The sequence below is a fragment of the Lissotriton vulgaris genome, chromosome 1_1, assembly GCF_964263255.1.
Source record: "Lissotriton vulgaris chromosome 1_1, aLisVul1.2, whole genome shotgun sequence".
In the NCBI taxonomy this organism is placed as follows: domain Eukaryota; kingdom Metazoa; phylum Chordata; class Amphibia; order Caudata; family Salamandridae; genus Lissotriton; species Lissotriton vulgaris.
In genome coordinates, this window is record NC_141685.1 from 148,103,863 (window position 1) to 148,230,013 (window position 126,151).

At 47.2% G+C, this 126,151-nt stretch overlaps 1 protein-coding gene across 1 annotated transcript; it reads left to right on the plus strand.

The window, feature by feature from the left end:
* Positions 1 to 27,845: 27,845 nt before the first annotated feature.
* On the plus strand, positions 27,846 to 89,468 carry LOC147737872 (uncharacterized). The gene is made up of 3 exons (XM_086947829.1): positions 27,846 to 27,964; positions 28,402 to 28,471; positions 86,691 to 89,468. Exon 3 carries the CDS (start codon positions 87,412 to 87,414, stop codon positions 89,095 to 89,097), a length of 1,686 nt encoding a protein of 561 aa, XP_086803955.1. The 5' UTR covers positions 27,846 to 27,964; positions 28,402 to 28,471; positions 86,691 to 87,411; the 3' UTR covers positions 89,098 to 89,468.
* The last annotated feature ends 36,683 nt before the right edge of the window (positions 89,469 to 126,151 follow it).

Consider the following 126,151-nt stretch of genomic DNA (forward strand, 5'->3'; position numbering starts at 1 on the left):
GCAGATAAAGGAAATGCCTCCGGAAACCTCGTGGCATAGTCGACCACGACCAGGATGTGTTGGAACCCTTTTTTTGTCTTGGTCAACGGACCTATCAGATCCATGCCAACCCTTTCGAAAGGCTTCCCAATGACTGGCAACGGCTGCAAGGGCACAGCTGGTGGTCTGACCATAATTATCTCCTGGCATATTTCACACTTTCTACAATAAGACTCAGTATCCTTATAAATCCCAGGCCAAAAAAATTGCCTGAGAATATTATGAGTTGTTTTTTCAGCGCCGGCAACAATGTGGCTGTGTGCAAAAAAAAGGACTTGCTCTCTAAAAGATACAGGTACTAGAAGTTGAGCAGAACCCCCCTCCTTTCCAATTCTATACAATAGCTCATCCTGGATGATGAACCCGGGAAAATCTTTAGAATCTACAGCTCTTTGGTGGGCCTGGTCCCACGCATTGAACAGGGTTGGGTCACTAATTTGTGCAAATTTAAAACTTTTATCCGAAACCCACGGGTCTTGAGAAAGAACCGTATGTATTGGTTCATTCCGCGTGTCCGTGGACCCAAAACCTCTAGACCCCCGGTCTGTGTCCTCCAAACGGTCTACTTCTTCCAATATAGTAGAGGCTATACTTTCACAAATGAGTTGTGCCACTCGATCTCCTTTATTGACCCGAAATGTCTCAGGCCCAAAGTTAAACAGGAGAATCACAACATTACCCCTGTAGTCTTCATCGACAACTCCTGCCCCAACGTCAATAAAATATTTAGCGGCTAAGCCTGAACGAGGAGCGATCCTGCCATAGCACCCTTTGGGGACTGCTATTTGTAAGTCCGTTTTGATCAGTGCTTTCTCTCTACTTGGTATTACATAGTCATATGCGCTGTATAAATCGTAACCTGCTGCTTTTGACGAGCCCTTCGTGGGAGACATTGCATTTTTAGTCAATTTTACAAAACTAAGGCTATTCACCTGTGGACGTTCCTTTAGTTCAGTACGCTTATTATCGGTGTGTCCCTGAATTGCCAGCTTGTCTTTAAACATATTCAAGAAGCTAGGGTTATCTGTTCCAATGATCAGATCTTCCGGTAAATTGTCCATCACCCCCACCCTTACCGCTTGTGTGGTTCCTGCCGTTGACTCTATGATAATGTCGGCAATTGGGTAGGGTCTGATATCCCCATGTACACATTTAATGTTAACCATCCCCTGAGAAATGTACTGTTTTGAATTTACATATGGTGATCGGATCACGGACTGGCGACAGCCGGAGTCTAACAAAGCCAATAGAGAGTGTCCATTGACTTTTACACTTACTCTAAATGATCCTCCCATCTCTGCCGAGAACAGAACGGCCTTGGGGAGGTAGCCGACCTCCAAAGGTTCTTCCTCGCTTCTTTTTCTCTGACACATCCTTGCAATGTGTCCCCACTGCCCACAATCAAAGCATTGCGGACCTGAATTGATGCTGTTCTCGGTTCTCCAGGTGCGGGGTCGTGTGATTTCTCTGCCCCGGGAAACATTTTTTTCAGGTCGCACACTATTATTCTCTCTCTGTCCTGCTCAAATGGGAAGCTTTTTGGTTGTGCGCGAGCAAAGGAGGAGGCCATTTCGACCGCTTGGGCGGTTGTTAAACTATGATGCTGACGCAGCCATTTTTGGGTGGCATATGGGAGAGCCTCAAGAAACTGCTCCCAATAAATGCGGTCAAGTATTTCCTCCTTACTGCTCGTAGTGGGGGTAAGCCATTTGTCCGCGGCCATTTTAAGTCTTACAAATAATGTTTTGGGGTTTTCCCCAACGGAGCCCTTTTCCTTCCGAAATCTTAGGCGATAGGCCTCAGGATCTAATCCTAAATGGTCAAGTATTATTGTTTTTATCTCTGTGTATGGAGTGTTTCCATTAGGATTTGCCACTTGGTAAGTGGCCTGGGCTTCTCCTCCTAATAGCGGTGCCAAAAAAAACGGCCATTTGGCTACAGGCCATCCACAAGCCCTGGCGGCCCTTTCGAAATTTAATAGAAATGCGTCAGGATCTTCTCCTGTACGGTATTTTTGTAGGGAGACTGCTGGTGTTCCAAGTGATATGGTTCTCTCAGTTGTTCCTCCCCTTAGAACGGGGTCGACCCATGGTTGTTCATTTTTTTCTTCAAATGCTTTGTTTATTACTTCTCTATCCGCTTGTGCAGATACTAAGTGCTGTTCCATTACCCACTCGATCCTTTCCTGTCCTTTTACTAGCTGTTCCACGACAGTTTCCATCTTCACTCCACAGATGGTGCCTATGCCTGCATTCTCCACCACTGTTACGGGTGCGGGAGGAATAGGCAACACGCTGATCTTAGTCTTAGTGGGTTTTATTTTGATATACAACGAGTCTGAGCTTTTCTTCTTAGTTGTTATCTTTCCTCTCGGGGAACGACTTCTCGCGGTCTTCCTAATCCCAGATTCCGCCGGCGATGCTCTATGCTCCCTGTCCAGTCTTCTCCGCGGAATAGGATCTTCGGTTTCCGTCTTGCCGCTTGTTGGAAAACAGGGAAAAAGATAACAGGTATAAGTGGTCTGTTTGCTCTGTCTAATTGCTGAAAGGGTAAGGGAGTGAGGACCAAACTACCGGTGACACACAAGTAAGCTATTGCCGGCGTGAGGGGTTTAGTGCTCAGGGAAGGGGGTACCAGGAAGAGGGGGGGATATCCCAGGTTTAATCGGTACCAACTGCTTTACGTATGATCCAGCCCCTGAGTTTATCCCGTACCTGGCTGAGCCATACACCTCCCGCGGGTGTATGGCTGGGCGGCTCGTGGGGTCGGTGGCCTCCTGGCTTCTCGTCCTCCGCGTCCTCTTCAACGACTCTTTGTCTTCTCTCTTCATACGCTGCCGAACTCCGCTCTGCTCCGTCTCTCGCTCCGTCTCCGCTCCGCTCCTCCGTCTGTTCCCTCCGGGTGAATAAACACCCACCTGATTCGTTGTCCCTGGAATAAGACGTCTCCGTGTCCTGTTGTGACTCCTCCCACTTGTATTCCCAGTCAGCATAGAAGGGCCAGTGTTCCGATTGATTGTCTACCTCCGTGTCGAAGTTCTGTAGAGAGTACAATGAGTGAGAGGTAGTGGTGGCCAATTGTTCATTTGCATTTTGTCTATATTCCTGTGCTTGTGACGACCCCAGGTTGTTACACATGGTTAGAGAGACAAGACAAAGGACGGAACTGGATCCTTGAGGACACTGACAACAAAGGGACAGAAATACCGGGAGAGACTTCCTGAAAGACCTGACCCTGCCAATGCTAACGAACGAGGACAGAGATGCACTAGACCAAGACCTGACAGTAGACTAAATAAATAAGACAATAGGAACAAATAGGGCAAGCGACGGGGTCCAATGAGCTCCCCATAGAATTATATAAAAGCATGATGGATAAAATCAGAGAGTGCCTCCAGAGGAGGTTTCAGACTGCCTGAAAATAAGGGTGTCTCCCAGAGGACCAAATAACATCTGAGGTGGTGGTCAACCCAAAAAAGGATAAACCAGCAACTGAGTGTGGGTCTTATAGACCTACCTCCCTGCTTAATTTTGAGACTAAGGTCCTTGCGTATGCCCAGGTGATCTGACTGCGGACAGTAATTGCAACAGTGGATCATCCTGATCAATCGGGCTTTATGCCACACCAGGGAAAGCACTTAAATCTCTGACACCTTAATGGCGTACCGCATGCAACAGGGGATTCCTTTGCTAACCCAGTGGCGCTGCTGTCAAGCTCTTGTATGTGGCCCCTCATGTGCGTGGGTTCGCCAGGACCTCTCATATGAGGTACTCCAGTTGATCAGGAGTTGGATGAGAGAATCTCCCTCTACGCTGACGTTTTGCTATATGACACTCAACCAGCCTTTCTCGAGTGAACGAATCCTACAAATTCTTCACATATTTGGAGACCATTCAAGATATAAGATCAATTGGAAGAAGTCCTTAATATTCCTGCTGGAGGCAGAGACCCTGCGGCTGCACTCTAGGTGCACAGTTCGGGTGGCACTACATGGCTTTAAATATTTAGGTGTAATCTGTCTTTCCTACTACCTCTTCTCTTTCTGACACTTTTCTGTCCACTCATCACTGCTCTTCTTATGGGCCTCTTGCCCGTGTTCTTAGTGTTGTTGTTTTTAAAGGGCCCTACCACTTCCCACAATAGACCAATATTGCTATACATAATGTGTCACACGGCCGGCCCAACAAGGGTTGTAGGCGACATGATGTGTTCAAGCTACTTTGCTACTGCTTCTCCATACTCTTGGAGGCTCTCTTACAGTACGCTGCCGGCCCTAAATAGGGTTGTGGGCTTAACGCTGTGTCTATCTGGACCTGTGTTCTATTCTTTACCTACAAAAGAAAAATATATTTCAAACAAACTATTTGGGCGTGTTCATTACAAGAGAGCCACAGGCAGGAACATACTCCCGAAATTAGACCGGTGTCGCAGGGATACCCCAAATTGGCAGGCGCTTCGGCTCTCCTTACTGGGCCGGGTGGCCATATTTAAAGTGATAACCCTCCAGGATCTCCTGTACATCGTGCAAAAAACGTCCTTTAAGATCCCACCGGACATTTTCTTTCAAAAGGTAGACTGAGAACTTCGGCTCCTGTTGTAGGATGGTGGCACTTCACGATGAGTAAGTTGCAGAGGGGAGTTTATTAAGGTGCACCGGCGGTCCGGAACATTCTCAAGTATTACTGGGCTACGCAGCTGGTGGCAGTCAACTACTGGGTTTTTGCGGACCGTGAGGCACCTGCTTATCGGGTAGATAGATTGGCCATGGGCAAGAGAGGTTACCCCACCCCGGTGCTGTATCAAAGAAAGTATGAGTACACCCTACCCACCCATACCCAAACATTGTTAAGGGTGTGGAGAGAGGCTACCAAGTATTTAGGCTGAGAAGGTAAGCTGACTGAAATTACTCCACTGTATGATGGCGATCTCTTAAGTGCAGCAGGAGTATTGCAGGGCTTCACAAAATGGGGATAGATTAGCTTAGAGCGGCCGGGCGACGTGTAGAGGGAACAGGCGCTTGTGTCCTTCACGATCCTACAACAAAAGTATAAATTAGGTGACTAAAAACGGTTCTGACATTTATAGGTGGATCACGCTCTGCAAGGTCACATCTGGGAAGGAGAGCAGTTGCCTGAAGCAACCCCACTGGAGGACCATCTGCTAACTAATCCCCGACCGAAAATATCTCAACCATCTATAGGAAGTATAGCATCTATATCTATATCTATATATAGTATAGTATCTATAGCAGAGGGGCAAGGACCCTCAGGAACAAGAGGGACGAAAGAAAACCAGCCTCAATCCTGGAGCAACCAGAGCAGAGGGGCACAGGAGTACCTATAGACCCAGTCTCCACATTGCCAAGGAAGAGGAAGGAACAAAGCAAGACAACGTCTTGGCGAGAGAGCGAAAGAATGCACTCACTCATCATAGCCATCCACTAGGAGGCGAGTGCAGAAGGGCAAGCCAAAGGGTCCTCGCAGAGCGGGGAGGAAGGGCGGGCAGTGAAGGAATCTGCGGCTCGAATTGTCTCTACCAGATACATCGTTACCAAAGGAAAGTAACTCATACGTCTGATAGAGACTACTAGCTGCAGATTCCTTAACGTAGAATAGACACCCAAGCCATACCCACGGGAAAGGAGGGTCTGCGGAAGGACCCCACCAGCCTGGACATGACAGAGGGTCCCACAGGGAACTAATCCAATGGACAGGGTGAAGAGCCCCGTCCTCCCAGCCCCCCACAAGCAGAACACCACTGAACCCAAGAGGGGTGTGGGAAGAATAAAAAAGAAGAAGAAGAAAGCCCGTTAACTCTCAACAGAGGAACCAAGGGCAAGGCCAGGGAAGCCGAAGCACCCCACGCCCCTATAAGGCAACAGAGCTTCCATCCAATGCCAGGGCAAGGAAGAGGAAGAAGAAAAGCCTAGAGGGCCCAAGGAAACGAGGAAAAAGAAGGCGAGCCCACCATAGACGGAAGGCAACAGATCAGACAGAGCTGCGCCGGCAGCAATGAGCCGCCGGAAGCAGGACGAACAGCCTGGGGCCCCAGGAGGCCCGGGCAGGCTACGCCTGACAAAGGGAGAAACACAGAACCCACCCAGCCTCCAGGACAGGAAATGCCCGGACACACTACTATGAGGGGTTCGCGCACACGACCTAAAGAAGCATCAGCAACATACATAAACACCATGGAGAGCAGAGGCCCGAAGGCGACCATAACTCCCTAGTAGAGCGCAAGCTACATAACAGCTACTACTACCCCACATAGGGTACGTTAAGTCCCAAGACATGGGAACCCTCTTTGGAAGAAACTTCCGCAGCAGAGAAAAAACCGAAAGAGCCACGGGGGAAAAAAACCTGCAGAAGGCTTTCCAAGCAGCCCAAGAGAAAAACAGAAGGCCTAATCTCAGGGCCAATTCTGTGCAGATAACTCGAGCAAAAACACACACAGTCAACAAAGGGCCGTCCAGCAGCCAACAAAGCCACAGTCTCAGCAAGGAGGACTCGAGTGGCCATAAAACACACCTCACAGCCAGGTCAACCTGCCCAAAGAAGGTCCAAGAAACAGATCAACTCAGCAGTCACTGAGGGGGAGAAGGAGAAGGAGGAGGAGGAGGAGGAGGAGGATGGAGCCCTGCCAAGAACCTCTGGATGGTGGAATAACAGAGTGCCACTGAATGGAAGATCAACCAGCCGCTCCCGAACATTTTCAGGGAACACACTGTCCCGAAGCCAAACATGCCGACGGAGGGTGACCGAGGTAGCCGTGGCATGGCCCAGCACCTACGAGATGTCCAGGGTTCAGCAGAGAATAAAGGCTACTAGCTCCCAGCCATCGAACGCATGATGCCGTAAGTCGACCTGAACAGTCTCCTGTGAAGCAGCGGATCCCATGCACTCAGCCGAGTCCCACAAAGAAGAGGTGGCCCTAGCCAACACACATAAGGTGTTGAGGCCCGCAAAGCATCGCTGGTCGAGGCGAACATGGTGTTTCCCAAAGAGTCCAGCCAGTGGGCCTCCCGCGATGGCAGAGACAACAGTGGCGAAAGGAGGGAAAAGCAGTCTGCAAAAGTGGACTGGAGGCAGAGGGGTGAAGGGAAAGACACGCCGGGTCATGTGGCGCTGGAAGGTGCCGGTGCAGGAGGTGTTGGGGCACCGGATCGCCTGTGGCAGGATGCCCCCAGGTCCCCATCAGGGATGAAAGGAGCGACCCCTCAAAGGGTAGCAATAGCTCCCTCCCACTAGAGCCCTGGTGGAGAACCTCCAAAAGATGGTCTGCCGGAAAATGAGCAACCGGGTCACCCATGGACAGAATACCCACAACCGTGGACACTGCATGAGCGAAGGCCGCACCCGCCTCCATAGGGCCCTCAAGTGGAGAAAGCAGCTTCTCCGTGGGCGACGGCTGTAAACTAAGGCGGCCGTCCCCAAAGCCAAGCGGGGCGGGCAAAGGCCAGACCTGGAAGTTAAAAGGAGGAACCGAAGAGTGGGGGACCTGTTGCACCTCCGGCAAACACCGCGGCCTCGGGAATGGCGGGGATCTGCCCTTTGATGACGTCGGTGAAAAAGCCACCACGCAGCAGGATGACACCAGCAGGCACCCAACCTCCAGATAAGAGGGAGCGTCCGAAGACGAATCCGCGACTCGAAGCCTGTCCGGCGCCGTAGAGTGTGCAGCCTGAGGCAGGACGTCATCACCATCCGGCGCCGAAGGAGACGCTGGACAGGGCTCCCCCAAGTCACGCAGCGCCAGGGACTGGAGCCGAAGTTACATGATTCTATTAGGGCCCAGAACCATTTTATTTAGTGATGTCCATCGGCACACTTTCCGGTATCTTGCAGTAAATTGAAAATTGACAAACAGGAGTGTTATTTCCAGAAACAGTGAATTCTTCAGCTTGTCTGTGTATCTTTTATTTGCACCTCACGGACTGCTTACATTCCTCTCGAGAGAAGATCCTGCCTCCTACTCATTAGTGTTGTTTCAGTAACTGTTTCTATCACGTGTTCATGTTTCATTGACTTGTATTAGGAGAAAAGTGTATAAAAATACATTGTGTAGCATTAGCATTATATACTCCAACTTGCTTTAGGGTGGATGCTCTCGTCCATTGCAAAGACAATTGTCACTTGTTAGTTTACTTGGCCTTTTGCTATTTTTGCATTAAATGTATGATAGATGTGTTGGCCTCCAGGTGTATTGTGTATTATTTTACATAGCACAAGAGATGACGAGGAAAATGACAGTCCAGTATACACATTCTTCATATAAATCAACTCACAGTATACTGTTCTGGAGGTTCAGTCCCACAGACATTATCTCTAACTGAACGTAGCCACCCTAGGAAGCATGTGCTTTTCAAACCAGGTGCCGTCTGATGCGGCGTCTTCGCTATTGGATAAGTCAGTATGTCCTGAATTTTATGAGGGTTACTGTATCTAGTGCACTCTGTTAGACAGCGCTCACCTGTGGTAGTAAGATGGTAATAGGCACCTTATCACCTACGCACAGTGCAGGGCTTTGAGTTACAGAGCTCCTCACGCTGTGGAGAAGATTAGGTCACATTTACCCATTTCCCATATTTGGTCCTGATGAAATGCCAACAGATTGCTCCATGACTACACAAGGCATGAAAAAAGTTGACCTGAAGTGTAGACCCCAGCTTACCCGCAGGTCCATAGGTGATCGATACTTTCACACAGTGATAGGGGCCATTAGTTCCTCAATTTCTCTGCCACTGTTTTTGATCTTAACATGGACCAGGAAGATCACATTAACTATATTGTAGCAAATGGTCAATAGTTGATCCTATATTCAGACTTTCACCAATCTCACATCTTATGACACAACATCCTCTGTCCTACTATACACATCCGGCGTACTTAATAAAAGATCTGCAACAAAGTGCCCTCTTGTGGTGCCCACCAGGCATTGTAGCCCCGGCCTGGTGAGGTGTATAGCCCAATGATGAAGCATGTCACTTTCAGGTGAGTGAACGCAACTTGTCTTAGAAGCACCTGCTTCCTAGGGTGACTGTGTTCAGTTACAGATAATGTTTCTGGGACTGAACCTCCGGAACAGTATACTGTGATTTGATTGTGTTTTATTTTAACAAATGTACATAGCATTTATTGGTGCATGCTTGTTTCACAAAAATGATCCGATACCTGCCTCAGAGCACACTTCTTACAGATGAGAATGGGGTTATCATGTTGCTGCTACAAGCTCCTTACCTGTGCGAGTTATCGGGAATGATGCAGGGGGCAGACACAAATCAGCCACACATGGAGATCAATGACAAATACTAAAGAATTAACAGAGCTTCCAAGCTGGTGGCCATTACTTAATTGACCTTGAAAATAAAAGACACATTTTTAGTATTCTGGTGACTCATGACCATAAAAAACAAAGATTATAAATTCAATATTGTGTCAAATACTTAAACAAGCACTGGCGTTGCCAATAAGTCTCGCAGTAGGAAAGTTGGAGCTATTGGTTTTGTAAATGACATTTTATATTTATATATTGTTATTGACAATGCCAATAACGATATATAAATATAAAATGTCATTTACAAAACCAATAGCTCAAACTTTCCAAATGCGAAACCTATTGGTAACGCCAGTGCTTGTTTTAACCCTGATTAAAATGATGAACGAGCTCTGCTGAGCAGCGGTGTCTGCCCTGATCAGCTTGCCACTACATGTTACTCAGCCGCATCAGATTACACCAGCAGGCTGCAGCCGCCACGGAGCCACCACGAACACCAGCCGGACGCCCAAGTGATGCCGCTGCCCTGGTGCATCGAAAACCGGCGGCATTAGTATAGTCACCGCACTTGTGGAAAAAGTCATTGCGGAAAAGGGATTCACTTCCGGGAAATAAACTGTGCTGCGGCAAAGGAAGTAAAAAGCTGCACTTGGAAATAGTTTTGTAGCATGCCCTGCATGGTCAATTAGCTATCACAAATCGGGGAACTAAATTACTTATATAGTTTTGTTGATTCAATACTTTCTCACAACCCACATAAATCATCGTTGAAGAGCAGGCTGCGCTGACGCTCTGCCAAGCTTGTTGAAGCAAACTGCGTAGAAGCAAATGACTACACCCAGAACAAGAGCAAGGCGTCCCCGGGGAGGGGGAGGGCGGCGGAAGGAGGCTGGCGGGGGGGAGATGGCGAGAGGCAAGAAGGATGGATGAAAGAAGGGAGTGGTTAAGGGAGAGTGATTAGAGAACAAAGAGAGAGAAGGCAAGGGGGAAGGGGGACCGGTGACAGAGGCCAGTCGGGTAATGGAATTAGAGGAGGGTGAGGTGGTTTGAAGGGGTGGGATGGGGGGATGGGGGGAGGGGGGCCGGTGGAGAGAGAAGGAGAGAAAGGAGTCGGTGAAAGAGGTGCATTTGGAGACAGAGGGAATGGTACGAAGCAGGGGAGTAACCGAAGCCCCTTCAAGTAAGGCTATGTGCCAGGAGAGAGAGGGGAGGTGCTGGAGCTGGGGAACAGATGGCCGTGTGCGAAGCACTTGGAGAGTGTATGCTGGCAAATGGTGGGGGGGGCGGGAATGCGAGCGAGCGGAGGCAGGCTGGTGTGGGAGGGGGGAGGTGCTGGTGTGGGAGGAGTGCTGCTAGGGGAGGGGAAGCCTGATGCCGGATGGGGGCGGGAGAGCCTGGGAATGCGAGAGGCTGGGCTGGGCTTGCATGCGATGCGCGTGCATGTTCACGTGAACTTCATGAAAACCGCGGGGCTGAAAGCCCTTTGGTTTGAAGATGTTTTCGCCACATGAATTCTCGCTCCGCTCGATGCGCTTGCGCACATCGATAGGTCGCGAGATCTAAAAATGGAACTGGATGTGCTGAATCGGATGTTGTCCCAGGTCATCCGTGACACCTTCCACCACTATTGCTTATGGGACTTGGAGTTTTGTTTTTCTCCATAAAAGGATGGTCTCTAAAGTCCCAGTGTTCTACGCGATGTTGGTCAAAATCAGAGGCCTTACGGAGGATGAAGCATGACACTGCTCTGCTTAGCAGTGAGATGACTGACAGTTCCCCAGCCCTTCCATTCTTTGACCTACAGAGGCTCGTTGGCCGTTCATATTTTTTTGCAACGACAAAGAAACTTTTATTGCAGCTCATGTCAACTGAAGAGATAAAACCCCTGGGCGTGTTTGTCAAATCTCAAATGCTTTTATATAGCGCACTTATCACCAAAAGAGGTCTCAAGGCGCTTTGCAGAAGAAAGGCATTGACCTACCAGAGTGGAGACACATCACAGGGAAACTTTATTTGGGAAAGAGCCACGCCTTTAAACCCCTTCGAAACTCCAAATAATTGGAGAGGGACAGAAGATGAATAGGTAACTTATTCCATAGTTGGGGGGCCACATATGAAAAGGATCGGCATCCATTCCTGGACGTCCGGACTCTAGGTTGAGACAGCAAGAACTTTGAGCTTGAGCGAAGGGCTCTGGACGGAGTGTACCACACTAATTTTTTTGCTAAGTAAGAAGGGTCGATGCCGTGAAGGAGTTTATGGGTTTAACTCACTATTTTAAAATGGCATCTTTGGCGCTCAGGTAACCAGTGCAGTTTTTTAGGAATGGGTTTAGAGGCAGACCTAGGAGGCAATCCCAACATAGCCTTGCGGCCGCGTTCTGGATGGTTTGTAAATTAGACAGCAAATTCTCATTAATGGAGGCAAACATGGCATTTCCATAATCAAGCATGCTGACGATCAATCCCTAGCCCAGGGGCTTTCTGGCTTCTGGTGGGAGCCATTTAAAAATTTTACGCAGTTGGCGAAGTATTCCAAAACAAGTCCCGACAACCTGGTTGACGTGAACTTTCATAGAAAGAGCCCCATCAAGCATGATCCCTAAGTCTCTTACGGCTTCTTTAGGCTCAGGGCAGGGCCCTAGATAATGAGGCCACCAGTCCTGAGACCAGAAGGTCTTGGCCTTGCCGAATAGCAAAATTTCGGTCTTACTGCAGTTGAGTTGAAGTTTGTTTTCACTCATCCAACTATTAATGTGAATCATACATTGTTTAAAACTAGTACAGGTTTCCTGGGAATTGGATCTACAGGTGATAAGTACCTGAGTATCGTCTGCGAAAGACACCGTAGTGAAGCCATAAGATTTTATAATGTGGGCCAGAGGGCAGAGATAAAGGTTAAATAATAAGGGACATTCAGCCTGATTCATCAACGGGCCGTTTTGCGAGCCCCTAATAGCGGATCATAGCGATTCGCTATTAAGGACTCGCAAAACGGTAATCATGTAGGAATCGCATAATAAAATGCGATTCCTACTGATTCCTTATTTGCGATTAGCAATTTAGGAATAACTCGCCATTCATTCCTATGGGCCAAAAGGCCCATAGGAATGAATGGGGAGTATTCCTTATTTGCGATTAGCAATTTGCTAATCGCAAATAAGATTGCGATTTGAAGGGTGCCAGGGGTGTCCACAGGACACCCTGTAGCACCCCTCAAATGAAATTTCACACAGGTGTTGCACACACACATGTCCAAAGGACATGTGTGTGTGTAACATGTAACTCAGAAAAATGCATTTAAATGCATTTTTCTGAGTTTTCGCAATTTACCGCAAGGTCTGACCTCGCGGTAAATTGCGGCAAGAAATTGCGAATTCGCAAATTTAAATTGGATGTTGAATTGCATTTAAGGAATCTCTAATAGAGATTCCTTAAATGTAATTCCTCGCACATTTGCGACATCGCAATTAGCGATTTTTGCATTTGGGATGCTGAATCCCAAATGCAAAAATCGCTCTCGCAAAGGGCCGGACTCTGAGAATCCGGCCCCTTGCGTGCCCAATTCAGGTTCATGAATCGGGCGGTAAGGATCGAACCCTGCGGGACACCCACAGAAAGAGGGATAGTGGCGGATGCATGAGAATTCATCCTGATATAAGAGTAACGATCCTTGAGATAGTCCGCGAACCAGGCCAAAGCATTGCCTCTGACACCAACCTCCCACAGCCGATGTTTCAGAATGCTGTGGGAGACGGTGTCAAAAGCAGCGGAAAGATCCAATAATACCAGAATGGCTGATTCGCCCCTATCCAAGGAGAGTCGGATGTTGTCCACTATTTCAATTACTGCGGTTTCAGTGCCATGAGCGGCACAGAAAACTGACTGCGACGGGTCAAGAAGTGCATGTGTTTCAATGTAAGAAGACACACATTTATTAACCAAATATTCAAGAACCTTACCAAAGTAAGGTAGTAGAGATATTGGTCTGTAATTGGACAGGACAGAGGGATCACTGTTAGGTTTTTTAAGAATAGGCCTGACTTGCGCCAGTTTCCAGCTACTGGGGAAGGAGGCGCTCTCAAAGGAAGCGTTAAAAATACTGGTCAGACCATCAGTCAGCAACGGGAATAGCTCACTGCACTTACGAGAGAGCAGGGGGTCGGTAGGAGATCCTGATTTAATTTTTTTGAGTGCCAGTAGCACTTCTGCTGGGGAAGTGGGCTAAAATTCTATCATGGATGGAAAATCAGTGGTTTCAAAGGAGAGCTCGGAGCCGGAAGAAGCCACCCCACTTAAAGCCACTTTTTGAGAAGAGGAAGGAAATGAGGAATATATTAGTTGGATCTTACTATGGAAATAGGAGGACAGTGAGTTCACCCACTCCAAGGAGGGGACAAATTCTGATTGCTCCACCTGAGGAGTGGTAAATTCCCTGAGTATTTTGTACAATTCTTTGCTGGATTGGGAGGCCTTATTTATTCTTTGCGTGATATAAAGAGATGTGGCCCCCTTTATATGTTTCATATAATCAAAGTGCATTAATTTATACTTCTTGCGGTTTTCAGGCGTTCTGAACTTCCGCCATAATCTCTCCGCCGATCTACAGTCCGTTTTCTCTCGTTTCAGAGTCTCAGTAAACCAAGACGAGGCGATTCTTTTCAAATTAACTTTTGTTTCCGGGATAATTGCGTCAAGCGTGTTTCTAATAGACGTTTCTAATTGAATGGCCATTGTTCCAGTATCATTAGGGCTATTGTCCGGAGGTTTAAAATCGTATTGTATCGTATCGTAAGGGGTGCTTGTAGAGCGCACTGACACCATGGGTTTCCTGGCGCTGGTTGGAAGTAGAGGGGACAGAAAGACTAACCAGATTGGGGAAAGAGCCAAGTTTTTAAAGACTTACAGAAAAGGGTCAGAGAGTTAGAAGTTTTGAGAGAGAGGGGGAAAGAATTCCAAAGCTTGGGGGCCAGGTAAGCAAATCTCCGGCCTCCAGATCTACAAAGCTTGTAGGAAGGAACAGTCAAGAAATGGAGGTGAGAGGATCTCAGGTTGCGGGATGGGCAATAGGGTCTGATGAGGGATTTTACGAAAGCAGGACAGGGGCCAGCTAATGACTTAAAAATAAGGCAGCCGATCTTAAAGGCTGCCCTAGAGATGACAGGGAGCCAGTGGAGTTAGACAAGAAGGGGCCTGGCGGATTGCCACTTCGGAATCCCTAAGGCCAATCTCGCCGCCTGATTTTGAACCACTTGCAGTCTAGCCGTCGATGTTTTGGGCAGACCATGGTAGATCGAGTTAGAAAAATCTAGGCGGGAGAGGACGAGGGCCATGATAACCTGCAGGAGGGCATCGGGTGTAAAGAGGTATGCCACTTTCCTGATCCTGCGCAGTTGGTAGATACTGGACGAGACCACGGTCCCTACCTGCGGCCCTAGGGATAAGGCGGAATCGATAGTGACCCCCAGGCTCTTCACCAAGGCTACGGGAGTGGGAGAGGGGCCCAGATCCGCCGGCCAGAATTGAGGCCCCCAGAAGGTGGCGCTCCTACCGGGAAGGAGGAGCTCCGTCTTTCCGGGGTTCAGCTTTAACTGATTATGGCCCATCCACTGGAGGATGTGGGACATAACTGCCTGAAAGTTGGGGATAGCAGAGGGGGAGTTGAGAGAGAAGATGAGTTGCAGGTCGTCCGCGTAATTAAACACGGTGACGTCCCACTGCCTCAAAGAAAAAAGAAGGGGACGAAGATAAAGATTGAAAAGAAGAGGGGACAAAGAGGAACCCTGGGGGACCCCGCAGAGCGAGTGCTCTCTAGGAGCCCTGAAGGCGCCCAGGCTGAGGGTCTGAGACCTGCCGGTCAGAAAAGATCAGACCCAGGCAAGGTCCAGGCCCTGGATGCCAGCCTGTTCGACACGGTGGAGAAGGATGTTGTGGTCCACCGTGTCGAAGGCGGCTGACAGATCTAGTAATACCAGGGCCTGGGGAACAGCCTTGTCAACACCGTCTCTCAGGGCGTCCAGCACGGCCAAGATCACTGTCTCCGTAGAGTGGCCGGGTCTGAAGCCTGCCTGGTTGGCCTCGAGAAAGTTGGAACTCTCGATAAACTGTGAGAGACAGGTGGTGACGTGGGCTTCCAGGATTTTTGAGAAAAAAGGTAAGAGAGAGATAGGGCGGTAGTTTGCCGGGACGGCAGGGTCGGCCCCCGGCTTCTTCAGGAGGGGCACCAGCACGGCCTCCTTGAAGGAGCCCGGCACCATACCGGAAGAAAGAGAGGAGTTTAGCAGGGGGAGAATGCAGTCGGGTAGAGAATGGCAGATGTCCCGGAGTATGGAGGGGGGGGGCAACATAGACCCCCGGGATGCAAAATGCATCTGAAACGCCTCAGGAGTCAGTTTATGCCAAGGTCGGATAAGTACGGATTCTTTTTGGGTAGCGGTCCATGACCTGGAAGGTATAGGAATATTAAAATGTATTAAGAAATGATCCGTCCAGATCATCTGCAAAGGGGGGTCACAGTTTAAATCAGTCATATTGGAAAATACTAGATCCAATAAATGACCCGCTTGGTGAGTGGAGCCTTGTACCCGCTGAGTTAGCCCCAAGGTTTCCAGGGTTGAGATTAAATGGCAAGAATCCATGTCATATAATAGCTCTGCATGATGATTGAAGTCACCTAATAAGATAAAATTATCTGTAGCCAGCACATGGGAGGCTAAAATATCTAACAAATTGTTGGCGAATTTGGATTTACCTCCCGGGGGTCTATATACCAGGGATGCTTTGCCGACCGATGAAATGTTGTATTTTATGTTAATTATCAAAATTTCGAGCGTGTCGTTGGAGAGCGAATCAAGCCGGGTAATCTCTATGGGGGCCTTTTGCGGCTACTGCAATGCCTCCCCCTCGTTTTCCAACTCTATCTTGCCTAATCAGATGGTATTCACTGGGGAATGCCGTAGCAATATCAGAGGAAGCCTGACTATGGAGCCCTGTTTCCGTAAAGAAACAGATGTCAGGTTACCGATTGTCCAGTAGGCACCAAAGCTCTAAGGCATGTTTAGGGATAGATCTAGTATTAAGATAGAGAGCAGTGAGTAAATTAAGGTCCGTTTTCGTACTAATATTGCTTAGTTCCTGCGAACTTACGGACATAAATTTCTCCGAGCCCCTACGCAACAGAGAGGAGACAGCCATCCTGGCCGAATCATTCCTAAAAGGGGTGGCAGTGGGACAGACTACCTGGGAATCTACTAGATTATGCTGGTTTAATGAGAGCAGTTCCTGCTGGTTATAGCAGATCATGGTTAATATACACGGACCACTTAGGAGCCACGCAAATTTAAAAAATCCACCAGGGGTTTGGGCGACAGGCGGCGTCCTGGCGCGGACGGGCGCAGACGGGCTTGCCTTTGGCGCGCCTTCGGCACGCCGTCGGCGTGCCGCTGCGCGCCCCCGCGCTGTGTGGTGGTTTAAGTAGGGAAGGGGGCGGGCAGCTCTGATGACGCTGCTGGTGCGCCAGGTGCTTCCTGTCCCTCCGCACAACTGGCACAAGCCGTGGCGGAACGGGGACCAGCACACGAAGAAGGTCAGCAGGTGAGAATTAGGCGGTCGTAATCACCGCAACACATTTTAAAAGCACACAAACTAAAGTATAAACGTGGTCGTAATCACCGTATGCAATGTTTAAAACTCTACAAAGTATTAGAAAAAAGTACGCAGGTAAAACAGCTATTGGCCTTCAAGCAAGAGAAGCGTTTCCAGCGAGGAGTTAAATCCCCGAACCCACTCAGTAATCAGCGCAAGTGCAACACACAGCAAGGTTGCCAATCTCGCTGCGCGCGTCCGCGTTGTGTGGTGGTTTAAGTAGGGAAGGGGGCGGGCAGCTCTGATGACGCTGCTGGTGCGCCAGGTGCTTCCTGTCCCTCCGCATAACCGGCACAAGCCGTGGCGGAACGGGGACCAGCAGACGAAGAAGGTCAGCAGGTGAGATTTAGGCGGTCGTAATCACCGCAACACATTTTAAAAGCACACAAATTAAAGTATAAACACGGTCGTAGTCACCTCATGCAATGTTTAAAACTCTACAAAGTATTAGAAAAAAGTACGCAGGTAAAACAACTATTGGCCTTCAAGCAAAAGAAGCGTTTCCAGCGAGGAGTTAAATCCCAGAACCCACTCAGTAATCAGCGCAAGTGCAACACACAGCAATGTTGCCAATCTCGCTGCGTGCGTCCGCGCTGTGTGGTGGTTTAAGTAGGGAAGGGGCGGGCAGCTCTGATGACGCTGCTGGTGCGCCAGGTGCTTCCTGTCCCTCCGCACAACCGGCACAAGCCGTGGCGGAACGGGGACCAGCACACGAAGAAGGTCAGCAGGTGAGATTTAGGCAGTCGTAATCACCGCAACACATTTTAAAAGCACACAAATTAAAGTATAATCAACTACTGACAAACATGAACAATCAAGAACATGAGTTTCTGGAAAACTATCAGGCACCCAATCAGAATCAGCCGTCCTTTTCACCCAGGGATTATTGAGGCTTTGGAGAGGGTGAACTGGACGTGGTATAAGAAGAACACTACATCGACTCAAAGTTCACTTCTCATGGATGTACTGAAATGCCAACTTCATGGCACACTTAGCCAGCTCTTCTCCTCCTCCTCAAATGGTTGACCAGCTATCAGGGCAAATGAGCCTGCAGCAAAGCATTGCTGGCTTCGTTCCACACCGGAACAGGCAAGGTGGCCAACTCCATACTCCTCCAAGTCAGCAAGCACTCTGGTGGAGCCAGTCCTAACCCCACATGAATGTTCCCCATCACAACTATTTTAATGGTACTAAGTTATGTTTCTGCCAAATGATTGGGTCAAAAAAGGAAAGGTTTTACAATGAAGTGCTGAAAGAGAAATCAAGAAGTTTTTCAATATTTCTGAGTCTGCCACAGTACACTGAGTATTTTTTCTCGACAGCAACAAATCATGTATGTGCCCTGTAGAAAGCACGTTTGAATGAAACATGGACTGCATTGCGGCCAAAAATCCATGCAAAAACATAGAGTGCAAGATAACTTGTGTTATTATTCCAACAGAACAAAATGCCATTCCTAATGTGTACGTCATTTTAAAGACAAACCCAGGAAAATGTATGGTCAGTGTTGTTCTTTTGCCTTTTAAAAGACAATCTCCATTAATGTGTCAGGAAATAAAATACTATGAGAAATCCTACTCTATGGCAGGGTGCTGCCAGCCACTATATTACAGGTTACTTCCAACATAATCTGATTTCTACATACATACTCCAGGGTGCTGCCAGCTATCGGGTCTGCACACAGCAGACTGGAGCCACTCAGGAAGGAGGTAATCTCTTCATTTCATCTTAAATCCTTAGGTTACATTCACAGCCTGATGGGTCCGGAGAACTTTATCCTCGCTCTAACTGTGACGAGCAGATGGACTTAGCCCAACATAGGCTGTGTTGTGTGCTGGGTGCTGCCTGGCATCTTATTATCGTTGGCGGGAGGGTGAAGCTCTGATAGGAGCTACTACAAGAAGAGCAGAAAAACAGGACCACAGATCGCCGCAGAGCAACAACTGCCCAGAAGCTGAAGAAAGAACTCTGGAACAGTAAACCTCCTCCACCCTGGAGATTCTCCAGGATAAGCAAATGATGGTAATGAAATGCAAACTGCAGCATTAAGGTCACACACGGCAACATCTTTCCTATTAAACCAAAGGTGACAGCCTACAAGGACAAGCATTTGCAATGCAATAGGTCTCGCATTAGGAACGTTAGAGCTATTGGTCTTGTAAATGACAAATTTTTTATTTATGTGTTGGTTTTGAAAATAGCGAAATTAATAGCTTTGTCATTTACAATGCCAATACTTTTATCTTTTGCAAATGTGACACCTATAGCATTTGTAATGCAACATGTTTTGTATTTACGTGACCTAGATGTATTGATATTACAAATAACAATGGCTAAATTTTTTAAAATAATTAATACTTAAATAAAAGTTATTGTAATTTATAATGGCAATAGCTTAAACTTTTGTAAATAACTTTTGTGAAGATTATGTTCAGTGTATTTTATTGCGACGAAAATCCAAGAACAGAAGTGAAATATTAACATCTTTTTGTGACATTTGTAATAAAGCTTGAAACATTGAGAGAACATATTTGAACCAGCTGTTGTTGAATGGTTGCACAGATTGATACTGTGGTGGCGCTGAGTGATGTTGTTGCGACGAGTGGTGCTGTGGCGATCAGTGATGCTGTGGTAGCGCATAGTGAAGTTGTGCTGCCCCTGAGTGATGCTGTTTTGCCCCTGAGTGATGCTGTTGTGCCCCTGAGTGATGCTGTGGTGCCCCTGAGTGATGCTGTGGTGCCCCTGAGTGATGCTGTGGTGGTGCCATAGATAGAGTGAGGGCGATAGATAGCTAGAGGGAGGGCGATAGATAGCTAGAGCGAGGGCGATAGACAGATAGAGAGGGCGATAGATAAATAGAATGAGGGCGATAGATAGAGTGAGGGCGAGAGATAGAGTGAGGGCAAGAGATAGAGTGAGGGCGAGAGATAGAGTGAGGGCGAGAGATAGAGTGAGGGCTAGCGATAGATAGAGTGAGGGCGATAGATAGATAGAGTGAGGGCGATAGATAGATGTGTGTGGTTGTGTGTGTGTGGCTGTGTGTGTGGTTGGGTGTGGTTGTGTGTGTGGTTGTGTGTGGTTGTGTGAGGTTGTATGTGTGGCTGTCTGTGTGTGGTTGTGGTTGTGTGTGGTTGTGGGTATGTGTGGTTAGGTGTATTGTTGTGGTTGGGTGTGTGGTTGTGTGTGTGGTTGTGTGTGTGTGGTTGTGTGTGTGGTTGTGTATGTGGTTGTGTGTGTGGTTGTGTGTGTTTGTGGGGTTGTGTGTGTGGGGTTGTGTGTGTGTGGTTGTATGTGTGTGGTTGTGTGTGTGTGTGTGTGTGCGTAGTTGTGTGTTGTATGTGTGTGGTTGAGTGTGTGTGTGCATAGTTGTATGTATGTGTGTGTGCGGTTACAGAAGGATGTACGTGGAAGAGAGCAGCAGATCAGCACAGCAGAAGAGAACAGGGAGTTAAAGAAGGAGACGGTGGAAGAGAGCAGCAGATCAGCACAGGAGAAGAGAACAGGGAGTTAGAGGAGGAGGCGGTTGAAGGGAACAGCAGATCAGCACGGCAGAAGAGAGCAGGGAGTTGGAGAAGGGGCGGGTGGAAGAGAGCAGCAGATCAGCATAGGAGAACAGAACAGGGAGTTAAAGAAGGAGGCGGGTGGAAGAGAGCAGCAGATCAGCTCTGGAGAAGAGAACAGGGAGTTAAAGAAGGAAGCGGGTGAAAGAGAGCAACAGATCAGCACGGGAGAAAAGAACAGGGAGTTAAAGAAGGAGGCGGGTGGAAGAGAGCAGCAGATCAGCACAGGAGAAGAGAATAGAACAGGGAGTTAGAGAAGGATACTCTGTGCACTGGCTGAGCTGCAATGACTGAAATGGTCTGAGCCATGATCAGGAGGCGATGTACACTGGTTGAGATCCTTAGTGCAACGGTTGAGAAGTCTTGTGCAAATGTGAGATTTGTGCAGTTGTGAAGATGCTCTGTGCACTGGCTGAGAAACTAAGCGCAGTGATTTAAATATGATATATGATGATCAGGAAGATCGTTGCAATGGTTGAACCCCTCTGTGCAATGATTAAGAAGCTCTGTGCACATGTTGAGGTGATCAGTACAACGTGCAACTGCATATGTGCAGTGGTCAAATGTCCTGTGTAATAGTTCAGATGCTACGTAAAGTTTGGAGTGCTCCATGAATGGTGGTTATGCTATGTGTACTGCTTGTAATGTTACGTGCAACGGCTGACGCGCTATGTGCAATGATTTAAATACTCTGTGCCATTATCAGAACACACTGTACAAGGGTTAAGATTCTCAGTGCAATGGTTGAGAAGTCTTGTGCAAATGTCAGATCTGTGCAGTTGTCAAGATGCTCTGTGCACTGGCTGAGAAACTAAGAGCAGTGATTTAAATATGATATATGATGGTCAGGAAGATCTGTGCAATGGTTGAACCCCTCTGTGCAATGATTAAGAAGCTCTGTGCACATGTTGAGGTGATCAGTACAACGTGCAACTGCATATGTGCAGTGGTCAAATGTCCTGTGTAATAGTTCAGATGCTACGTAAAGTTTGGAGTGCTCCATGAATGGTGGTTATGCTATGTGTACTGCTTGTAATGTTACGTGCAACGGCTGACGCGCTATGTGCAATGATTTAAATACTCTGTGCCATTATCAGAATATCAGAACACACTGTAGAAGGGTTAAGATTCTCAGTGCAATGGTTGAGAAGTCTTGTGCAAATGTCAGATATGTGCAGTTGTCAAGATGTTGTGTGCACTGGCTGAGAAACTATGCACTGTCCTTTAACTACTCTGTGTGATGATCAGGAAGATCCATGCAACGGTGAGAAGCCTTGTGCACATGTGATCAGTGCAATGTGCATTTACAATTGTGCAATGGTGAAATGTCCTGTGTTATAGTTCAGATGCTATTTTTAAAGGTTAGAGTGCTCAATGGAATTGTGGTGATGCCATGTGCACTGCTTGAGTTTCTATGTGCACTGCTTGTGGTGCTAAGTGCACTGCTTGAGGTTCTATGTGCACTGCTTGTGGTTCTACGAGCACTGTTTGTGGTTCCTTGTGCACTGCTTGAGGTTCTATGTGCACTGCTTGTGGTGCTATGAGCACTGTTTGTGGTTCCTTGTGCACTGCTTGTGATGCCATGTGCACTGCTTGAGGTTCTATGTGCACTGCTTGTGGTTCTATGAGCACTGCTTGTGGTTCTATGAGCACTGTTTGTGGTTCCTTGTGCACTGCTTGTGATGCCATGTGCACTGCTTGAGGTTCTATGTGCACTGCTTGTGGTGCTATGTGCACTGCTTGAGGTTCTATGTGCACTGCTTGTGGTGCTATGTGCAATGCTTGAGGTTCTATGTGCACTGCTTGTGGTTCTATGTGCACTGCTTGAGGTTCTAAGTGCACTGCTTGTAGTGCTATGTGCACAGCTTGTGGTTCTATGAGCACTGTGTGTGGTTCCTTGTGCACTGCTTGTGGTTCTATGAGCACTGCTTGTGGTTCTATGAGCACTGTTTGTCGTTCCTTGTGCACTCCTTGTGATGCCATGTGCACTGCTTGTGGCGCAATGTGCGGTGGTTGAGTTGCTGTATTGAATGCGAGGCCCCTTGTGCTGGCTCAGATGCTTTATGCACTGCTTGCGATGTGAGCACTAATTAAGAGGTCAAGTGCTTGGTTCAGAGGCTCTTGCAACGGCAGCGACGCTATGTTCAGTGTTTGAAATATGTGGTGCAATATTTGAGACCCTCTCTGCTCTGACTGCGCTCATTAGTGCTCCACTCGGATGTTCTTCGCACTAATTGAGGTGTTGCAGACATTGCAGAGATTAACTATTCAGTGGCTTTTGCGTCGGTTGAGGAGCCCTGAACAATAGTCATGATATGGCTCGCACAGACTATAAAGCCATCTAAAATGACTGAGATGTTCTGTGCAGTAGCAGAGAGGTCACGTGCACTGAGGTTGTGATTCCGTAGCTGGGTATGCTCTGTGCTCTCGCCGAGATGATGCTCTGTGATCCGGATTTTATGTGGTGTTTTTGAGGCTCAATGTGAATGAGCAACACTTAAGATGGTTTATTGACGACTCTTGAGTCCAGACTAGCCGTTGTTTCTTTCAGTACGTTTGCTGTGTGATATGGATCAAGTGATGGATTATTCTTAAAGCATACAGGCGGCTCTCCCATCTTTCACGAAGCGCGCGCAGCAGGAAGACGCGCGAGCCTGGAACGGCTTTGACGAGCACCAGCCGCAAGCTTCGATCCACTCCATCATCCCTGCTGACGCGCCACTTCCACATATAGAATCACTGCACACCAGGGGGTGTGCAGTGACCACCCGAAGCGCGTCACAAGGCCGCGCCTGCAGCCCGTGCACCTGTGTGTCAAGAATGTGTGTCAGGAACACTAGTCTAAGGCACTGTAATTCAGACGTGTGTGGGAGGAAAGGGACGGGTAACACCAAGTAACTTAAACACCAACGGGCTAATGGAAGCTTTTCAGAAGCGATCCTAGCATCCACTTATCAACAAGAGCGCCTACTGTATGCCCCACAGTAAGATTACTCTGACACCGTGGAACATCGCAGGAGCGGGCAAGATTGCATTAGAGCCTGAATCAGAAACCCACTTAAGATCATTTGATATAAGACGTCTCCAGGAGACCTGGAGCTGTGGAGAAACACCACTCATGGGTTACTCAAAATTCTATAACCCAACTGTTAAAATTGGAGCGGAAGGCAGGCAAAAGGTGGGCTGAGCATCTACGTGACTCTCAATAAAGTTTTTAATATAACAGAGTTGAAAACAGATTCTTCATTTATGCAAGCAGCACAGGGGAACAAATGCAAGAAGAGATCAAAAGATTTCTTTAAAAGCAGCGAAGGTAAAGCAACACGCACAAGCATTCAGATTTTATCTGCTCATATTCATAGAATCAAGGCTAGAGCACAACAAGCTCTTGGCATTGCTGTGGGGAGAGGGAAGGAGAAATGCGAGTCACGGCCGCCAGGCCGTGAAGTGTGAAGTAGTGGGCGGGGAAGCAGATCCCTTTGAAGCTGCTGCCTGCTTGTGGGGACTGGTAGGAAGGGTGACGAGACGCAGGCCCTGCAGTGAATAATTATGGGAGGAGAGATGCTGGCCTGAGGCAGAGCGCACCATATGGGGAGGGAGGGGGTGGGCTGCCTGCTGGGCTGGGCTGCCTCTGATGATCAAATGCGAGACACAGAAGGCAGGCGCTGGAGAGGGAGGGGGTGGGCTGCCTGCAACTCGAGCAACCATATGGAGAGGAAGGGGGGTGGACGGCCTGCTGGGAGAAGCTTGTGTGAGAGAGACTGGGCTGCCTTTGATGATCGAATGCAAGCTCGTGCACGAGGAGCTTGTGGTCACGTGATTCACGTGAACTGTTGAAAATCCTCATCGTAAAAGTCAGCTTTGTGGATGGGCGGCAATAGGTCTCTCTGCGAGACCTAAAAACTTAACAAAAAGCAACAAAATTAGAAAATGCATTTCCAAATGCTTCAAAAGAGAAACAGTTAATACAAATGAACAATATTAAATTTTGTTGGTACCTTAGTAATGTGCTTACTTCTTGGCTTCACTCCCTCTGCAGCAATCACACTCTGAAAGGAGAAATTACTGCTGTGAGTCTCAGAGTCTTCAGTATTACTGGTCTCAGTCACGAAGACTGTGGTATCGGAAGATAACTTTCTCTTATTTGGCTTTATAGTTCCACCAGCCACGCCATTGCTTTTAGCAGACACGCTACTGTCAGCAGCATCACAACTTCGGGATGTGGTTTGACGACAAGCTCTCTTTCACCTCTCACACTAAACGTGTGGCTGGCACATGCTTTGGCACTCTGCAGTGTCTTTGACCAATTTTTAAGTTTTTCGATGCGGAGACCAGACAGATTATAGTCCAAGCCCTGGTTCTTACCAGGTTGGACTACGCCAGCTCTCTGTTTTTAGGCTTAAATCAGGCCGAGTTATCCCGCCTTCAGAGGGTCCAAAATGCGGCGGCTAGGATGCTTGTCGGCCTCCCGAAGTTTGTCTCGGCTCGTCGAACTATCCAGGATCTACATTGGCTACCGGTGGGGCAAAGAATTAAGCTTAAAGCCCTTTGCTTAACTTTTAAAATTCTTAAATCAGCCTCCCCTCCCATTCTCTCACAGACTATTTTGCCCTATGTCCCTGCCAGAGCTCTTCGCTCCGCTGGAGCTAATCTCGCTATTGTGCCTCGTTTTAAAAAATCCAGAATGGGCGGACGCTCTTTCTCAGTGCTGGCGGCAGCCCTCTGGAATTCTCTGCCGGCCCTTCTCCGTTCCATCCCTGACTTGCTCCCTTTTAGGAAGGCACTAAAAACCTTCCTCTTCTCTACAGCTTAGGCCTATTTCCTTTACCTTCTCTGACGTGTTGTGTTCTCAATTCTCCAAAGCGCCGGGATGCCACTTGGCTGCAGCATACGTGCGCTATACAAAATTGAATAACATAACATAACATAACATAACATGGGAGAGAGGCCTCCTATTCTGTCTAAGAGCTGGGACAGTAAGATATTTGCTTTGTTTTCCCTATAGCTATAAAGCAAAACGTGACTCCCTGCCATGTCCATGTGATGGTCACAGCGGTCAAACACTTTTACACTTTTTATTCTTTAGTAGATACTATATAAAATATGCACTATGGTTTCTAATTCCGTATTTTAAAAAATTGTCACCTATTAATTTATCAGACGCTCTTGACTGCAAATTTAAATTGGACAATGTTGAATTGATCTTGAGCATTGGCACCTTTTTGAGAGTAGCTACGGGTGCACGGAAATCTATGTGCGATCTATGAAGTCATTTGTATTGTACTATTCACAATATGCACTTTACCTAGGTTTACTGTATTTTGCTACATTATGGATTGGATATTGCTGTCTATTTCATTCAAAACATCTTTATTCGATTCATGGAATCATAAAAGAAAAAACAATGCAATCTTTATAGATATATCATTTCCGTCCAATGTCATAATCCTTGAGAAAGTAAATTTCAGATTTTTGGGTATCATTACATTTGTGCAAATACGCAATTCCAAGATAAGGTGCAGTTAGTAGAATCAGTGCAAATAACACGGCCATTAGGTTCTCGGTGCAATACACAATTTAAATAGTAAAGTACAGTGCATATGTATCATAGTTGCCGGATCTTAGTTTAGTATACTTCCAGGCAATGGTTAGCAGCCTAAACACCTGATCTATGGTGCCGATTCTTTTCCAGAACCCTGCCTGGCATGGGGATAATATGTCGTTGTCAACTAGCCAGTTGTTGAGCCTGTCCAGTATCTGCTTTGAATAGACCTTTTGGGTAATGTCTATCAAGCTGATAGGTCTATAATTAGCAGGATCGTCCCTACTGCCCTTTTTGTAAATAGGGACGATCGCCGCGCCCTTCCATGATATAGGGGTAGGCTGCCCTCTGCTAATTGCATTGCACAGTAAGTTGATATACGGTGCCCATACCTCTGGGTCATGTCTAAAGAGGTCTCCTGGGATGTTATCTGGGCCTGGCGCTTTGGACGGCTTAATGGCGGCTGTAGCCTGCTTAGTATCTAAGATACTAAAATATAGTGGTTCAAACTCCTTGGACATTGTCAGCTCTTTAATTATGCATAAGTTCTCGCTTGAAGGGGAACCCGGGCATGCATATAAATGTGCAAAGTGTTTGAATGGTTTAGGATCTAGATGGTAGTCCTGGGCTGGCTTGCTCGACTTATTGCCGTTTGCAACAATCCCCCAAAAAAGTGATTGATCTCCTGCCCTGGCTGCGGCTAGCAAGTCTTCCCAACCAGAGTCCTCCCAATTTCTACGTTCTAGTACAGTCTGTGCTTGGGATTGTGCTCCTTTTGCCTGCGTTGTTTTGATTCTATGGCATGCTATTTGTATTTGTTCCATCCTGTAACAGTTCTCTCATGTAAACGTAACTGGTTCTATTGTACGGTGCTGTGACACCTTCGGTAAAGTCCGCGCTTTATAAGAATGCATAAAATAAATGACTTCACCTGGGGTTTCATGTGGGTGCTGTGCTCTCTGTTGTGGGTCGGGTTAAAAGAGGACCTGTGGATGACCAACTGCGCATGCGCTGGGGACAGACACTGCTTCCCATAGCGTGGGCTAAAGAGGCATTGGATTTGGTGCGCATGCGCTGAAGACAGACCCGCCTCCCGCTGCGGAGCGCGGGTTAAAGAAGACCTGATGGATGAACAACTGCGCATGTGCTGGGGACAGACACTGCTTCCCACAGCGCGAGCTAAAGAGGCATTGGATTAGGTGCGCATGCGCTGCAGACAGACTCGCCTCCCGCTGCGGAGCGAGGGTTAAAGGGGATGGATGAACAACTGCGCATGCGCTGAGGACGGACATCGATGTTACTACAATCCATTTCCAGAAGTCGATGCAAGAAAGATTTCTTCATTTAGTTCACAGCACAGGCCCCGACAGCACGGAGCGCAGTAAAGGACTACAGCTCAGAGCCAGCGCAGGTGGGACGGGGTCCGAGCAGAGACACAAAGAAGCTCAAGAATAACAGTGTCCGCGCGGGGACACAATGAATGAGATACAACCGCCTGCCGCCGCGGAGCGCGAGGCGCCTCGCGCCACAGCACAGGGTGAGATGTATTTAAATGCAGAGCTCCTCGGTCCGCTCCTCTGGGGGAAGTGTCTCTCTTCTGCGCATGCGCAGTGAGACTGAGTGTTCTCTGTCCAGGGCGATTCACAGTCCGTACCCCGTGCTAGGTCCTAACTCGGCGATAGGACGTAGTGTCTTCGCTCCGCACGTGCGCCGCTGTGACGCGCGGTCCTGCGCGTGCCCAGCAGTGAGACGCGTTGTTTTGTTTTGTTTTGTTTTGATTTGTTGAGCTCGCGCGTGACTTGGAGGGGGAATAACACACCGGGCCCCACTCCTCACAGGCAGCCGGGCCCCCGGTGCCTCCCTCCCCCCAGACCCTGCAGCCCCCACTGAGCGGGGCTCCAGCAGAGGTGAGGGAGGCCTCTGACCCCAGGGTGACTCTCGAGCACGGGGGCATCTTCAGGACACTGAGAGGCAACATTCAGGGCAGGGGCTGTGCAGTGGTTTCCAGACTCTGAACTGTCTCATACATGTGTGAATTAAGAAAAGAAAGTGCATTCAAATCAATAGTTCCACCATCTTTATAAAACAATGTACATACGCAAGCATATACAAACTGTATATAGTGTTTCCCTACTTTGCTTTCCTGAGTGTGTGTCTGTGTGTCTGTTGGTCTCTGTGTTTCTGTCTCCCATTCCCTGTAGGGAAAGTATGTAGCTCCCCGTTCTAGAAGAGTCGGTCAAGAAGGAGCATACTGCATTGAATAGTTTCTTGGTATGCACTTTTTATTAGTATTACAGGAAATCACAATGATTGATTGTCTCTGTTATATTCTTCTTTCCCACAGGGTCTTCCTCTTCAGTCCCTTAGGTGAGCCTCGGCCGCCGTCGTCCCTCGGACAGAAGGAAAAGACCCAGGTAAGTGTTTTTGCTTTATGGTTTAGTCAAGGGAGGATGTGAGGTTGGAACAACCAAAAGAAAAAGAGTAGCCGATGATTTCTGCGCTTGTTTTTCTTTTCTGTCTCACTTATTTCCTTTTCCCTGCGTCCCTTTCACCCCTCAGCCTCCCCTCCCATCCCTCTCTGACTCAGCCCCTTTCCAAAAGCCCCGTAGACGCCCACGCTCCTGTAAAAGCACGTTACTCCAGGGCCATGGCGTGGTGACTCCACGTCCTTCAGTGAGGTCTGGTCTCCTTCTGTTTTGACTTTCCCTCCTCCGCCAGGTTCGGGTGTTCCGCTCGCCAACAAGCTGTGACCTCCGCAAGGCTCCAGTTCTCTCTCTCGTAAAGCTGTTCGGTGTTCTGTGTTTTTCCGGTCTTCCCTGCTGGTTTCTCCGCCTTAGGTTATGGCTCACTTGAGCTCGTGGAATGCCTTTCTGGCGGCTTGGGGAGGATTTACCAAGTCTTAGTTCCTTTTCTCTTTCTTCAGTAGGTCGGTTAGTGGTGCTGCTATTTCAGAATAATTGGGTTTAAACCGGCGGTAGTAGCCTTGTAAGCCCAAAAAGGATCAAATGCCCTTTTTGGTGGTAGGGAAGAGGGTATCTAAGACTGCTCTCAATTTCTCTTGTTGCAGAGCGATAGCCCCATCTCCCAATAAATAGCCCAAATATTTGACTTTAGTAAAGGTTATCCTGGACTTTTTGGAGTTCACGTGGAGCCCTGCAGTCCTAAGTGCTTGGAATATCTTCCCACAATGGACGAGATGTAGTTCCCAGTTAGGGCTAAATATTATGATATCGTCTATGAAGGCTAAGGAGTACTCCTGATGTTGGGAGCAAACTTTGTTCATAAGTTTTTGGAACGTCGCTGGTGCTCTGTATAACCCAAAAGGCAGTGCAGTAAACTCGCATAGCCCATTAGAGGTGCTAAAGGCGTTTTTTTCTTGGTCTTCCTGTTTAAGTGGTACCTGCTAATAGTCTTTTGTAAGATCGAATGTGGTTATATATTGGGCTAAGCCAAATTTCTTGATTCATCGACTCTTGGTAATGGGAATGAGTGAAATTTTGAGATGGCAAGTCAAGTCAAGTCAAGAAATTTGTATAGCGCACTACATACCCAGAGGGTTTCAAGGCGCTTCGGAAGGGGAGGAAGATTATTTGTCAAATATCCATGTTTTAAGCTGCTTTCTGAACGCTAGGTGGTTTTGGGTGAGGCGAAGGTAAGCGGGGAGTGAGTTCCATGTTTTAGCAGCCAGGTAAGAAAAGGATCTGCCTCCCATGGTGGTCTTGCTGATGCGGGGTACAGTGGCGAGGGCTTGGCTGGAAGAGCGTAGTTGGCGGGAGGGGGTGTAGAAGGATAGTCGAGAGTTGAGGCAATCTGGTCCGTTGTCGTAGAGTGATTTGTGTGCGTGGGTAAGCAGTCGGAAAGTGATCCTTTTATTGACGGGTAGCCAGTGGAGGTCTTTAAGGTGACCAGAAATGTGTTCGTTGCGTGGGATGTCTAATATGAGCCTGGCTGAAGCGTTTTGGATTCGTTGGAGTTTCTTCTGGAGTTTGGCGGTGGTACCTGCGTAGAGGGTGTTACCGTAGTCCAGTCGGCTCGTGACCAGGGCGTGGGTGACTGTTTTCCTTGTTTCGGAGGGGATCCAGCGAAATGTTTTTCTGAGCATGCGAAGAATGTTGAAGCAGGAAGAGGATACGGCGCTGACTTGTCTGTTCATTGAGAGTGAAGAGTCCAGGATGACGCCAAGGTTCCGTGCGTGGTCTGTCGGGATGGGTGCTTTTCCGAGGGCTTCCGGCCACCAGGAGTCGTCCCAAGCAGAGGGGGATGTACCTAAGATGAGGACTTCTGTTTTGTCTGAGTTCAGTTTTAGACGGCTTTGTTTCATCCATTCGGCAACTTCTTTCATTCCTTCGTGTAGGTTAGTTTTGGCGGTGCTGGGGTCGTTGGTGAGAGATAGGATCAGTTGAGTGTCGTCCGCGTAGGAGATGATGTTGAGGTTGTGTTGGCGAGCGATGGCCGCGAGGGGGCTCATGTATACGTTGAAGAGGGTGGGGCTGAGTGATGATCCTTGAGGTACTCCGCATATGAGTTCAGAGGCTTCTGACTTGAATGGAGGAAGGCGGACTCTCTGGGTTCTTCCTGTGAGGAATGAGGTGATCCATTCAAGTGCTTTTCCTTGGATTCCGATGTTATTGAGGCGTTGTAGAAGGGTGCTGTGGCAGACTGTATCGAATGCTGCAGAGAGGTCGAGGAGGATGAGGGCGACTGTGTCTCCATTGTCCAGTAGAGTTCGAATGTCGTCTGTTGCTGCGATGAGGGCGGTCTCAGTGCTGTGTTTTGCTCGGAAGCCAGATTGTGAGGGGTCGAGGGATTTGTTGGCTTCGAGGAAGGCGGCGAGCTGGTTGTTGACGGCTTTCTCGATGACTTTGGCCAGGAATGGAAGAAGCGAGATGGGGCGGTAATTTTTGAGTTCGGTGGGGTCGGCTGTTGGTTTTTTCAGAAGGGCGGTGAGTTCAGCGTGTTTCCAGCCTTCTGGGAAGGTAGCGGAGTTGAAGGAGGAGTTGATGACGTCTCTGAGGTGCGGTGCTATGACTGAGTCTGCTTTGTTGAAGATGTGGTGAGGGCATGGGTCTGTGGGGGATCCTGAATGGATGGAGTTCATCAGGCGGATGGTGTCCTCAGTGGAGATTGGGTTCCAGGCGTTAAGGGTGTTCGCGGGGGGAAGATGGTCAGCAGATGGTGGGGTGGGTTGGTTTCCGGGTTGGTTGTCAAAGCTGTTGTGGATGTCTGCAATCTTGTTGTGGAAGAATGAGGCTAGGGAGTCGCAGAGGGTTTGAGAAGGGGTGATGTCGTTGGAGTTGGCCGAGGGATTGGAAAATTCCTTGACGATGTTGAAAAGTTCCTTGCTGTTGTGGGCGTTGTTGTCAAGTCGATCCTTGAATGCTGTTTTCTTGGCTTTTCGGATCAGTTGGTGGTGAGTGCGGGTGGCGCTTTTGAAGGCGTCCTTGGTGCAGGTGGTTGGGTCTTTTTTCCAGGCCTTTTCAAGGGAACGGCAGAGTTTCTTGGACTTCTTGAGATCATCGTTGAACCAAGAGGCTTTCTTGCTGCCAGGTTTGCTTTGACGTTTTTTCAGTGGGGCTAATGTGTCGGCGGTGTTGGATAACCATAGGGAGAAGTTGGCGGCGGCTTCGTTGGCGTTAGAAGAGAAGGCTGGGGAGTTTCGAAGGAGCGATGTGGAGATTTGGTCCGTGGTGATTTTGTTCCAGTTTCTTTGAAGGGTAGGTTGGGAGTGGTTGATGGGTTTCGGCTTGTTGTAGGTGAAGTGAACGCAGCTGTGGTCGGTCCAAAGGAGATCCGTAGTGTGGCTGAAAGAGACATGATTGCTGGATGTGAAGATGGGGTCGAGTGTGTGACCTGCGATGTGGGTGGGGGAAGTGACTAGTTGTTTAAGTCCGAGGTTGTCTAAGAGGGTGGCGGTGTTGCGGTCGTTGATCTTTTCGAGGTGGAAGTTGAGGTCTCCCAGGAGGATGTAGTCTTTGGAGGGGAGCGCGTGTGGGGTGATGAAGTCCGTGATGTCTTCACTGAATTTTGCGCGGGGTCCTGGTGGTCTGTAGAGGAGAGTGCCTCTGAGTGTTGTTTTGGGGTCGATGTGGATTTGGAAGTGGAGGTGTTCGGAGTTGGCGAGGTTGGCGTCAGAGCTGGTTGAGATGCGGATAGATTTCTTATGAACGATAGCGATTCCTCCTCCTGTGTGGGTGGTACGGTCTTTGCGGGTGATCTTGTAGTCTTCAGGGATGGCAATGGTGATGTCTGGTGCGGAGGAAGCGTTCATCCATGTTTCTGTTAGGAAGGCGACGTCTGGAGAGAAGGAGTCTAGTAAGTTCCAAAGGTCAATGGCGTGCCTGTGCACCGATCGGGTGCTGAGAAGGATGCATTGAAGGTGGTTGGGGTCGGGAATCTGTGGAGTGGTCGTAGCGGAGGTGTTGTTGGTGCCGATGAATTTGCAGGAGTAGCAGGAGAATGGTCCATGGGTGTGTCCGGGAGCAGCTTGGACGCAGTTGGGGGCGCGGCCGGGGTTAAGGGCTAGGAGGGAGGCGGCATCATAGGTAATGCGGGAGGGCTGGGTAGCGCAAGGGGCAGGGGGTCTGGCGCTGGGCGCGGTCCAGGCGCGGACGGGCGTAGACGGGCTTACCTTTGGCGCACCTTCGGCGTGGGTTGGGCGCGGACGCTGCGCGTAGACGCTGCGCGCGGGAACTCCTGTCATATATGGATGGTGGCGGGGGAGGGGCGAGGGCGTCACAGCTGGGAGGCGGGGCGGGCACACGAGGACAACAACAAACAAAATGGAGGCGGAGGGGGGGGCACAGCGTAGCGCTACAGTCTAGCGCGCTAATAGGACTGAAAGCACTGTGGAAATAACCAGTTAAGCGCTAATGAATCAAAGCGGCAATATTCAACACAGCAGATGAAGTGTCCAAATCAATTACACAATTAAAGCAGTGCAGGCAAGTCAGCGCTACTTAAAAGTTAATATAGCAGGCGGAATGTCACAAAGCAGTTCAAACAGGCAGCGCTAATAAATAATTAATACAGCAGGCGAAATGAAAGCAAATGAAAGGCGCTTTTAAGCTCAAACTTCTAGCAATGCAGCGCGATAAAACCAGATGCCTGCAAGAGACACTGGGAGCGACCACTCAGCTTGTAGGCTAGGAGCGAGTCACCATGGCATTGACTGCTCGGACGTTTATACAAAAACGGATGGAACCATCAGGTTTCAGAACTATGACAATGGGGGGGACCAGTTACTGCTGGAATGTTTTATGACTCCTAGTTGTAACATGCTCTCTATTTCGGCCGGAACTGCGTCCCGCCTAACGCCTGGTATTCTGTAGGGGCGTTGTTTTATTACTTTATTTGGAGGGGTAACAATGGCATGCTCGAGTATTGTTGATTTTCCCAGGAGGTCGGAAAAGATGGAGGAGAAGGACTCTAAGAGGGCCTGAAGAGACACTTTTTGTTCCTCTGTTAGATGTTCGTTTATGGGCAATTTATTCAATGTTTAAGCAATGGGTTTTGAGTCAGACAAAACGTAATGGGTGTCTTTGGGGAGGGGTCCCAACCATTTCTTTAGTAGATTTATGTGGTATATCTAGGTTTTGGTTGAGGAAAGGCATAACTGGTAAGTAGTGAGGCCTATCCTTTCAGCACCTTCATATGGTCCCTTCCACTCTGTCCGATTTTGATGTATAGAGGAAGGTAGGAATAGGAGCACCCAGTCATGAACCTTTAACTGTTGTCACTTCTTTCCTTTATTGTAAGACATCTGCTGGCTTCTTTGAGCTTTTTCTAGGTTTTTGTGAGCAAAATCTCGCAATTTATGTATACGGTTTCTTAGGCTTTGGGTGTATTCTAGATGATGTTGTGTCTCTTCTTGTTTCTCTTGTTCCCACGCTTCTCTTGTCATTTCTAGCAAGGTTTGTGGCTATCTCCCGTAAAGAAGTTCAAAGGGAGAACAACCCAAGCTTCTCGGAACCTGGCTTCAAATAACAAACAGGGCGAGTGGCAACAACATGTCCCAATCTTTCCCTTCGGTGGTTAGCATTTTCTTCATGGTTAGCTTGAAGGCGTTATATCGCACAGACCATCTGTCTGAGGGTAATAAGCCGATGTTTTTATTTGGGTAATTTTCGAGGTTTTACAGACTTGTTTCATTAAACGAGAAACAAAGGGAGTACCCTGGTCTGCCAAAATCTCTCTTGGAAATCCTACCCTCGAAAACAATTCTAGTAACTTTTCACTGATGTTTTTTTCTTGCTTGGTGTTTGTAGGGGAAATGCTTCTGGGTATCGAGTTGCGTAATCGACAATAACCAGTATATAGATATATCATCTTTGTGATTTTGGGAGAGGACCCACTAAATCCATACTTATCCTCTTATAAGTAAAGCACTGGGTGTACAAGCGAGTCCGAACATTAGGGTAAATACTATTTTATCATGTCTGTGCACCATCCATTGATTACACCCACCAACTATTAAAACGACGAATCCATGCCAGGACTGTCCAACATGCATGGAAATTAAGAGTGCCCTGACAATGTACACGGTCTAAGAAAAACGCAAGTTAAATTGTCAAAGCAGACTTGATACTCTCGCCATAAGAAAAGTTAAGTTGCCAAAAAACCTTAAATGAGGAAGGATTGCTTTTAATGGGCACGGCTCCATTGCGTATTATGTTGCACTGGGTAAACCGGTCAGTAGTAGGAATCTCGCTGGACACTGGCATGGTGAACAATGCCCTTCCAGGCTGCTCATTCCCCTGCGTGCTTGTCGTTCAGCACAGAGTCCACATGGCCTTCACCTCTATCACACACACTCACAGCTCTTTCTGCTCCGGGCATTCTGAATGTAACCAAAAGTTGATTTCACTCACCGCCATGACGAGCTCGAAGGGATGTTTGTACACCCGCACCGGGGACTAGAACTTTAAAAGAACTGGTCCCCGTGGTGGGCCACTATGAACTCTAAGGCCGTGGCAGACATAGTTAGGTAAATAGCAGGCCCACGGGTCACCGCCCTCTTTCTTTTGTTAACAAATCAAAGCTCCCCTTCTGTTCTAGGCCTCTCCCCAGCCTTTAGACCTGCAGCGGCAGACAGTGCTGTGTGTTTAACCACACGGCAGGGTCACAACTGTCCGCAGGCTGGGCACACCTTGAGTGACCCACACCTTTCTGTTTCCTTCAAATATTTATTTTCACTTATCCATGCAGCTTTCCCACACAGTGTTTGTGCCTCGCCGTCTTTGGAATTCAGCGGCCGGTGGACCCGAGCTTTTAATTATTAATTAAGTGGGCGCTAGGTGCCTCTCTGGGAATATTCTGCTCGCCCTGCTCATTAGCTGAGTCCTGATCCTAGCAGCAGGGGTGAGGGAAGCCCAGGGGGTGGCAGGCAGGAAAGCATAGTCTACTGCCCTTCTACAGATATCAGTTGTCACATAATGCAGCTGTGACAGGTGAGGGCGGCATTCTATGCAGCTGGCCCAGTGCCTGGACTCTACCTGGGGGCCATGAAGGCGCGTAGGGGGCCTGGCCTGGACGATGCACGGGGAAGGTACAGACAAATGCAGTGTAAATACCTACAACTTGTCCACATTTCTGCATATCTTAAGACGTGTAAATGTCACACCCTGTACAACATTGTTTTTCATGGATACAGCGTTATTGCTTCAGATTCTTTATGCCTGCCTTCATGCTTGAGCCCCAGAGTGAATTACCATCTTTAGTAGCTACCATGTGGAGGGTTTCCTCAAGGCCATAGTTGTTTAGTCACATTAAACAACTTAATTATTATGTAAGGCCTTCTAAATTTACTGCCAGACGCGGCCGGCATGACGGGCGTGTGGGGGGGGGGGGGGGCGGTGGAAATGGGGTCGTGGCGTGGCGGAAGGGTTTATTTAATGAAAACAAAATATTACATGAAACTTATTGTCCCGCTTCTGGATGGGTCCTGGCTCCCGCTCCCACCGTTCTGCGTTTTCTATGCCTGCAGCTCGGCGTCCCAACCCTCCAGGCTCCACCAATCACAAGTGGTGAGGCGCATTGGAGCGCGCCCCACCCGGGCCATTTTCATCCATTGTAGGCAACTGCAGCAGCCTAATAGAGAAAAAAGAGAGAGTGGGCGGTCCTGCTCCAGGGCAGGGGGATATGCTTGCCCACATACTGACTGTTTGGTCGGCCCTGGAGCCGACCAGTCAGTATGCACAACAGTGGGCAAGCCACTTCCCCCTGCCCTGGAGCAGGACCGGCCACCCCCAATGAGGCACTTCTGCTTTCTTGCCGTGCGAGAAGTAAGAAATATAAAATGGTAGTTAATACCATTATGTTTCTGCCTTCTCGCACAGCGAGAAAGCAGGGGGGTGACACCCCCACGCCCCAGTGGGGGAGCCGCCACTGTCTGCATGGCATACGTTCTTTATAGCAGTCACATTACCCATCTGGGGTTAAAAGTATATGGAGGTGGTCCAGAAAGTTGAAAATACATTTTTGCATACCCTCTTATCGGTCCCCCAATTAATCCTCAATTTTTGTTATCGATGAAGATTTGGGGGTTAGGTATGTGTCAGATTTGAGGTTGGCCCCGGTGGTCTGTTGGCTCAAGACCTGGCTTAATCTAGACTTAACATTTTCCGTCAGATTATTAGGGTCTGTGTCACTCTGGAGAAAGCATGTAGTATCCCATGGCTTTATTACATTATTCAAAAAATATGTAGGGGTTTACCCAATGACCCCCCTCGACCTGGGCAAAGTACTACAAAAAGGTAAAGAAAAAACGGCTGGCAAGGAGGAAAAGATATGTGTATATCTACTTAAACATAGGGAACTTTATATTGCCCTATTAACAGTACATAGTCCTGTTGTTAGTTCATATTTCTTATTTAAAAAAAATAACATACCAGACACATTTTGTACGAACTTTTAGTTATCGTTTTTAGTTATTGTTGTAATAATTTTTTAGTCATCAATATTTCCATATTATCTTTTTCATTTTGTTATCATCTTTTTGGACATACAAACATATATGCAAACTACAAATAAGTAGACATCCCAAAACACAATTCATAAAATTCCTTCTACCCATTTGATAGAAAAAACAGTGTTCATCTATTAAATAAAGGGAATACACTTTGAGGTTGTCTTACATGCACACGAGGTAATTACCCCTCTAGAGACCTTAATTCAGAAATGTGAATTCACTCGTCAGAAAGATATATCAATTATAATCAGACTCCTCTTGTCAAAGACTGCTGACACAGACACGTTTCGGCCTTTATATCATTCTTGACCTCCTCAGGACAAAGGTAAGGAAACTTGTAGAGCCAAGTCCAGGTGCCCTGAATTTAGAACCCAGTTCAGGACGAACAAGCAAATGTCCAGGAAATCTCACTTCATTACTTTCTTTTAATTCACATGCCACTAATAAAACGCCAATTAATTTCTTAGTAACCTCTCCGAGGCATATACAACGTTCCCCGCTCTCTGTGCTTCAACAAACGCATATGGTCACCATTCTCTGTCCATTCTGCTAGGGGTTAGGTATGTGTCAGATTTGATGAGGTTGGCCCCAGTGGTCTTTCGGTTCAAGACCTGGCTTAATCTAGACTTAACATTGAACCATCAGATTATTAGGGACTGCATCACTCTGGAGAAAGCTAGTAGTATCCCGTGGCTTTATTACGTTAAGCAGAGCCTATTAAAATTGGGGCGCCGAGATCTTTTTTATTCACCGGATACGATAAAAAAAGAGGACCTGACTTGGATTAAAACCCAATTCTTGAATTTCCTGTCGGTGCAGTGTCAGTGGAGCGTGAGGAGCGGGAGCTACTGAAACCATCAGTAAAGGCTTATTTTTTGTCAAAAACCTCCCCTCGGACTGAACCTTACCTGAGAGTTGTTACTAAACCCTTCCACCGTTTGCTTTTAACTAGGTTCTGTTTTAACCTAATTGACTTCTTTTTAGGTAATTCCCAAGGATAGAGTAGGCAAGAAGATTTGAGTCCGTGTACCTGTTACAATTTCTCACCACAGGATACTATGTATTTTATAATGTTTCGCGACCATTATACTGTGATTCGCAGGAACATTAGTATTTGACTTACATGTGTGTCTTAGAGTCTAGACACCATCACCTGAGTCACTGGAGGAGGGAAAGGAATCAATTCCTGCAGTCCCGCAGGTACAGGACTACAACTTCCAACCCCCCTGCTGCTGGACGCACACATTTAAGCACAACGTGTTCCCGCGGCTGTTGTAGCCGCCATTACCTGAGTCACTGCAGGAGGGAGAGGGTGCAATTCCTGCAGTCCGCAGGTGGAGGACTACAATTCCCAACACCCCTGCTGCCGGACTTACACATTTAAGCACAACGTGTTCCAGTGGCTGTTGTAGCCGCCATCGCCTGAGTCACTGTGGAGGGAGAAGATGCAATTCCCGTAATCCCTCATGGGAGGTCTACAACTCCTGACCCCCGTGCTGCCGTGGTCACGCATTTAAGCGTTAGGTGTTCCCACGGCGCGGTCCGCGCCCGGGTGAAGCCCAGGCCAAGGGCAGGCCTGTCCACGCCAGTCGGAGCCAAGAAGAGGCTGGGTGGAGGGACTGTAGACACGCTTGATGCATTCTTAACTAGGGCAATGAGTGTACTCGCGCACAAAATTGAATTAACTGAGCGGTGTTTATCACAGCAGCCTCTTGTCTACCAGATGCAGTCCTCCTTAGGGGACACAAGTGTTGATAATATTACCACTCAGCCCTTGCAAGTACTTCCATCTGAGAACCCGGTACCAAGCCTCTTGGAAATTCTTCCCATTATACTTGCCCTCAACGATACACCTATTAGGGAGCTCGACCTTTGTACCCACCTTGATCTTAATATTGAACCGCCAGTTAAGAGGTGAAGGGGTGGTGGTATTCAGAAGCCAAAGTCTGCCAGAACCGTTCGAGCAACAAAATCAAGGGGGGTGTTATATTTGGGGGTCTCTAGTTGGCACATGTAGGTACTTGTGACAAGTAGGGACCTTCTCCTCTAGTCAGGTTAAGGGGGATTACACACCTAAAATAACCCCTGCTCTCCCTCTAGGTTACGTGGCGCGAGCAGGCAGGCTTTACTTCAGAGGCGTTGTAGGTTAAGCAGTTGTGACCACATACAGTAACTCAGTGACAACACTACAAATGGACACCACACAGGTTTATATAAAAAATAAGTATACTTTATATAGAGTTACCACAAGACCATAAACAACAAAAATACACACTGATTACTTTAAGATGGTAGATTTAAGCTTAGTTCAGTTCTTAGATGCGACACTCTGTGTCAATGTACCTTAAGTTGCGTTGCGCTTCCACGACAAGCAGTGTCGCAGCGATGGGAAATGCGGCGAAGTTCAGGGGCAATGCGGGGATGCGAGGTGCTCTTGATCAATGTGGTGCAGTGCGACAGTTCCAGCGGCGACACCCTCCTTTCTCCGGAGTTGCGACGGCAGCAGCAGCGACACGCTTCCGCTTCGTTGCGGCACGCTTCTCTCCGATGCAGTGCAGTGCGACAGTTTCAGCGGCGACACCCTCCTTTCTCCGGAGTTGCGACAGCAGGTGCGGCGTCTGCGACACGCTTCTTCTCGTTGAGTAGCACTTCTAGCCCCTTGCGACACGCAGTTCCTCAGAAGGCCCAAAACAGCAGCAGGCACTTCCCAAAGAACTCTGGGGAGCTGGGGGGTGAAGTCTGTTGTCCCTGAGACTTCAGCAGGAGGCAAGTTCATTTCCAAGCCCTTGGAGATCCTTCACAAGTTGAAAGCAAAGTACAAAGTTCCTTTCTCCTTCCTTTGGCAGTAAGGCAACCACTGCAGGCCATTTCAACAAGCAGCACTTCAGCTTGGGAATAGTCTCTCCTCGGTTTCTTCAGGTTCCTCTCCTCAGTCTTGTTGTCCAAAGTGATCTAATTTCATGGGAGCAGGGTCCCAATATTTATACCCAGAAACCCTTTGTTCTCTGAGGGGAGAGGGGCCTTTGCCCAGTCCAAACCAGTTCTGAAGCACTCTGTTTACCAGACTTCTCGTTTCCTTTCACAGTGCAGGGCAAGCACATCAGACGCCCCACAGGAGGTGGAGCCAGCATTGTGGAAGGCAAGTACAGTCCTGGAGTACTCTGTTGACAGTCTTCCTTCTCTTCTTTCAGTGTGCAGGGCAGAGACATCAGCCGCTCCCCAGGGGGTGGAGCCAGCATTGTGGAAGGCAGGTACAGCCCTATTCAGAGTTCAGGTGCACTCCTCCCTCCCATCAAGATGCAGATCCTCTATTCACCACTGGGTGACTCAGCCTGTCTCCTGGAATTCCCCAGCCCTGTCACTCACAGAAACTAGACGTAGGAATACACAAACTAGCAGAGGAAGGTTTGAATGGTTAGACAAGCAAATACCTACTTTCTAAAAGTGGTATTTGCAAACACAGAATATTAAAATAAACTTTACTAAAAGATGTATTTTATTATTCTGCGTTCAGGCATACTAAACTCGAACTTCTACCATGTTCTCTGAGCCTGTTAGGATTATAAAATGTAACAATTCTAACAGCCCTTTCTGGCCTATGGAGAACAGGTAGCCTTGCAATAGTGAAAACAAAAATGGCTGTAATTCACTATTTGGACATGCCACACACACCAGGGCTTGTCCTACCTTATACTTGCAATGCACCCTGCCCTTGGGCCTTCCATAGGGGTGACTAATATGAAGAAAAGGGAAGGTTTAAGGACTGGCAAGTGGGTGCACTTGCCCAGTCAGCATGACAGTACCAGACTGCACGCAGGCTCTGCAATGGCAGACCTTAGACACATTTTACAAGGCTGCTTCTGTGGGTGGCACAACCAGTGCTGCAGGCCCACCAGCAGCATTTGGATTACACGCCCTGGCACACTCAGTGCACTAGACTAGGGTCTGACAAGTAAACCAAATAGCCAAATATGGAACCACTGATTAGTACATCAATTTACAATAGGGATCACTTGCACGATGGCACTAGATAGCAGTGGCACAGTGCCCAAAGCATCTAACACCAGAAAAAATACATGAGGCAACAGCAAAAATGGAAGGGAGACCCACACCAATGGTGCCAGGTCTCACAGGGGGCCACTAACATGGTAAACACAGGAATTAGTACACCTCAACCCTGGACTTTGACCACTTTGTCCGCAACTCCTTTGCCATGGTTAACTGATGACGCTTTGTGGAAAAGTGTAGGAAAAATTATGGCTACCTTACTGGACCCTATTCTACAAAATCTACAGATTGAAGAGAGGCTATCTCGTATCGAGGGTCAGAGTGAAATAACTGAGTGTCCCACAGAGCGTCCATGCCCTGGGCCTGTGCGACCAGCCGTGGAACTCAACCAACTCTTCCAACTCACTAATTTGGGCGTGGCCCCACCTTCCAATCTTTGTACTGTACCTGGACCTCCTACACGGTCAAGTATGTTGCTTCCGCAAGTTAATGTACACTCTAAGACGATAGCGGAAGAAACAACCTCACCATTACCCGTGACAAGTATTTCAGATTGTTTGGCGGTTCCGTGATGGGGGAGAGGGCTGATCCTCGGTTGTTAGCAAGATCAGATAGCCCTAAGGTGGGACTAAATCATTACCCACAGCAGGTCCTCCAATTTCCACCAGCGGCCTCTCCACTGGTTTTGGTTTTGGCAAACATACCAATCTTGAGAGAGATCACTATGCAGTGACTATAAGTCAGTTAGAAGGAAAAGAGAGATGAATATGAGGGAGGAGGCCTGGGAAGGCCTCGAGCAGGCGGCTAGGACATGCAATAGCAGAGATTTTTAGAAAGTAATAAACACTCCCTATTTCAAAAATACTAAGGATCCGAGACAGGACTCGTATGTAGGTGAAGAAGCATGGGTGGCACACTGTGAATTTATATTCACCTCAAACACTGCTCCTGTGATGCCCTCTAGTGACACAGATCCTAAATTGCAGGTTTCTTTTTCACTCTCAGAAGTCAGGAGAGGGTTGGCGGCCTGTGTTGCTGGGAAAACCCCAGGACCTGATGGGGTGCCGATAGATCTTTTTCGGGAAAACCAAGATTTGTGGGCTCCGCTACTAACAAATGTTTTTAACAGCATAGTTATAGATGGGCCTCTACCTTCCTGGAAGCATAGTGTAATTATTCTGATATACAAAAAAGGGGACTGGGGAAGCCCAAAGAACTGTAGGCCCATCTCCTTATTGGACACAACTGCCAAACTTGTGGGTTGGCTCCTTTTATTCAGGCTGGAAGAGTGGACCCAAGAAACATCTTAATGCAGGTGCAGTATGCCTTCCAGAGGGAAAAAGCCATTACAGACCAAAGTCTAAACCTATCACTATGTATAGACCAATATACCAGAGCGAAAGACGGTAAAATCTACTTGGCTTTTATAGACTTGTCAGCTGCATTTGACTATGTGAGCCATCAAACACTTTGGTATTTAATGGAGAAGATGGGGATTGATCCACTTATAATTAACTTTATCCGCCAACTATATGTAAATGCCACTGCATGTGTCCTGTATGGCAAAAATGGGGAATGAACACGCCCCTTTAAGATCGCTAGGGGAGTTAAGCTGGGATGTGTCCTCGTCCGTTTCTTTTTTTTCCAGCTATACAAACAGAGTTGAGGCAGCCCTCTCAGGCTCATCCCCGGACGTGCCCGTGTTTGACACCAACCCACTACAAATGTTAGCTTACACCAAGGATGCAGTGTTAATAGCAAGCCTTGGGGCTCCCAGTCACACGTCCTCAGGTCTGTAGACTAAAGACTGTTGCAGCTTGCAACTCAGAACTGGCAATTCCTCAAGCTCCGGCGAGCTGCTTTTGGAGGCTTCAGGCATGATTCTGAATGCCGCCATAGTCTGCGAATCTCAAGTTGCACATTCTTACCTTTCTCCTCAGCCACCGCAACCACAGACTTTACCCACTTGCTGACCTCATCTATAAAATAAGTTTTTGACACAAGTGTGTCCACATGAGCATCTTTTAATTTGGCTGATCTAGAGTTTGCTGCAAATATTTTTTTTAACCCTTGCGTGCGTTGGCCAACGGCCGTCGCAAGCACTACCTCAGTAGTGCTGCGCATGCCGCTTGGCCGACACGGCCCCGGCCGCTCATTCGAACGCCCACATCGCAGCGGAATTGCCGCCGCAATAGACGAGTTAAAGCCATGCTCTTGTATTTACGATCAACAGAAGCTTGTGCAGTAAGGGCTGGTGCTGTTCCTGACCTCCCATTCATTTTGTGGAAGTGCCTGGACCAGTCTTCAGCGCGTTCCTTGCTCCCAAATGGTGCTTCTCAGGCCCTAGACCCTTTCTGTGGTTCGGTGGGCTCCTAAATCAAGCTTTTGAACTCTTCATGAGTGGAAATGAGCCCATTCGTACCGGAATCCCACTGCTCGCACGGAACTTCAGCACAAGCCCCTGCTGCCTATCTCCTTGCACGGAAAGCATCAATCGATCTGGAAGACCAACAACGTAAAGCTCCAGCCCGACCTTCTGCGACACCTGGCCTGCTCTTTGTGCCATGTCCACCACTGCCTACAACTCTCTCCTTACTCCCTGCGACCCTCTCCAATGCGAACGGGACTCTTGGCTCAAAACTTGAGAAGGTAAACCTTCAGCTGAAGTAATCTGGGGCTCTATCTAATTCGCGCTCCATCGTGATCAGTGTGAACTTTTGACTTTAACCTGGTCCAGCATGACCAGATTGCCTCGGTTGGCGCTTTATGTTTTTAGGTGCTATATGGAAGTTTATACTTTAAAAATTCATATCTCCGGTTATACTGATTGGATTTTTGTCTTTTGGGTTTCGATTTGTTGATTAAACTGAGCTCTATTTTTCTAACCTGGTGTTGATTTTGTGTGCTGTTTACGCTGTTTTACTGTTTGAAGTGTTGCACAAATATTTACACATTGCCTCTAAATTAAGCCTGACTGCTATGTGCCAAGCTACCAGGGGGTTGACCACAGTTTAATTTGGGGTTTGCGTGTGCCTTATCCTGACTAGGATTGTCAAATTCTGAAAAGGAGCATACAGTTATAACTAGATTCTTTAATCAATTATGCTCAAGCATGTAATTAAATCTCATTTCCTTTGCAAACTATACAAAATATTATAAGATCCACCAAATCAGAAAATACAGCGCAGAGTCTTGAGATTTCTTTTTTTCAATGTATTCTTTATTTGTACTCAAATGCATCAGCCCAGCCAACGCGTTTCGTCCAACATGGACTTCATCAGGGTTGGAATAGTCTTTTATAGAAGCTCACCAAGGTGCTATTTCTGTAATCAGATGTAGTATAGATATATAGGCAATCACCGTATCATTCATGATTGATTTAATTCCTTTGATCCATATTGAAATAGTTTTATTGAAGAACACCAAGTCGCTTATTCTTATTAAGAGATGCAATATCAATAAGCTTGTAATCACCATCGCATCCAGTCAGATAAAATCATGAAACAATTATTGCCTTTGATAAGTCCTAGCATGTAGTCTCGTCGGGTATGCAAGGCCATCTATATGATCTGATAGACAGACGGTCTTGCATGCAACGGTGATTGGCTAGATATCTATCCTACATCTGATTACAGAAATTGCACCTTGGTGAGCTTCCTTGCACCTGCTTCACTAATGATTGCTGCTCCTGTGTGGGCGTAGGGTGGGCTTCAGTGATTTTAAATAACAAAAGAGAGAGTTAGGGAATTTACACTAATCTATGTGAGTTGGGAACTCCTGGTCCCCGGGATAAATTACAAAAACAATGGAGGCGTTACCCCTCAAAAAATAGAGAAAAAAGATTCTCTCACAGTGGGTTAAAGTGCTCAATTCAGCACAGTCTGTCCCAACCTGTCAGTGGATAATGCATATCCTTGTAGAAGATCCCTCACTCACCAACCTGGTTGGTGACATGCTTCATCGTCGGGGTCCCACCCCATAGGCCGAGTGCCTATAGGGTGTGCTGCGACACCTGATTACAGTGGAGCGGGTTGTTTTCTTTTATGTGTTCAAGGCGATCAAATAAATGAATTTAAAAAGGGCCAACACTACTCACTGCAAGTTTTATTCTTGAGTGCTTGAACCCTAATAAAAAATGTATAACACCTATGCCTAATTAGGTAGACTTCGGTGTAAAATAAGAAGTGTCATTAAAAATAGCTAAGTGTGCTATGTGAAGTGTGACCCCGATGATGAAGCATGTCACCAACCAGGTTGGTGAGTGAGGGGTCTTCTACAAGGATGGGCTTCAGTGATCTCTTACCCCTTATTTTTTTTTAAACTTTATTTTGCATTTAGGTATGAGTAAAGAAGTACACTAGGACAAGTAAAATCCTTTGGCAAGTACAGGTAGACATAGTACACACTGTCAAGGGCTCAATCAATGCCGCATAGTGATCACATGTTACATAAAGCAAGTCCCTCGGCTGCTAACATATTTTCTGTTACAATAGCTCTTGACTCTGATTCACATAAATCAGTGTTTACAATCATGGTATGGGAATACATCAACTGTACCGACATTAAAAAAGGAGTTTAGCATCCGGTGTAGTTGATTATTGGCATGTATCTCGGGACAGTCTAAACCACCCCTGTTGGGACTATGCCCTGTTCTTTCTGGGTAGGGGGGTCTTGTCGCTGCACCTCTAGGTATGTTCTGAAAGTTCCCCAGATATCTCTGGGCCTGGAGGTGGGTGGGGGACTGTTATTGTATATAGGTCGCTGTCACCAAGGGTGCTGTTCTGCCACCCCAATGAATGAATACCTCCCTTTTGGCCAGTAGTAAGCTGATGGCAATAAACCTGCGAATTGCCGGTGGGAAATGCTTTACATATCCCAACAGGGCGATCTCGGGCAAGGGGGTCATCGGTACTTTAACCAAACAACTCACTATATTATGTATTCCTACCTAGTATGAGTGTATGTGAAGAACCTGTCCTTTAAGGGTCTAGCGGCGGAGGGCACGCCTAAATCTTCGAGTTCACCTGCCTTGTTTTACAGAGACACAGGACACTCTGTTAAGCGTAGACAACAGGATTTATTAGCTGCAGCTATGCACAGTTATCCAAGAAGTACACCAATGGTATGTTCTCAGGAGACTGCCACTTAAATCCGTGGCTCACAGACTTTTATATCTTTTCCACACCTACATAAGAACACATAAAAACACTCCCAAATGCGCAAAATTTTAACCAATGGAAAGATGCAGTTTTTCTGACAAACAAGACGTCACATGATTATATCTTCTACCCCCTATGCCATGTTTTGACTAACCCCACAAGACGTTGATTATATTGTCCCTAAGTTAATGAACAGTGGTAGACATGTTTGTGTATTGCAGAAGGCCACCTTGCTAGGCAGAGCAAGGCGGGGGGATGGACAATGAAAACCAACAGATGGTTTGACACAAGGATTAGTGAGTCGGGAAAAGAATACTGGAGGCCACCAGACTGTTTGAATAAGGATTAGTGAGTCAGGGAAGGAATACTGGAGCCTAACAAATACTTTAAACAAGGTTTTAGTGTGAGATAAGTTAATCAGACTGGTTCCCGGAAATTGACTTTACTGCGAGGACAGAGGTGATATCTGACACGTAATGGTACGAAGGGCAAGAGACCTCAGTTTGCCGGGCTGCCTGAGTGAGGGCAACACAAAATGGCGGAGAAACACAAAATGGAGTCGGAACAGAATTTCCTCAGGCCTCCTTTAGCCTTCACGCAGGCAATAAATAAACTCATGTTAGTCTGAGTCTATTTCAACAGCCATAAGGTCTCTAATTTGCTGTTGCAACATCATCTTGATGTTCTCTGTTTCCCGTGGAACTGGTTTTGGAACACACATAGTAGCGACAAGGCTATAGATAGTGGGGCCACATTTTACACAGAGACAACATGTAAAGATGATGGCTAGAATTACTCCTATGAAAGTTAGTACTTTCCATCCCCATGTGGACAGTAATCCCCAAAACCATCCCATCAGAGACCAATTTCCTTCGTCCTGGTGAATGGACTCAGCAATGTGGTGTAATTTAGACATGGCCTGGTATACTGTAGGTGCGTTATCAGGAATGTAAACGCAGCAACTGGATCCGATTAATTTACAGACTCCACCACGGTCTGCAAGAATGATGTCTAACACCATCCGGTTCTGCAAGGTCATAAGGCGATCCGCCTGAAGCACAGCGGTGATATTACTTAAAGCCCCGACAGTCTCATTAATTGTTGCTTCCACAACTCGAATGAGGTGCCTGGCGTTTCAGCTATTGATCATAGGCCCCCAGAAAGGGAGGAATCCTTTGAGAAAGTCACCTCCTTCTTGTTCTGCTGTGTCTTTTTGATCAAAGTCACCTCTCTTGTATTTATTTTGATGATGTCTTGAAGGAGCAGTATGTGTTGGAGGGAGTAGAAAAGCTATATAACCAGTTCCTAAGAAATCGGCTGGTAGCCATGTATAGGCCCTATCATGGCAGACAAAGTATGTCCCTTGAGATGCTACCAACGGAGGAGAAGTTAGAGATGCATAGGTGCATGTGATAGTACAATTGCTTTTTCCTAATTGGGCCTATTGGCTCTGACCATTACCCTGGAGACATAGGTGACCTTGGTGAGGTACAGTATATATAGGTCGGGATCTTTTCTTTTTGGCTCTGTCTGTAAGACTTGTGACATAATGTGTTACATTCCAGTCTATGTATGCTTGTCGTTCGTCAGCGGGAAACTCAGTAAGTTTGTTGTAATGTTTTGACATAGCCACTATTCCTTTAATTAGGGCATCATGACTTTTTTTGGGTCCATGTGTAACCTGAACCGCCGTCTTTGGTCCCTTTCCAACATGGCCGCCATTCTCCTTTGATGATCGAGCCAATTCGTTTATGATGCCAAAAAGGGACGTATCCCTTCTTCTGCACATACAGGAGACTTACCCTCATTATCTTGGAACCTCCATAAGACTCTATTCTGTATATTCCATTATCGGATTATTGGAGCGAAACGAGCCATTCCAACATGGCCGCCATCTCCACCTCTCCGGCTCTGGGTAGTGCTAGCCCTTTAACTGAGCTCACCTGTGCTCACTTATGCCGGCCGCCTCCCTATGTATGTCCTCCGACCGGACCTCCTTATCCCTGTTATCTCGGGACCCGCAGAAGACGCCGCATCGCGGTCCACGACCATCCCCCTGAAATGAGGTAAGCATAGCGATCGCTTAGATGCTATCGGCCCGCCCGGCCGTGGGCCATATTTACTAACCTGAGGTCATTCTTTAAACTGCAGGATCCTCAGGGCGACCATTTGAATCTCTACCCCCTATGCCCCTGCAGGAGACGTTACTTCTCAGTTCGCGAACGCCAGGTAATCGGAGCATCTGAGATTGGATGTCATAAATGTGGTGCAATCTACTCATGACCCTTATTAATTAGAGGCCCCCTTATGTTTTGCAGGACCCTTAGTCTGATTCAACATATTTTTTGACAGTCTCGCCCCTGCAGAGACGCCGCCCCGCGGTCCCCATTCACGCCCCCTATATCGGGTAAAACGTTAGGTTGCAGCTAGATGTGATATGATCGACACCTCATATGTGCTGCATACTTTACCAACTAGCGGTCCTCTCACGATTTTTAGGATTCCCTGAAAGATCACGAACCTAAAGAGGACGCCACCTGGTGGTCTGCGCGAATATCACTTTATTAGGTAACTAGATCGTTAACTACTCTCAAGCTCTGAAGCTAGATACAACCGCGATTGAATCTGCTATGTATGCAGTATGTTAACTTTATTGACTAGAGGTCCCTTTATGGTTTGCAGGATCCCCTGGGGTAACGCATTCATTTCTGACGAAACCGACCTTATCAACGGACGCCACGTAGCGGAGTGCGCCCACACATATCTATCAGGTAATTAGACAGGGCACTCCCAGATGGGGACCTGACTTGGTCGGCCCTAATTTTGAATTGAGCTCGTTTGATATCCCCTATTTGCCCCACAGGACCGCTTGGGACTTTGTGCGGTCGGCCCGTGTTACCTGAAGTAAAAAGGAAGTTACCTCGTAATCTATGTCCCCTATAAGGTAGATATAAATCCCCTCTGTAACTTCAAATGCCCCCCTTACCTATTAATATGTTACTGTGCACGCCAGGGCCCAAAATATATATTGAACCCTATGCGTGTTTAGATCCATGACCCTGAATGTATGATGTGGATGCCTGAATTTGTTTCTGAACTGGTGAACACATCTCCTCTGAATTATCTTGCTATATATATAAACCCGAGTGACGTCCACCTATCTGAGGAGTGACAGGGGTGTGGAAATTTGTCAAAAATCTACTTCATTTTACAGAAATCTACTTGTCCTGGGAAGATATCTGCTTGCCCCACTTATTCCATAAATCACTAAGGGGGATCTGCACGGCGAGAACCTGCACTGTAATCAGTGCAGCATACAGTGCAACATTATTTCAAGCACAAGTCCAATTATGCAGTGCATGGTCATGCATCCTTAAATGCAACTGTTGTACAGTATGTGGGTGGATGTGTCAGTGTGCACTGCACCCAATTATCAACCAGTATGAATGTGACAACATTTCAATTGTAGAGAAGGAGTACCTAAAGACAGTCTATGCCAAGCATACTTCAATTAATGTAGTCAATTACTAGTCTGCACTCTGTGTCGGAATATGAACCTGTAGGACAGAAGGGTGTTCTCCATCCTAGGGCCAACTCATAGCTGTCCAGCTTCAAAAATACTCACATGTGAACATGATCTGATAAACGTTTGTGTGGTTGGAATAACTGCACTTTTTGGTGGAGCTTATGAACTTTTAATGGGACAGCCAAAATTGCGTGGCAGAGGTGCTGTGGTTCACTGAGGCAGTATCCACAAGTACAAATACACAAGAGGCAGTACTGGGCAGTTAAATCAATCTCCCCATTTACATTCCTGGGCAGGTGAGGTGTGATTATACTACTGTGCACTCACTGATAAATCTCCACATTCTTCTCCCACACAAGGAGCATATGCAGCACATGCATTAGCTACTGGGTTCTCTTGTGCACAGTAGTGGTATAGTAATGGCACACGAAGAGTAAGCTCCCCAAACATGAATAGATGCAGCTTCACAATAGATGTGCATGTTTGTCTCACTTAGATTTGTGAAGTAGTCACTTTTTTCTTTAAAATCCGAGTTCTCTGCCACTTGTCTCTTTCCCTCCAATGTCCCCAACCCCCCACTGCCCGCCCAGATGTGCCCGTTATCTTCTTGGAAAATCCTGTAATTCTGTTGCCCGATGCAGACATACGAGTATTGGTAAGCCTGGTGCAATCAGTTTTTTTTTTCAGAAGTTGAGCATTCTGAGGGTCTAAGGGATGATGCTTGGATATTTCGAAATGGGCACAGGCATTAAGAAGGCACAAAGGCAGGCACACAGGGAAAACACTCCTTGTCAAATCACGTAGGGAAAGAAAAACAAGCCTTTATGTCTACGTAGGACGAATACTCACACAGGTGGCAGTGTCACTTTTCCTTGGATCTGGTATGGGCTCATTTTTACTGCTGACATAACTGTGCAACAAAAATGAAACAATACAGCGGTTGCATAACATTAAGGTGGGAATATTGTATCATTTCACGCAGTTGTCAATAAAACGTGATTGTGAGACCTACAAATGTAAATTCTGATATTTCTGCTTTATAGTGAACTCGGTTCTGCAATTATTGCCATTTTACATCGTTGCAAATGACAGATGGTCCCCCACAGGTGGCAGGTCCTATGTATGTGCGTGATTTATAACAGAATCACTCTAAAAATGAGATACTACAGCTGAGACGTTTTCCTCGTAATTTGCCACATAATCATGCTGCCTAAACTGCATATTTTAACAAAAATGTTGATTCTAGCTCAAACAGATCAAAAGTTTCTAAAAAGAGGGTAACCCATCCTGCCACACAGTGAAAAGCCCATCACAAGTAGTGACTGGCCACTTTTACATTGCTATTGATGTATTTGGGTGTTAATCTGAAAGTAATACGGCAAGACATTTATACTGACAGGGTTAACCTATACAATGTAAAAAAAAAAAAAGAAGTAATACGATAAACAAAAATGTGCTGCCTTCTGCTAGATAATTCTAATTTTTTGTGGCCACATAATTTAGTCAACCCTGCACATAATTTAGACGTTCTGTGCTGCTTCATTACAGTGGCTCTGTTTATTTAGCACAAACTGCCAGAGCACTTTGCATGGTGGGGGTGGTTTATAGTAGGTACATGAGATGGGAAATGCAACCAAATAGGAGGTGCAGGCTAACAGGAAGGAGCCCAAAATATGAAGAATAACCGGTTTCTTGCCAGATTAAGCCTGTAAAATTGATAAAGACGTGAGGCTTTTCCTCTGCTGCAGTGGCAAGTTTGGAAAATAAAGTGGAGGCACTGATTAAGCAAGAAGCAGTGGAGGGAAGGTCGAGGTAATGGAATAAGGAAAAGTCAAGAAAGACTGTGGGGGAGGGTATTAGGAACAGAGACCCCCAAGCAAAAATGTGACGTTGCGATGTTTGAGACACCGAGAGTGGCCCACGTTTCAGTGAGCTGTGTGAAATACGCTGCACACATAACATTGTCTGGAACGCGAAGATACTTTCTGCCTGCTTCATTATGTGGCCTTTCTTTTATTCAAATTTAGCTTTATTGTTTAACCCCGGGAAAAAGATGCAGTTTACAAAATGTTTCTATTTACAGCGCACGCTTAATCTTGCAAGGATGCCTTATCGGTAAGACTGCCAGGTGTTAAAGTATAATTGTTAACTCCGTGCCCCCAAATGCAACCTCATCCATAAAAGCAGACTGACAAAAGTAAAGGTCAATGTCTCTAAAATAGTGAGACTCCATTTGTGGTGTTTCCACCCATTATTAACGCTGCACTCATTGCATTGCAATAGGCACCTCACTGATCAGCCGATAGCAGTGGAGAAGTTCCCGCCTTACTGTAAATTAACATGCCACACATTTGACCCTGGCCCCACGCCCACTGATCTCAGTCCATTCCATGCAGCATAACAGTTAGCATACATTTCTGCAAAACCCATTATTAGAGTGACTCGCCTGCTGGTGAAGCATTCACTGCGTCAGAAATGGCGACTTTCCGATCCCGATTCTATCAAGTGCCTCGCAGCGCACCAAAAATGAGTGGACTTCCCAGGACGGATCCCAATTGATAGGGCGATCGAGCCCTGCAGCAATCAATGACAGAGAGACTAAAAGGCCAACCGGTCCGCAGCGCTGAGACCCAGACAGACGCAAAAGTATTTCGTGTCTCGGCGCCCGCCCTTTCAAGTTCAGCAGCTCAGTTCCAAGAGCAGGTGGGCTGCACCAGTGTGGAACTCACGCTAGTACACTTATGTCTAGCGTAAGTCTCTCCCACCAAATCACTGACTAGATAGAGCCCAGTCATGGGCATCCAGCCAGTCAAAGGCTTTCTGACAGCATTTCAATTGCCTGTGAGCCCGAGAGCGCCCACAGCTCATTTCTTCTTTGTGATTTAATGTCTACTTGTCCGTCGGCCAAAGTAGACAATAAATCTTCTTGCCCTTCATAAAATTCTAGTTGGTTCGGGCGTCGGGCGATATGATTCCCCCATCCCTGCTCGTTGTGTCCCTATTTCGATCTCTGGTAAAGCACCTTTTAAACTCATGAGGGGGAGGAAAGAGGTGTCCTCATTGTGTCCTTTTTGAAGATGGAGGTGATGGGTCAAGGATGTGATGAATGAATACAGCAAGTGATGATGCCGGGAAATTGAGTGACAAACAGTGTTGCTCGGTGTCAAAGGGACGTGAGGTGTAAGGAAAAATATGTCCAGGAGGTCAAAATCGCAATGATTGATTTGGCACGTGTCAGGAAGACACCATTTTGCTAAGAAATGCATCTTCGAAATCTAGAGATCCTGTTAGACTCATCGAGGTTAGAGGCAATGCTGTTCGTGGTTCGAATGGACAATGTTGAAATATGACAAGAGTGGCTAGAAATGGAAAATGTGAGAATGAAAGTGAAAAACATGTAAGTGACAACCAAGTGTCTGTTGCAGGGAATGGTGCAGAGTTCTTGGTTAAGAAGGAGTTCTCGTGTTATCAAAGTGCCTAAAAGATAAGCTCCTCTTACATGTTGACTGAGTGGCATCTGGTTAGTTTTTCATATTTACCTTGGGTATTGCTTTTTTCTGGTTCTCTGGGTTGATTTATTGTCCTGTTTTGTGTGTGGTAGTGTCTCTGTGCTTCTGTATGTGTGTGTGTATGTGTGTGTATGTCTGTGTGTGGTGTTAAAAAGGGGCAAAGATGTGTAGCCTCTGCAGATAGGATGCCTTTACTGTTTATTGTTATATGATGTAATATGGCAGTGTACAGACATTGGTCATGTTGTGTTCTGTTATGGAATTTTGTTATGTAATGCTTTGAATAGTGTTACAGATGCAAGGATCCGCTGGGCCTTCTACAGCTGTGTAACAACTGGCTCTTCTGGGACTTCTCAGATCTCTACCCCACCCCGCCCCCCACCTTGTGGATTGGCGTTATTTCCACATGGTTTCAACCCCTCTGTTCTGGGAGTTCTTGCCTGTCCTCCCCATGGCCTCCGCATGTTTGCCGCCACTGACCCATACAGTGAATAGTGGTGGGAAGGTAGAGTATATTTGTTTGCGAGTTCCACAAAGTTCCTTAGTTTTCCACCTGTTACCCTCTCCTACGCTGATGACACTCAACTGATCCTCTCACTCACCAAAGACCCAACCACCGCCAAAACCAACCTCCATGAAGGGATGAAAGAAGTAGCCGAGTGGATGAAGCACATCCGTCTGAAACTGAACTCGGACAAAACGGAAGTCCTCATCTTAGGTGCATCCCCTTCCGCCTGGGACGACTCTTGGTGGCCAACGGCCCTAGGAAAAGCTCCCATACCGACGGACCACGCACGGAACCTGGGCATTATCCTGGACTCCTCTCTTTCGATGACCAGACAAATCAACGCCTTCTCCTCGTCATGCTTCAACATCCTACGCATGCTCAAAAAAACATTTCGCTGGATCCCCACCGAAACAAGAAAAACGGTCACCCACGCACTGGTTACAAGCCGCCTGGACTACGGAAACACCCTTTACGCCGGCACCACCACAATACTGCTGAAAAAACTCCAACGCATCCAAAACGCCTCAGCCAGACTCATACTAGACATCCCCCGCGCAGACCACATCTCCGGCCACCTGAAAGACCTTCACTGGCTCCCCGTAAACAAAAGGATAACGTTCCGCCTCCTCACCCACGCACACAAAGCCCTCTACGAACTTGGACCTGATTGCCTCAACACGCGCCTTTCCTTCTACACTCCCACCCGCCAACTGCGTTTGTCCAACCAAGCCCTCGCCGCTGTGCCGCGCATCCACAAAGCCACCATGGGGGGAAGATCCTTCTCCTACTTAGCGGCCAAAACCTGGAACTCCCTTCCCATCCACCTCCGCATTACCCAAAACCACCTAGCCTTCAGAAAACAGCTTAAAACCTGGATATTCGATAGGTAAACTTCCCCCCCTCCCTCGAGCGCCTTGAGACCCTCTGGGTATGTAGTGCGCTATATAAATTCTGACTTGACTTGACTTGACTTGATAGCACTATCATACCCTTTCTCTCCAACAACCTAGACCAATATCCCTCATGCGAGAGATGTAGTAATGCCGACAGTGTAAGGTACTTCGCACACGGAACCCTCATTTGTGTTCGCTGCAAGACCCAGGCCCATTGAAATTGCAGGATGTCCAGCAAAAGACCAGATATTTAACTCTTGTTTGAGCATTAGGGCTAATCAATCTGGCCCACAGCATGGTACTGGCGTAGAGAAAGTGTACGCCAGTCTCTATCACGCCCCTCTCCCCCATCGACAATGTCATCAGTAAGCTGCCCAATTCAGGTGCGCCGCCAGGCAATAAAGCTCCAAGTCAGGGACCGCTAACCCACCTCCATCAGTGGGGAGCCGTACTTTGATTAATGCCATTCTACGACGTCCTGTGCCTTATATGAGGTATATAAATAGGCTGTTAATCTCCAAAAAGATGGATTTTGTGAGCCAATTTGGGCGAGCTGCAAAGTAATGAAAGAGACTGGGAAGGAAAACCACCTTCACAGTATCACCCTGCCTGCGACTGATAGAGAAAGTATTAGCCAGAAATTTATGGATGTCTGCAAAAATCAGTGCCAGTTGAAGATTGCTCAAGATCGGCCAAGTTGTAGTAAATATGAATGCCCAGAAAGCATAATGTGACTGGTTCCGAGCAGAGATCCTCCCCCATTTCTGGCAGAATGGTGGCTGGTGTCAGAGCATGTATCGGGAATGCATTTGACTTATCCCAATTCACCTGGACTCTCGACGTCTGGCTAAAATCATCCAAAGCTCTAAATCCGTGATCCACATTTGCGTGTTCCCCACGCCGGTACACTTATAGATCCTCTCCATATAGGGGGATATAGATAGGGTGGTCGTCAATCACTATTCCTCGATAATGATGGATGGTGCAGAGTGTCAGGGCCAGGGTCTCAACAGCCAAGGCAAACGGCACTGGCGACAGCGGGCAACCCTGTGTGGCAATGGCCTCTACCCTACAGGGTGCTGATATCACACCCCATTTCGGACCGGAGACATCAGGGGCACATATAGCAGACGTGTCCAGGTGAGGAAGCCATTCCCCAGTCCCATACTGGCCAGAGTAGCATCAAGAAAGTCTCAGCGCCGATAGTCACATGCTGTCTCTGTGTCAGTGTTGATCACTAGTGCTCTAGGATAGTCCACTAATGGGGTATGGAGCATTAGGCGAATGTTAGGGATCAAACTGCGTTTAGGTATAAAACCCATTTCATCCGTGTGAATAAGATCACCTGTATGGTTGCCCAGTCACCAACAATTTACTAGGTAGTTTATAATCTACATTCAATGTGGAGAGCAGTCTATAGGATGGTATCTTATCACTCTACCCTTTTTGTGGAGTGGAACAAACAGGGACTCTCCCTTCATTGGTGGTAGTTCCCCCACTGTTTTTGCTGCATTATACAGTGTAGTCAAGATTGGGGGAAGCGGGGGAGGAGCCAAGATGGCGACCGGAGCAGACGCTTGAGCGCCCGGCTCCGTCGGCCCTTGGCCCTGTAACAACATCCTGATTCCTATCCTCACCATTTCTCGAGGTGAAACGTGTGCGACGACGCGCTGACCACGCCGCTACTTCCCCGAAGTCCCAGCCTGCCCGGATGCCGGAGTTGTGTGTGATTTTGCTCTCCGCCCTGGACCCTTGCTCCATTGTTGCCCTTGCCGGCCCCTGGAGGCTCCGCAGTCACCGGACCCGCTAGCGCCAACCCGAGCCGCGCGGTCCTGACCTCACTCCACATCACGGACTGCCGCCAGCTGTGCCTGGGAGGTGACGGCCAGACAACTACTGCACCCTGCGCCTGAAGGACTGGGGCTGTGAGGTAAGCCCCGGAGAAACGGGTCTCCTGCCCCGGTCTGTGGACCGCGCTGTGGGAGGCTGCCGACCCCCTTCTCCTATCGTCTAGCCGGCTGCAAGGGGAACCCGAGGGAAGGGTGGCGACTGTTGGCGTTCCCTGTGGCGGCGCGGACCTGAGGGGAACTGACTTTTTGCTGCGACCTCCCCCCCTGGCCATTGTACCGTCCTGCGGTAAACATGGCTTTATTTGCCTGCCCGCGGATGGGGGGGTGATACCCCGGTCCTGCCCGCTGCCTGCTTCGCCCTCCCTACATCAGGCACCAGCTCTACAGTGCCGTCCCGGATTGATGCCGATGTGGGGATGCAGCTTCCACTGTCATGCGGCTCCGTTCTGGCCGTCCTACGGGACTTTCGTTTGCAAATGTGTGCTGGTTTGCAGGCGCTGAGTGAGCAGTTTGACTCCATGCTGTCGGCTGCGGGTCGTGAGCGCTTCGTTTGTCACCAGCAAGGCGTGGGGCTGCCTTTGTCTTCATGCGGGGACACAATGGCTGCATGTGATCGTGCTACACTGGTGCCTGCAACTGGCTTTCCCGGCACCCAGGATCAATCGCTCTCCCGCTCAGCTGCTGATACTTTGTTTCCCCGTCCATTGCTGCCTGTTTCATTGTTGCCTGCCTCACCGCGTCTGCAGAAGTATCCGGCTGGGCAGCACCTAACATTCTCGAGGACTCATTTACTGTGGCCTTCGTCTTCTTTCCTGTGGAACTCCTGCGCTTTAGATGCCATGTTGGGACTTTGTGTGGTGGACAAAGGGACCTCTACAGATGGTCGGCGGCCATTTTATGCTCCTACTTCACTTTTTTCTTCTAAGCGGCCATATTGTCTTTGTTTGCACGGGATGCGGGGCCTTCATGTAGGGGCTGGCTTAATCTCACGCCCGCGATCAGGCCAGGGCTAGACTGATTTATATCGCCATGGTTTCACGGATGGGCTGGACTGGGAATGGAACTGCTATGTATATGTTGTGCGCACTCGTCGCGATCTGTCTTCCTCCATCTATAATGCTGTGACAATTCATTTTAACACGACTGCTTTTGGTGCAGTGGGTTTTCAGTGCGTGGAAGCTATAGATGGCCGAGGGTTTCCGGCGCTCTGTTGTTACGTAGGCTCCTCCCCACCTTCTTCTTTTTGGGAGTTTAGATTAGAACAGTCCTATTCTTTTCTCACCCCCTTTATCATAGGTGTAAACGTTTTCCTATCTTCCTTTTATTCTACTCTTACTCTCTTTCTTGTCTATATTTCGGGTTTTAAAGGGCGACAGGCACTATGCTGGGGGGGGGGCAGGCCGTAGCCTCCGCATTGGTGTAGGGCGGGGGGGGGGTAACTTACTATTTCTAATTAGTTCTATGGGCCTTTTTTCTTTTATGTTTCTGCGCTATACTTGCTTCGATTCTGGGTCCGGGTGTGGGGTTGACTGAGTGGGGGCGGCACTGGAGGGGTGCGTAATTGCTGATGTGACTATCCTGTTGTTGAATTGCACCGCCTCACTGCCTGGGATTTTACTTCCATTGTTGTTTTTAATGATGTTGCCGCTCTCCCGTGTTGTGAAGATATCGTGCGGACTCGAATCTCCTTCGTTCTTATTCTTCACTGACTTTTTCCCTGATAAAATTATATAAAAAACTTTTAAATTAACCTTCATTTCTCCTACCCCCTGGTATCATGGGTCTCTCCAGTGTAATATTCACAAATCGTTGCTAATTTTGACCGTTGATGCTAAGGGGCCGTAATGTTTGTATCAGTGCTTAACCGTATTGTGGCCGGCCTGATGGTTGTAGGCCCGTATTTGTTCTTTTAATATGCACGAATAAAGGTTTTCAAAAATTAAAAAAAAGATTGGGGGAAGCGAGTTTGCACAAGATGCATAAAATTCCAGGGTCAAGCCATCTGAGCCTGGTACCTTGCCCAGGGCTTTACTCGCCCCCTCACCTCCTGGATTGTGATGTCACCTCCTAGGGATGCAGCCACTACCTGTGCCATTTGCTTCGTACTTGCCGATAGAACATAATCCTGCACTGGCAGGCTTGGGTCCACATCAGAGCACCCATAGATGTCAGAATAATAGACAGCAAAGGCGTATTAATCTCGGCTTACCTATAACGCTGGTCACCCTCCCCTTGTATTGCATCTGCAATATTTGGGAACCCTGTCTATCAAGATTGAGCATCCACACTAGTAATCTGCTGGATTTATAACATTCTATGTGTGCCCTAGTTTTATATATGCTCACTATTCGTATGCCGTGAGTCTCTCCACTAGTTTTAGGAGTTTTTCACTTTCTGCTCTCAGTCTGTCATTCAGCACCTGTTCTCCCTCTGTCGGTAGATCCGGTTTTATTAAGAGGTGCTCCAAGTGTTTGATCTCAGTGTGACGCTGGGACCGAGTCCCTACTACTGCTGAGATTCTGTGACCACGTACCGCTATTTTGAATGCCTCCCACTCCGCTAGTGGGGAGGAAGTCGTACACGTATTTTCATTAAAGTAATAACTGATCATGTTCCCTAGGGTAGATCTGAAGACTAGGTCATCAGCTTCGCAGTATTGAGCTTCCATGTCGCAGTGCGGGGTCTGGACAGCGCCCAGGCCAGAAACAGTAATAACGGATGGTGGTCGCAGTATTTTTCACCAGATATTCAACCCTTCTAGCTCTTGCATGTACGCTAGCCGAGCATAAGAAAGCATTTAAGTGTACTGATAGCTCGTGTGTACCCAAGTAATAAGAATCGAACCCGCCCTCCGATGTTAAGGTTCTCCAGGTATCAACAAATCCTCAATCGTTAATCCAACGTGGGCAGTTTTATGTAGTAGGGATGTGAGCAGTGGGGGTGTGATCTATCTAAAGGTACACCAGCCATGCAGTTAAAATCTCCTCCAAGTAACATAGGGTAATGATGTATTCGGGTGAAGAGAAAATTAGGGAGAAAAGGAATGATAGTTTGGCCCACATTGGGGGCATAAATATTCGCATAGGCTATATCTTTGCCATCCAGTTTACCTGTTAATATTACGTAGTGACCTTCTGGGTCTATGATCTCGATCTGCTAGAGAAACAGGGAAAGAAGGAAACAAACCAGCACCCCTTAGCAAAGGCGGAGTACATGGTGGCAAAGATTTCCTCCTTCATCGCTTCTGCAGCGCTAGGCCCACAAAGCAGTTCTGTTTGAGGTATCTGTGGGGGATGATGCAGATATACCACCTGCGGTCCCCTTGACCACCCACAGTTGTTGTTTCAGGAGTACCCAATTGATGCGTTCCAGATCTGTGGCAGAATGATGTACTTGATGTGAGACCTGATGCGCCATATGATATATTTCCATCTTTGGAAGTCTCAGTCCGCCTGAAGTAGCGGCTTGGAGTTTCGACATGGCCAGTCCGCGTGTCTCACCTTGCCGGAAGTATGTTATAAGGGCTGCGTCTATTAGGCATAGTTCTGATGCCAAGACCAGTATAGGCAGCATGCTGAAAATGTAGTTAAACCTTGGACTACCACCATGTTCCCAGTTTAGACTCGTCCCCACAGCGACAATTGCCATTTGATCAATTTAGTGAAATCCCTGTGCATTTGATCAGTCAGTGCAGTCATATTGTCTTTGATCATCATTGGAAATCAATACTTATACTATTTCATCTTTGTGTCGATTTACCGAAATGGATGTGCACGGAGGGCTTCCCTCGTGGTATAGAACATCAAGGGTAAGACTTCACTTTTGGTCTAGTTCATTTTGTACCTGTAAAATACTGTAAAGTCTGATATTGTGAACGTCGGTGCTGACAGCGAACGTTTTGGAGAGGGTAAAGTGAGGAGTATGGTGTCCGCATACAGTTACATTTTCAGGTCGCTGGCTATGATTTCAGTTTCCCAAATGTCTTCTGTGCAGCATATGGTGAATGTGAGGGGCTCTATGACTATCAGGGATGCAGCTTCCACTGTCATGCGGCTCCGTTCTGGCCGTCCTACGGGACTTTCGTTTGCAAATGTGTGCTGGTTTGCAGGCGCTGAGTGAGCAGTTTGACTCCATGCTGTCGGCTGCGGGTCGTGAGCGCTTCGTTTGTCACCAGCAAGGCGTGGGGCTGCCTTTGTCTTCATGCGGGGACACAATGGCTGCATGTGATCGTGCTACACTGGTGCCTGCAACTGGCTTTCCCGGCACCCAGGATCAATCGCTCTCCCGCTCAGCTGCTGATACTTTGTTTCCCCGTCCATTGCTGCCTGTTTCATTGTTGCCTGCCTCACCGCGTCTGCAGAAGTATCCGGCTGGGCAGCACCTAACATTCTCGAGGACTCATTTACTGTGGCCTTCGTCTTCTTTCCTGTGGAACTCCTGCGCTTTAGATGCCATGTTGGGACTTTGTGTGGTGGACAAAGGGACCTCTACAGATGGTCGGCGGCCATTTTATGCTCCTACTTCACTTTTTTCTTCTAAGCGGCCATATTGTCTTTGTTTGCACGGGATGCGGGGCCTTCATGTAGGGGCTGGCTTAATCTCACGCCCGCGATCAGGCCAGGGCTAGACTGATTTATATCGCCATGGTTTCACGGATGGGCTGGACTGGGAATGGAACTGCTATGTATATGTTGTGCGCACTCGTCGCGATCTGTCTTCCTCCATCTATAATGCTGTGACAATTCATTTTAACACGACTGCTTTTGGTGCAGTGGGTTTTCAGTGCGTGGAAGCTATAGATGGCCGAGGGTTTCCGGCGCTCTGTTGTTACGTAGGCTCCTCCCCACCTTCTTCTTTTTGGGAGTTTAGATTAGAACAGTCCTATTCTTTTCTCACCCCCTTTATCATAGGTGTAAACGTTTTCCTATCTTCCTTTTATTCTACTCTTACTCTCTTTCTTGTCTATATTTCGGGTTTTAAAGGGCGACAGGCACTATGCTGGGGGGGGGGCAGGCCGTAGCCTCCGCATTGGTGTAGGGCGGGGGGGGGGTAACTTACTATTTCTAATTAGTTCTATGGGCCTTTTTTCTTTTATGTTTCTGCGCTATACTTGCTTCGATTCTGGGTCCGGGTGTGGGGTTGACTGAGTGGGGGCGGCACTGGAGGGGTGCGTAATTGCTGATGTGACTATCCTGTTGTTGAATTGCACCGCCTCACTGCCTGGGATTTTACTTCCATTGTTGTTTTTAATGATGTTGCCGCTCTCCCGTGTTGTGAAGATATCGTGCGGACTCGAATCTCCTTCGTTCTTATTCTTCACTGACTTTTTCCCTGATAAAATTATATAAAAAACTTTTAAATTAACCTTCATTTCTCCTACCCCCTGGTATCATGGGTCTCTCCAGTGTAATATTCACAAATCGTTGCTAATTTTGACCGTTGATGCTAAGGGGCCGTAATGTTTGTATCAGTGCTTAACCGTATTGTGGCCGGCCTGATGGTTGTAGGCCCGTATTTGTTCTTTTAATATGCACGAATAAAGGTTTTCAAAAATTAAAAAAAAGATTGGGGGAAGCGAGTTTGCACAAGATGCATAAAATTCCAGGGTCAAGCCATCTGAGCCTGGTACCTTGCCCAGGGCTTTACTCGCCCCCTCACCTCCTGGATTGTGATGTCACCTCCTAGGGATGCAGCCACTACCTGTGCCATTTGCTTCGTACTTGCCGATAGAACATAATCCTGCACTGGCAGGCTTGGGTCCACATCAGAGCACCCATAGATGTCAGAATAATAGACAGCAAAGGCGTATTAATCTCGGCTTACCTATAACGCTGGTCACCCTCCCCTTGTATTGCATCTGCAATATTTGGGAACCCTGTCTATCAAGATTGAGCATCCACACTAGTAATCTGCTGGATTTATAACATTCTATGTGTGCCCTAGTTTTATATATGCTCACTATTCGTATGCCGTGAGTCTCTCCACTAGTTTTAGGAGTTTTTCACTTTCTGCTCTCAGTCTGTCATTCAGCACCTGTTCTCCCTCTGTCGGTAGATCCGGTTTTATTAAGAGGTGCTCCAAGTGTTTGATCTCAGTGTGACGCTGGGACCGAGTCCCTACTACTGCTGAGATTCTGTGACCACGTACCGCTATTTTGAATGCCTCCCACTCCGCTAGTGGGGAGGAAGTCGTACACGTATTTTCATTAAAGTAATAACTGATCATGTTCCCTAGGGTAGATCTGAAGACTAGGTCATCAGCTTCGCAGTATTGAGCTTCCATGTCGCAGTGCGGGGTCTGGACAGCGCCCAGGCCAGAAACAGTAATAACGGATGGTGGTCGCAGTATTTTTCACCAGATATTCAACCCTTCTAGCTCTTGCATGTACGCTAGCCGAGCATAAGAAAGCATTTAAGTGTACTGATAGCTCGTGTGTACCCAAGTAATAAGAATCGAACCCGCCCTCCGATGTTAAGGTTCTCCAGGTATCAACAAATCCTCAATCGTTAATCCAACGTGGGCAGTTTTATGTAGTAGGGATGTGAGCAGTGGGGGTGTGATCTATCTAAAGGTACACCAGCCATGCAGTTAAAATCTCCTCCAAGTAACATAGGGTAATGATGTATTCGGGTGAAGAGAAAATTAGGGAGAAAAGGAATGATAGTTTGGCCCACATTGGGGGCATAAATATTCGCATAGGCTATATCTTTGCCATCCAGTTTACCTGTTAATATTACGTAGTGACCTTCTGGGTCTATGATCTCGATCTGCTAGAGAAACAGGGAAAGAAGGAAACAAACCAGCACCCCTTAGCAAAGGCGGAGTACATGGTGGCAAAGATTTCCTCCTTCATCGCTTCTGCAGCGCTAGGCCCACAAAGCAGTTCTGTTTGAGGTATCTGTGGGGGATGATGCAGATATACCACCTGCGGTCCCCTTGACCACCCACAGTTGTTGTTTCAGGAGTACCCAATTGATGCGTTCCAGATCTGTGGCAGAATGATGTACTTGATGTGAGACCTGATGCGCCATATGATATATTTCCATCTTTGGAAGTCTCAGTCCGCCTGAAGTAGCGGCTTGGAGTTTCGACATGGCCAGTCCGCGTGTCTCACCTTGCCGGAAGTATGTTATAAGGGCTGCGTCTATTAGGCATAGTTCTGATGCCAAGACCAGTATAGGCAGCATGCTGAAAATGTAGTTAAACCTTGGACTACCACCATGTTCCCAGTTTAGACTCGTCCCCACAGCGACAATTGCCATTTGATCAATTTAGTGAAATCCCTGTGCATTTGATCAGTCAGTGCAGTCATATTGTCTTTGATCATCATTGGAAATCAATACTTATACTATTTCATCTTTGTGTCGATTTACCGAAATGGATGTGCACGGAGGGCTTCCCTCGTGGTATAGAACATCAAGGGTAAGACTTCACTTTTGGTCTAGTTCATTTTGTACCTGTAAAATACTGTAAAGTCTGATATTGTGAACGTCGGTGCTGACAGCGAACGTTTTGGAGAGGGTAAAGTGAGGAGTATGGTGTCCGCATACAGTTACATTTTCAGGTCGCTGGCTATGATTTCAGTTTCCCAAATGTCTTCTGTGCAGCATATGGTGAATGTGAGGGGCTCTATGACTATCAGGAAGAGTGCCACGACCAATGTGCTTCTTTCTCTCCCTTTCCCTTTTGCCCTTCTCCACTTCTTTTCTTGGCTGCCATCTGTTTGTTTTAATCCAAGTGCACACTTCACATTATGTGTTGTATGCATGCTCAGAATTGAGATTTTCCTAAGTGTAAAGATTCAGAAAATCTCAACAATTATGCATTTCATCCCTTGCTTTATCAGCATCCACGTTAAACACAGTTATAAAAGGACTACACTTCCCAGAGACCATTGGAATTCATGACTACAGAAAACTGCACCTGTTGCACCATCATGGCACACTAGATCTCTTAGTTAATCCTCCCATGCATACAGCAAGTCCTCTTCTCTGATCATAGGCATTGAAAACAAGATGCATAGGCTTTTCTGTTTTCAGTTTCTATAGGTTCTAAATTGTGTTTTTTTCAGTACTTTGCTAAATTTAACTTTTTTTTGCTCTATAAAAAAATCACAGGGCAAGTGAGTTTATTTCCTTATCTTGCTTGTCCCTATTTTAATTTCTAATATCCATCTATCTACTCCTCACAATTATTTTTTAATTTGTTCTTTCATGTAATGTGTCAGTGTTTTGCTCACCTCCAAACCTTTCTCATTTCTCATCGATCTCTTTCCAGCAGTCTTGTCCCAGGATGTGCAGGGTGGAGGTATGTTTGCATCTCATTATCTCATAAATATTTGATTGCATGTTTTATTCTTGTCAAACATCAACAAGAGAAAACCCTTTGAGCAAAATTGGTTGCAGGGAGCATCAATCACATAATATATTTGGCAGATGTAGAGCACATCATGGTTGGGAAGCATTTCCAGTTACATCAGTGTCAGAGCTAGATCTACTAACCCCTTCCAAGCCTTGGACATAACGGTTACGTCCAGGTTTGTGGTGCTCCTGTGCCATGGATTGAACCATTACGTCCAAGGCCCACTATTTTGAAATCTAGCTGCCCAAGGCTCTTTTTTCCAGTATACTGACAATCAGCGTGCATGGTGTGCTGAGTTCCTTATAGGGAAAGTGAAATTAGCTGATCGGTCCATTTAATTTTCACTGCCTATATGCTCTTGGCACCGCAAGAGGGCGATCCCCTAGCAGGGATCCACCACTAGACACCAGAGAGGGGGGATTGGCCCCTTGGGCAAGAGCATTTGCTCCCCCATAATAATTTGGCCATATTCAGTCTTTCCGCCCCCCTCCTCCCGGGTTCGGGCTGCCCAAAATGGGCATTATAATGCCCCAACTGTCACAGAAAGCCAACTAGGCACCAGGTATTATTGTCTTTTTTTAATAATAGAGAGGTAGAGGATGCCCACAATGGGCATGTCTATGCCCATACCCCAACCACAACAGCGACCGTCTGCTTGCCCCTCTGGGAGGTAGATAGGGATTGTTAGACCTGGCATCCTTGGCGGGGGTCTCCCTTTCCATTTTCATTATGCCTCCTACGTGTATGACCTATTTTTGTGCTGGACAAGATGCTCTGAGCACTGTGCCACTGCTGATCAGTGCCACAGTGCAAGTGCTCCTTCTGATAAATATGACATCTTATATTCGTATCTGACCCAGTGAAAATGGTAGAGATCCCAGACGAGTGTCCCTGAACTCAGAAGTTCGTAATGCATTCTTTTAGGGGAATGATTTTTAGACGCTTGGAAATAGCACTTTTAAAAAGTAACTATTTTCTTACCCAAACCTTGCTGTGTGCTGCCGAAGATGTGTAGTCAGATGTCTGGGAAAAGTGACAGGGTCTGGGCCGTCTCCAGAGCCTGGTGTTAGCTGGCTGCATTTAGATAGGAGGGGTGGAGTAGTTTCTGTTGAGCATCCTGCCTTCCACAGGGCCGGCCCCACTTCCAGCTGAGCGTCTGGCGACCCTGCCTCCCTCCTTCAAAGGAAAGAGGTGTCATCTGGCAGGAAACACCCACAACAAGGACCTAGGTACCGGGGAACCCCCTGCCGGATCAAACAACTTCAAAAGACCCCTTTTGCCCTACATCTAGGGGCCTTTTTGGCTGTAGTTTAGATTGCTTTGGACTAAGAAGAGCCCTGCTGAATTTGTCGGCGCTCACACCCTACGAACCGTACCTTCTGTACGCATCGCATCTTATCTATTGAGCCCTGCTGACATTGTCGTGGCCTACACCCTATGAACAGTACCTCCTGTATGCATTGCATCACATCTGACAAGCCCTGCTGACTTCGTCGCGGCTCACACCCTACGAACCGTACCTCCTGCACGCATTGCAACGCATCTGACGAGCCCTGCTGACTTTGTCGCGGTTCACACCCTACGAACCGTACCCCCTGTACGCATTGCATCGCATCTGACGAGCCCTGCTGACTTTGTCGCGGCTCACACCCTACAAACCGTACCTCCTGTACGCATTGCAACGCATCTGCGAGCTCTGCTGACTTTGTCCCGGCTCACACCCTATGAACCGTAACTCTTGTACGCATTGCATCGCATCTGACGAGCCCTGCTGACTTCGTTGCGGCTCACACCCTACGAACCGAACCTCCTGTATGCATTGCAACGCAACTGACGAGCCCTGCTGACTTCGTCGCGGCTCACACCCTGCAAACCGTACCTCCTGTACGCATTGCAACGCATCTGCGAGCTCTGCTGACTTAGTCCCGGCTCACACCCTATGAACCGTACCTCCTGTGCGCATCGCATTGCACATCTACAGCCCAGCAGTATTTTAGCGCGGCTCGTATGCCTCGGACCGACATCTACAGCCCAGCAGTAATTCAGCGCGGCTCGTACGCCTCGAGCCGAACATCAAGTACGCCTCGTACCAACGTCTACAGTCCAGCAGCTTCTCATCGCCGTTCCCCAGAACCGTCTCATACTATCGAACACATCGTACCAGATGATTCCACATCACACCCCTGTCGACTGTGAGTATCCGAGTCGCCACAGCCACTCGAAACCGAACTGAACTGAGTCTTGTTGCAATCATCTTTTTCTTCTAACTTATTGTGGATTATTTTTTACCGGTATTGGCCTGATGATAAAGATTATATAAAGAACACTATTTTTTCATATACAACTGGTGTGGTGTCCATTTGTAGAGTGTCAAGATATTACTGTACATGGTCATAAATGCGTCATACCTTTCCTCGAAGATAAGTCTAACCGCTCGGTAACACTACTAAGGGGGTAACCTTCTACCCTAACTAGAGGAGGTGGGTCCCTGCTTGGTCAGAAGTAACTACCTCTGCCAACCAGAGACAGCCAAATCTAACCGGGATTATTACCCCTGATCAGCCCCCCCAGGGGGGCAGAAAGCCCACTAGACACCAAGGTTTTTTTTCCCTCTCTGAAAGAGGAGTGGGGGCTTCCCAGAATGGGCATGCTAATGTCTCTACACCCCAAAACTAAAGGGACAGTCTTTCTGTCCCTCCCTGGGGCAGATGGGGGTTATTACCCCTGATCTCTGCCCCCCGGGGGGAAGCCCACTAGACACCAGGGATTTCATTTTTATTAGAAAAGAGGGATGGGGGGCTACCCATAATGGGCAAAGCCATGCCGCCATTCACAATTATAAAAATAGAAGTCTTTCTGCCCCTCCTCAGGTTTAATTGAGGGTACTAGCCCCCGCTATGCCCCCATGGGGGCAGAAAGCCCACTAGGCCCCAGGGATTTCTTGTTTTTAATATGTATGCCAATGCCCCCAACTCCAAACAAAAAATGGGATAGTCTTTCTGCCCGCCTTCAGGGGGCAGATGGGGGTAATTGCCCTTGATTTGCCCTCGGGGCAGGAAGCCTATTAGACACCAGGATTTGTTTTAACCCCTTCGATGCTTGTGACAGAACCATTCTGTCATCAGTCACGGTTGAGCTGTGCTGATGACAGAATGGTTCCGTCACGACCACACCCAGTTATGGAATGTCCAGCACCGGGGGGAAATCGGGGCAGCACGCAAGGTGTTAATAAATGATGGGTGCGATGCTAATGCACCCTCCCCCAAAGGGGCAATAGCCCCTGATCTGCTCCCTGGGGTGCAGAAAGCCCACCAGGAACCAGAGAAATGTTTATAGGCTTAGGCTGGGCCGGTCCCCTTTTTTTGTGAACAAATCTTTGCTGCTTCTGTCCCCCTCCACACTATTGGGGGCAGATCAGCAATATTTTTAGGCTAATCTGCTGAAAACCTCTAGACACTAGCTTCTGTGTGTGAACTGGAGTGCGGCTGATGGTCGGTGTTTACTGGCGTTTGGCTGCCTGTGTGTGAACCTGCATTTTGCTGGTGGTGTGTGTGGGCTTGTGCTTAGCTGGCAGTGTGTGTGGACTAGTGCTTGGTTGGCAGTGTGCGTGGATTGTTGCTTGGCTATCGGTCTGCATGGATGGACCATGTCTTGAGGTGTGTGTGTTGACTTCAGCTTTGCTTGTGGTATGTGTGGGCTGTCACTTGGCTGGCGATGTGCGTGGATGTTGTGTTGCTGGCGGTGTACATGGATGGTGCTTGGCTGCTGGTGTGCATGGATGGTGCATGGTTGGTGGTGTGCATGGATGGTCCTTGGCTAGTGGTGTGCATGGATGGTGCTTGGCTGGTTGTGTGCATGGATGGCGCTTGGTTGGTGGTGTGCATGGATGGTCCTTGGCTGGTGGTGTGCATGGATGGTGCTTGGCTGGTGATGTGCATGGATGGCACTTGGCTGGTGGTGTGTATGGATGGTCCTTGGTTGGTGGTGTGCATGGATGGTGCTTAGCTGGTGGTGTGCATGGATGATGCTTGGCTGGTGGTGTGCATGGATGGCGCTTGGCTGGTGGTGCGCAAGGATGGTCCTTGGCTGGTGGTGTGCATGGATTGTGCTTGGCTGGTGGTGTGCATGGATGGTGCTTGGCTGGTGGTGTGCATGGATTGTGCTTGGCTGGTGGTGTGCATGGATGGTGCTTGGCTGGTTTTGTGCATTGATGGTGCTTGGCTGGTGGTGTGCATGGATGGTCCTTCGCTGGTGGTGTGCATGGATGGTGCTTGGCTGGTGGTGTGCATGGATGGTGCTTGGTTGTTGGTGTGCATGGATGGTGCTTGGCTGGTGGTGTGCATGGATGGCACTTGGTTGGTGGTGTGTATGGATGGTCCTTGGCTGGTGGTAAGCATGGATGGTGCTTGGCTGGTGGTGTGCATGGATGGTGCTTGACTGGTGGTATGGGTTGCGTGAAACCTCCAGCGTTTTGCTACCCAGAAGCTCCTGCAAAACGTCAATTTAGATAAAAAATTCACACTTTCCTCACATTTCTGTGTAGAAAAGTTGTGGGATCACCATGCCGGCACAAATTTCCCACCACCCAGCGTACTCCTCAGTTTCCTGATAAAAATGATACCTCAATTGTGTGGCTGCCCAAAACAGAGAACTTAAAAACTTATAAAATGAAACACTGATGGGGACCAAAGAGGGTCCAAAAGGGCAGTTTTATTATATAAGTTATTAGGCTGACTCTGCTTTGGGCACCCACACAAGTGAGGTATCATTTTTATCAGGAGACTGAGGAGACAATGGGTGGTGGGAAATGTGTGCCGGGCAGTGATCTCACAAACTTGGCACACAGAAATGAGAGGAAAATGTGACCTTTTAGCTAAATTTGAGCTTTGCAGGGGATTCTGGATAAGAAAACTTTGGGAGATCCATGCAAGCCACACATCCCTGGACTCCACCAGGTGTCTAGTTTTCAGAAATGTCTATGGTTAGTAGGTTTCCATTGATGGCATGCGAGCCGGGACCAAAAACGCAGATGCTCCCAATCTATCACAAAACAACCTATTTTTGCGAAGGGAATTTTGTTACCAAGCACTCACACATTTCCTACCACCCAAAGTTCTCCCAGATCTCCTGATAAAAATGCTACCTCACTTGTGTGGGAAGGCCAAGGGCCTGCGACAGGGAGGGTCCCAAAACACATTGTGAAGACATCAAAATTATTTATCACAAAATTACCTTGTTTTGCAATGTGGGCATCTGCATTTTTGGTCCCTGGCTCTGTGACTATCTAGGGAAACCTACCAAACTCAGACATTTATGAAAACTAGACACCCGGGGAGTCCAAGGATGTGTGGTTTGCATGGGTTCCCCAAAGTTGACTGAATTCCCTGCAAATCTGAAATGTAGCTAAACAATTACATTTTTCTCACAGTTCTGTGTGGGTACACCATGCTGGCACAAATTTCCTACCACCCGGCATTCCTCTCGGTCTCCCAATAAAAATGTTGCTTCACTTGTTTGGGTGGCCAAGGGTCTGCGACTGGGAAAGGCCAAAAACGTAGAGACTGAGGAAATAGCACAGCAAGCTCTAAGCACCCTATTTTTTTTAATTTTTTTTAGGCGATTCTGCAATGGACACCCAAACAAGTGAGGTATCATTTTTATTTTTTAAGGGGCACTCTGGGTGGTAGGAAATCTGTACCGGCATGGTGATCTCAAACAGAAATTTGAAGATTATATAATTTTGATTAGCAAAATTTGAGGTTTGTAGGGGATTCTTGGTAAGCAAACATTGGGAGATCTACTCAAGCCACACCTCCCTGGACTCTCCCAGGTGTCTATTTTTTAGAAATGTCTGGGTTTGGTAGGTTTCCCTAGATGGCTGCCAAGCCTGTGACCAAAAGCGCAGGTGACTCCCTCGCAAAACCATATCTTTTTGTGATCAATACTTTTGAAGTCTCCACAGTACTTTTTGAGAAATTTCCTGTTGCTATGTTTCCCTTCGTGCCGGCTGAACTAGGGTCTAAAATCCACAGGTAGGCACGTTGCGAAAGAAGGGTCTGTTTTCCTTGCAAAAAATTATGTGACCACATTTCTTTTATTTTGGACCGTTTCCTGTTGCGGGCTCTAAACCTACCCACATAAGTGGGGTACCAATTTTATCGATACACTTGGTGGAATGCTGGGAGGTTGGAAGTTTGTGGCTCCCCACAGATTCCAGAACTTTCCATCACAGAAATTTGAGGGAAATGTTTTTTGTTTTACAAAGTTTGAGGTTTGCAAGGGATTCTGGGTAACAGAACCTGGTGATAGCCTCACAAGTCACCCCATCCTGGATTCCCCTGGGTGTCTAGTTTTCAAAAAATATCCATGTTGCATTTGGACCCATTTCCTGTCACAGGCTTTAGGCCTACTCACACAAGTGAGGTACCGTTTTTATCTGTAGACTTAGGGGAACCCAGAATAGTAGAACAAGTGTTATTAGCAGCTGTTTTTCTAGGCATTTCTGCCTTCGAAAATATAACACAGTGGGTAAAAAAGACATTTTGAAAAATGCCCTCTAATTCACATGCTGGCATTGCTACCCACAAATTCAGAGATGTGCAAATAACCACTGCTTCAAAACTCCTTATCTTGTTCCCAATATGAGAAATACCTACGTTTCTTTGATACCTATTTTTCTCTCTTTATATTTTACCAAATGAATTGCTGTCTCCCCGGTACACAATGAATAACCATTGCAAGGTGCAGCTCAGTTATTGGCTCTGGGTATCTCGGGTTCTTGGTGGACCTTCAAGCCTGATATATCCCCGCTAACAGAAGGGTCCTGCAGACATAACGGTATATTGCTTTAAAAAAATCTAACATAGTTAGAAGTTACAGGTGAAAATGTAGGCACAAATGACTGTTGTTTTGAACTAATGTTCAATGTATTTTATTTCAACTGTTAATTTCTATAGGAAAACCTTGAAGGATCTACACAATTGACCCCTTTGCTAAATTCAGAATTATGTCTTTTTTGATAAATCTATTGCTTTCCGGGATCCATTATTGTTTTACACCCATTTCTACCACTAACTGGAAGGCGGTTGAAAGCACAAAAAATAGGAAAATAGCATATTTCCTAATAAAATGCCAAAACCTTGTAGAACATTTTGGTTTTCTGACAAATATTTGCCTGTTCGTGAAAGCTGGGAAGATCGTGATTTTAACCAAAAAAGGGAGTGACACAGGGGGACAAAAGGCCTGGCAGCGAGGGGGCTAAGGTAAAGGGTGATCACCGGGCAAGGAGGATGGTGAGGACTATAAAACATGCCAATCCTAATAGCAGACAGTGCGTCAATAAAACAATACATTATAAGGAAGTAGGATGTAAGGAGGAGGCTGCCGGGAACACGTAAGGGTAGATCAACATAATGTCTAATCCATGCAATCCGCCGGCGTTGCTCCCGGCCCCACTGTCCACAGGGGAACAGAGATCGCATGAACAGGAGGATATACATCATACTTGGGTACAATTGTACATGCACCAACTCACCCAGGCTGCAATGGCAGGCCTGTAGTCAGAGTTAGGAGGGACCCTTATGGGTGGCATAACACATGGTGCAGCCTATGGGGGTCCCTGATTAAAGGAGATGTGCTTGCTGGATGTGAAGATTGGGTCGAGCATGTGCCCGGCAAGGTGGGTGGGGGTGTCGACAAGTCCGAGATTGGCGAGGTTGTTCAAAAGGGTGGTGGTGTTGCTGTCGTTGTTCTTTTCCAGGTGGAAGTTGAGGTCTCCCAGTAAGATGTAGTCCTTGGAGGGGAGGGCGTGATGGCTGATGAAGTCAGTGATGTCTTCGCTGAATTGTGTGCGGGGTCCGGGTGGTCTATAGATGAGGGTGCCTCTGAGTGTGGCCTTAGGGTCTGTGTGAATCTGGAAATGAAGGTGTTCGTCGATTGTGAGGTTGTCATCGGAGCTGGTCGTGATGCGGATGGTGTTCTTGTGAACGATGGCAATGCCTCCTCCTGTTTGGTTGATGCGGTTCTTTCGGATGATCTTGTAATAGTCCGGGATGGCTATGGCGATGTCGGGCGCTGAAGAGGCGTTCGTCCAGGTTTCTGTGAGAAAGGCGACGTCCGGCGATGTGGTGTCTAGTAGGTTCCAAAGTTCAAAGGCGTGTCTGTGGACCGAGCGGGTGTTGAGCAGGAGGCAATTCAGGTGGTTAGTATCGGAGCACTGTTTGGAGTCTTTGGATTTGGTGTGGGACCTGATGTAGTCGAACTTGCAGGAGTGGTAGGTGAAGGGTCCATGAGTATGTCCTGGGGCGGCTTGGTAACAATTTGGGAGTCGGCCGGGGTTAAGTGCTGAGAGGGTTGCGGCGTTGTACGTTATGCGGGAGGAGAGCTTTATGCGGGGGACAGGGGGTCTGGCGCTGGGCGCGGTCCAGGCGCGGACGGGCGTAGACGGGCTTACCTTTGGCGCACCTTCGGCGCGCATGGGGCGCGTCCGCTGCGCGTGAACGCTGCGCGCAAATGCATCTGTCATAAGAGGATGGTGGAGGGGGGGCGGAGCGAGGGAGGAGCAGCTGGGAGGCGGGAGCGGGGTGGAGAGCCGGGCTGGGAAGCACAATAACAAACAACAAAATGGCAGCACGCCAAAAAGCAAAGCAGGACGAGTTTGGGGCACAGCCTCAACAAACGTGAACAAATGGGCAAGCAGTACTGGCACAATCAGGCACCAACAACGCAAGCTGGCAAGCGAGCAACACACAATGCAAAATAAATTAAATAACAATATACTAGTACAGAGCCACGAAAACTCTACAGTCAGGCACAAATAGTTGGGCAGTCTGGCAGTATAGCGCTACGATAGTAGTTTAAGCAGGCACAAAAAGTTCAGCTGTCTGGCAATGTAGCGCTACGATACCACAGATAGGAGCAGGGAGCAGCGTGGGGAGCGACGGCAACTGAAGAACTCAGGACGGTCACAGCGCAGGGTCGAGAGGGCAGAGCCTAACCTTACAGTGGGAGGCAGGAGCAGCTGGGAGGCGGGAGCGGGGTGGAGAGACGGGCTGGGAAGCACAATAACAAACAACAAAATGGCAGCACGCCAAAAAGCGAAGCAGGACGAGTTTGGGGCACAGCCTCAGCAAACGCGAACAAATGGGCAAGCAGTACTGGCACAATCAGGCACCAACAACGCAAGCTGGCAAGCGAGCAACACACAATGCAAAATAAATTAAATAATAATCTACTAGTACAGCGCCACGAAAACTCTACAGTCAGGCACAAATAGTTGGGCAGTCTGGCAGTATAGCGCTACGATAGTAGTTTAAGCAGGCACAAAAAGTTCAGCGGTCTGGCAATGTAGCGCTACGATACCACAGAACCACCCTTTTGGACAACCTCGCCAATCTCGGACTCAAACAACTTGTCGACACCCCCACCCACCTTGCCGGGCACACGCTCGACCCAATCTTCACCTCCAGCAAGCACATCTCCTTTAATCACACCTCAGCCCTCCATTGGACGGACCACAGCTGCGTTCACTTCAACTACAAAAAGACCACGACGCACAACAGCCCTCAACCTATTCCCTGGAGAAACTGGAGTAAAATTACCACCGAACAGCTCTTCACATCGCTTCACCAAAACCCTCCTGCAAAATCATCGAACCCAAACCAAGCAGCCACCAACCTCACACAATGGATTACCCACAGCGCTAACGAATTAGCACCCCTGAAAAACCATCAAATCAAACAAGGCAGCAAAAAAGCCCCCTGGTTTAATGATGCCCTTAAGAAATCAAAGAAGACCTGTCGCACCCTCGAGAAAGCCTGGCGAAAAAACCCAACCACTGACAACATGACCACCTTCAAGAACGCCATCCGCAAACACCACCAACTGATCCGATCCACCAAGAAATCAGCATTCAAGGATCGCCTCGACAACAACACCCACAACAGCAAAGAACTATTCAACATCGTCAAAGAGTTTACCAACCCCACCGCCGGCAACAACGACATCACTCTATCCCAAGACCTCTGCGACTCTCTAGCCTCGTTCTTCCACAACAAAATCGCCGACATACATTACAGCTTTGGAGACCAGCCCACCCCACCTACCTCCGAAATAAAACCCACCTCCAACAACCTCTACGCCTGGAACCCAATCACCACTGAAGACACCATCCGCCTGATGAACACCATCCACTCAGGATCACCAACCGACCCGTGTCCCCACCACATTTTCAACAAAGCAGACTCCATTATCGCACCCCATCTCCGAGACATCATCAACGGCTCCTTCAACTCCGCCACCTTCCCGGAAAGCTGGAAAAACTCCGAACTCAGCGCACTCTTGAAGAAACCTACAGCGGACCCCACTGAACTTCAGAACTACCGCCCCATTTCACTCCTCCCTTTCCCTGCCAAAGTCATCGAGAAAGCCGTTAACAGTCAACTAGCCGCCTTCCTCGAATCCAACAAATCCCTCGACCCTTCACAGTCCGGCTTCCGAGCCAAACACAGCACCGAGACCGCCCTCATCGCAGCAACAGACGACATTCAAACTCTACTGGACAATGGAGAAACAGCTGCCCTCATCCTACATGACCTCTCCGCAGCCTTCGACACAGTCTGTCATAACACCCTCATACAACGCCTCAGCAACGTCTGAATACAAGGAAAAGCACTAGACTGGATAATCTCGTTCCTCGCCGGAAGAACCCAGAGAGTCCGCCTCCCCCCTTTTAGATCAGAGGCCACCGAAGTCATCTTGCGCGTACCCCAAGGATCCTCACTCAGTCCCACCCTCTTCAACGTATACATGAGTCCCCTCGCATCCATTGCGCGCCAACACAACCTCAACATTATCTCATACGCAGACGACACTCAGCTGATCCTATCCCTCACCAAAGGCCCAAACACCGCCAAAACCAATCTACACGAAGGGATGAAAGAAGTAGCCGAGTGGATGAAGAACAGCCGTCTAAAACTTAACTCAGACAAAACGGAAGTCCTCATCTTAGGATCATCCCCCTCCGCCTGGGACGACTCATGGTGGCCACCGGCCCTGGGAATCGCACCCATAATAACAGACCACGCACGTAACCTTGGCTTCATCCTAGACTCCTCCCTCTCGATGACCAGACAAGTCAACGCCGTCTCTTCATCCTGCTTCAACATCCTACGTATGCTCAAAAAAATCTTCCGTTGGATCCCCACCGAAACAAGAAAGACGGTCACCCATGCACTGGTCACAAGCCGACTAGACTACGGAAACACCCTTTACGCCGGAACGACAGCCAAACTCCATAAAAAACTCCAACGCATCCAAAACACCTCAGCCAGACTCATCCTAGACATCCCCCGCCAATCTCACATTTCCGGTCACCTGAGAGACCTCCACTGGCTCCCCGTCAACAAGAGAATAACTTTCCGCCTCCTCACCCACGCACACAAAGACCTCTACGACCTAGGACCCGAATACCTCAACACGCGCCTGTCCTTCTACACCCCCACCCGCCAGCTTCGATCGTTCAATCAAGCCCTCGCCGCAATTCCACGCATCCAAAGATCCACCATGGGAGGAAGATCCTTCTCCTACCTAGCGGCCAAGACCGGGAATTCCCTCCCCACCCACCTCCGCCTCACTCAGAACCACCTCTCCTTCAGGAAACAACTAAAAACTTGGATATTTGATAAGTAAAGCTCCCCCCCTCCCTCAAGCGCCTTGAGACCCTCTGGGTGAGCAGTGCGCTATACAAATTCTAACTTGACTTGACTTGAAGTACCTAGGCCCTAGGTACCTAGTACCATATACTAGGGACGTACAAGGGTACACCAGCAGCCAATTAGGAATGTACCAAGGTACTCACCATAGCCAATTTAGGAAGGAAGCACAGTGACTGTGGCCCTGATTAGCAGGATCTCAGTCAGACTCGTCAGAAAAACAGTATGACACCAGCAAAAAGTGGGTGTAACCATGAAAACAGATCCTACTTTCCCATACCCACCCCTTCTCCCCACTCCTCTAGAGAGTAGCATGTGTAGTGTGTTGCCCTCTGCTCGTGCACAGTGCAGGGGAGTATGCAGCCACCTCTTAGTGTCCGGCACAGAGGCCGCTTTCCAAGACATTGCTATTTGTCACTTGGAAAGTACGTATGCAAGGTCTATGAACCCGTGTAAGTGTTTGCCCCCCTTTGCTTTAGGGTGAAGGCCTAGCAAGCAGGATTCAGGGGTAGTTGACAGTGTATGATCTGCAAGTTCTGCTATGGTGGCTGAAACCTCGAGCCATGACACCTGTAGTGGTGGGCACTCCCACACCATATGTTAGAAACCAGCATCAGCCAGTTTACAGCACGGACACTCTGGTGTCGAATCAGGAAACGCGCTCTTGATACGGTGGGGGGAGAGTTAACTGTAATGTGTGTAGTTAAATTGAGTGAATTGGAAACGAGGGTTCCAGGACACTTGGCTAACATGTTGTAGCGCCTGTATGCATGACTTGAGCGGTTGCGGGAGCACAGCGTTCATCTAGCCAATGCTTTCCCCTGTGTGCAGCTGGTGAAAGGTTGATTGTCTGCATTTAAAACACCTTCCTGTTGCTATGCTCTTCAAACAATCGTTAAAGATTGGCTGAGGTGGAGTGCTCAGCGCTGTGTTATTGGAAGCCAGCATCCTACTTTCCGCTACTATATCTCTGAATATTACTGAGCTATAAATGTTTTATTTCTGAGAGATCTTGGCCTGGACCCGCTCTACATGTCATAGAGGGAAAGCTGCTGAGGAATTAGCACACATGCTGCTAGTTTCAGGCTCTTCGATCATAATGCAGTAACAATCCACTATCCAGCTACCTCACCTATCACTCGTTGACTCTGTGCCTGCTTTGGACCGATAGGGAGCTCAGCTGCTTTTTGGTTGGGTTTGTGCTGTACAAATACCACATGCATAGCACCTTTTTCAAAGGAAGAACACTTTGGTGACAGCAAACTTTGCTGCTGTAGAACGCAGTTGAGATAGTAAAGATCCTTGGTGGCATGCTGCACGCTTCGGATCATTTGGCGGTGCATTTCACACTGTGAAATACTTTGATTTTACGTTGTTGAGCTGTGCCTATGGCATTTGGTGTGTTTTTGAAAAGCAATGCTAAGCATCTGGTCCTTTGTAAAAGCTGTGTAGTGACTGTGTCATTGCCGGGCATGTGTGAGAGTCGCAGAGGGCACTTTATCTTTATCTTATGTGCAGGCTGAATGGGAGGGGAGGTGGGGTTGGGGTAATTTATAAAGATACCTTGAAGATGGGGACTATTGATATTGATGTGGTTACTGGACTGGAACTATTCGTCATGACCATTAAAAATGATTATGGTCTTATTTCGACAGGGATTATCTGTTACAGACCCCCCGGGGCTTTTAGTGTACAGCAGCAGCAATCACTATTGGATACCCTCACTGATATGGCAGCCACGCATCATAGATTAGTACTTTTGGGTGATTTTAGTTTGTGGTTAAATGGCTCTCTCTTGACTCTGGTTTTTATAATGTACTTCACTCATGTGAAGGTCTTGGCCTCTTTCAGCAGGTCTCCAAGGCCACTCATAAAGCTGGGCATCTTCTTGATTTCATTTTCTCAGAAACCCATCTTCTGCATATTGGCGAAATTCTGCCTATGGAATGGACGGATCACTTTCTGATTAAATTCTTTGTTAACTTTAATTCCCTTAATACTCAAGTATCTCACTCCACAACAGAATATATCAGTAGAGATTGGAAGGCTCTCACAGGGATGAGGGGTTCTGATATTGTGTTCAAGGTCAGAGATTGTTTCTCATTAGACAAGCAAGTTAGGGAGAATTATGCCTCTCTGTGTCTGAGATCACCTCGGCCTTGGACTCTTGTGCCCCCCTGAAAAAACATAGATTAGGGGCAGGGCCCCGTGGTTTAACGATACTTTGAAAGACCTGAAATTAGCGTGCAAACAGGCTGAGAGGAGATGGAGGCGAGGCTACAAGGAGATGGACAAGCTCCTGTGGAAACTCAAAATTTTGGATTATAAGAAGGAGATCAGAAGGTCTAAGGCTGTCTATTTCTCTTCCTTAATCTGCAATGCCTCTAACAGCTCTAGAAACATTTTTCACATCCTGAACAGTCTTACTAGCCCTGACTATTCTAAGAATGTGATACCCCCTCTCAAGAACTCTGTGAGAACCTGGCCAGGTTCTTCCAGGAGAAAATCCAACTGATCATTGATGATCTGGAGGGTGGACATCAGGCAGCAGGGAGTGTAGTCTCTGAGGCTACGAGCGTTGACGCTCCTGTGGTGAGTGACACTGAAGGTGTGGATATTAGCACCGCTTGTCAGGCCGCTGAATATCTATCTGAGTTTGTGCTTCTGGCGGTGGAGGATTTCAGTAGGGTGGCACGGGGTATTTCCTCCGGTTCTCCCCTGGACCCAGTATCACACAAGAGGCGGAAGCCGGGAGGTCTCTTGCCTTTCCTCTTTGTTTTAACTGTTTTTAAATTTGCATCTCGCTTTTTGCACTTCGTTTCACCTGAGTTTAAAAGGTGGGATTATTGTGTGATTATTGTGCTGTGACCCCCCAGCGCTTGTAGCGCTTCAGTCCCCTTCTCACCCCCTCCCCTCTTGCACCGGACCTGCTCTCTGCTGAGTGTTGACGCCGAGGGCAGGGCACCGTTTTTTGGCCGCCATCTTGGGTAGGGTTGGGCTTCCTGACGCGATTTGCAGCGTCATAAAAGGGACGAGAGGGCGAGTGCAGGTAATTCTGACTCTGCACGCTTTTTTCCCCCTCCTGAGGCGGAAGCCGGGAGGTCTCTTGCCTTTCCTCTTTGTTTTAACTGTTTTTAAATTTGCATCTCGCTTTTTGCACTTCGTTTCAACTGAGCTTAAAAGGTGGGATTATTGTGTGATTATTGTGCTGTGACCCCCCAGCGCTTGTAGCGCTTCAGTCCCCTTCTCACCCCCTCCCCTCTTGCACCGGACCTGCTCTCGGCTGAGTGTTGACGCCAAGGGCAGGGCACCGGTTTTTGGCCGCCATCTTGGGTAGGGTTGGGCTTCCTGACGCGATTTGCAGCGTCATAAAAGGGACGAGAGGGCGAGTGCAGGTAATTCTGACTCTGCACGCTTTTTTACCCCTCCTGAGGCGGAAGCCGGGAGGTCTCTTGCCTTTCCTGTTTGTTTTAACTGTTTTTAAATTTGCATCTCGCTTTTTGCACTTCGTTTCACCTGAGCTTAAAAGGTGGGATTATTGTGTGATTATTGTGCTGTGACCCCCCAGCGCTTGTAGCGCTTCAGTCCCCTTCTCACCCCTCCCCTCTTGCACCGGACCTGCTCTCGGCTGAGTGTTGACGCCGAGGGCAGGGCACCGGTTTTTGGCCGCCATCTTGGGTAGGGTTGGGCTTCCTGACGCGATTTGCAGCGTCATAAAAACGGGCAGGGATGACTCCGCGCAGCGGACGCGATCAGCGGGCGCGCCGGATCTGCGCCGGAGTCGTGCCAGAGTCCTGCCCGTCTGCGCCCGTCCGTGTCACGGCAGCGGACGGCGCGGCGGCAGGCTCTGGCCATAGGCTTACTTACTCTGCAGCGGATCTACTATCTTTTAATCTTAATACCGCTACCTGTCGGTATGTCTTCCCTGGCCGATTCAAAGGTAAATGCTGCTGCCCAGGCTGTGATTGGTACCCTAACATTTACCGGGCTTCTGAGGGTTTCCGTCCACTCCTGTCTAAACAGTTTAAGTGCTTATTGCTTAACACCCGTTCATTACATAGGCACACTTTAGACATCTTTGAGCTACTTACCTCTGAGAAACCTCTCTGTCTCTTGCTCACAGAAACTTGGCTCTGCGAGTCGTCTAATCCTGACATCGCGATAGCCTTTCCGCCAGATTATATTGTCTATAGACAGGATAGGACAGTGGGAAAAGGTGGTGGTGTTGCTCTTGCAGTTCTAAGATCTTTTGCCTGCACAATTACTCCATCCTTGCCTATACCTGGCTGCGAATCCCTCGCCTTTTCCATTGCACTCTCCCCGCATCAATCTTTTTCTGGGCTTCTTGTCTATAGACCTCCGGGTCTGCGGGGTTCTTTCTTCGATGACCTTCAATCTGCTATCACTGCTCTTTGCTTGAAGGTGGAAAACTGCATAATGTTAGGGGATTTTAACATCCATATGGACGTTGAGTCGGACAGTGAAACGATTAAAATCAAGGACATCACTGCTCCTCTTGGTCAAACTCCTTACATCTCAAGCGCGACTCATGATAAGGGTCACACGCTTGACCAAGTGTTCTCCACCTTTCCTCTTCTTATATCCCATCCCACCCCTGTTCTCTGGTCTGACCACTCTTTGATCAGTTTTTTAATTCAGGGCAAAAGTAAAACATCTTATACTAACTCAGACCACCTTAGGCATCCCAGAAGACCTTTGCATAAAATTACCCCCGAGAATCTTGCTCAAGCGTTTCAGGAATATCCCTGTATCCTATCTGGCCATCTGGAGAGGGATCTTGAAGCCTTCCAGGAATGGTTAACTGAAAGGCTTGATGATCTTGCTCCTCTTTCAACCCCCCCTTCATCTGTTAAGCGCAGCTCGGCTCCTTGGTTTTCTAAGTCACTTGCTCTGGCACGCCGTAACTGTAAGTTAGCCGAAAGATTCTGGCGGAAGCATTATGACCAAGAAGCTAAGTCTGCCTATAAACTATCTATTAAATCTTACCATTCTGACATTCTTGAGGCCAAAAAGAACTATTTTACAGATAGAATTGAGTCTGCGTCAAATTCCAGTAAAGAAATTTTTACCATTGTTAAAGAGTTTATCTCTCCCAAATCTAGCATAGTTCAGCATAAGTTCTCCGAACCTTGGGTAAAGGAGCTGGCCATCTTCTTCAATACAAAAATCAAATTGATTCAAGAATCTTTTCCACCAGCTGCCCCTAATGCATCATTGCATGACTCCAATCTGACGTCTTTACCTCCTGATTCCTGCCCCATTCTATCGGAGTTTCCTCCTTTATTGGAATCTAATTCTCTGGATCTTTTACTCAGGATTAAATCTGGCTCCCCGCTTGACCCGTGTCCGGCGAGCTTTTTAGCCAGGAATGCCAAGACTTTGAATTCCTTAATTTCCCCTATCTTGAACCTTTCTTTGTCCTGTGGCATGGTTCCACCAGCCTGGAAGAAGGCAATGGTCGTCCCCCTTCTAAAAAAAACAGGCCTTGATCCAGAGATACATGCTAACTACAGGCCCATATCTCTCCTGCCCAGTTTGGCTAAGATTGTCGAGAAGCACGTTCACTCTGTGCTTTCTTCCTTCCTTGAAGACCATGGGTTATTCCACTCTACCCAATCTGGCTTCCGCTCCAACTTGAGCACTGAGACCGCTCTTTTGGAAGTTAACGAAGCCATTAAGGAAGTTCTCGACGCAGGTGGAAGAGCAATGCTGGTGATGTTGGATTTGTCGGCGGCCTTCGACACCGTCCCGCATGAGGCCCTCTTGAGAAGACTTCACGAGATCGGTCTCAGAGGGACGGTGTTGAGCTGGCTGAGATCTTACCTAGCGGGTCGTCGACAAGTGGTCTGGGCCCCCCCGTACTCCGCCGAGGTGCCGCCTATGGATGTCGGAGTCCCACAAGGGTCGGTGCTGAGCCCGACCCTTTTTAACATCTTCATGACTCCTTTGGCGGTACTGGCGGAGTCAATGGGTGCCCAGATCATATCATACGCTGACGACACCCAGCTCCTCTTCACCTGCAATAAGGGCATGGAGTTCGACGGGGAGAGCATCCGTGGTTGCCTTGGGGCTGTCTTCAACTGGTTTCAGGGAAGCAGCCTCAAGTGCAACCCTGATAAATCTGAGGTGCTCTTCTTCGGCTGTCAGGCAGAACCACCCTGGCAGGAATGGTGGCCGGTTTGCATGTCCCCCCTTCCTCCTCCTCTTTGGTCGCTAAAAACCTCGGGGTCAAAATCGATAACACCCTTGCCTTGAAAACACAGATCACAGGTCTTACGGGTACCTGTTTTGGTCTATTAAAAATGATGCGTAAATTCCTTCCTATGCTCCCTTTAGCCCACAGGAAGCTGACAGTACAAGCTCTGATTTGTTCCAGGCTTGACTATTCAAATATCCTCTACCTGGTTTTGCCGGACTATCTCTTGCACAAACTCCAGGTTGTACAAAATTCTGCGGCAAGAGCCATCTTCGGCCTACCCCGGCAAGCCAGATCATCTGAGTTGCTTTCCTCCCTGCACTGGCTTCCGATCAAGAAGCGAATCACATTCAAAGCTCTTACACTGGCCCATAAGGCACTCCATTTGGTAGGGGCCTCATACATTCAGAAACGGATTTCTTTTTACAAGCCCACCAGATCTCTCCGGTCGGAAAATCTTGGCCTGGCAATGGTGCCTCCCATTAAGAAAGTCAGAATAGGTGGACGTTCCTTTAAATATCTCGCCCCCAAATTATGGAACTCCCTTCCCGTTGATCTCCGCCGCACTCCCAATCTGTTTGCCTTTAGAAAGGCTTTGAAAACCTGGCTTTTTAATCAGTAATTCTGCTATGTTTCTGTTGTCCTTCTCCTTTTTTCAGTAATGGGTCAGAAAGCGCCGGGACACTCCTTGGAGTAGCCGTGCGCTATATAAGTCACAAAAAAAAAAAAAAATTTGGAAGGAGCTTGAGGAAGAACTGTTTCCAACTCTCCGCTTGATCTGTAATCAGTCTTTAGCCAGTGGTGTGGTCCCTCCCCAATAGAAGCCAGCTCTGGTGACACCTCTGCTGAAGAAGTCTTCTCTTGATCCAGAGTGTTGTAAGAACTATAGGCCTATTTCCTTGTTGCCGTTCCCGGCCAAGATTGTGGAACGTGTGGTCAGTAAAACTTTTTCTAGGCACCTGGAGCAACATAACTTGCTGGAGGAGGTGCAGTTCGGATTTCGGCCAGCCCATGGTACCGAGACGGCCTTGGTGACCGTTATGGATGACCTTCAGAGGTGGGCAGACAGGGGTCAGGCAGCAGTGCTGATCCTGCTCAACCTGTCTGCAGCCTTTGATACGGTCAACCATGAGATCCTGCTAAGAAGATTGAGCTAGGTTGGAGTGAGGGGCTGTGCCTTACGATGGTTTCGGTCTTTTCTACAGGACAGACAGCAGGTGGTGTCCCTCCCTCCTTTTCAATCTGCCTTCTCCAACGTGTCGCATGGTGTGCCACAGGGTTCGGCAAAAAGCCCTATTTTATTTAATATTTATTTGAAACCCCTGATTGCGGTCATCAAAGCATACAATATTGACATCGTAAACTATGCTGATGACTCGCAGCTGATTCTCTCCTTTGAGGGAGAGGACTCAACATCAGTTGATGTGTTTCACAACTGTCTGCGGGACACAGCCCGTTGGCTTAAGGACAACTCATTACAATTTTATGCAGGGAAGACTGAGGTGATTTCCTGCTCAGTGAGCAGGATTCCTCATGTCCTTCCTTGCAATTTTTGGCCCTCTGGTAATTCAACCGCAGTTCGGCCTGTAAAAGCGGTCCGTAACCTGGGGATTATGTTTGACAACAAACTTACTTTGGAAGCTCAGGTTACAAAAACGAAAGCTTGCTGTTTTGTGATCATTAGATCCCTGCGGAAAATCTTCCCTTTGCTACCTCCTCAGGCGCGTGCGCTAGTGGTAAGGTGTGCGATTCTCAGTAGGTTAGACTACTGTAATGCCCTATTGCTTGACTCCCCGAAGTTCCTTTTGGACAGACTACAGAGGATCCAGTCAGCAGCAGCCAAGGTAGTCCTAGGGCTGCCTAGAAGGTCCTCTACATCTGCAGTTTTGGAAGAACTGCACTGGCATCCTCTGAGACAGAGAGTTTATTTATTTTATTTTTAGAGTTGGTGAATTCTGGCTTCAAATGGTAGCCAGTTAAGAGATTTAAGGTCAGGGGAGATGTGGGCCCTTCTTTTTAAGCCAGCGATGAGTCTCGCTGCCGCATTAGTAGATGCTCTTAGGGGAGGGCATAGCGAGACACTTCCGTAGTCCAGCCGAGAGAGACATAGAGCTTGAACCAGTTCTATTTCAATCTCTTTGCCTTGTCTTTATAGCCCTTATTAGGATGGGTCCTGCGCTAATGCCCAAAACAATGTGATTGGTATATCCCTACAAGAAGGCTCCGCTCCTCATCAGCGAGACTGATGAAGGCACCGAGGTTTAGGAAAGTCAGGTCAGGGGTTAGATCCTTTGGGGTGACAGCGGCCAAACTGTGGAACGAGCTCCTGTGGGAGATCAGACAAATTAGGGAGCTCTTCCCTTTTATAAGAAGTTTGAAAACCTGGCTGTTCCCCAAGACTTAGTTGTCTGGCCATGTATCCGACACATCTGTACTCTGAGTTGCTTAGCGCCAGGATGCCTGCAAGGTGACAGTGCGCTTTATAAGCTGAATAAATAAAAATAAATAATAAACAGTGTGTGCTGTTCTGGGGCATTCTCCATCTTGTGGAAAGAATCAGCGCACCTCAGTATTGTTCCATTAAATGTGACCACAGTGATTTGTACAGGTGATGTTGAAAAGCTTGAGTAGGAGAGACCCATGAAAGGTCATGGGAATTACATGGTTGTAAAATCTTGTTCGCAGGTTTTGTGCTGGAAAAGGAATGTTGAAAGCAGGTCTATGCATGTGAGATTGATTGATTGATTGATTGTGGGTTTCTAAAGCACTAGAATCGACTCCCGAAGGAGTATCTCTGCGCTGTAGACCGCTGGGGAACCCGTCCTGGCTTTCCCTGTGAGATGGTCCCTACTGGGTATCTCCAAGGTGAAACCAGACATCCCCGGCGTATGTGGGGGGCAGTTGTGGAGATGAGGCAAGCTAATGCCCAGAGTTGCCGAGTGTGATCCCTAGTTAGAGTAGGCACAGAGACAAGAATTATTGAGTCCGCTGACCCTGGTCCAAGACCCTGCCGCGTCGGGAATTGAACCCTGGTCCCGGGCCGTCCTCTGCTCCCGGGTCTGCCGCCTCTAACCAGTGAGCCACACCACTCCAGGTGCAGGTGAATACATTTAAGAACAGGCCCTACCTTGTATGGAGGGCAGCAGAGGTGCAGGGTATATGGACAGAGCAGTTTGACTTAAGTGATATTTTTAAGAGAGTGTTTGGGGTGCCTGACATAATCCAGGGGTGAAAGGGCGATAACAGGTTTGGCTTTGGCGCACCATCTGTGCTCTAGCTACGCTGATGCACCACAGCTGTCGACTAGTAGGCCGCCAGGCTAGTGTGCTATCTCGAGCTCTAAAGTTAGAGGTGAGACAACTAAACAACAGAGCAGCCCAGCTCAATCTCCTAGTCCATCTGTGGAACTCCCTCCCAAGTGGATAATACTGACAAATATTTGAGAGAAGTAAAACCACAAAGTAAGTTATAATCATTAAACTGCTGCTCTACTGCATATTGTGAGTGTAGTGGATGAAGCCAGGCACCTCTGCGAGCAGCAATATTTGATTTATGGCGCAACATCCTGATGTCCACCCTTCTATCTTGAGTCTTCCTGATCCATCTCACATCTCTTACTCAAAGAGCTGTTCTTGTTTTAACAAAACCTTGACCATATGCGTCTACCTAAAGCTGTAACTAGTGTATGAGTGCTATGCGAGCGCCCTTTTTTTTACTAACTTACTCATGAACACCTTTGCTGAAATAAGTAAGATGTGACATATTGAAAGCAACTTTTATGTAAATTTCTGTGTATGGTTAAATATGCTTTCATAAGTTTGAAAAAGGGTAATCAAGAGATATTTATACAATCAATTAAAAATTGTGTATACACATTCCGTTATGTTTCCCTTTTAGTAATTTTAAATCTTTTTACTTCTGACAGAAAACAATCTTTGATTGTACGAAATGTTTCAAAATAAGGAAGATAACACTGTAAATCTGCAAAGACGAAGTCCGAAATATTGAGTTGCAGTATTCAGGAAAACATAAGTGCTGTGATAGCCAGCTGAACAAGAACATAAACTGAGACATCCTGAAAGAAGGGACTAGGGACACGAGAAATTCCGTGATTCCACGAGTCTCAGCTGTGCACCTCCATGCCTCAAAAGGAAGAAATAACCTCCAGAAAATTAAGACAACACTGATAAACCTCATCTTGTGTAAACATGTCCAATAACAGCTTTGATCATGAGGTCGGTATGAGGTGGTTACAGCAGTGCTCTGCTTCCTAAAATAATACCAGGCTACCAATCAGTGCTAGAGGTATATTGCAAACTGTTTCAGAACAATCCACAGCAACCATTGAAAAGCGCAACGGAGTGGAGTCAGACAACTGAAGGTTCAAAGAAATAGGGGTTCCGCTGTCTAAAATACACAGTACCGTCCCAGTGTGCACCGGCCAGAAGGACGATGGATCTTTACCCGCATGCGTGCAGAACCATTATCCAGTCTAAAGACACAATCGCCCACGAAGAAGCCTTACACACATTATGAGATTGGGAAGTAGTTGGTGCCCATTGCACTTTATTCTTTAATCGGAAAACAAACGTGCAAAATACGACTCATACAGGGAATGCAAGAATAACACAAGTGCTTTATCAGTCATGTTGGCCCTTCAGGAAGTACAGTCAAGGGATGTACACAAGTATATACCAGACCCAGAGACACTAACCAAGAGAGAAGTCTCAGACACATGCAGTGAGAGCTTTAGTTTGTCATCAACATTGAAACCCCATCAGCAAACACACACAGGGAAAACACAATTCAAATGCACTGAATGTGTAAAGAGCTTTATTCAGTTATCAGGCCTAAAAAGACATCAACGAACACACACAGGGGAAAAACCATATAATTGCACTGAATGTATGAAGAGCTTTAGCCAGGTATCAGGACTCCAGACACATCAGCAAACACATGCTGGGAAAAAACCATATAATTGCACTGAATGTGGGAAGAGCTTTATATATTTATCAGGACTAAAACGGCATCAGAGAACACACACAGGGGGAAAACCATTCCGGTGCATTGAATGTGAAAGTAGTTTTAGTGAATCTTCGACATTAAAGATTCATCAGCGAATACACACTGGAGAAAAACCATTCAAGTGCAATGAATGTGGAAAGAGCTTTAGTCGATTACCAGACCTAAAATACCATCTGAGAACACACACAGGAGAAAAACCATATAATTGCACTGAATGTGTGAAGAGGTTTAATCATTTATCACACCTAAAACAGCATCAGCGAACACACACTGGGGAAAAACCATTCCAGTGCAGTGAATGTGGAATAAGTTTTAGTGCTTCATCAACATTAAGGAGACATCTACGAACACACACAGGGGAAAAACCATTCAATTGCAATGAATGTGGTCAGAGCTTTATATATTTATTAGGACTAAAACGGCATCAGAGAACACACACAGGGAGAAAACGATTCCAGTGCAGTGAATGTGAAAGTAGTTTTAGTGAATCTTCAACATTAAGGATTCATCAGCGAATACACACAGGGGAAACACCATTCAAGTGCAGTGAATGTTTGAAGAGCTTTAGTCGATTATCAGAACTAAAATACCATCTGAGAACACACACAGGAGAAAAACCATATAATTGCACTGAATGTGTGAAGAGGTTTAATCAATTATCACACCTAAAACAGCATCAGCGAACACACACTGGAGAAAAACCATTCCAGTGCAGTGAATGTGTAAGACGTTTTAGTGACTCATCAACATTAAGAAAACATCTGCGAACACACACAGGGGAAAAACCATTTAAGTGCAGTGAATGTGGAAGAAGTTTTAGTATTTCAGCAACATTAAGGATTCATCAGAGAACACACACAGGGGAAAAACCATTTAAGTGCAGTGAATGTGGAAGAAGTTTTAGTAATTCAGCAACATTAAGGTTTCATCAGCGAATACACACAGGGGAGAAATCATTCAAGTGCAGTGAATGTGAAAGTAGTTTTAGTCGATCTTCAACATTAAGGATTCATCAGCGAAGACACACCGGGGAAAATCAATACCAGTGCAGTGAATGTGGAAGAAGTTTTAGTGATTCATCAACATTAAGGAAGCATCAGCGAACACACACTGGAGAAAAACCATTCCAGTGCAGTGAATGTGTGAAAAGCTTTAGTCTATTATCAAACCTAAAACAGCATCAGCGAACACACACTGGGGAAAAACCATTCAAGTGCAATGAATGTGTGAAGAGCTTTAGTCGATTATCGCACCTAAAACAGCATCAGAGAACACACACTGGGGAAAACCCATTCAAGCGCAATTGATGTGGGAAGAGCTTTATATATTTATCAAGACTAAAACGGCACCAGAGAACTCACACAGGGGAAAAATCAATCAAGTGCAGTGAATGTGAAAATAGTTTTAGTGAATCTTCAACATTAAGGATTCATCAGCAAACACACACGGGAAAAAACATCCAAGTGCAGTGAATGTCTGAAGAGCTTTAGTCGATTATCAGACCGAAAGCACCATCAAAGAACACACACAGGAGAAAAACCATATAATTGCAGAGAATGTTTGAAGAGGTTTAGTCGATTATCACAACTAAAACAGCATCAGAGAACACACTAGGGAAAAACAATATCATTGCCATGAATCTAGAAGTAGTTTTAGTGAATCATCAACATTAAGAAAATATCAGCGAATACACACTGTAAAAACCATTCAAGTGCAAGGACATATATATATATATATATATATATATATATATATATATATATATATATATATATATATATATATATATATATATATATATATATAATCAGATACAAAACTGCATCAGAAAACACGCACAGGAATCATTCAAGTGCAGTGAATGTTGAAGTAGGTTTTATGAATATTCAATATTAAGTACTGATCAGCGAACACACACGGGAAAAGCCATGTCATTGCAGTAAATGTGTGAAGATCTTTTGTCAACTTTCAAAGCTACAAAGACGTCAGCCTCTCTTCAGAAGAGTGGAGGATCAATAATGACAGTCGCAGAGCTCCAGCTGTGTGATAGCCAGGCCGAGCACACTTCAGAAGAGTGCAGGATCAATTATGAAGGTCTAAGAGCTGCAGCTGTGTGATAGCCAGGCCGAGCACACTTCAGAAGAATGCAGGATCAATAATGAAGGTCACGGAGCTGCAGCTGTGTGATAACCTGGCCGAGTACTACACTTCAGAAGAGTGCAGGATCGGAAAGAAAAATAGAAAAAATGTTTATTGTTTAGTTAATTAAAACCATAACAATTTAAGGCTAATAACAAATGCGAGAAAGACCAATAATATAGCAAAATACATTAAAAAAGAATTAAACATACAATCTCTACATCTCTTCATGATGTTTCTGAAAATCATTGTTAATAAAAGTTCTGTGCAGAGTGGTAGTCCATTTTTTGTTCCTTGTTGCCGTATTTAGCACAGCTTTTTAAATGCTGTGAGAAATGTAATCAGTCTACTGTTCAATGGTGGATCTGAGGGATTTAGGCATGCCGTTATTGCAGCTCTACAGGATCTAATGCCTCTGTCATTAAAGCTTGATTTTAGGATCCTAACTCGTTCTTTATACAGATTCTTGCATATGCAAATTACATGGATAAAATCTTCTTTGTGAAAGTTGCACAGCCGACATGATTTAGAGCCTGTATGCACCCAAGCAGGCTGGTCAGCCAAGGATGGTAGTGACCCAAAGCGTAATGCCAGAAGTTGTTTTTTTACATTAATTGAAAATGTTTCGCTCAGATATACCGCCGGTGCAAGGGACTTATAGTTGTTTATCACCATCCAAGCGTGCGACCTTAATCTAAAAATATTTTTATCCAATGTTGACGAATGGATTTTTGAAACTTTGTTTATAGCTTGTTTGAAAGATTGGTACGGCAGATTTTTATTCCATAATTCCGTTGTACCTGTAGTTAATGGGATTTGCATAGGTACTGACTAAAAAGGGAGGTTTTGACCACAGGGCTTCATTTATTTCTGATGTAGCTACATTTTGCTTCAGGCGATACCAAGTTTTCACTGTCGCGTACATTCTGCCTATGTCTTCATTTATTAGGCCGAATTCAAGGCAAACCTGGGCTGGAGAGGCAGATCTTTGAATCTGGAATACTTTTTTATAGATGGAAACTATTAGTTTATTTAAGACCTCTCCATCTTCGCCATGGAAGGCAACACTAGCATATGTTTGTGTTGGCAGGATTTTTGCCTTCATTACAGCTAGCAGGGGTTTTTGTATGAAGGGCCCTTCAGATTTTTAGCCAGTAAGCTCAAAGCAAATATGAGCGCGCTTGTTCTCTGAGGCATGTACCTTTTTTGCCCCGTGATGTTTCTTGAATTATCAATATAGAGACCTAGGTACTTATTTACCTCCTCAAGTTTGTTACCGTTAAGCCAGATTGTCTGTTTACTTTTCTGTTTGGCCCCAATCACCATTGTTTTCGTCTTGGATATGTTTATTTCAAGATTATTTTCTGAAGTATAGGCTGACATTTCATTAAGACTTCTTTGGAGACCGATCTTTGTTTGGCTCATTAGCACCACATTGTCGGCGTATGCAAGGTGAGAAAGTCTCAATCTACCAAGTTTCAAGGGATGGGAGTTAATACAATCCAGCCTTTGAGCGAGGTCGTATAGAAACAAATTAAAAAGGTGAGGGGCCAGAACACACCGTTCTTTGAGGCCGCTGGTGGTTGTCAGCTTCCGTGATAGTCTGGACCCATCACCTATCTTGATCCTTAGCCAGGTGTTTGAATAAAATAGCAATAAGCCTTTTAATAGCTTTTTAGGGATGTCCCAAGCTCGCAGCTTTTTCCACAGGAGGTGGCAATCAACGCTATCAAAAGCTGCTGTTAGGTCTATAAAGCAGAGGTAAAGATGTAGTTTCCTCTGCTTATACTTGTTTGCAATTAATGATAGACCTAAAATATTCGTTGTCGTCACTAAACCTTGTTTAAAGCCTGTCTGGTTGGCCGGGATGAGGTTAAGGTTATCAGACCATACCTTGAGCTCTTCTAGCACCAAGGTGGCATAGTATTTGGCCTCTACATCCAGCAGAGCTATCAACCTGTAGTGAGCTGGATTTGCTCTTTCTCCTCCTTTGAATATAGGGGTCAGAATCGAACCTTGCCAATTTACTGGTATGTTGTTTAGGTGCTCTATTTCTTGATATAGGTTAGTAAGGTAATTACCCCAAAACGAGATATCATGTTTAAAGATTGCTTGGGGAATTCCATTGGGGCCTGGCGCACCGTCATTTCTGCCTTTCTTGATTATACGTCTAACCCCTTCATTTGAAGGTGGCGAGTAACTTATTGCCGCTATCAGAGAGGCATTTTCCTCCGTTGGAATGGTATCAACGTTTAGTAGCTCTTTTTTATGAGGAGTTATCACGTCTTCATGGCTAATCGTTTCAGTGGCCTCTTCGAATTTGCCTTTTCCAGCAGCTAGGTGGTGAGTGTTTCCCACGGATGTATCTTAGGTAGATGTTTCAGTAAACCTTGTGGATAAAAATTCCACCCACTCTGATTCTTGTATGTTGGACGATAATGCGTTCACTGGTCTATGCAGTTTATTTATGATTAACCAGAACTGTTTTGAGTCGGATTTCTTGGAGCTACAGAGAAGTTCGGCCCAGAATTTATCATTGCTCTTTCTTTTATTATCCCAGAGCTCTCTTTTATAGCGTTTCATTAGCTCCCCTACACTGTCCCAGGCCACTGCGTCAGGGACTGTTCTTTTTAGCCTCCTTATATATTTTCTGAGTTTTCATTTCAAGGCTCGCAGACCTGCCGTTAATGTTCGTCCCGAGTCGTTTTTATGGCCGTGATTGTTTGTCTGTTTTTGTGCAGATGACATTAAAGAAGTTCAGTCTTCTGTGAGGTTTTCCCATGCTTGAATTTTATTCTGGGCCCCAGCTATGCTTACTGTTAGCTTCTTTTTGATTTTTAACTGCAGCATTTCAATTGTGTCATTTGACCATTTTAGTTGTTTTAAGTCGTTTAAGTTAACTGTGTGTATGTAGCCTTCAACTGTTGCGTTTACCTGATGTTTAATGAGTTTTAACCTAAAATGGATCCGCTGATATGAATGATCGCTCCTGGTTGTGAACTCTATTGAGAAGTGGGAAAGGAATGGCATCAGCGATACTGAGATGGCTGTGTAGTCCAATCTTGATCGTGTCTTTCCCCCTTGGTAAGTATGATTAGGGGGAAATCGTGCTGAGTTCTACCATTTATTACTCTTAGCCCTAGAAACTCTAGGGCATTTACCAACCCCTGACCTACGTGATCCGTTTTTTGCCTCGTTGGCTGATATTGATGTGGGATGTTCCAAAATATGTTATCCGATGTTAGAGATTCATCCTCATCCGGGGTGTGAATTAAGTTTGAATTAAAATCCCCATGTGAGTATCAAGTCCCATAAGGGAAAGGTACTCCTCATTTTTGTGATGGTTGCAATTAGTTGTTTGTTATGGGCCAATTTTTTTCTGGCCGTTGGATGCGCATATGTGTTTATGAGGAGGATGGTTTTTGTTCTGCTGGCTGACCCAGTTGATAATTTGATCAGTTGGATGTTAGGTCCTACAGAGGCCATCTGTTCGCTTTCAATTTTTAGCTCTGTGGATATGTAGACTGCCAGGCCCCCTCCTGGGCGACCAAAGGTTTTGGTTTTGCTGGCTGGAACTGTGTAATGGATGTAGTTTGTCAAAGGGAGAACTTCTAGTGCCCAAGTATCCTGTAGAGCTATTATGTCATAGTTTACCCATTTTTCTTGATGGGACCCGTTCTCCAGCCATTTTTTTGCCCCTGCGATGTTCCATGAGAGCATTTGTATGTTGTTCAAATCTTGGGTTGCTAGTTTCTTTTTCGTAGGTCAATGGCATGAGGTCGAATTTTGCGCTCCTGGCCGCCAGCCCCAATTGTCCTTGGCCACATCCAATCCGTGTACTTGTCGTTCTGCAGCTCCCTTTTCAATGTTGTCGAAATGCTGCTACCAATTGCTCCTTTAAGGAATGTTTGATTATTCAGCGTGATGTCTTTACGCTTTTGACCGTTACCATTGCAGGGATTAAACATTTTATTTAAAGGGCCAGGATAGCGTGGTGTTGCAGGCTTTAACAGTTTAATTCCCCAAGCTTCAAATTGAGCCTAAGCATTCATGATATGCTGGGCGTCTTCTTCGGTCAGCCAAGTTGTCAATGTTTGCTCCTTATTTTTTAGGTGATCCATTCCTATAAATTCTACTGCCAGTAAATTCGCTGAGGTCAAATATTTTAACACTGGGATATTTGCTGTTAGTTTCAATATATTCCCCCTGTTCAATATATCATGATGCCCTTTTGAGTCGTATTCCGGGATTAGCAATAATTGCCGTTTGGTTGGATCGTTACAATGACCTGACTGAAGCATTGGTTCTTCAGACTTATTTTCCACTATGATTTGCTTTTTGTCGTCTTTTATTTACATTTTTATATTTACATGTTGGATCTTGTCTCCCACCGCAGGACGTAAGACCTGGAGATCGTCCGCCCAGCGTCCCGAACTATGGGCAGTTTCTGCTTCCTGTTCCATTTTCCTTCGTGCTAACTCTCCTTCCTGTATCAGTTGGGAATTCCATCGCTTTTCCGCCATTGTATAGGATTCTCCAGGGCCAAACACTTGGACCTCTAGGGATGTCATTTTCAGGCCTTCTGCCGTGCAGTCACCGCACTCTTGGAACCCCATGGTTATAATTTCATGTTTATCATTTACCTTTGTTCATTCTTTCCATCCTTCTTCACAGTGTTCCTTGGTACAAAGGTCCATTTTTGTTTTGGGTTGACCTTGATTATTTGCAACATTATTTCCCTGCCCTTTTACCTTTAAGCAATTGTGAGGTGTTAAACTGCTGGTCATAGGACCTAGTTGCTCTTGGATTCTCCTGTCTTCTTTGATGATATCAGTGCATTGCCCGCTTTTGTTCTGTGGGTCTTTGAAGACCTTGAGCTTCCTTGTTTGTTGATTTCTGGTTAAATTCCCTGCTCGGTGGCCTTTTTCTTTGGCCCATGTTTGTTATCTCCTTTTCTTTCCACTTGATTATCCTTACTGCCAGTTCTAGGTTTGTGGTACTGGCCGACAGGTCGTCTGTTGAAATGATGGAGACTGAAGTTATGTTGCCCGTCTTTGGTAGACTGAACATTGGGTAGGTCTTTGTTGTTAACTGATCTGTTGGCAGGGACGTTTTGTTACATGCTTTCCTGTTGCGTTTCTTTTGTTTGCGTGATAGTTTTTGATCTTTATTGCTTGTTCTCTCCTGATTGTCTGTTTCCTCCTCTTTACGAGATTCGGGGCTTAAGTGAACTTGGGTGTTTACTATTTGAATTTTTGTTGGCTCTTCTTTTTTTCTTTTCTTTCCCTCCCAAAGTAGATTTATTAATTAATATTATTTGTTCAAGGAGTGTAGGCAAAAGGCTTAGTTTGTCAATTATTGGGCAACATGCACACTGGGCAGAGTATTTTGACTGGTGAACAACCTTTACAACAAAACTTTTACAACGCACTTCCATTACAACGCGGGCATTACAATGCAAACCATTACAACGCATTGCGCTGGGGGGCGCTCTAGGATAGGGAATACGTTTAATTTTCTATCCAACACCTTCCCTAGTGTCCACGGGGACTGGAGTTGGAATAGAAAATTAAACTTTTCACTATTCAGCACCTCTAAGCGCTATGCGTTGTAAAGGTTTGTGATGTAAAAACCGCGTTGTAAAGGTAGGCATTGTAAAAGTATGCGTCGTAACATCATACATGCATATTCATAAGATCTATTTGAATATCCATTTTATCGCTTTGCATGTTAAACGCTGATATTGTTGTCTGTAATGTATTCAGTAGTGATTTAGATATCTCCGAGAAAGCACTTTGATTGATAGCTGTCTCTCCTTGATGGTACTGCGGTTTTAATTCTTGGTTCGATTTTTGATCTTGATCTTGATTTAACTGCTAGCTATTGTCATCAAACTCCCTACAGTGGTTGTTGTTAATATTTCTTTGAGTAGTTTTAATTCCCTGTAAAGCCGTATTGTTTTGAGGATTGACGGAGTGCTTTCTGCCTTTTTGAGCAAGCGTTTCAGAACCCGATGTTTGCATGATGTCTCTAGGTGTTGATGACGTTTTTACCGTCAGCCAGACGTGATCTGTGCCTTGTTGGTCATCTTGGTTCACCTGGTGGACCTGAGCAACTATCTGAAGTCTAGATGTTCTTGCATTGTTTGTTGCTGGCTTCGGAGTAGAAGATGTATAGTCCCCTTGGGATGATTTAAAGGTTGTTGTTGGGGAACAGGATTGTTCCCTGTATATTAATGCCCTTTGGCCGAAGTTTAGCGATCCTGTTGTTCGGTTCAATTTGTTCATTTGTTCTCGACTTCCGTTATTGATGTTGTGTGAGAAGCCCTCATTTTTTGACCTGTCCATTTGAGGAATGTCCAAGTTCAGGCATATATCCTCTTTATATGTCGCTCTTGTACTAGTACAATTAATCAACTCCACCGTATCTGCCGGAATCGGACCGGACATATCCTTGTTCTTGCTGGGTTTTTGCAATAGCCATTGTTTAATCGAACGGTTTGAATTTTGCCCTGCTTCGTTTTGTTCCTTCATTTTTCCTTTCCGTAGCGGAGCAAGTGACAGGGGTGCTAGAGGAGACATAAGACCAGGGATATCTGCTGTTGTAGAGTAGATAGCTGCTCCGGGGTCTTTAAGCAATAGCAGTCTGTCGCTCGGAGCTAGCTTTCCTTTGGTACCTTCCTCTATGTTTCTAAACATTGTTAGTATAGGTGATATTAGAGGACTGTTTTGCTTGGTGACGCAGCCTTCCGATTGTACGCCTTGTTTTTTTTTTGTTCTGCTTATCACTCTTGGTTTTCTGAGTTGGGGACTGTCTGACTCTTCCTGATCTCATCTCTCTGATTTAGCTACCCTCGTAGATCCGGCTGATGGCCCCCCGAGGGCGGAGCCTTATGCCACAAGTAGTTTAACATGATTCTCCCCTCCTTTTACCCCACCTTTTACCCCTCCAATGCTCTCCTCTTGTATGGAGCTAAATGTGGGGTCCAGATGCCCAGCTTTAAGGGCTGGAGGTCTTGAGTACTTGTCGCCAGCTGATACCCACTACAGGTACGTCAGTGCCCCTTCAGCACCCTAGCAAAACGCGGCTAAAAGGGTCACACAGTGGTGACAACTCGCTACTCGCAGACAAAGCAAGGCAGTAGCAATCATCCGCCTCGGCGAAGGCGGAGGGGAGCCTGAAGAGGAGCCGAGCCGCCTCTGGGATCCACAGCCCAAAAGCCTCCAAACTCAGCTCTGCTCCAAGGCTCAGGAGGCTCACCTAGAAGATAAAACTGGCCCCCGAGCCACCACACGCCGCTGCCGTTCTCCACTCACCGCTCTCTGCACTCTGACAGCTGCTCCCAGCTGCTCCCGGTCCTGCGAGTGGTTGACGGGTGGGAGGCTCGGGCTCGGACACGGGCACAAGCACTGGCAGGATCCAAGTTCGAGAAAAGAGTCAGCATGTGAACCGGTACTTGCTGATGCCGATGCCTTCACAGGTACGCTGCCCGCCTCATGTGGTTCTGGGGCTTTGTGGCTCTGAGGCAACAAGTCCAGCATCTGGCGCACGGGTCAAGGAGAAGAAGACCACAGCCCAATGCACTTTCGCGGATCGCTTGAAGTGCCACACTGAGAGCGGGGGCCAGAGGGGGCCAAAGAGGACCAAGCAGGGCGAAGTGCGGCCAGGCGGGAGCTACAGGCTAGTTGTTGAGGCCACCCGCGGCGCTCCTCGTGGCGCTCCACGCTCCAGGCTCCTCCCTCCACGCTCCTCGCTGGCGCGCCTCACCGTGAACCGAGGACAAGGCTGCTGCGGGCCGTTTAAAGTCACCCGCAGCGCTCACAGTGCTCCTGGCGCTAGGCACTAATGGCCCGCGGTGCTCACGACCTTCGCTGCCCCCACTGGGAGATAGAGAAATGCAGGGGGTGAAGCGGGGGGCTGCAACAGGCTGGAAGATGCTGAAAGGAACCTCCGGCTTTCACGCTTCCTCTCTGGCAGCACAGCACAGCACCGCCGGGAATGGACAATCAGAAAACCAGGGTGCAGGATCAATAATGAAGGTCACGGAGCTGCAGCTGTGTGATAGCCAGGCTGAGTACACTTCAGAAGAGTGCAGTATCATTAATAAAGGAGACAGAGCTACAGCTGTGTGATAGCCATGCCGAGTACTTCACTTCCGAAGAGTGCAGGATCAATAATGAAGGTTGCAGAGCTGCAGCTGTGTGATAGCCAGGCCGAGCACACTTCAGAAGAGTGCAGGATCAATAATGAAGGTCTCAGAGCTGCAGCTGTGTGATAGCCAGGCCGAGCACTTCACTTCAGAAGAGTGCAAGATCAATGAAGAAGGTCACAGAGCTGCAGCTGTGTGATAGCCAGGCTGAGTACTTCACTTCAGAAGAGTGCAGGATAAATAATGAAGGTCTCAGAGCTGCAGCTGTGAGATAGCCAGGCTGAGCACACAGTGTCTGTTCACCAGATACAGATTATTAATGAAAGTCTCCAACCTGCATGCTGTGTGATAGACAGGGTGAGTACGCGGCTTCTCTTCAGGAGAGTGAGGATTCATTTATAAGAATCACTGAGCCGCATGTTGTGTGATAGTTAGGCAAAATCACCATTTTACATTCTTGGACGACGATTGTTTGATGGCTAATGGAGCCGAATTTTGACATGATTGTTCCACAAAAGAAATGAAAAGAAAGCTTGATTGCAGAAAAATAATATAAAGGTAGAACCAATCATGATGCAATAAAATGTACACAAAAATGACTAAGTTTTACATATTAAAAAGAAAGGCATGTTTTTAGATATGTAATAGAATAAAAAAAATATTTGGATTTTGGCATTTTACTGCTGATTTTAAAGAAATGATATTGCGCCCCTAAACTCAAGATAATGTGTGCTGCCAGCAGGTAGTCTAGCAGAGGTGGCAATAGAAGGGGGTCCTGTTTCGACAGTGTTACTGCTGTCAGCAGGTAGTCTGGCAGAGGTGGCATTAGAAGGGGGTCCTCTCTCGACAGTGTGACTGCTGTCAGCAGGGAGTCTGGCAGAGGTGGCATTAGAAGGAGGTCCTGTCTCGACAGTGTGACTGCTGTCAGCAGGTGGTCTGGCAGAGGTGGCATTAGAAGGGGGTCCCGTCTCGACAGTGTGACTGCCCTCAGCAGGTAGTCTGGCAGAGGTGGCATTAGAATGGGGTCCTATCTCAATAGTGTGACTGATGTCAGCAGGTGTCTGGCACAGGTGGCATTAGAAGGGGGTCCTGTCTCAATTGTGTGACTGCTGTCAGCAGGTGTCTGGCACAGGTGGCATTAGAAGGGGGTCCTGTCTCAATTGTGGGACTGCTGTCAGCAGGTGTCTGGCACGGATGTATGACGTTACAACGCAGGCTATTACAACGCCTGCTGTTACAACGCGGTTTTTACATCGCATACCATTACAACACATAGTGCTTTTAGGCGCTGGATAGTGAATTCTTTAATTTACTATTCCAACTCCAGTCCCCGTGGATAGTAGGGAAGGTGTTGGATAGTAAATTAAATATATTCCCTATCCTAGAGTGCCCCCCAGCGCAATGCGTTGTGATGGTTTGCGTTGTAATGGTTGCGATGTAATGGTAGTGCGTTGTAATGCTTGCGTTGTAAGTGATGTTTCCCATCTGGCACAGGTGGCATTAGAAGGGGTTCCTGTCTCGACAGCGTGACTGCTGTCAGCAGGGAGTCTGGCAGAGGTGCCATTAGAAAGGGGTCCTGTCTCAACAGTGTGACTGCTCTCAGAATGGCTCTGCTTTTGGCGTTCACATGACTGACAAGGTTTCTTTGAGATGGGACTAGTTCTCTTGTGTTGATGGAAAGAGAAGTGCTACTTGTGATACAAAGACCTGGGCTTCACTTCTTTTAATTCAGTAATTTTTGTCCAACCAATGTATCATTTATAAGGAAAGGTAAAAATATGTCTGTGGTTTGGCACTCCCCTTGTTAATAATTCATAAAAATTCCACAAAATGTTCAGTACTTGTAAGTATTCTGCTACAAGAGGTATGTAGACATAGATTTGTCATATTCCAAAAAGACTTTTTTTAAGAGTCTTATTTAGTGCAACTTTATATACTGGGTGTTAGATTGTATTATATCTAGACCACCGTATCTGTGATGGACGCGGAATAAGGGAGTCGAGTACAAAGAGTTGTGAGCACCTTCAAAGGGTGAACAGTTATAAAGCTAAGCTTATTTAAGTGTTGGCTTTTTGTCGAAATCTTTATGCCACAATCATATCCAGAATGTCGGTCTTCCTATGTCCAGGACTAACCGAGTGTTTTAAGCTTTTTCTTAGTATGGAAGGAAGGCTGTTCCTTAAAGCCCCTGTAAGAACATACAGTGCTAAAGTTCGAGCAAAAGCAATCTATGGAGCCCTCCGCTGGTGTTACTGAGTAGCACCTGCTAGAGCTGTGTCGTATGTAACTTGTAAAAGAGAATTCTGTGGTTTCCTCTGGGGAATAATCATTCCATAGTCCTATGAAAGCTTAACTTTAAATGTATAATTGACTATAATGGAACTGAAAGCCCTCCTGGACTGAGCCAAGATAGGGATAAGTAAGTAGTCTGTACTGATCATTGTCTTTTTTGCCTAATGAGCTCGAGAGTAGATGATTGGCACAAGGATCACTGTCATCACACAGTTTATTCGGCTCAAATCTGTGTATGGAATTGTGTTAAAATGTCCTCATTTTGTGCACATATTCACACCAGTACTTATAAAGCCAGTACACCATATCTAATTGATATGAAATTGATTGTATTTGGTTCTTTTGATTGTGTAAACCTTCTTCTGCCTCTGGTTCACTTTAAAACAGGTGCTAGCCGATATACCTATAAAGCTGGTCTGAGATACATCCTAGCACACTAGTTCTATGTTCGGTAGACTAGGATGAGGTCACTGTCAGAATTTGGAAATGAAACCTTTAGTTACCGTTAAATGCTAGAAAGAGCATAGCACATCTAAAGCGCCAGAGTTCCATCCACCATGGCACTTTTGGTATGGAAGGCTTTGTGAACCAATGATATTCAAGTGAAGAAAGATGGCTCCCTACCGACTTGGCTACCTGTCCTGTAGAAAATGGTGGGTGTTCACCGAGAACTGGATTCTCAAGCTAGGTGGAGGGTACTCGGGATGCTCAAACCAATTTAAAAGGTAGTTTGTTTGATGAACAAGACAGCTGTCCCTAGCTTTTACTGCAGTGTACAGAATAAAAAGGTCATACATTTCTGAAACACCTTGTTGCTGAGTCCGAGGGGATGGATAATATGATAACAAAGTGGCAATTTGGCAACAGTTATGTATTGAGATACATTTTCACTGTATTAAAGCCCTTTAAATTAAAATTATTTTTTTAAGAACACTAGTGTGAGAATCTAGCATTCCTCCTAACCTTAGATGATTTGGACGTTCTGTAGTAATTGGCCAACAGTATGACACAAACAAACTATAGAGTTTTAGGTCAAAAAGTGACTTCATTATCTTAAGAATTCCTATTACCCATAAGTTGGAGGATGCTGCTGGTAAGATATTTCCACAGGTTTGATTTAACTAGCGTGATTAACCATAGAATCTTTTTAGTCAGTTTGTGTATCTTCGAATGTTTAATCAAACGTGTAATCTGTTTTAGAAGTTGGATGTATCTTATCCTTTTGATCCACTAGTTTCTTGTTTCCTACCAGTGTTTATGAATTGATTAGTTGATGTTAAAATGCATTTCAGTTGTTTACTTGTTCTTCTGTGCTATTGCTGTATCAATTTCGTGAAATATTAGTTAATTCCTAAATAAATCTTGATTGATTCATTCACTCACATTCTGTCAGCTCTTATGTGATTTTTTTTTGAGGAACTGAGAATGCTTGAAATGTATGTCTCGGGCAGTGGGCCTCAGGCTGGGGGAGGGCCCTCCTAGAGGGGCCTGAGATGATTCCAGGTGGGGCGCTAGGCTCTGATCAAAAGAAGCATTATGCTGATAACGGTGCTTTGTTTTAAGCTGAAAATAATGAGTGTCAGTAAGCTGCTCTCCAATGGGCCATCATGAACATGTTTCGTCATTTATATCCTAGCTGGGAGTATGTGTCAAAAGGGACGGGACTCCAAATGTTCTTCAAAACCCCCACCCCCACTTCAAATAAACACACTGTGGGTACTTGTACCTGTTATTGTTGTAATCGAATCTAGGACCCTAGTGTAATTGTCCTGATTCATGCCCTTATATAGGTATACTTTATCAGACCCTTATATAGGCATAGAAATCATTACCATATTTAGGCCTGAACCATACAGCCCAAATACGGAACGGCTACTTCCACTAAGTTCCGAGAATCAACAACGATTTCTTGGAAAAACCAGCCTTCAGCAGCTAGGGACTTCCCCCTGCTTGAATATTAAGTTATCCAAGAAATCCTGGAGATTTCGAGGAATTGGGTCTTCGAATGACGTTATTAAGTCCAATGTTACGTCAAACTCAGCACCTTCAAGGTATACATATGCCTATATTTGCCCAGACAAACACACAGTGGTTTTGGAGCAGATTGACTAACTACTTGCCCGACGCCCTGCAGCTGCAAGTGCCGAAGGAAGCGACCCTCCAGCAGACGCACTGAGAGACGCTGTCTTTTCTCTGGCTGAGAAATCCAGCTTCAGTGTTTCCGGACTACCCTTGCGGGTATCTGTGAAATCGAGTCCTGATAGAGAGATACAAGACCTCCTTCATTCTAAACCAAGGTACAGAGCTGATTAGACCCTAAGAGAATTCTTGCTTAGATTCTTGGCAAAGAAATACTAAACTTAAAGTACTCCTCACTTACTCCTTCCCTAGTGCGAGGTTTAGGTCAGGTACACCGGGGTAGGCGTATTTTAGAAACACCAGTTGTGTACTTTTAGCCATTCTTTTATCACTGTATGTATTTTATATATTTTAGTCAATTTATGGCATAGAAACCATACCATGCTTTTACAGTACTACTTTATAATACTGTTCGTATTATATGCCCTGTAATTTATAACCAGTATTGCTATTGGAGCAGTTCATTTCTTATGCTTTAGAAAGAAGACTGTTCAATAAATACTTTTTATAGAAAACGCCTGTCTCTCTATTTTCTCAGCACCTCTGGTGAAACGAAGCATGCACGATTGACTGAGTGAAATAGTTATCTATTGTTTCCGCGACTCTAGAGATTGATTTCTTATTTCATGGGAAACAAAGTTGTCATGTTTATGCGGTTGTCAGAAACTAATCCCTTCTTGTGAATTTGAGAAAGTTTCTAGTGACCTCTGAGCTAGCTGGCACTCACAATTAACTTTAATATATTCGGTAGAGACCTAGTAGACCTCAGTCCTACGTCTAAGCTACAGTATATATTATTCCAATGCGCAGAGCCTATTGGGAATATAGGAACTACACTACATTATTAGAACATTGGAATGTTGGGAGCTCCATGGAAGCAGCTCCGGGCTTGTAATTGCTGGTATAAGTCTGGAGCTCCAACATTCCAATGTTTGTCTTCATGTTTTTATCTTTTTAATTTAATACATTCTACCCTTAGTGGGTGGAATATTCCAATAGCCTTATAGCCCTTCTGCCTTTGGATATACCGCTTGTTAAAGGCCCTGAAACCGTTATAGACCCGAGACGTAGTCCCTCGGCAGCGGGCCATAAGGCTATATTAAAGCCTGCCTGACCAGAATAGTATGTTTGCCAATCATGTGTTTGATTGCATTCTTAAAACAGTACTTAACTGCAATGTTTAAATAAGTCTAGACATACTTAAACATTGTCAATTGAATAGAATAATCGTGAAAAATTCTGAGGGGAGCCCGGCGATCGCTGTGGGGTTGGGGGCGTGGCATTAAAAGGTTTTAAGACCACCGGTCTAGGGTGTTCCTCATCGGAGAGGTTTGAGGGGCCTGATGTAACACTGTTGGTTGGTCAAATCTCAAAGGAGAGGGCACAGAGACTCAAAGCCGATGGATTTCAATGTCAAACCTGTTCATCACCACTTAATCATCCTCACAATCGCAATAAGTGACTGGATCAGGCCCCCTCCAATCATGTCCAGATGGGCTGCTGGCTGAGTATATTCAGCACAGGTTTGGAAATCAAGGTTTGAGATGTAAAACATGAAAGTAATAGAAACATGTACACTTTACAAAGGAACGATGATGGTGATGCCAAGCCATATGCGCCACTGTTAGTACTGCTAGCAAGAGTGTGTACATGTATCTGCTAACTGCGCCGCTCCATGGCCAAGGCCAAGTGATGGGCTCTTTTTCAAGTCTGAGATGTTTATTAGGTCCTTGAGTAGATCTGATTTAATGGAGACTGTCTTAGAGGCGAAGAAGGAGGCAAATTCATCACAGTTGGGAAGAGAGAGTGGGCTGGCGTTGAGGATATTAGCTAGGCTCTTAGTTTGGGCTTTGATAAGATCGAATAGCTTTTTGGGGCGGTTCTTGGCTGGGTCTAGCTGAGACCTGAAGAAATCGGTTTTGGATTTTCTGATCTTTCTAAAATAGGCGTTTCTGGAAGTTCTTAGAAGTTTGAGGAGGTCGGCTGAGGGTGTAGCTCTCCAGCGTCGTTCAATTACTCTAAGCGAGCGGCTGTCAACATTCAGTCTCCCATCATACCATGGTTTTGAGTCTTTTGCGGATGTTCTTTCCAGTTGCAATGAGGCCATTTTGTCTAGCAGGTTGTTCATGGAGTGAATAGCCCTAATGTTGTAGGGTGCTTCATAGGGTTAGCATTAGAGTTGGAATAGGAATGTCCCCTGTATTTATTTCGGAGTTTCATTAAGCTCGCACTCGACCCAGAGGTATCGGGATCATAGTGCTTTATATGAGCCCCAGTTGCATTACAGATCGACACATTCATTTTTGTTAGGCACGGGATATTGAATGATTTGCCCAGAATCACAGGATGTCTCATGTGATGGATCGGAGTACTGTGCCTGAATGTAGCTAAACCACAGCCCTTAAATGTACGAGATCAGCTTTGCTCAGTTTGACTTCTAATTATTACAGCACCGCTCCAGCATTTGAGAGCTCAGAAAGCTATAAAAATGTGTGACTGCATTTCATTACAGTGATGCAGACCACCACATTAAAATGCGTTAGTCTAACCACTGATGCGTGGTACTTGTCAGGCCTGTTTCCCTCAACGCAGGAATCCTTGCACTATGGTACAAGACTGCCTGGGTTGACACTAGGCAGCTAAATGTAGCATCAGCACAGGGAGAAATGCAGGGCTGCACCGTATTCTTGTAAATACACTACAGCCCTGTATTTCGGAAGTGGAGAGCGCGGCGTTAAGCCAAGGAGGCCAACACAGTGCTCCGCCACTTGATTGTAAATATGCTCCTTAATGTCAACAACCTGACCAATTTTATCAAGAGGCAGAAAGTCCTCTCATTTCAGAAGATACACCTTCTTGATGAATCATTGCTCCAGGACACACACCTGTCACCTATTGAACATGATAATCTCAGAAGGGATTGAATGAGTACGGTACTACATGCCAGCAGGATCCAGACTACCCTTACATACCCACCTACTCCTTTGGAACATGGGGAGAGTGGGTTGGACATCTTATTTTACAAATCCCTGGAGGTTTGGGACCCCCCAGGGCAGATATATTTTTGCCAAGGTTCAGATGTTCAATGAGTCTTTGTGTGTGGGCTCTATCTGTGCCCCGGCGGCTGATCAAACTCCTGCTCTCCTTTGGGACAGTCAGGGTAATAATGAGGGGGGTGCTGGAATATGGCACCTTGACAAGTCCAGAAACCAAACGACCAGGCAGCCCCGAGACCGGTTCATCCTCTCTCACATTATTGATGATCATGCCTTGATGGATCCATGGTGGTTGGCGCACCTGAGGGACGCAGAATATACTTTCACCTCCTGCGTCCATTGTAAACGTTTATGCCTTGATCCTCCCAAACAGTACCTCTGATCATGATCTTCTAGAACTCAACCATAAACTTTGACGGTTGCAAACCCCTCAGGCCCATTGCCGTATGCATACAGCACGGTATAACTTGAACAGTTAGAATCGCGAGTTGCTTCTGTTGCTGACTACCATTTTGCACTCTGCATCCTTTTAATTTTAATGCCTCTGTGATTTGTTACCTTTTAAAAAACTGTGGGAAATATTGCCTTTGAAATTTTTATATTTTACCTGTGTGTACTTGTGGGACTTTCATTTTTGCTGCCTCGTACTGGTGTGGCATCGTGAATGAATGAATGAATGAAAGAAAATTTATACCGCGCAACTAAAACCCGAAGGCATCAAGGCGCCTATAAAATAAATCTTAAAAGGCAGAGGCAAAACTACGGGTATGCTTTGGCAAATAGTCGTGACTTTAAAGCTTTCCTAAAGGACTGAAGAGTGGGAAGGGCCTTGATTTCAACGGGAAGAGCATTCCACATTTTAGGTGCCACTGTGGAAAAAGCTCTGCCACCCCATTTGGCTCTGCGAATGCATGGTACAGATAACAAAGATTTGTTAGCGGAGCGCAAATTCCTCGAGGGGCAATAGGGGGTCAAAAGAGCCCCAATCCCCACTGACCTATTTCTCGCTAGGGCACTAAAGGTAAGGCATAGGATTTTAAAAGAGATCCTGTCCTCAACAGGTAGCCAATGCAATGCCTTCCTAGCGGAGGTGGCCGATGCACGTTTGGGTAGATCCAACACAAACTTAGCTGCCGCATTTTGGACCAGTTGAAGGCGCTGCAGCATCCCCTTGCTGAGACCTGCATACAGCGCATTACAATAGTCAAGTTGGGAGCCAATAAGAGCAACCACGACCTGCTTTCTGGCCTGCTGGGATAAGTAGTGTTTGATTCTCCTCAAGATGTGAATTATGCCCCAACAGGTAGAGACTGTTCTGTTCACCTGCTGACGCATATTGAGGGAGGGCTCAATCAGAACTCCTAGGTTTTTTGCCAGAGCGGTAGGTACCGGACACGCTCCCAAAGAGGCAGGCCACCAATTAGCCGACCAGATGTCCTCTTTTCCCCCAAACACCAGAATCTCTGTCTTCTCCCCGTTCAATTTTAATGAATTGTAAGCCATCCATTTTGCGACTGCCTCTAAACAGGATCTAAAATTGGAGGCAGCCTCATTGACGGGCTGAGAGAGGGGGACCAGGATCTGGGTGTCATCGGCGTAGGAAACTACCTCCATTCCAAAAGATCTCATCAACCTGGCAAGTGGGGTCACATAGATGTTAAAGAGGGTTGGACTTAATGCCGACCCTTGGGGGACCCCACATTGCACAGACAGGGATGGAGATAGAAACTCCCCCAGCATAACTCTCTGTTCCCTCTGGTTTAGGAAGGAGGTCAGCAAATCAAGAGTGGACCCCTCCACTCCAATCTCCCTCAGGCGAGATGTTAACACCGAGGGAGAGAGGGTATCAAACGCAGCAGTGAGATCTAGCAGGATGAGGAGGGTGGTCTGGCCCCTATCAGCTCGAGTGCGGATATTATCCAACACGATGGTAAGGGCCGACTCGGTGCTATGCTCCCTCCTAAATCCGTGCTGCGAGTGATCTAACAAGCCAGAGTTCTCCAGAAAGGCTGCAAGGTGCTTATTAAGATGTGTTTCAAGCATCTTTGCGGCAGCAGGGAGCAGCGAGATGGGGCGAAAGTTTTTAAATACCCCAGGGTCAAGTGTTGCCTTTTTGAGTAATGGTTTCACCACCGTCCTTTTCCATTGCTGAGGGAAGGTACCAAACCTCATTGCCCCATTCATGATCTCCAGGAGGGGAGGTAAAAGGGTCTCCTTACACTGCCTGAGAAGCGTGAGAGGGCAGGGATCTAAGGGGGAGCCTGATCTAGTCTTAGAAAGCAGGTCCTCTAGTTCCTGAGAATACAAGGGGAGGAAAGGATGCCAAGCGTCCCAAAGGAGCAGCCTCCACCGTGGATAGAGCAAGCTCAGCAGAACCAGAGGAGTCCGCAGTTCCGGCCTTCTGAAGCTCTAATGCCGAATACAAATCAGCAATCTTCGCCTGAAAGAAAGAGGCAATGTTGTTACACAACAGCTGAGAGCAAATAACCGGATCGGGAACCTGCAGGGTAGTCAGAGAGTCCACAATCTTAAAAAGCTCTTTAGGGGAGTAGAGCGAGATGGTACAATCAGTAAAGTATTGTTGCTTAGCTCTTATTATCTCCGCCTTATAGCCCCTCAATAAGGTTTTGTGGGCTTCTTTTTCCCTCAGGTCCCAGCTGGCCAACCAAAGACGCCCCTGCCTCCTGACGCCCTGCCTGAGAAGTCTTAAAGACTCTGAGAACCAGGGGGCCGACGGCTTTTTCCTGGCCGAGTATCTTAAACGGACCGGAGCAAGTTCGTCTAGAGCCACAGTGTTAGACCTAGGGAATCCTAGACTACATAGGGTAGCCTGGCACAGAGGGGAAACAGCTAACCTCCAAGGCTTTTGTGTAGTACTTACAGAACCCACTCACAATAACTCAGCGACTTACCACTAAAAATAAAGGACGCCACACCAGTTTAGAAAAATACCAGTACCTTTTATAAAAATATTCTCTAGGTATCTTCTTCTCTCTCCTTGAATCAAGTTAGTGTATACATTCAGTTCAATAGGAGTTTACACAATCAATTAGCAATATTCATTAGCTTCCTTATTTCAATGAAGATTAATGGTTATTACATTTCATTTGGAATCAATCACCAACAATGTCACCGGTGTCACTTGACCGCATAAATAGTGCAGTTTGAATAGGTCACAGTACCAGATTTATGCACTACACTTTGTAACCTGTCATGCACATCACCCTTAGGACTCAGAGATAGCTCGAGGATACAGCTGAACAGCAGTTTGCCCCCACAGTGATCTTGACCAGAGTCGCAGTCAACACTATGTTTAAGAGAAGACAAGCATATTATTGGTACATTCTGGTTTCTTTACACTTGCTCTGCCCTGAACAGTATTGTACTTGCTCCCCAGATTCCACCTTTACACAGTGAGGGTTTATTTCCGCTACTGCTCAATGGCCTCTAGATTTGCCCCTCTCTAGCTGTGACTCAATACACGGTCTATGTATCAGGGAGTGTTGTTAGCACCTTCTCCCTCTTCACTCTCCTCAGAGATACATTAGCACTGAAGGATCGTTGTTCCGCTAATAGACTGTTCGAATGCTGTCCCACAGTCCGGCGATCTCACTCTCGCTCTCTTAATGTTCCACCTTCCACACTCAGGTAACCCCCCAGCTTACTTCAGCTGTTGCGGTCTCTCACTGCCGGAGCTCCTGACGAGCGTCGCTCCCTTACTCCTCCACCGGAGTTGAGACGCTCCACGGCACTTGGCTTGGGCCGTTTCTCCTGTCACTCGCGGTGCTCCACAGGCGCAGCGGCGGCGGCAGATGAACCCCTGAGGTTCCGTGACAATTGTAAGTGGTGCTTTCGACTCGTACGAATAAGGTCGAGTCTGGTATCTATGAACCGCAAATGACGAGTTTAGTAAGTGTGCGCAGTTTCGCTGTGCTAACTTAACCCGTTCGTTTGTTATGTGGGTTTTTCCTCTGTACCCACGGGTTCCATCTTAGATACGGCATCCATTTTGTCTCTTGCCCTCAAGTAGCCAGCGAACGGACGCTGTCCGCTTCGCGATCCTGGGACTCCCAAGATATTTGCGGAAGACACATGTTCTTTGTAAGTGTCTGTTTGACGAGGGGGATGCTACTGTAAGGCAAATGGTGCCGCTTGAGGCTCATCTTGCCGCACGGACTTATTGTCTCAGCCGTGCATCTCATTAGGCACGTCCCTTTGATGCCTGTATCTCGTGTTTCCCGTTACCTCCCTTTTTTACACCCTTTCCAATCTCCCCACTGTCTCCGTCTTCCTCTGCACCTGTCTTCATTCCTATTTCGATCTACTTTACTGCTGATTGGAATTTGCTAATGGTGGGAATATGGTTTTTACAGTTGGGAACCGCCAAATGTTTCCGCACTCATGTTCCGGACCTTATGTGTTTCAAAGTGACCAAAGCGACCCCTCTGGGGGTTAATTGTGGGAACTGGGTTGTAAACTTTTGTGTTCAATGTTACCCTATGGGTAAAAACTGTATAAAAGGAGCGATCCACAGAACCAATTTGAAGCAGTCTCCCCAAGTTGCACGCTGTGTACTTGTTGTGATCTCTGTGTTCCCTGCAGCAAATAAACCTTGAATCTTTGACGTCAGAGGAAGTGTCCCGTGTCTCTGTGACTTGTACGCCGGAGCAGGTTACCCACGAAGGTTTCAGGTGTTGTGCCCTGGCACCGCTGGGTCCAAAAGAACCCAGTCCTTCAGTTGGCGCCCAACGTGGGGCTGCATCAGTGGTACCGGTCCAAGCCCGACGATCGTGAGGAACTTCGTGTGAAATCTCCGAGGGAAGGTGCACTCCGCTTCATCGATCCTGTTGTCGAAATAAGTGGCCCGAAGACTTTTCCCGCGAAGATTCCCGCCTCCGGACGGCTGCGACGGACTGCTGCCCTGACTGTAGACCTGTTTTGGCGCCTGGCGTAGACCTTGGTAGAGCGAGACGGTAGACGGGCCTTCCTGGTGACGCCATCGATCTTTGAGTTAAGTATTTGTGGGTCGCTCCCATAGTCTTTGGTTGTTGACACTTTAGCAAGTGTCTTTGTTGTTCACGCTGTGTGAGTGTTTTTGTCGGTGACACTTTGCTAGCGTACTTTGTTGTTTTATTATTTGACGACTGCAGCCGCCAAAAACCGAGGGTTTTGTTCTTTGCTGGGACTTGGTAAATCCCGTAACCCTTGAAGTTTGTGAAACTCGGCTAGTGTGCAAGATGCCTGGTCGTAGTACTTTGTTCAGTTGTTTCAGACCTTGTGGTGCGGATTCCCTGCTGGAGGACTCGTGTCCGATACCTCCGGTTGGAACTCCTACTTATGATCTATATAGCAAACATGGGCTAGGCCCGATTACCTTTAACGATTATTGGATTAAATATACAAAGAAAGACGGCGACCTTCGTTGGCCACCTCACGGTAGCTTCGAAGCGTCGATCTTAGATAATCTAGAAATAAAGTTGTTCGAACGTAAATCAAGACCGGCCATGTTTGATGCCTTTCGGTTGTGGCGCAAAGAAGCCCGACAGAAAGAAATCAGACAGAATAAACGTAGTCAGCGAGATAATGTTGCTACCATAGTGAAGAAAGCTGAGCAGTTCCAGCGTGATAAGGAGGATAAGGATAAGGAAGTGTTTGAGAGATTACAGCGTATGACCATAGATAAATGTTATCCTGCTTTACCTACGGAGTTGGATAAGAAGGAAGAGGCAGTTGAGGATCCTTTAATGTCCTATCTAATGAAGTCGCCACCTCCGTACGTTCAGGGTACCGCAGCTCCTGTGGTCCCTGCCGTACCTGTTCTCCCACCTATTGTTCCTCCGCCTGTTCCTCAACCTGCACCCGTTCTTCCGACTGTTCCTGCCCCTTTGTCTGTTTCTATTCCTACTGCTCCTCCGCTTCCTCATACTCCTGCTCCCGCTACTGCTCCTGTTTTGTTAACCCCTGCTGTTGCTACTGTTTCTACTCCTTCTCTTGTTAGTCCTGTGTCTTATCTTTCTCCCTCTACTCGTAGCCGTAATTCTCCTATTGCAGCTAGTTTCTTTCAGTCGCTCGGACCTGTTCATGGGTCCGCTGGTTCCGATGGTCCTCAGAGACGTAGCCAGCTTCCTGGAAACAGAGAACGTGTTGCACTTTATAATATGGCGATGGGTTGGATGGTAAACCCCCTTAGAAATCCACCCCGTGTTGTTCTCGAAACGTTTAGTCAATTCAACATACCGACCCAAAGGTATGTGTTTGATGAGATGTGCAAGTTCCTACATGACCAGATAGCGGCCGATGCGCCTGACGAGGTGCTGACCGCCCTGTCTGACCTTCGGCTTCAGTTCGCAACTGGGCTGATAGTGGATACTAATGTCCGACGTGCTATTGAGCGGTTGCTATCTCTTCGTCCCGCTCCTATTCCTCATGCACTGTTTGTTGAGGATATCGAAAAACAAGACGATTCTGGCCAATATCCTATGCGTGAAGTTCCGCCGGTTTGGATACCAGCTGATGCTAATGCTAATCCTCCGGTATTGGCGCACTTTGAGCGAGTGTGGATACACCTCCCATGGAAACGATCGGAAGTGCTTCAGGTGAAACAATCTTTGCCCGATCCTCGTAAAAATCCTACAGGGTATTATAAAGAATTATCGCAGCTCGTAGATGCCACGGTGATGAATCTTGCCGATATCGACATGTTGTTTGGCAACGTCGTACCGCAGCCGGTATGGGCTAAGATTCGTCACCAGGATCACGCAAATGAATTAGGTGGTGATTGGGCTGCCATTACAGCGGCAGATGCTGGACAAGTGGCTGCTACTAAACCCGATCAATTGATTACTGCTCTCCCTCAAAGAATTATTACGTTAATGAAAACGCTTATGCCAGCTATGAGAGTAAATTGGGACAAACTGTCCGCTTGTAAACAAAAGAAAGATGAGAGTGTTTCCGACTTCTTTACGAGGTTTGAGGAAGCATTCATTGACCATAGTGGACAGGATATGGGTACTGAGGGTGGACAGAGGTTGTTTGTGGATAAATTTGTTTCAAATTTGTTGCCCGATTTGAGCAATAAATTGAAGAATTCAGAGAGTGCATGGGCCGTTTCTACCTCAGCTCAGATATTGGCTACGGCACAATATTACGAAAATAGGGAGAAGGAAGAAAATGACAGTGCTGACAAAAAGACAAAAGAGCTGAAAACTAAAGTGTTGCTGCAACAAGCGTATCCGCCGCGTTCCAATCAGTATGCGCCTCAGCAGAATAGGTCGCAGTCGCAATCGAATAGATCACAGTCGCGTAACGATTCCTCCTTCCAAAGATCCTCGTTAGGGTATAATCAATGTGCTTATTGTAGACAAGAGGGACACATCAAATTCAATTGTCCTGCTCTAAATGACCGTAATAGTGGTAATTCGTCTAAAGGAGGCCGTGGTGGTTCACAGCAGGCATCACGTGGTAGAGGTCGTGGTGCTCAAAATGATCGCTCAGACAATTCATCTAATTCTAATAATTGTTTCGATCAACGTGGATCGTCGCAAGGACGATCTGCGCAGTACAATGTAGACGATTATTATGTCGATCAGGGAACTGACGACAGTAATTACTAGGATAGCCAAAGACGAGGAGAGGGAGTGGTATCAGTTCCGGTTGATCAGAGAGGGCCTTACGTCGCAGTTGCTACATCGGGCGTCGTTGAGCCTTTTCTGCAGGACACTGGTGCAGCGAAAAGTTCTATCATGCATTCGAAACTCCCTGGCGCACCTTTGTCTGGCTTAACAAATGTTTCCGTTGGATTCTCTGGCGCCCCCGTTAGCAATCCAGTTTCTCGCCCTTTGCCCCTTCAAATTGGGCCACGTGAGCTCCAAGCTCCGTTGATTTTAACCACGGGTTGTGGCGAGAATCTTTTGGGCCTGGATTTGCTTAAACGTTTGTATGCAACATTGTATTGTTCTCCTGCGGGTGTAAAGCTTACGTTAGGAGAGAGGGTTGTCTCTCCTATGTACTTGTCTCTTGATAAGCTCCCACCGGAATTGAGTTCTCTTCCTGCATCTTTGTGGGCGACGGGTCCAAATGATGTGGGCCTACTTGATATCTCTCCCTATGTTGTTCAGTTGAAATCGAATGTGCGATTGCCACGTATTCCCCAATATCGTATCTCCCTTGATGGTGAACGAGCACTGTTGGCGATCATCTATGATTTGATCGGAAAAGATGTTATTGAAGAGACTCGGGGAAACGTGTGCAACAGTCCTGTACTGCCTATTCTTAAACGCACGGATCCTACAAAACCGCCTGTTTATCGTTTTGTTATCGATTTACGGGAGGTGAATAAAATTGTGGTTCCTCAATTCCCTGTTGTGCCTGACATTACGGCGCTACTAACTCTGATTCCAGCCACTGCATCATGGTTTTCGGTGATTGATTTGAAAAATGCGTTTTTCAGCATCCCGATTGCCGAAGAGAGTAGGGACCTTTTCGGTTTCTCTCTCGGTGGGCGTAGCTTCCGGTTCAAACGCGCTCCTCAGGGCTACTGTGAAAGTCCATCTATTTACAGCCAAGCCTTGAAGGGTCAACTGGATGCGTTCAAGTTGCCGGTTGGTGCGGCCTTGATCCAATACGTCGATGACTTATTGGTGGCTGCTGATACTCAGGACATTTGTAAAATAGCTACGGTATCATTGCTGCAACATCTCTGTGAGCTAAATCACAAGGTGTCACCTTCTAAACTCCAATATTGTTGTCAAGAAGTAACCTATCTAGGTCACTTATTGTCAAAGGAGGGAAGGAGATTGACCCCAGAGAGAATTGCAGCGATTGCGCGAATGGCTGTGCCACAAACCCAAAGAGATGTGCGTGCCTTTCTAGGTATCACGTCGTACTGCAGGCAGTGGATTCCTAATTTTTCATTGCTAGCGAAACCATTGGTGGCTCTTACGTGCAAGGATGTTCCAACTCCTTTACCATGGACGGAAGAATGTCAGAAAAGTTTTTCTGAATTACGTGATTCATTGTGTTCGGCTCCTGTGTTAGGTACCCCTGACTACAGTAAGCCATTTACACTATATGTTCACGAGAGGGAAGGTTGTGCTTTGAGTGTCTTAACGCAGCCTTTTGGTGGTAAGCAACGTCCATGTGCATATTTTTCTTCGACCTTGGACCCAGTAGCTAGAGCATTGCCGAGTTGTTTAAGAGCAACCGCGGCAGCTGCGGTCTCCATCCGACAATCAGCAGGATTGGTCATGGATAATATGCTTACGGTGATGGTTCCGCATGCAGTCGATACTTTGTTGAATCGTACGAAAACTCAGCACTTGACGAGTGCGAGGTTGTCTGGGTACGAATTGACGCTCTTGGCAAGCCATATTCAGATAAAACGTTGTAATGTCCTAAATCCGGCAACTTTGTTACCAATTAGCCCAGATGCAGATGAAGTAGCAGAACATGACTGTTACTTGCGGACAGAAGAGGAAACGAAAGGTCGAGTGGACCTTAAAAACACCCCATTGGAAGATCCGGATGGCACTCTGTATGTGGATGGGTCATGTTTCAAGTTACCGAATGGTGATGTGACTACTGCTTATGCTGTTGTAACATTGAATACTGTCGTTGAGACTGCAAGATTGAATCAGAATTCTGCCCAAGCTGCGGAGCTGATTGCGCTTACTAGAGCATGCGTGTTAGCGAAAGGGAAACGTGTGAATGTGTACACTGATAGTCAATATGCGTTCGGTGTAGCGCATAGTTTTGGACGATTGTGGCGAGAGCGTGGTTTCTTGACATCGCACGGTACGAAGATACAGCATGGCCAGCTTGTGAACGATCTTTTGGATGCATTGACTTTGCCTAAGCAAGTTGCGATTGTTAAATGTAGTGCACATCGTAAAGTGATGGATGATGTTGGTCGTGGTAACGCGTTTGCAGATGAGATTGCTAAAGAGACTGCCCGGAACCTTGGCACTCGAATGTATGTGACGAGTTCGGTCAGGTGGCCTACAGAATCAAGTATGTGTGAAAATACTGTTGAGAGCGTGAAAGCAATTCAGAATGAGGCCACCGACACTGAAAAGACGAAGTGGAAGGAAAGTACGGGAAAGTTGGATGCAAATGGTTGTTGGATTGATTTGACGGATCAGAAAAGATGGATGTTGCCTGACGCGTATGTACTGGCCGTTGTGACAATGGCACATGGGTTGGCACATATTAGCGCGAAAGGTATCTGTAAGTTGTTGTCGCCTGTGTGGAAGAATGATGGAATTACGAAATGTGCTGAACGGTTGGTGAAGAATTGTATGGTGTGCATAATGTACAATCCTGGCAAAGGAACCCCAACTCCCCCTGGCAGTTTTGCTCCTCCTTCGCATCCCTTTGAGGTGATTCAATTGGACTTCATCCATATGGAGCGATGCAATAACCTGAAATACGTTTTAGTTGTGGTTTGCGCATTCTCCCGATGGATCGAGGCCTATCCTCTCAGAGACAATACTGCTTTGTCTACTGCGAAAATACTACTGAAGGAATATTTTCCTCGGTATGGAATGCCTAGAGTCGTGTGGTCAGATAATGGAAGTGAGTTTGTGGGAAGTGTGATGAAGAGTGTGTGTAAGGGCCTTGGAATTAATCAAAAATTCCACAGCGCCAATCATCCCCAGTCAGCTGGATTGGTAGAAGGGTACAACGGCACCCTTAAACTAAAGCTAGCGAAGATTCAGGCTACGACTGGTCTTTCGTGGCCCGACGCTTTGCCTCTAGCATTACTGTCAACTAGGGCGACTGTACACTCCCGAATAGGGCTTAGTCCCTACGAAATAGTGTTCGGCCGTCCTGCGAATGTGTGGGGGGTTCCTAGGCCAGGGATATTTCCTGATCTTGAGTATCCAATGCTGATTGATTACTTACATGACTTGACTGCTAAACTGAGGTTAATTCACCAACAGGTTTACGACGCATTGCCGACGCAGACGGAGGGTCCAGGCCACCAGCTCCAGCCCGGAGACTGGGTGGTTACACGCAACTTTTCACGAAAGAACAATCTGGACGCCCGGTTTACCGGACCTTACCAGGTGCTCCTGGCCACGAGGACTGCCGTTCGTCTCGAGGGGCGGAAAAATTGGGTACATGCTACCCATTGTAAGCGAGTCCCTATTCCTTTGCCGGCAGACCCGTGGGTAAGGAAAGGCATTGCATCATCAGAGACAGAAACATTGTTGGCGTTTGTGCCTTTCAGCGACGCACAGCCTGTTGGAGAATCCTCAGCGCAGCAGACAGCCACTGTTGAACACTTGTCAGCAAAAGACTCAAGACCAGATCAATCAACTGATCCTTTGTTCCACGAACAGACACGTCCTGGGAAACATCGATATTCCTTGCGATCTCACACTAAGGACAAATAAAATTTTCTTGCTTTGCTGAAATAGAAAGCTGCATTATCCCCGTTTCCCGTGATCAGTTTTGAACATTCGTATCACTGTAATTTCTGTACATATATTACGCTTCCTCCTTGTACCCTTTTTCATTTTTCAGCAGAGAGACTTTTTGTGCTTGAATATACGTATTGTGTATTGAAGGCCGTAGGGCCGCGCGCGTACTTCCTTCTGGACAGCAGGTCTTGACGCTAGGTTAGAGGCCGTTGATTCCTAGGAACTCCTAGGGATTGACTATTGCTGCACAGAACGGAGTGCGTCAAGAAACGTTGCGGACGGTCGTAGGGAATGGCATTCTCGAAGCTGAATGATTTGGAAGAAGCTCAAGACTATAGATTCAAGCTGCAGCAACTCAGTCGTACTAAGTGCTTCATATTTCAATTGTTTATGTTATTTCTGACTGCTTCTGCATTTTTGGCGGGTGGGGTGTATTACACTATGTCTTACTTTTTACCAGCTACACCTACTCCTACTCCTTACCCTAATCTTACCACTACTGTTTCTCCCCATTCTTTTCATATGTTACCAGAACACGAGCAGGCTAGACGTGTAGAATTCCGCAATAATTCCTTTATTCAGCTCCTTCATCAGCATCAGTTAGTGGTTAACACTACTAATTGTTGGGTGTGTGGGTTGATGCCACATACTACAGATAAGGGAATTCCATATCTGGTGTTACCGTATAGTTCCCAAGGGTCAGCTCGAGCATTCCAAACGATGTTTCGAAGTGCACTGGGTTTCCACCCCATTCGAGAACCACACTCCCCCTACTCTGGCCCTACCTCGTATCAGAAGCCTTTATCGATAGCAATAGAGGATATGGAGAGTGAGATCCATGACTATTCGCTTATCCCTGAGGAAGAGGTACAAGCCTATAAGGTCCTAAGTAGAGGTGAATATAGTGTGTTCACCAGTGAAAAACAGCTTAAAAGCTCGCCTCCAATATGGGTCGTACCCCACACTGGTAATTTTTGTATCATGGGTCGTGGCCGAAGATCGCAAGCCCGACTTGGAGCAAGTGGTTGCATCGAAAATTACATTTTGCCGATGTTTTCATCCCCTGTGTTTCTGGCTGCCAAGGGTACCTACTTTATCTGTTATGATCGTGCATACACATGGTTGCCCGCAGACTTCATGGGCACATGTTTTATTGCAAATCTGTTGCCTCCGACGTTCACTGTAGATGCTGATTATCATAGGACTAGAGTTGTGCGAGGCGTAATTAGCGAAGAGGACACTGCCGGTCAAGAGGCAGGAGACTTTTTCAAGGGTTTCCTCCCGTTTTGGGGACCTATGGTTAATAGTAGGAACCTGAGACAGTTGACTCGAGTGGTAGAATCGACAGCTAATATTACTGCCAGTGCCCTTGGTAATATCACCACAGAACTTCAGGCGGAGAGGCTTATGACGTTACAAAACCGAATGGTTTTAGATGTCATCCTAGCAGATCGCGGTGGGGTATGTAAGGTGATCCATTCGAGCTGCTGCATTTTCATTCCAGATAATGCTCCTACTGTCTATCAAGCCATCTCGAGGTTGCATAAGATCTCCGGATCCATACACGTGGATGTAGGGGATTGGACGCTACTTGGATGGTTTTGGGGCCTGATGTCGACTTGGGGTTGGAAAATTCTGGTGATCATTGGAGTTGTGGTAGTGTTCCTGTTCACGTGTTGCCTTTGTGTGCAGTGTGGTCCTGCCTTATGTGGCCTCTGTGCTACAACGTGTATGAGACAGCCATCTGTTACCAAGGGGACTCGCTTGGACAGAGCTATGCTCCAACAACATCTCGAGGGTCTGATGAATATCGAATATGATTCCGACTAGTGCTTGCCTACATGAGGGCAAAAGGAGCGTCTGAGGTTCCGTGACAATTGTAAGTGGTGCTTTCGACTCGTACGAATAAGGTCGAGTCTGGTATCTATGAACCGCAAATGACGAGTTTAGTAAGTGTGCGCAGTTTCGCTGTGCTAACTTAACCCGTTCGTTTGTTATGTGGGTTTTTCCTCTGTACCCACGGGTTCCATCTTAGATACGGCATCCATTTTGTCTCTTGCCCTCAAGTAGCCAGCGAACGGACGCTGTCCGCTTCGCGATCCTGGGACTCCCAAGATATTTGCGGAAGACACATGTTCTTTGTAAGTGTCTGTTTGACGAGGGGGATGCTACTGTAAGGCAAATGGTGCCGCTTGAGGCTCATCTTGCCGCACGGACTTATTGTCTCAGCCGTGCATCTCATTAGGCACGTCCCTTTGATGCCTGTATCTCGTGTTTCCCGTTACCTCCCTTTTTTACACCCTTTCCAATCTCCCCACTGTCTCCGTCTTCCTCTGCACCTGTCTTCATTCCTATTTCGATCTACTTTACTGCTGATTGGAATTTGCTAATGGTGGGAATATGGTTTTTACAGTTGGGAACCGCCAAATGTTTCCGCACTCATGTTCCGGACCTTATGTGTTTCAAAGTGACCAAAGCGACCCCTCTGGGGGTTAATTGTGGGAACTGGGTTGTAAACTTTTGTGTTCAATGTTACCCTATGGGTAAAAACTGTATAAAAGGAGCGATCCACAGAACCAATTTGAAGCAGTCTCCCCAAGTAAATTGAGCCTGCCTAGGTCGCTGTCGTAAGGAAGACAGATCCCGAGCCCCGCACGAAGGCCAAAAGCAAGGGGAAAGTAACCAGGAGAGCAATGGCTGACATACGCTTTGGCCCAGGGCACAGAAAGGGTAGACTGAAGGGCGTCTGTTGAAGAAAGCGGCTCGCAACCCGAGCCCCCGTGCCGCAGGCCGGTAAAGAAACCTCGAGAGCGACAGCGTCCATCTCTGCTTACTGTGTTGCCTGATTGCGCGGCCCAAAAGCGGGTCCGTGCCCTCCTAGCTCAGTGTGCATTGTCCTCGAGGGGGGCCGCCCGCTAAGTAACTGGCCTATATCATACCTAAAATGTGGCAAGGAGCGAAACCGCAAGTCAGCAGCCTGAAAAGGAGCACCCAGATACCAATTAGAATGCCGACAGGCGTATTCCCCCCAAATAACTAGGAACTGAAGCAGGTGGCTGAAACCGGCGCCAATCCCCACATGCGCCGGACATCTCGCAAAACGTTTCCCATGCAACTGGCCGCCATAACCAACGTGTGCCGAAAATAGTAACGCATACAGACCATGAAAATGGCCGATGCCATTAATCACGTGCGCTGACTAATGTACAACATAATTCCCAAGCCCCGAGGCCAGCGACGCGATGTAGCAGAAAGCGGCGCAGAAACAGCCGTCCTAGTGATAAAAGGCCGGCACTACTACGAGGGCAACCCCAAGCTGTTTCTTCACCCAGTATACCTGTCTCTGTACACCTAAAGGCAACCTGGCACGCCTCACTGGTCGTCCGCCGCTGTTATTTCTTTAGCAATCTGTAAAACAAAGAACACAGTTACAACGTTCCTCCACATTCCTTTTAATGTCCCCTTTGTCTGCCGTGATCCTTCCGCCTGCAGGCGCCTTGCGGCTGCATTCATGTTCCTGTGCCTCCAGGCTTCACTGGCTGCATACGTTCAATCCTGCAAAATATGGATATTAGTGCCACCTTAATTACCACTTTTCACATTCTCATTAACTTCCTTTGTATCCATGCCACGCTACATACCCCCAATAGGTACTAAATTGTTGAGAGATTCGGGGGAAGCCTGTGCACCGAGTGAAAGATTCCAAGGCCGAGGCTGACGAGAAAAGCCCCCACTCTGTCCCCCCCCCCCCCATCGACTGCTGACCGCTGTGCACGTGCCTGACCGGCAGCCCCTATCACAGTAAAACAAAACGAATTACATGCCCAGCAAGTACTCGCGACCCGCGCATGTATACAACTGACCCCATTCCCGTAAAATGCCATTCTTTCACGTCCCGTCCCTGAGTTCCGGAACACGCGAGGTGTTCTCCCCGAGCCATTGGTATGCTCACAACTGATGGGGCGGGGCGGGGCGGATTACTTAGGCCGGAGGGACCAGAGCATGAAAAGGCCCGCTGGTCCAGCCGCCGTATGGCCGAGGCAGCTGCCCCATGCCCCTAGCGCCCCCCGGGCCCTTAGCACTAGTTCGTGCTTCAAGGAGGCAGGGGAAAACCGGGCAGGACATAGGAGAAACCCGCCTGCAGGGGCCAGCCCCCCGGCAGGCCAAAAGGCACCGGAGTCTTGACGAGTGAGGAAAGGCGAGGGAAAAAACTGCGCTGCAGCAATCCGCGCGCACATAGCATGTGGCGCAGTGGCGGGATCTGCTGGGCCCCATGCCCGGCGTGCCCGCAGAACTGAAACGCGAATCCCACTTCGCCCAAGTGTAACCAAAACTGCACACCAAATGCGGACACTATTGCTCCGCAAGGGGGGGGGGGGGCGGGGGGGAGTGCTGGGTTTTGCCAAGCCAATCGCATTGAAAACGGCTGGCCACTGCACAAACAAGGAGGCGCAGCGAAGGCTACCAATATGGCCGCCCCCCCCCCCTTCCCCCAGGCCGAGACCACACCCAAAATGGCCGCAGGGGTCAATGACCCCCCAGATCAACAATGGCGGCCCCACAGGAAGGCCACAGCCCGACGCGTGGGGACCTGGCGCCAGTTGCCAGGCCTAACGGCGTGTACCATCACCTCTAGTACCTCCGTAAGCGGAGGCAGCGTCCCAACCCACTGAGCTCCCACGATGCTCCCCATAGCCCGCGACCGGGAAGCCGAATGAGCAGTGTGGCGCCCCCCGCTCAGGTGGGCCGCATGTCCTGATCGAGGGAGCAGTCTTATTTACAACGGCGGGGCGGGAGGTGGTAGTGACCAACCTCACCGCATGTATCCTCCCTACCCGACCGTGCCTCTGACACCAACCCGCGCGCCACCGGGTCCCACACAACATGCAACAGCCAAAGACCCGCAGAGAGGGTACATCAAAAGCGGCACATTCCCTGACCCCGAGAGTCAGGTCAGGCATACTGCCCGCCGCCCCCACACCCCCCGCTCCCAAATTCCGGGGGAATTCCAAGCCCGGGAAGGGCCAAGCGCTCTGGAAGTACCCTGGCCCTCCGGACCTCGCGGCAAGGGTTCCACCGTTTAATGTTCCCCACAAACCCGCCCCGCAATAGGCACAAATAATTATACAGACTCGCACAAGTATTAAGCAACCGAAAGCTACCCCCAACCCGCCCCGCAATAGGCGCAATTAATTATACAGACGCGCACAATGATACAGCAACCGAAAGCTCCCCCCAACCCGCCCCGCAATAGGCACCCATAGGGTAACATTGAACACAAAAGTTTACAACCCAGTTCCCACAATTAACCCCCAGAGGGGTCGCTTTGGTCACTTTGAAACACATAAGGTCCGGAACATGAGTGCGGAAACATTTGGCGGTTCCCAACTGTAAAAACCATATTCCCACCATTAGCAAATTCCAATCAGCAGTAAAGTAGATCGAAATAGGAATGAAGACAGGTGCAGAGGAAGACGGAGACAGTGGGGAGATTGGAAAGGGTGTAAAAAAGGGAGGTAACGGGAAACACGAGATACAGGCATCAAAGGGACGTGCCTAATGAGATGCACGGCTGAGACAATAAGTCCGTGCGGCAAGATGAGCCTCAAGCGGCACCATTTGCCTTACAGTAGCATCCCCCTCGTCAAACAGACACTTACAAAGAACATGTGTCTTCCGCAAATATCTTGGGAGTCCCAGGATCGCGAAGCGGACAGCGTCCGTTCGCTGGCTACTTGAGGGCAAGAGACAAAATGGATGCCGTATCTAAGATGGAACCCGTGGGTACAGAGGAAAAACCCACATAACAAACGAACGGGTTAAGTTAGCACAGCGAAACTGCGCACACTTACTAAACTCGTCATTTGCGGTTCATAGATACCAGACTCGACCTTATTCGTACGAGTCGAAAGCACCACTTACAATTGTCACGGAACCTCAGACGCTCCTTTTGCCCTCATGTAGGCAAGCACTAGTCGGAATCATATTCGATATTCATCAGACCCTCGAGATGTTGTTGGAGCATAGCTCTGTCCAAGCGAGTCCCCTTGGTAACAGATGGCTGTCTCATACACGTTGTAGCACAGAGGCCACATAAGGCAGGACCACACTGCACACAAAGGCAACACGTGAACAGGAACACTACCACAACTCCAATGATCACCAGAATTTTCCAACCCCAAGTCGACATCAGGCCCCAAAACCATCCAAGTAGCGTCCAATCCCCTACATCCACGTGTATGGATCCGGAGATCTTATGCAACCTCGAGATGGCTTGATAGACAGTAGGAGCATTATCTGGAATGAAAATGCAGCAGCTCGAATGGATCACCTTACATACCCCACCGCGATCTGCTAGGATGACATCTAAAACCATTCGGTTTTGTAACGTCATAAGCCTCTCCGCCTGAAGTTCTGTGGTGATATTACCAAGGGCACTGGCAGTAATATTAGCTGTCGATTCTACCACTCGAGTCAACTGTCTCAGGTTCCTACTATTAACCATAGGTCCCCAAAACGGGAGGAAACCCTTGAAAAAGTCTCCTGCCTCTTGACCGGCAGTGTCCTCTTCGCTAATTACGCCTCGCACAACTCTAGTCCTATGATAATCAGCATCTACAGTGAACGTCGGAGGCAACAGATTTGCAATAAAACATGTGCCCATGAAGTCTGCGGGCAACCATGTGTATGCACGATCATAACAGATAAAGTAGGTACCCTTGGCAGCCAGAAACACAGGGGATGAAAACATCGGCAAAATGTAATTTTCGATGCAACCACTTGCTCCAAGTCGGGCTTGCGATCTTCGGCCACGACCCATGATACAAAAATTACCAGTGTGGGGTACGACCCATATTGGAGGCGAGCTTTTAAGCTGTTTTTCACTGGTGAACACACTATATTCACCTCTACTTAGGACCTTATAGGCTTGTACCTCTTCCTCAGGGATAAGCGAATAGTCATGGATCTCACTCTCCATATCCTCTATTGCTATCGATAAAGGCTTCTGATACGAGGTAGGGCCAGAGTAGGGGGAGTGTGGTTCTCGAATGGGGTGGAAACCCAGTGCACTTCGAAACATCGTTTGGAATGCTCGAGCTGACCCTTGGGAACTATACGGTAACACCAGATATGGAATTCCCTTATCTGTAGTATGTGGCATCAACCCACACACCCAACAATTAGTAGTGTTAACCACTAACTGATGCTGATGAAGGAGCTGAATAAAGGAATTATTGCGGAATTCTACACGTCTAGCCTGCTCGTGTTCTGGTAACATATGAAAAGAATGGGGAGAAACAGTAGTGGTAAGATTAGGGTAAGGAGTAGGAGTAGGTGTAGCTGGTAAAAAGTAAGACATAGTGTAATACACCCCACCCGCCAAAAATGCAGAAGCAGTCAGAAATAACATAAACAATTGAAATATGAAGCACTTAGTACGACTGAGTTGCTGCAGCTTGAATCTATAGTCTTGAGCTTCTTCCAAATCATTCAGCTTCGAGAATGCCATTCCCTACGACCGTCCGCAACGTTTCTTGACGCACTCCGTTCTGTGCAGCAATAGTCAATCCCTAGGAGTTCCTAGGAATCAACGGCCTCTAACCTAGCGTCAAGACCTGCTGTCCAGAAGGAAGTACGCGCGCGGCCCTACGGCCTTCAATACACAATACGTATATTCAAGCACAAAAAGTCTCTCTGCTGAAAAATGAAAAAGGGTACAAGGAGGAAGCGTAATATATGTACAGAAATTACAGTGATACGAATGTTCAAAACTGATCACGGGAAACGGGGATAATGCAGCTTTCTATTTCAGCAAAGCAAGAAAATTTTATTTGTCCTTAGTGTGAGATCGCAAGGAATATCGATGTTTCCCAGGACGTGTCTGTTCGTGGAACAAAGGATCAGTTGATTGATCTGGTCTTGAGTCTTTTGCTGACAAGTGTTCAACAGTGGCTGTCTGCTGCGCTGAGGATTCTCCAACAGGCTGTGCGTCGCTGAAAGGCACAAACGCCAACAATGTTTCTGTCTCTGATGATGCAATGCCTTTCCTTACCCACGGGTCTGCCGGCAAAGGAATAGGGACTCGCTTACAATGGGTAGCATGTACCCAATTTTTCCGCCCCTCGAGACGAACGGCAGTCCTCGTGGCCAGGAGCACCTGGTAAGGTCCGGTAAACCGGGCGTCCAGATTGTTCTTTCGTGAAAAGTTGCGTGTAACCACCCAGTCTCCGGGCTGGAGCTGGTGGCCTGGACCCTCCGTCTGCGTCGGCAATGCGTCGTAAACCTGTTGGTGAATTAACCTCAGTTTAGCAGTCAAGTCATGTAAGTAATCAATCAGCATTGGATACTCAAGATCAGGAAATATCCCTGGCCTAGGAACCCCCCACACATTCGCAGGACGGCCGAACACTATTTCGTAGGGACTAAGCCCTATTCGGGAGTGTACAGTCGCCCTAGTTGACAGTAATGCTAGAGGCAAAGCGTCGGGCCACGAAAGACCAGTCGTAGCCTGAATCTTCGCTAGCTTTAGTTTAAGGGTGCCGTTGTACCCTTCTACCAATCCAGCTGACTGGGGATGATTGGCGCTGTGGAATTTTTGATTAATTCCAAGGCCCTTACACACACTCTTCATCACACTTCCCACAAACTCACTTCCATTATCTGACCACACGACTCTAGGCATTCCATACCGAGGAAAATATTCCTTCAGTAGTATTTTCGCAGTAGACAAAGCAGTATTGTCTCTGAGAGGATAGGCCTCGATCCATCGGGAGAATGCGCAAACCACAACTAAAACGTATTTCAGGTTATTGCATCGCTCCATATGGATGAAGTCCAATTGAATCACCTCAAAGGGATGCGAAGGAGGAGCAAAACTGCCAGGGGGAGTTGGGGTTCCTTTGCCAGGATTGTACATTATGCACACCATACAATTCTTCACCAACCGTTCAGCACATTTCGTAATTCCATCATTCTTCCACACAGGCGACAACAACTTACAGATACCTTTCGCGCTAATATGTGCCAACCCATGTGCCATTGTCACAACGGCCAGTACATACGCGTCAGGCAACATCCATCTTTTCTGATCCGTCAAATCAATCCAACAACCATTTGCATCCAACTTTCCCGTACTTTCCTTCCACTTCGTCTTTTCAGTGTCGGTGGCCTCATTCTGAATTGCTTTCACGCTCTCAACAGTATTTTCACACATACTTGATTC

Excerpts from the sequence above, each read along its gene's own strand:
- LOC147737872 (XM_086947829.1), top strand. The coding sequence starts at position 87,412 with ATGTTGGCCCTTCAGGAAGTACAGTCAAGGGATGTACACAAGTATATA.